This window comes from Micrasema longulum, unplaced genomic scaffold (assembly GCF_059751315.1).
Source record: "Micrasema longulum isolate JH-2025_06_02 unplaced genomic scaffold, ASM5975131v1 h1tg001730l, whole genome shotgun sequence".
NCBI classification, from domain to species: Eukaryota; Metazoa; Arthropoda; class Insecta; order Trichoptera; family Brachycentridae; genus Micrasema; species Micrasema longulum.
The window spans coordinates 1-128,262 of record NW_028278908.1 but is presented as its reverse complement, the minus strand read 5'-3'; the positions used below and the strand labels follow the sequence as shown (position 1 = coordinate 128,262).

At 31.5% G+C, this 128,262-nt stretch overlaps 1 protein-coding gene across 1 annotated transcript; it reads left to right on the top strand.

Moving 5' to 3' along the window:
• Positions 1-36,987: 36,987 nt before the first annotated feature.
• Positions 36,988-102,874, top strand: LOC148274183 (orexin receptor type 2-like; the record flags this gene model as incomplete). The annotated part of the gene is made up of 5 exons (XM_088237470.1): positions 36,988-37,162; positions 48,792-48,933; positions 58,614-58,732; positions 78,699-78,855; positions 102,748-102,874. Coding segments are annotated over 5 exons (720 nt in total), but the record flags the coding sequence as incomplete, so codon positions are not given.
• Positions 102,875-128,262: the final 25,388 nt, after the last annotated feature.

Genomic DNA, 128,262 nt, shown 5'->3' with positions numbered 1-128,262 from the left:
TATATTGTAGTTTTGTTTATCATCTATTATTATTATTATTCGTAATTTTGTATGTATTTCTCTCTTTTCTTCTTTTCCCTCTTCTCTCTTTACACTTTCTAAGGAGATAAAATTAATTGAAGATTCTGAATGGAGAGCGGAATAAAATAAGAAAAAGTGGGTGGATGAATTAAAGGGTACTGGTGGAAAATAGGGAAAGAAAATATGGGAAGCTTATATAGACCGTGTTCACTTTTATCTTTTACTCTGTCAATTTAAATAGAGAATCAAAGGATTTGATATTTATTAGCTAATTAATCAAACTCGAAAAACAGGGATTTCTTTGCTTTTACAGCTGCACAACAGATTTTATTCAAAACAAAAAAAAAATGCATACAGACCTTGCATTTTCTACTTCCATACATCTTCTATTTTTTTATTTTTTTTAATAAATTTTTACGATTTTATCATTTAACGCCATTTCCCGACGACTTGTAAGCAACTTACTTTTAGAAAAGGGGTATCAATTTGGGGTGAGAGATTTGAACCACGGACCTTTGAGCCGTGAGTCTGAGACACCAGCCACGGGACCACAACCCGATCCGAATCCCGGCTTTTGACATCATCAACATTAGGTAGAGGGTCGGTAGTGTATCTTCTTAATCGCTTGGGAGAATTTATCTTCAATTTTACCGTAATGGTCAAGATACAACTTTCGTGTCTTCCGACTGTTATTGTCCCCCTGGTGCCAGTGCACGGACAGTGAAATATTGCAATAATTAAAAACACATTTAAAACAAATATTTCGCGTCCTAGCCAATTCAAGTTTTCTGAATCCATCAACGTTCGCATTCTCAATCCTATTAGCCATTTTTTCGCCGTCCATTTGCTCTACATGTCCAAACTAACGCAGCACTCTTTTTTTGATTTCGTCGATAGTGATTATCTTATCCATACATAATTCACGAATCTCGACATTTGTATAGGTAACATTTGCTCGAGAGATCGCATTTCGTAAGTATTTAACCTATTTTTTTATTTGATTTTCCAGTATTTAATTACACAATATTTGTCCAAATGTTCGTAGACGAAAGACTGGATTTCACCCCCTCGGGAGTCATTAAGATTAACAAATTACAACAGGGATGGAGAATACCTTAAATAAGGGAATATGGAAGTCTAGGCATTTACAGCGCTTATGACCTGTCATTGGATGGTTTAAGTGGCCACTTTATACACTGTGTAACATTCACCATTTTGCCTATGTTTAAACATCCAAATTTCTTCAATTCTTCCATTTGTTGATTTTAGTGAAGTCAAAGAGCCAAAACCTTTATTGTTGTGAAGAGATTCATCTGACTGAATTATTTCACATACTAGGCAACGCCTGAAAACAATTTTTCACTTTTTAAACTTCTTCTTGGACCAGTTGGTTTCACTACAATATTTGAGTTTGTCCAAATGTTCGTAGACAAAAGACTGGATTTCACCCCCTCGGGAGTCATTAAGATTAACAAATTACAACAAGGATTTAAAATACCTTAAATAAGGGAAATGCCTAGACTTCCATATTCCCTTATTTAAGGTATTCTCGATCCCTGTTGTAATTTGTTAATTTAATTATACAATCAACTTATTTGGGTGCTTCAAGATGAAAATAAAAACTCTCTCACCAATATTGGCTATTCTTTTAATCATGACGTCCACCAGTATAATACGCGGCAGTCATAATTTTCACGTACTTGAATCACGCAAGACAAGGTATGGTCTAAAGTCTCAGCTGTATTTATTTTATTTTATTTTATTCAGAAAACATACAGTCATACAAAATAAGTATTAAAAACAACAATTTTTTAACATAAAAAGACCAATTAAGTTTTCATAAATTAAAAAGATAAAAACATTAAATGTGACAAAATAATAAATAAGAATTTTAAGTGAGAAAAGAATAACTGTTGACATTTGCGTTTTCCATGGAGGTAATAAATGAAAATAAATAAAAATACCGAATGTACACTCCGAGCCATCCACGCACACACATGAACGCACATATAAAACATACACAAACATATACATTACATGTGGCACATATACATAGCATAAACCACTCAAGATGCACATTCAGCAACTATCCCAAATAATCGACCCCATGAAGAAATTTTCTGTACAAATGCAACGTGCAGTTAAAAATGTCTACATCAATACTGAGTCCGTTATAATTTCTACAGGTACGTCTAATGAATGAATTCGAGGTATATATTTTTTTATAAGTTGTTACATAAAAAAGGGAATTTAATCTAGTATAGTGAAGAGGACAACGGAAACCAATATTTTGTAAAAGATACGGCAAATCAACTATATTATTGAGAATTTTGAAAAGAAAAATTAAATCATATCTAAGGCGCCTTTTTTGTAGTGATTCTATATTAAAATTGATCAAAGATGCGCCGTAATCATTTTCAATGTTGCCAAAACGATATTCCAGGCTCCTTATAAATTTCTTTTGAATGTTTTCAATTTGATTAATATATACATTATATTGAGGGGACCATACTAATGAAGCGAATTCGAGTTGACTTCGCACATAAGTATAGTAAAGAAGTTTGAATGTATTTGGTGATGAGAATGGCTTGGAGATTCGTAAGATAAACCCTAGAAGTCTGTACGCCTTTTCTACATTGTATCTTGCATGTAATGAGTACAACAGGCTGCCGGGGGCCTATAGAACATAAACAATATATGATTCCTCTGTACATGTGATGTCATCGAACTTCTCCTAAACGGCTTAACCGATTAACGTGCGGTTTCCAACGAAATGTAGATCTTTGCGCTGCGCGTGTTCTTAAATATTAAAATTTTCAATCAAATTTTTAAAAAAGTTAGAAGCATCAATCTTTTTTCACCGACCTACCAGGGTTGTATTCGACGAGAATGTATTTACAAAAAAATGGAAGGCTGTTGTATTTTTGTGTTTAAAAAAGTTTGTTTTTGAATGTTTACAAACAACTTTCGGTTTTATGGATCCCAATTTTTTTTTCCTTACATTTCTTATAATTTCTTATATAAAATAAACTAACCTAATATTAACTGATATTTTCGGATTCACGAATAACCCTTTTGGCAAGAAGAGCCGAGTTTGACATTTGAAAAGATAATTCTATATTTGAAAATGAATTATTTTATGATTTGGAACTAAATTGATTTCATTCTATGTACCACCTAGATTAAGCAGAACATCTACAATATTTTATTGTCAAAATTCTCGAACGGTAGCTCAATATAACTCACCTATTGTTAGATTACAGAATACCGGGAATGAATATGCATCACATTTTGATATATTTAGTTTATCTCTGCCTAACTTAAAAAATAAAGTGACTAACATATTTTTATCAAAAAGAGCAAATTATCTTCAGAAGATTCGGTTGGAATAGTTATAATTTGATTGATTAATGTATTTTGTTATTGTATAATTTCTTTAAAATATGTATGTATTTCAGGTAATTAATAATGTGTACAGTACGAGTATATTAATATTTCACACTCGATTTTTTTTTTTTTTAATATTTTTATTTCTAAGCACTCTTTATACCACATATATGTAAATGGCAGAAATTCCGTTTATAAATAAATAAATAAACTACAAACAAGTACCTTCTTATCGATGAAAAGTCTTTTTCCAAGCTAATAGCAGGCAAGCCAACGTTTGAGCAGGAAAACGTCTGTCGGGTCCGCTAGTATGAATATAAAAAAATACTACTTGAGGAGGTACGTGGAAGGTAAAATTTAGTTTTAAGTTCTAGTTTTACCTCAGATATTTCTTACTATATATAAATGTTTATATATTTTTTTAAATCTTGAAACAGGGCACTCATAAACATATTTTTATGCGTGCTCTAATAAAGACAATGTACTTCATTTACAAGTTATTAAACACACATTTCTTAACCTTCTGCTTGAATTTTGATTTTTTTTTTCTTCATAAATGTATTTTCATAATGTTTTTTAACAGCCTTATATAAAATTGAATTTTGTGACTTTCCTTTTTTTCTAAATGGTAGTCAGATTTTTTTCCTTTTCTCTTGTATTGTGATTATGTTCATGTTGACTTTGATATTTTTTTTTCCAAAACTCTGTGTTTAAAAAAAATATATATTATAAACAAACATCATCGTACTGTAAAATATATGTAAAATAATCCTGAGCTTATATGTTGGTACTTTTAATTAATTTAACATCAAATTTACATTTTTTTACTGTATTTTTTTTTTCAAAATTATTTTCAAAGCTTTGTTTTAAAATATCGTTAGTTTATTGAAATTTTCTTGGTTTGATCTTTATCAACAAATCTTCTAATTCTTCCCAGAATTGTTTTTTTTTTGCAATTTTTTATGTTTTGTTTTGATTTCTTTGTATTATACACTTAACTTGCTATGTTCTTTCATTTTTATGTATATGTTTTTACTTATTACCATATTATCACCATACCTTCACGTAAACACTTCTGTCCCAAAATGAGTTTGTTGTGACTCCCGGGAGTACAAAAAAATATTGTATGATTTAATAAAAAAATAATCAAAAGAAAAACTATTATACTTAAACTACGTATTTAATTTGATTCTTCTTCTTCAGCTTCAATTAAGGTGTTTTTTTTATTTATTCATTCTTACAAAGATACATTTAACAAAAAAAAAACATATCCCTAACTCCATGAGGCCAAGTACCCTGTGTTGAGTTGGGATACAAAATAATAGAAAGTGGATGCATGCATATTTAAAAAATAGCGCAAATAAAAATAATTATTTACATTTGAATGAACATCTGTACAATACGCTTAATAGTACTATACATAAATCTATGCAACGTCTCGCAGCAGTCTCCTGCAATGATCTCTTCTCTTAGATAAAATCCAAACTTTTGCATTTCTCCTAAAAATGGCTTTCGTTTTGGAGAACTTAATATGTTCATTCAGGACATAGAACACTCTTAGGGCCACAAAGCAGAACTTTCTCTGAGCGAAAGTAGTGCGTGTTTTTTTTTGGTTGTTTGGCAACAAAGCCCTGCATCTCTTTCTGGACTCCGTTTGGTCGTCAGCGTCCTTTTCAACCCTGTATTGAAGGAACAGTCCATATCGTGGTATCTTTACTCCAGTAGCTCAATCATCGGTGTTTATCGGGGCAAAAAGTTTCCTAAACCAACATGACCGCTCACATTGGAAATAGATTAGTTTATTGTGGTTACGTGGTCAAACGCCAACCGTCAAAGTCAGGGAGAGTCGAGTTTGTCCGTTTGTCGTTTGTTTTGCACGTTGCAATATTTCCTTACAACTACATTTATAAGTATATAATTTTATAACAAAAATGCAGTTTTCTCGTTTTGTGATGATTTATTTATTTATTAATTTTTTCACATTTTTAAAATGTAGAGGTTCTTTTTTTCAGTTCTCGACTAGCTAGGAAATTTCTGTGTTTAACAAGGACCTTTTTTGACATGTGTTCTTTTTTATTATTAAATTATGCTTAAAAGAATTCAAATAATAAAAATAGTATCAATAAATTCAAAACACATATAAATAAGAAAACATACCGTTCATAATAAAAATTAAAGCATTAATACAAATTAGAAAATGTACACTTCATTATTTTTGAAATGAAACAAAAATATTAATTAGAAAATTCACCGATAATATTACAAATTGAAGCACAAATATAAATTAGAAATTATACCATTTAATATTAAAAGACAAAATGTAAATGCTAAAAATAATAAAAAAATTAAATCAAATATAAATTACAAAACATAAAAAGTAAAAATAATATATTAACAAAAAGAATAAGGAGATATTTGACAATTAAAAGCAACACAACTTTAAGTCATAAAAATAGTTTACAGGATATGAAAAGGTCTACTTCTTAATGATTAATTCATTTACGATCATGTTATAAACGACATTGTCGTCATAATTTTACGTACCGCGTTTAATCAATAATTCGTTTTAATTCTGTCTCAAATATACTTTTTTTCCCTCTTGTTTAATTTATTTATTGCTTTGCTTATGCATGCAAAACTTTTTTCCTAGTATCCATATATTGTACAACAGTTATTTTTCACGGCTCTGGGTGAGTTTAATCATTATATTTTTTTCATTTGTATAACTAAGGTCTTCAGAAAGTCAATGTATTTTTCCGCAGTGGCATTATTTTTATTACTTCCTCGGGGTTTTCAAAAATTTGGTCATATGGTTCGCAAATTTGTTTGCAGTTAAATCTTTCGGCGTCAAACACATGGAGGACGTGCTGAGAGATGAGTCCACCGCAAGAGAGCAATCATTTTCCCTTATTTTATCTATCCTTATATCATAGATTCCAGAAACCGCATACGCACATCAAACAGAAGGCGACTTAACTACTCATAAATGAGTAGGTTTACGTTTTGACCCATTAGTTTTTTGTAGACGTCGCTCAGTACGCAACTCCCAATTTGAATTCAACTACGCCGTTTTGTGTTCTTTTAAAGTGTAAAAATACTGCTACGATCTTAAAAAACAGGATGGTATCACATTTCGTGTGTAATTAGCAAGCAAATGTTTAAGAAGCAAATGCATTACTTGAAAATTGAATTATTTTTCCACCTGTCAGATTGTCGAAGAAACAATATAGAAATTTGGTAAGTGTTGCCAGGGTAGTATTTTTTTTTACCCTACTTTGCTCATCTAATGCAATAACTAATGAAAATTAGACCTCGGGGGGACATTTGAACGACATTATCTTTGAAACATCAAATATTATTTAACATGATATAAAAATATCCATTTTTAAAAATCGTATTCCTACATTAGTACACGCCTCTGTTGGTGAAAAGACCGGAGTTTGACGTTTGCAACAACAATTTCATATTTAAAAAAATTAATATTTTACGTTTTGGAATTCAACTATAAACAAGTACCTACTTAAATTCAATATTATAATATTTTCAATTTTTAGTTTTGGAATTTAATCACAAACAAGTACTTAGGCAGGACAACGTCTGTCGGGTCCGCTAGTAAATATATATAAATAGAAAAAGTTAAAAATAAATTATTGAAATGTCAATCATGCAGAAATAATTACCAATTAAAAAATCATAATGAAGAGAGAGTACATTTTTAAATAAACTCTTTGGATAATAGACAACAGATTGCTGACTAAGTGTTTCTATTTAAGCTTATCAATAGCATTACTGACTGCCCCAATTTACTGTGTTTATAAATACAATATTATTTTTTCATTTTATTTTAAATTTACCCAGGTAAATACGAGTATGTACAAACATTTTATTTTTAGTTTTCCAAATTTGATTCTTGTATAAAATACAACTTTATTTATGACAAATTACGGATATTGTTAATTGTAAATCGTTTTTAGTCTAGTATTAAGTGTATCTTTTATAATATATTATATTATGACTGAGATTTCAATAACTTTTTTTTTTTTTTAATTACGTGTGCTGTTGATTATTAATATTGTAATAGTAAATACTCGTACATTGTTACAAATCTCAAACTACGTAGGTACTTAGTTTGATTGGTTGCATTTCCATCTATTAATATTTTTTCATTGTCTGTTTGTATTTTAGGAATTTTGACATGTTCATTTGATCACAGGGTTTTGATAAGGAAATGATGATGATGACGTCTGTCTATAGCAAATTTAATATTGTAAATCTGTTTGTTTTTGAGGGGTAAAATTGTCCAAATTTGAAGAACACTCCAATTGGAGAGTTTAGCCAATTATCGCTTTAGAATCCACAAACCCTCTCGTTTGGCCAAAGTTTCAGTACAAACTCTATTAACGAGGGCTTTAGTTCTGTTTTGAATAAACTTTCTCTCAATTGGAAAATCTTCATCAAAACTAAATATAATTCCCAGCAGTTGAAACCCCGCTGATTTTGTTTTAACGTTTTTTAATTTTGTATAACGACGAAAGAGAAATAATTTTAACATTCAATTTACCGAATAACAATTCTTGAAAAAATTCCATTATTTTTTTCAAATAAGTTACATTTCAGTATTTATTTTTAATCAAAGTACACATACTCGTATTAAATAATATAGTAGCGTATCCGTAACTCCATTTGACCAAAAGCCCTGTGTGGATTAGGGATACGGCAAAATAAAAATTTGAATAATATTAGTCGGGCTGAAAAATTCGTAGACTTACATAGTAAAACATATTCTTTTGGTGAAATTTGATTTTATTATTCAATATAGTTGCCTTTGAAGGCGATACAACGATTATAGCGGTCATACAATTTTTTGATCCTATTTTTAGAGTACGATTTCTCTTTAGCCTTAAAATAATCCTCAGTTTCAGCGATTACCTCCTCATCAGTGGAGAATTTCTTCCCGGCGAGCATTTTTTTGAGGTCTGCAAATAGAAAACAGTCGCTGGGGACCAGACCTGAAGAACACGGTGGATGAGGAAGCAATTTGTAACTTAGTTCATGCAATTTTGCCATCGTTTTCATTGATTTGTGACACGTTGCATTGTCTTGATAAACCAGCACTTTTTTCATCTTCAAATAGAGCCGATTATTTATGATTTCATATTTTAAATGCTTCAACAACGCTTTTTAATAATCCCTGTTAATGGTCTGCCTCTTTTTGAGGTAATCGATGAACATTATATTATGCGCATCTCAAAATACTGATGTCAGACGACTGTTGCGTCTTTCCACGCTTTGGATTCGGTTGGACGCGTGTAGTTCACTTGGTTGACTGTCAATTAGACTCTGGAGTGTAGTACTGAAGCTATGTTTTATTTATTGTAATATATCAATGGTAAAATTAATCTTTACTAGGATTGAATATCGCGTCAAACATTGCTCCAAATCATCAACACGTTGTTGCTTTTAATCGATTGTGATCACGCGTGGCACCTACTTTGCACACAGCTTTCGCATGCCCAAATATTCATGCACGATATGTCCAAAACGTTATTTTGATATCTTAAGCTATCTCGATCAACTTCACTTTACGATCATTTAAAATTATTTTGCGATTTATTTGAATGTTTTCACCATTTATAGGATGGGTGCGCGGTAAGTTGATTTGAGGTTAAATGAGAAAGACAGTTTATAATTGCAGTTATTTATTAAGTAGTTACACACTTTATTTCGAAACAAAAAGAAGTCACATAAGCAAGCACTGGTGAAGAGCTTGCGGCCAGGCAACACGAACTGTCAAGATGAAATATACTGAAATCTTTCGATATCCGGTATTTAGTTTACTCGTCCGAGCTGACGTTTCAGAGAACTACGCGTTGCGGGCCAAAGCAGAACTCGGACCTGCCAACTTTCGGCTGTTGGTGTTGCCCGCCGCAATATCAAAAATATCCTACAATTTTTGGTAGAACATGCATGATCGTTAAATGAAGCCTCGGTATAAATAAACACATATTATTACTATGGGTATATTTTCGTTTCACCAAATTAAAAAATATCATATTCCACCAGTGAGATGTTCATATAAAAAATGAAAAATATAAAGTTTTACGTGAAATAAATATCTTGAATGGTTTTTACTTAAGTAACAAAATTTCCTTTCATTTCAAAATTCTTTATTTTCCTTACGCCTTCCGAAAAAACATTTCCACAATATATATCTCTTTCCATAAAATAATATATATATATACAATACTTAAACTCATAAGAAATTTCATTAAATCAACTCATAAGTTAACCTGAAACACTTTATTAATAATCCCTAAGACAAAAATAGTTTAATTTAATTTACTCTCATGTAATTTTGAATTATCTTTCCTTTGTATAAATACATTGAATTTCTTAATAAAGATACCAGTCTCAAAGATGTCACAAAATCGATGAAACCGGCACTGAATATTTCAAATTTGCGGATTAAAGTATCACTCGTCTTTTATTTCTATAAAAATATATCTTTGATTGACGGACATAAATAAATAACTGCGAAGGTGCAATTTTTTAGAAAAGCTAAAAACGTTATAATGAACCCAATTGTTTAGCTACAGAACTAAATAATATTTTGTAAAATGGGTTCATATTTACAGTTCATTTTATCTGTGTTGGAGTAAATTGGTACAAATATCAGAAATATTACAGATTTAGGTACTACTTGAACCATTAATAATGGGACACAAATGAGTCTACTTATACTACTAGAACTAAATCATACTATTTGTGTCACTCAGTGATATAAATGATTATGTTTATGTTTCTGAGACCATCTTGCACGATTGATAAAACTAGCATGGTTGATTGACCCCAAGGGGGAGACTTCCACAAAGAATGTGCCTTTGATGTTTCGCGGTCTGGCCATGAAACTCAATCTATAAAGTATACAAATGTCTAAGCGTTTTGCCAAAGTCCACTGACTTTTTGACAGTATTGAGTTTAGTAATCTCGTCATGCGCCGGAAATAACTTGCTAAGACTTAACATTATTATTTTCCTAAAGATCATTGAATCTTTCCGGTTCATTTTGCCAAAGAAAATAAATTTCAATATTTCCTTCGATATTTACGTACGAAAAATCAATTACAGACTTAGGGAACAGTTAAATAGAACCACATTCACGATATGTTTAGGTATTATCATGGGATGTAACGTACACAAACGACCCGCTTCCCTTGAAGATCTTGCTAAAGTATTTATAAAAAGGCTCAAACAACATCGCTGATGGAAAAAGGTTGTGCCGAGTCGCAGACCCAAAATCAAAGGTTTTGACTTAACACAAAAAACACACATTATACTCTGGTTATCCTACATAACCATCGATAGCTCAATCGGGGTATTTTGAAATGTTATTTTACATCTGAACCAGAGGCGGTTCCTTAGTATGTGCATAAGTGCAGTGCACTGCCAAGTAAAAATATGTGCAAACAAATGAGTAATTTTATTGATAGTAAAAATATGTTATAGGTAGCTTTAAAAAAACAGGGATTCGTTGCAATATTATACTCGTAAACATCACAATATGCAATACTAGCGCCAAAAGATCTAGCAAAATCGACTCTAGCGGGCGATTTTCACATCTTGTCTACGCATGCGCAATCGTCCCTGCGCATGTTCTGTTTTGCACAATTCTTTACCCTGAATTTGTATGAAATATGTAATTTCTCATAAGATCGTCATTTGAGGGAGATAGACGTCGCTTCATACTGGTGAATCGTGCGTTAGAGGGAAAAGATAATATACATACTCCGGGCATTGCCAACGCATGCGCATATTTGAAGTTTAAAGTGCGTTTAATATGTCACTTTGAACATGTGTACTAACATGATATTAGAACGAATTTAGTTGATTTAGTATCCTATAACGTGCGTATGTTAGGCAAATTTAGCGTTCTTAGTTCCGATGCGCGGACTGTCATACTATTGCCCGTTTATCACGTCAGACCTGTCATATTGTTATAATATTATTGAACTTAATATACAAGTTACGAATTGACAAAATGTAAAGAAATGCACTGCCAATGATTTCGGTCAGGAGCCGCCAGTGGTCTGAACCCGCCCGTTCCTGAGATGTAACCGGCTTGCAAAGTGTAATTAAATAATTAATATCTCGGTAATATAACAAAAAAAAAATGTAATTAATCATCATAATTTAACCGTACCGTACGGATCTGGACGATACAAGTTAAATGTGCCTATGGGTCTGCAAAACCCCAAGCTAGGACTTTAATAGTATGCATGACACGACTCGAATAGCGCAAGGTTAAACTCGAAAATATTTGTCTTTCTATCGCCAAATCCCCGGAGGAAAAAAAACATTAAAATTTTATTAGATTCAGATGTAAACATCCCTTTGTACAATTTGTCGTTTATTTACACTTAAATATTGTAAACGTACATTCAGGAATAGTCAACAAACAAATGTTCTTATTTCATCATCATCATCATCATTCCATGTTCGCTCCCTAGTTGGAGCATATGTTATCCAAAAAGAACCTCCATGCATCTCCATTGGCTGCCAAATCCTTTGCGTTCTCCGAAGTCGGGCTCACGTCCCGAAGTTCTGACATAAACTGCCGACGAACAGTCAGCAGTAGACGTCCAGGACGTCGAGAACCTGATGCCGTGTAAAGTCGGCAAGCGTGGTTAAGGCTCTCAGGAGGCATCCGCATCACATGGCCCAGCCAACCGTATCGCCTCCGCTTGACGACAGTTGTCAACGGAGTTTTCTGCTCCTCTTGTCTCATTACTTCATTCCTCACAAAGTCAAATCACCGCACACCTGAGATTCTTCTAGGCACTTAATCTCAAAACTAAGAATTTTGCGGTAGTGCAGTGTATAATTTTGAATTATCTATCCTTACCTCTGTTTTGTATAAATACATTGCATTTCTTGATAAAGATACCAGGATCGAAGACATCGCGAAAACGATGAAACCAGTCACTAAATATTGCAAATTTGTGTTTTTTTTTTCTATAATAATATATCTCTCGTTGACGGATATAAGAGAATAACTGCAAAAGTCTAAGTTTTTAAGGGATCTAAAAAACGTTTTAATTTATTTATTTTTATTTATTTATTTTATTTATTTATTTAATTTTACAATACGCCCAAGGGGCATTTACAAAAAATATACAGGTAAGTACAAACATAGTTAGTTATAATTTAAAAGATAAACAACGCTTTTTTGTATACGTGTAGAAACAATAAAAAGTATACTGCCATGCAAAATAAAAAGTGAAACTATACATGGTAAAAAAGAGAAAAAAATATACGGATAAAAGAAAAGTAATTGAATTAAAAAGCAAATTGCAAATAACTTGTAAAGAATTTAAACAAATACATATATTTACATATACTTATACGTATAAAAAAATGGTATTAACAAATTATTGTTAAAAACAAATAATAAATATTAGTTTACAGTAAGTATATAAAGGATAATAACATAAAATCTGGTACACAAAAATATTTGATACATTAATTTCAGAAAAAGATATTAATAAATAATAATACACATCAAAAACAGAGAAAAATTGTTTGGAAAAGAAAGTTTTATTACGACATTAATAATTAGTTTTAAACAGTGCATTTAAGAACGTTTTAAAATGAATAATTGTCATTTAAGAAATGTCTATATCACAAGTAAATTTGTTGGCTAAGGAATGTAAATGAACCCATTGTTTAGCTACAGAACTAAATGGGTTAATATTTACAGTTTATTTTATCTGCGTTGGAATAAATTGGTACAAATATCAGAAATATTACAGATAATAGGTTCTGCTTGAACCATTGAAGATGGGACAATAATGAGTCTACTTACACTACAAGAACTAAATCATACTGCTTGTGCCACTCAATGATCAAAATAATTATTCTAATGTTACTGAGACCATCTTGAACTATTGATAAAAGTAACCTGGTTGATGGACCTCAAGATTCTTCTGGGCACTTATTCTCAAAACTCAAAACTCGAATTTTTCGGTTAAGAGAATAGGTGATATGCTGGCGTTATGCTGGCGTTATGCTGGCGTTATGCTGGCGTTATGCTGGCGTTATGCTGGCGTTATGCAGGAGTAAATATCCGATCTCCAGACAGCCTTTATACTGTTGAATGTGACACCTACTACTCTTAACTGCACTTTTTTTTAAAGCTGTTCTTATTAACTCAAATTTAATTTCAAATGATAGCGTTATTCCTAGGGAAAGATGTTTAAAGTGTGATTCCATTCGGTACCGGTAGGGCAGGTATGAAGGTCATAAAAACGTCAATAAGATATTGTTATAAATTGAATATTACAACCAGAATTATCTTTTTTTTTGAAAGGAGAAAACAATTCTCCGGCGGCCTCCGTGGTGTAGTGGTCAAGACGCTTGACTCACACACGGAAGGTTCCGGGTTCGATTCCCGGTGAGAACACAAAAATTAAAATGTGATTTTTCTCAAGCCTGGGTGCTCTGTGATGTAATTCACCACTGTAATTAGGCCTCCTGAAAAAAAAAAAAAATTCTATAAAATAAAGTTTCAACTAAAATATTTCACTAAATATTTTTTTTGAAACATTACCAAAGGCATGATTTTACATTAAAATTAAGGAAAATGACACAAAAATATGTTCTGTTTCTTTTCAAAAACAAAAAATTTAAATTTTGTGTCGGCCACTTTCGTGTTCTATTTATCTTTAAATTGTTACAAAAAAGTTTTAGTTCTATACTTTAACCCGTATGTAGAGACAAAACTTAAGGTGAGGAAAGTACATTTTTATCTCAAATGCGGAGAATAACCCGAAGGTGAAGACAATAGAATGTACTTTCCTCACCTTAAGTTTGGTCTCTGCATACGGGTGTGTCTTCATTGAGATCCCAGATACCTATGTTTAGTCTAAATTTGAAATGGCGTAATTTGCCGGTCTAAAAGTAATTATATTTTAGTTACATAAAATTTTTAAGTATATTTTTTAATAAAAATACCTTTAAAAATCATTGTTTTTTTCGAATTTCTGTTTTTTTATTATTTTATTATTGCGTGATAAAAAAAAAACATTCGTTTTGAAATATGAAAATCGTATGATTTCCTCATTTTGCGTGCGTTTTACCAGACTACAGCCTTAAGGACTGGATTTTCCTTAGTGGGAGGGGTTTAAGTAGGAAACTCCTTGATGATTTTCCGAATGCTTGAGTTTACTGTTCACCATATTGATGTGCCATATATAAGTTTTTTTTATTTTTTTATTTTTATGTTTCTGATCCTATATTTGTGGTGATATACAAGTGTATGTGTGAACTTATTGCTTGTCCCATCTCAACACAGAACTTTTAGTCCCATGGAGTTGGGACTTATGGCTTTAAAAAATATTGTTTTTATTTAATTCATGTTTTTTTATTATTGCGGAATTAAAAATAAACATTAATTTTTAAATGGCAAAATCGTATTATTTTCTCATTTTACCAGACTAAAGCCTTAAATCTCTTTTTAGTTTTAGTTTTTTCGGTTTTGGTAAGTCTAAACAATAAACAGAACGATAGATGTGTAGGTACATGAAATGTTTTAAACATTTTTTTTTTAATTACGTACAAAAAATATATTTGTTATTGTCTGAAATTTGGTTACATGCGATATGATTTTAATATCCCTATTTGAGGCAAAACTTAATAAGAGACGTGCAGAATCTAACAGCCTAATTATTATCAACTCTTTCAAGCCGGGTGTTCATTCGAATACAACATGCACGAAATTTAATATTTAATCACTACTTTCCTACCAAAATGGAAAAGCGGCGAATGCATTTTTTTACTTACTATTATTCCTAAGTTGGCCTCGTGATGTTATGGTCAGCGCGGTTGCCTATCATGTAAGAGGTCTCGAGTTCGATTCCCGACATGGTTGATTTGAAATATATTTTAAAAATAGTGTTTTTACACTAGAATATTTTATTATTATAACATCGCCAGTCTGACGATGTCGGTCACGACGAAACTCGATCACTGGTAAAAAATTATAAATAAAAGTGAAATAAAACTATTTACGTGTTTTTATTATTATAATAAAAATAACGTGTAAAAAACGCTGATATTGGAGCACGCGCGGTAAGGAAGATATTGTAAGATGGAGGAGACAACGAAGGTGGCACTGGAACAAACATGTCAACAGAGTGGCGGAGGACAGACTTCTACTTCAAGGGGACCCCGAAGGATGAAGACTACTCGGCAGACTCCGGAAGAGGTGACGCGATAGCTGGCTGTCAGCGTCCCAAAATGAAACAGCGGCACAAACAGATCTACAAGATCTATAATACATTTTTTTCATATCCACGGGAAAGTCACACAGATTTATAACCCAACGCTTTTCAATCAAACAACGATAATTGTATTGGGATTTTTATTTTCATAATCAGTGTTCAGTTCAACAAAAAGTGGTTTAAATTTTACGAACGGGTTTATGTGGCATTGTGCTCATTTCAATATATTTATATTTAATATTGGATTCTGGCTTAAGTACCAATACTTAAACAATAATTTGAGAATCCGTGTAAATAGAATTCTCCTTTTGCTGCTTAAATATATTTTATTATAGCGGATAATTAAATTATTTTCTCCAAAACTGCCAATGTGAGCTAGTGGATTATGCAGCTAACAATTTATTAAGATGTACTCGAACCAGATAAAATCAATATGTAATAACACTGACTAACCTGGTGTGGAGTTTTCTTTCTTGTCGGCAATCAGCTCACGCGCTAACGGGGAAACTGGTGATCAGGAAAACTGCATGCACACAATTGTCTGGAGTCTGGAGGCGGCGCGGCGGATGGTGATCAATGGCGATGGATGATAAAATGTTGCGGCGCTATATGATTTATAGCGTTAAGTTATATTAACTTTCACGGCGAAATAGCGAGAAATACTTTTCAACAATTAGAAAAGCGTGCGAACATAACTCGTTGAAAAAGCGAAGAGTGGCGCGGAGGACGAGCAGTGTTGCCAACCAACAGAATGTCCCGTCAGGCGTGGCAACCTCACAAATCAAAAAGGCTGATGTTAAGGCTTATAGACGCTTTTTCTGTGGAATCTAGGTATTTTCAATTCATAATATCTACCTTAGTTTATGATAGTAGATGTAATTTAAATAATAAGATGTATATTTACGAGTAAAACACAAATATAACCTATTTTTTTATTAATTAATTTAATGAATAGTTTTTTACTTCTCCTGTAATTTTTTTTTTAAAGACCTTTATTCGGCTCTTTCAACTCTAGTAGCATTGTATGCACATAAAACACTTATCGTTTTGGAAATAACGACGGAATCATTGAAAAAAGTAAACAAAAATTGGACCGACAGAATGCACTTAGTAAATGCTAGTCGCGGAGGGCGTTTGCCGAATACGATTTAAAAAAAATAAATGAGTTATCTCACTGTTTTGAACAGTATAAAAACAAACTCATTCTAACAAACACTTGCTTCTTTTATTTCAATTTGATGTCTGAATTGGGTTGACATACACTTTATAAGGCCAACATAATCGGCATGTTCCCATTATTGGTAATTCCAATACCCTTGTCAACTACAAACATAATTGATATGTTATTGCTACCAACCCTATACTACCCCTATTAATTATCAAGTTTATATCACCCCATTATATGACTTAGATTCCCCGGTTTATTAATCTCAATTGTCGTTGTCTCATTTCAGAAGGTTGTATATGATATTTATTTTATTTATTTATTCATATTTTTTTGCTTACAAACTACAATTAATAATAAAAATAATGTTACCCAGTGGGGTTTTCCGTGCCGAGGAAGCTTAACAATATTCTTTTTTAAAATTACATTTAAAAATAAACAAAGAAGATTAACTTAAAAAAACGAAGATAATTAACAAATATTCAGACAGTTTTAAAAACAAGGTACATCTTTATTATTTATATTACAAAACACAATGAAAATAACAAAAACCTAACATAAGGTATACACTTGTGTAGTAGTTGATTCAATATTGGTATGGGCGAATGAGAAAATCCATTTTACTTCTACCTAGCTCCAATATCCATTTTTTTATGGCCTTTTTAAACATCTTCTCGTAACTAATTGTTTTAATAGATAGTAGAAGTAGGTTATAGATTTAAATGTAAAAATACTCAAAATCCCTTTTTCCGAAAGTGGTTTGAGTTTGTATTTGTTTAAGTTGTCTATGTGCTGAGGATCTAGTGATTATATTATTTGTATGTGATGTATTGTGGAGGTTATGTCTTGATTGTCTATATTGTTCTGATATTCTCGTATTGTGTCCATGTTTACAACAATTTTTTCCTGTTAAGGTTCTTTGTCTACAATTACATCAGTGGCTAATTTATTAATTTATTAATTTATTTTATGTGTTCTTGTTGAAAAAGTTTAGTTACATTTAATTTTTCAGTTTGTTTAAACATTTATTTAGTTGCTATTAGATAAGAGAGGTCATATACTAACTTTAATGTTTTATTTTGCTGTCTTTGTAGTCTGTTTATGTCATTTCGATTTCCTGTTCTCCATAGTAATTAATATTATTAAAATAAACGCAAGTAAACAAATTTTCATCATTATAATTATAATTAAAATCCATTTCCACCAAGAAGTGTCAGTAGAAAAGCTCAATCTTTATTTTCATATAATAATATTAATAAATTATATTATTTTTTTCCATTAGTAAACAATATTTTTAAAACCTTCTGTACATATAATTTTAAAGGACAATAGTAATTCGCTCGAAAACAAAAAACCACCCAGAAGCCTTGTCAAATTAAAAACCAATTCTGTGTAATACTTTATACTACATGTTTATTAATTCGATAGCAGAATGTCTTAATTGTTCATATCATCTATATGCAGATGATTTACAACTAAATTTTCATTGCAGACCTGAAAACACCAGCAAAGCAGTAGAATCGATGTCTAATACACTAAATTGCGTGCCATCTAAAACACACATTATGTTTGCGGGTAGTCAAAGATTGCTTAGAAAGCTAGACGTATCTTCCCTTAATCCTCTTAATATCAATGGTACCAATATTTAATACAGGAAATCCGTAAAAAATCTAGGAGTACTAATGGATGAACATCTATGCTGGCCTGCTCATACTAATGAATTAAGCCGCAAAATATTTTTCAGTCTACACTCACTTAGAAGGTTGCAAAAATTCTTACCCATTAATACTAAATGCACCCTTGTACAAGCATTACTACTACCCATTCTAGATTACGCTGATGTTTTCATGACTGATTTAAGCTGTAAGCTATTCAATAAACTAAAACGATTTCAGAATACACGTATAAAGTATATTTTTGGTCTTAGGAAATATGACCACATTTCTGATTATCGTAGGCAACTGAAATGGCTCAAAATTAGACAGCGGAGAGACTATCACTCCCTCTCACTTCTGTTTAATGTACTTCATAGTCCTAACGCTCCTATATACCTGCGTGAAAAATTTCAACGCTTATCAGTTTGTGTTTTATCTCTTCGTTCTAATTCTCAAGGCACTCTCTTAATACCCATCCACAATTCCTCTTTCTTCTCTAACTCATATAGTGTCCATGCGGCTCGACTGTGGAATCATCTCCCATCCACCATCAAAGATGTTACTACATTATCTCTATTTAAATCACGTCTAAAAAAACATCTCCTTTCTCTTCCTTAATCTCTCCTCCTTTCCTTTTTCTTATTTCCTCTTTTTTCCTTTTTCCCATTGAGTAATAGTTTTGATTTAAGGTTATTTATAAACAAATACGTTTATTTCGATTTTTATATATCTTTAGCTATTTAACCTTTTTTCTATTGAGTATGTTCTGTAACTTGAATTATAAAAATTAAACTTTTATTTTATTGGTTGGTTGGAGAAAATTTCCATTTGGCAATAAGCCTGCCAATGTACAAATAACCTTATGTACTAAAAGTTAAATAAATAAAATAAAAATAAAAAATATATATACTAACATAACCAGAAAAAAAATAGAGAGATGCTTGAGGATACCGCTAACCTCGCCAATTTTTCATTTTGATAAGCAGGGGAGTAAATAAATCTTGAATTTCGTTATTGTTTTAATAAACTCCCACACTAAAAAGGTCAAAATCAGATATTTGAAGACCCGAATGGTTGAAGGCGTTATGTCGCAATTATTTTTTTGTTCAATTGAGTATAGCCCTTTTGCATAAAGCCAACTACAATATCAAAAAGTAGTAGAAAACCGATTTAGACGGTGAAAAAAAGTTTTATATTATAAATAATTATACTGATGTCTGAATGTCCAAGAAGTTTAAAAATTGAAAAATTGTTTTCAAGCATTGCCTAGTATGTTAAATAATTCAGACAGATGAATCTCTTTACAAAAATAAAGGTTTCAGCTTTTTAACTTCACTAAAATTCACAAATGGAAGAATTGAAGAAATATGGATGTTCAAACAAAGGCAAAATGGTGAATGTTACAGTGTGTAAAGTGGCCACTTAAACCAGCCAATGACATGTCATAAGCCCTGTAAATGCCTAGACTTCCATATTCCCTTATTTAAGGTATTCTCCATCGCTGTTGTAATTTGTTTGCCCCGATATTTCTACTTTTCTTTTTGTCATATAAAATTTTTAACCACGTATGTCCTCATTTATAAATTTCACATAGAAAAGGGTATTTTACTGATTTTGTGTCAGACAAATTTATCGATGTCCTTAAAATTGACACGAAGGATAGGCGTCAAACAAGTTGTGTGAGCGATGTTTTCTCTTTGCGACAATTTTAAAGATTGCCGAAATATTCACAAAGTAGATATTGTAAATGTGAGCGTAATGTGCCAAGGAGCAATTTCTATTCTTTGCCCGTGTTAAACTTTTAGGCTTCTGACAAATTGATGAGTCAAAATGAAAAACGCCCACGTAATGTTAGTACATAACATATTAACACTTCGCAAATATTTTTATTTTTTTACTTTTTTGTACATTAGTAAGCTTATTTATTTATTTTTAATATGAGTTGCTTATGTTCTGCCTTGCTTATTAGGTATAAATCTTATATATGTTGGGTTTATAATCCATTCATCGATGACACACGTGCTAAATAATTCACGTGATATTTTAGTGCGAAGACCGATGAAGCAAGTCATCATTTTCCATAGAATCCAATACAACATATTATGCAACTCTAACAGTATTGCACATAATGATGAGAGCATTGTTCTGCAGTACATCAACATCGTTCCAACCATGGCGAAATGAACAACAAAGGAACGTGGCCTATAAAAAGATCCCAGGGCGCAGTCAACGCCCAGTTCAGTTCAGCATCAGTCAGTCCAACAAGTCCAGCTCAGCTAGACCGAAGACTCAGCTCAACGCAGTCACTTACTTCCAGAGTGTAGTTCAAGTGCAGTCGTTTTTTTCCAATTCTTTTTTTTTTCAATCTTTATTTCACTCAAATTTATTTCAACAGAGAGGGAAAACATTTTTGAGAAGGAATATTATTAATAGTAAGTATTATTTATTCTTAGTATACTTTTTTTTATTCTTTATTTAGATAACCATCAGCTATATTTATCTTTAATGTAAAACAAAACAAATATCAAATGAGCCAATTATAGGTTTTCACAAGTAGCATCATAATAAGTTTAAAAAGATTCTCGAGCACAAAATAAAAAATAAAAAATATTACCAACTATTTCTAAAGCAAACGCCGCACGTCGCGTCGTTATGATTATTTGCAAATAAATCTATCTCTAATGATTTAGTTATTGCATTAAAATTAATAAAAGCTCGCTATAAACATGAATTTTGCCTATAATTAGATGAAACAAGAGGTATATGAAGAAGAAGGTTATTCCTTAAAACTTTGAAAGGAACATTACGACACATACGTAATTTTAATAAGATGAAAAGAGACAGTGATTATAAGGCAATTATTTCCTAACCTCAAGTTATCACACATTGGCTCAAGAGAGTTTTACCACGCAGTTTGTTTACGATCAACATTAATTTAGTTGCAATTATGATTATGCTCATACCAAGATTATAAAGCGATCAAAAATACAATAAAAATAAGTTTGAAGTTTGAGAAATGCGTTAAGTATAAAAACTTAGACGACTTTGGTATCAAAAGTAAATTGATTAGGATATTGAGCCAAAAAAAATCAATTAAATATTATTTTCTAATGAGCTAAATTAATTTATAAAAGTTTGACTAGCCAATCAATCATTTTTTGTCAATATTTTATATTGACATGAAATGCAAATACTTGTAAAGAGGGGAGGTTTCTTATTAGCTCACCCTCTTAAACATTTTCGTGTCAAGTTTGGTGCAAAGAACTTTTTCAATTCTTTGAAACTCGTTAATTGCTTTATTTCATTACTGCCACTCCGATACGCTTGAGTCATAAAAAGCTTTTCATTTTAAAGAGTGACCGAGCAGGATTTTCGCAACGCAACCCGGACATTAAATTAAAATGGAAAAGTCCTTAAAATTAAAATTCGCAAATATCGAGATACATCAACAATATTTTGAGTATGCTTGAACCATTTTAGACGCGTACTATTCACTAGAATTCAAAGTAAAATGTGTTTTTAATTTCGATGTTATTCACGGTGAAACCCAGTCACTCAGTCACTGGTGAAAATTTTAAAATTAGTATTAGATATCAATTAGGTAGCAACTGCACAGAAATCTTTCATTCGAGTAATTTAAAAAGAACTTAATAGTATTCAACAGTATATATTGAGAACGGTAGTGGTTACATACATTAATAGAAACATTTACCCAAGCTTAAACCACAACCATAATACAAGATACTCCAATAGGGATCTGATACTAAGTGAAGGGGTCAACACTGTTCTGGCATCGAGACAACACTATTACGTTGGCAAGAAGGTCCGTATCTTTTTGCCAGAATCGAGGAAAGACGGGAGTGTTGTCGAGTTGCGGAAGGTGTTGAACTCGATCTTTCATGACATTGGTCGTAGGAAGTCAGAAAGGTTGATGCATGCCGCGAATTGGAGGTTCTTACTGGATGTCAAAAATAAAATATGAAAATAGAGAATAATTTGAAAAAACATTTGTACAAATGGTAATCATGAAGTTTCGCATTATAAATAAATTGCCCATGTTTTATGAATGTATGTATGTGTATACGCATGGGTGTATGTACATGTGTGTATGTATATGTGAATATATGTGTGTATATATATGTGTTTGTATGTGTATGTGTGTATGTATATGTATCAAAATGTGTATATTAGTAAGTTAATATTTTATTAGTCTGTGCTTTCTATCAACTTGTAAACTATTATCATGTATTAAATGTAATTGTCTGGCTTGGAACGGGGTACGTATCCTTTTAAGCTGGACAAAGTGAACATTAAATTGTATTTATGATAAAAATATAAATGTTTTTTTTTTTTATAATAATAATAATAACGTGTGTATTTTATTACAATGAAAGCATCCACCTCTTTCGAAAAAACTGTTCATAAAGACTTGTGTCTTTCTTCAGTTTCGTATATTCACTATCAATTTTTTTAAACTAATTTAGCCAAAATTTCATATTTCTTTACAATCAAACTGTGAAAATAATAAAACATAACAATTTCGAAAGCTTTCATTGTACCCCTCACTGCAGTATTGTCAATTTGTGATCAATCAAATACACATGGTCAGCACAATCTCTTCTTTCTAATTTCCCAGTATAGGAATACAGTTCTTAATTGAGACCGCGGCCGCTCGCTCCAGATTCCGCTTCGGAAAGGAATTTTTTTAATTATTATAATTAAAATGCACTGAGAAATGTTAGAAGAGAAACTCAATCGAATTCATTGATATCGGGTGTTTTTTGCGGACCCTAACTCTGGCCATTTTGTTTTCAGATCAGAGGCCTTAAGTCTATGTGGTGTTATTTGAAATTGATATTTTCTATTAAGCTTGAAATAACTTTAAATTGGTAACAAAAGAGCATAAATTTGGTGGAACGAATTATTTTTTTGTGTTCGAAGGATGAAAATAAACATTGATTCAATTAAAAATGATATCCGACAAAAGGGGTTACTATAAGAAGCAAATTTAGAAATCTCCATCAAAAACGGAAAATAAGTTATTGATGTGAAAATAAAATAAACATAAAAACCTACCTAAATAATAGCGTAATTCAAAACCGTCTCTAAATCTCGCGAAAATAGATTTCATTTATACAACTTGACACCGCAAACTTATCATTCTCCATGGTGAATAATAATAAATATCACAATTCTTTTTTCAAGATTTTTTGCAATCTTCTCAGTAACAGTTTGCTTCTAATACCTTCAAAAGTTGACCGCGACTAGCAGTTACGTAACGCATTCTGCCGTTACAATTTTAGACCATTCTTTTCAGAAAATCCGGTTTATTTCCGAAACGGGACAGTGCTTTAAAAGTGGTTGGTATGTTTCCATAGACGAAGGACATAACGTAAGTTTATAGGAAATAATCTAATGGCGCCAAATCACATCATCGTGGTGGCCACTGAGGAAATTCAGTGACTTTTTTTTCATTTGTTACTGGACTACTAAACAATGCCAAAATAGTTTTTTTTATTTTTTTTATGTATCGTATTATCAGCGCTGTGATTTTTTAAAGTTTTGTATATCTGAAATCACTCCGCATGTGACGTCTCAAGTAAGTAAACCGGAAATATTTCGCAATTCTCTAATCATCGGTTGATTAATTTGAACTATGTTTAAACAATAAATATTATTTTGTATAAATATTTTCTATTGTTTATTTCGTACATTTTCAAGAAACTTTACCGAACTTTAATGATCTAATTTTTAACCGCGAGTAAGAAAACTTTTGTAGCCAATTTCCCGTAGGGATGAAGTTCCTCAGTAACCCTTTGTTCTCTGAACATAGATTTAGTGGAGTTTACTAAACTTACGTTAACGCAAATATTTTCGTGGTTTCGTAACCTAAGTTTACGAAACCACAAAAGTATTTTTTTTTTAAAACTTGATATTATAATTAATTATAATCTTGAGGTTTGTAAAGAAGTTTAATTTTACACAACCAAACAGGTGACAGCTCTATAAAAAAATGATAAACGGGAGTCATTTTTCTCAATTAATTACTTAAAAGTGGCCGAACTACTCAAAAACGTCCAAATATGTACCGATAGTAATTAGTTGCATAAAAATTTATTTTTTTTACTGATAATATTTCATTGATTCCAAACTTTCAAAATTTTCCTTCTTTTAAAAAACACGCACTATCCTGAACACAAAAAAAAGATGTGAACTCTTTTTTCAATGATATATTTTGTTACCCTTTTAATAAGGAATATTTTGTTAAATATTTTTTATTTCATTTTTTTATTACAATATAAAAAAATACCATATAATCTTTTACAGAATTTTTTATTTTCTCTTTCTTATTTTACACAAAAATATTATAACTGTCTATTTATTATAGGTGCAAAAAATTATTGACATTTTCTTGTGTACCCACAAACAGGCCATGCCTTTGTGGCATTTTTTTGTTAACTATTTATATGTATTTCATTGCTATGTAATTATCCTTTATTTTTTTAATACTCTGTTTTACCTCTTATGTTTATTGTAAAAAAAAACTAAAAAAACAATAAAAAAAATTGTTCTCATAAAAGAGATAAGGTAGGGTGGTACAAGAGTGCGCAATGTACAAGAGTGCTTCTTCGATTTTAACTTACCGCCTATGACGTTTAATAAGAAATTCAATCACTAAGTGGTAGTGTCGAGTGATGCCGCGTTGCCGTTGCCTGCAGAGTGTTACTAGGTAAAAAATAACTATTGCAGGTAAGAAAATTGTTTTTTTTACTTGTTTGTTACAATATTTATCTATTCTAAAAATTCTTTCATGGGGAGGTTTCCTGCAATATATTGTTTTTGTATTGTTGTTTCTATTACAAATCTATCAAATCAGCTGCCTTACAACTAAAATTTAAGAGGTTTCATTAGATGGCGGTAGTAGTATGTTTTTGACCGAATGTTCGCTGGCTGTGCAAGAGTACGCCAACGACAAAATGTGCAAAAGTGCGCGCGTAAAAAAATCGGAAACTCTTAGCAGTTCTCCATACGAACATAAATTAGAAGGAGGTGAAGAAACTCGCATTACTAAAACGAAGAAGAAAGCTGCCCTTTAAAAAAAAATGTTTAAAAAACCTCTGCAACAATGAAGGTAATCTGGAAATTCCCAGGTTGCAGAGAAATATTAAGGAACTATTGATTAAATGCAAAATATGCCAGAAATGATGGCACAACAGATGCACTGGTTATTTGGAATCTGGAGATTATATTTGTGATTTTTGTCTTTGATTATCGCACAAAATATTGTTTGCGCACTGGTGTACACCCTTTTTCTTACTCTTAGGCTGCAGGTTGTGTATGAGTGAGTGCACTGAATTTTTGTACTTTTTTTACTATAGATATATTTATTTTATTTTACTTTATTTGGGATTTTTAAAGGTATTAAATAAAAAAATAAGTACAAGTACATTATTAACAATACTAGAGCCAATTAAAAAAATCCATTGTTAATCTAATGACACATAATAAATTAGAAAAAAGTTTACGTAATTGTATGTTTGTGACGTTTGTATTCATGTGTGTGTATTTCGAATGTGTATGCGTGAATGAATGAGGTAGAGGTTGCATGTGTATAATGTGTTGTAGTAGGTAAGAGTTAGACTACTCGCATTTTTTCTCGTAACAGCTAGATAGTGAAGAGTTGAAATAAAGTAATTTTATTTTTCTAAAATCTTAAGTTTTATTAGTTAATTCTAAAACCCGAAACTGCGCACTCTGGTATCACCCTACCCTTTATCAGATATTTTGCACAACAACAAACTTGTACCGTTAGCAAAGTGGTAACGTAACTTTATTGGAAATAATCCAATGGCATCAAATAACAGGATCATGGTGGCCAATTAACGAAACCATTTCTGAAAATAATGTTGTCGCCAAACTTGCATTTTGTTTGGCGACACCAATTCGTCACGCAGTAAATTTGTGGTTCCACATAGACTGCCATACTTTTGGCAAACTGAACACTGATTTTTAAGAATTTTTTAAAATCGTTTTCGAGTATTTAGGAGTTTCACCATTCATTTGATAATTGTTACAGAGCACAAATGTAAAAAAAATGGCACTATTTGTCTGAAAAGTGACAATATTACTAATTTGGACAAATTTTGTTTCTTATCGTTATAAATGATATTTGCAATTTATATATTAAAGGCTCTTTAATTAGCTTCGCTGATGGTACTGTGCTACTATATCAAGGAAGTTCATTGGATATTGTAATTGGAAAAGCTGAAATAGACTTAAACTAAGTAAAAAAATGGTGAGACTCAAATTATCTAACACGAAATCAGTCGAAAACAAAGAACATAACATTAAAAATTAATAATAAAACTATATATATTCCATTTTTTTCCTTAACTATTCACAGCTGCAACTACAATAACCAAATTACTAATATTAAATGTAATTGTAAATCGTTGGACAGAGTAGATTCAATCAAATATCTAGGCATTTATATAGATGGGAATTAAAGATGGAATAATCAAATCGAGCATGTAAAAAAAATAATTAAAAAACAAATTGACTTTTTTTATGAAATATAATAAACCTAAAAGAACTTTAGTAATATATAACGCAATGGGTCAATCATTTTTGGAATATGGAATAATTGAATGTGGGTGTGCAAATGACACATTGATCAAACTAATAATAACTGCTCTAAAGCCTTAATAAAAATTATCTTAAGAGTCCTAATCAGAACTCGCTTCCTCGGTATATTCGTAAATCTAAATTTAACATCTGTAAAACAACTTTATGTAAAAGTTCTGTTACAGTACGCTCACAAAAATTATTATCTACCTTCATTAATATATTTCACAAATACAAGAGTTACTAGATACTCCGCCCTGATGCTGCAAAAACAATTGAAAATTAATTCAACCTTTGGTCAAAGATGATTGGCTCGGCAAGTTGACTCGGTTAAAGTGTGAATCTACTTCCAATGTTCATAAAGACAATTAGTAAGTACTCACAATATTAAATTGCTATTAAGAAATGGATAGTGGAGGTGGATTGCGCACGGATCGATGAGTAGATCAAGCCAAATAGGTAAAAATTTGTGTTCTGTTTGTAAAATTTGGTCTACAAGTCTATACAAATTATGATTATTTTAGTTTATATGGCTTATTTTGTTTAAGATGATAATTAGGTATTTTTATTAATTGCGTTTTTATTTTCTTATTATTTATTTATTTATTTTATTTTATTAACATGAAAAACAAATCTGCCTTTTACAAACATTTATAATACTAACATATTTGGCTTAATATATTTAATTTTTTTTTAAAGATAAATTTCCTTATACCCAAGATTTATAAAAAAAATTAAACCTAAACATTATATAGGATTTATATTAAGTACGTAAAATAATTCATTTAAGGCATATTTCACTTATTGTAAAATGTTTTTCTCGGCACGGGACACCCCAGTGAGGGACATTATTATGTATAAAAAAATTACACAAACATTCTCAAAGTATAAATAAATAAAAATTAAAGAATTATCACAACACAAAAAAACACCTAGGTAGGTAAAATTTCCTCACACCAACTGATAAACTTTGTAATTAGCGTAACAAATGTTTCTATTAAATGAAAACAACTACTGCTTCAGTAAAACACTCCTCTCATTAGCTGGTCATACAAAACATTAGCGTACCCATTTTTAACTCGCAAAGGTAAGGGATAAACTGAACTGAATAACTTATTTGAAACTGGTTATGGTGCCTTGGACTCCAGATTCCAAACAAGGAGATCTGAGGTTGAAACACCGCTCTACCAAAAAAAAATCCCATATATAAATAAAGAACTTAAAAACATTTGGAAAAAAGCATCGGAAAATAATATTTTCGATAAATAAAAGTATCGCATATACGTGCTTTTTTAAAGAGTAAATATGGGCTTGTGAACTTTACAAACTTTGCTAAGCAATCACTTTTTATAAAATTTCTTTCAGTTGACATACAAAATTTCTCGAAAATTGATGACAGTGGATTCAATTTCTAATTTTCAATGTAGCATTCAATATTTTCCTTTCAATTTGTACAATGAAAGCTTCGGAGATATAAGCTTTTATAGGCTATGGTTTGAACTAAAAAAAGTCTCCTTGAAAAGTTCTTCATTTGAGATATTAATAGTTGGACGATTTGTAAAGCTCTATTATTGTAAAATCACCTCAAAAACGCTGTCCAATATGATTATATACTCTAGTCTATACGCTAGTCTAAAACGATAAGAACTGATATGTTTAGAAATATTTTCTGTACTGGATTTAACTCTTTAGAATATTTTTCAATAAATTTATTGAAACTAAGGGTAAATGTAGTCCTACTTTTCTTCGTACAAACGTATTTCCGTAATTTCTCCCTGAATTATGGCACTAGATCAGTGATTTTTCAACAAAATATAAATATTTTAAATAAGCGTATTTTAAAGCTTATCAAGTTTTTTGGATGACATAACAATGCATATAGTAAATTTACAAATTGGCATATTCAACTCAAATTTATTTACAAATTAAATTAACATGTTTCTTTTTTCCAGCCTTTATGTGTTTGAACATAATTTTTTTTTTAAAGATTTGACTATTTTGCTACTGTGATGCAAGTAAATATAGTTTTTGCTACCGTTCATGTTTGCAATATGGTCATTATGTGAATGACAATATCTAACAAAGGCCCTCCATATAATTTGCCAAACACACGTTAGCAGTGAAGGAAATGGAGTTAAATTTAATTAAAATCGAGTTATATGAAATTAAAAACTTTTAAAGAGTTACTCGTTTGTTGAAAAAAAAGCATTGATTTTTTGTTCGAGCGAGACCGATAGGAAGACCCGCGGTCTTTTAAACGGTTCCGGGTATGTAAAAGGCATTTGTGCCGTGTACATTAACAAAAAATAAAAAAGGAATCTAATTATATATATAGAAATCAATTATGTTTGTGAAAGCAAATTATTCCACCAAATCCCAAAAGGAACACTCCCACTCTACCAGAAGTCAAACTAGAGGATGGGTCCATGGGGTCTACCACAAACTCTGAATTCGGGCAAAGAAATTTCAGGTTTCTGGGCCCCAAAATATCTTTAATGTTGCAAAACCATGACTCGAAATTAATTAAATAAATTTGTGATAAAATGGTTATTGAATTTAGGTAAAGAAAAATTGGAAAACTTACTAAAAAACATTCCAAAATAATAAATGGTATACATATTGTATAACTTTAAAATAAATTAACTAGTTGATAGTCATGTTATTGTTATTTTTTGCATAAAAATGTCTGCCTTAAAACAAAATGTACCTAGTTGGGCAGACTAGACATAATCCAGAGAAATCGATTACATTAGTATGTATGTAGTAGATAAAGAATTTGTATTTTTTGTTAAAAAACCATTATTATTAATTTATTATTATTTTCAATAATTTCACCATTGATTTATACGTAGACACGATGAAGAACGTTGGATTTCTATGTAATCTGGAAGCTTAAGCATCTTTGTGCTGAAAGAAGGTAATCCAGAAACACATTATGTGCACTTCATTGGAATGAGAAAAGAAAAAAAAGAGATCTTCACTGAGTGCGATTAAACTAATTGGACATGATTAATTCGCCGAAATGATCACAAACCTTTTTAAAAGCCTTGAAATTATTTTTGAAAGCCACCGACAGAACCTATAACAGGGCCACGGATAGTAGCGAGAAGCTCCATTCAGTAATAATAGAGAGGGAGAAAGGGACAAGCCCACAAGATGTGTTCAAAGACTGATGAGGATATCCGCAGCAGCACGAAGGGAATTTACAATATTTAAAACAAATCATTTGTCATTAAATTTACCATGACCTGCTGAAAACTGCGCAGTCTAGTGATTTAAGTGTTGAGTAAGGGTAGTATGAAGAATACAGTTTTATACGAGGGTTAAAGGTTACGGTTATATCAATATCTATATACATTTAATGTTATATCGTGAGCCTTAACCGTCGTCATTTACTACAGATATTATTGAGTAAATTGGCTATCCTTCCATTTTTATGAAGACTGTTAAGAAAGGTCATTATTGGCCATTTTATCGCCGATCGATGGCAATAAATTATAGTGGGGGATTAAAGCCCTAATGGATCCGATGGATATTAAAAGAATTACGCGAACAATTGTAATTGATAAGAATTTTTTTACGTCTAAGGCGATGGGAAAATAAAATAATTAAACGGATATAAAGAACTCAATTAAAATACTAAATGAAAGTGCATGGCTAAAATACTAAATAAAAAGTGGCCAGTAAAAATTTATTGGGAAAAAAAACCAAGGTAAAGTACCAAGTAAAAATGCCGAGTGAAAAACACTAATTAATGGTCGGTTTTTCACAAAAAAATATTTGCTCCACGTGGTGACGCATCGATTGTTTGAAATAAAACTCACCAAAACATGTTCAAAAGAGGTTTACAAAAATATCGACATACATTGATGTTTTCGAGTGAAAATTCTTGATGGAAGTTCATTGTAGTTGATTATATAAATAAAAGACGAGTGATACTTTAATCCACAAATTTTACTTACAAACTTAAATGTTTTAACAAATTACAACAGGGATGGAAAATACCTTTAATAAAGGCATTTACAAGGCTTATGTCCTGTCATTGTCTGGTTTAAGTAACCACTTTGCACACTGTGTTACATTCACCATTTTGCCTATGTTTGAACATCCATATTTTTTCAATTCTTCCATTTGTTGATTTTAGTGAAGTTTTCTCTTTAACTTGAAGAAATATGAATGTTCGAACATAGGCAAATGGTGAATGTTACACAGTGAAACTACCAGGCGAAATATATCAAGTGGAAAATGCCAAGTGAAAAGTACCAACTGATAAATGCCAAGTGGAATATCTAATGTAAAAATAACAACTGAAAAGTGTCAAATGAAAAAAAACATACTGAAAAATGCCAAATGTAAAATATCGTAAAAAAAATTTAATTGAAAAGTACCATGTGAAAAAAGCCAATTGAAAAACAGGCAATTTAAAAATACAAAGTGAAAAGTTTTAAGTGGAAAGTGCCAAATGAAAAGTACCGAGTGAAAAGTATCAAGTGTAATATTCCATGAGAAAACCAACAAAAAAATTACCTGTTTTAACACAGTCCTGGTTATCTTGGCTTGTAATTCAAGACTTTGCAGCTTGTGTCCACCAGGGAAACATATCGCTACAATAATAGTTTCGGGTAATCTCTAACGATTAAGATTTAACATGACCCTTGGTGGCCAGTTATCTACCTCACACTCGTGGCCATTTTATTAGAAACAGCTTGTTAAAATATTTTGTTGATGCAGTTTTATACGTGGCCTAAAAACCTAACTCTTTGTTTGAATTATTTTAGGTCAATTCCAAATCCAATTTCAATTTTTTAATTCATTAATATCTGATCAAATGACAGCCTGAAAACCAGACTGTTAAAAAAGGCAATGTTTTTATTGATTTTTATTATAAAATACTCATATCAATCTTAACATAGTCCTTAAAAAATAAAATACCTCCGACTTAAATGGCGTTGAATACGAGTAAAAAAATATTTATCTAACAAAATTAAAAATCATATCACTTATCGCGGGTTTTTTTATTTTAATTTGAAAGAGCTTTGAAATTTTGTTGATCAACCTATTTTACAGTCCGCGGTAAATAAACCGGGTATGGAAAACCCAAAAGTCGAATATCTAGGGCACATACTGACTGATGATTGTAAAGATGATCAGGACATAGAGATACAGAGAAGAGCCATCAATGTCAGGGCTTTTATGCTAGTAAGACGCTTCTTTCAGTGCAGTGACGAAGTGAAGAAAATCATCTTTACTTCGTATTTGACGTCCATGTATACAGCGGAACCATGGAACAAATACAGACAATTATTCGGATTGCCTAGGTATTGCAATGCCTCCGAAATGTTTACAGCTGGACGGGTAAACGCCTTCGCTGCCCTACTTCGCCAAAGAGCCTGGAGCCTATGGCTACGTCTGAAAAGCTCTAATAACGAAATTTTCCAAGCCACTGCAGGGTGGATCCATTCACTGTTGTTCAAGCGATGGCGGGATATGCTAAGACCACTATAAAGGCTGCAAATATGCTATTTTGTTTTATGTTTATATTTATGTTTATTGTTAAATTTATGTTTACATTTATATTTATGTTTATGTTATTTTTTTATATGGTTGAATTGGCTTTGCACTATGTAGCTATTTTATTGAAATAAAATAAAAAATAAAAATCCTCTTAAAAATTTAAAAAACTAAAAATAACTAAAAACATTATATAAATATTGTTGTATGCTATAAAATCACTTTGTTATATTTACCGTCTTCTGAAGTATAGAATACGAATACGATAAATAATTTTGTTAAGTGCTAAAAGAGACGGAAACTTAAATTCTAAAATTAAAAAAAATATATCGGTTTAGTTTTTGAGTGTAGAAAACGGGACTTCGAAACATTGATTTTGTCTATTTTAGCTAGGCATAATCAGTCCGATGTGCAATAATCTTTTTTGCGTAATATTGGGGAGTCAAAAACTTTTGGGGAACATTTTATAAACTTTTGTATAATTAAACATCTTCCTTGGGGTATTGATATTTTGGTTTATTATTAAGTCGAAAATATATTTATAAATGAGTATCGGAAGAAATGTTCACCAATGTACACACATGAATTTTCGGTCGCAACGTTTTTTTGCAGAGGAAAAGATCGTTAAAGTGTGATTTAGTATGACCTACCTAAGCACGCAGAGATAGCAAAATTTCCCATTTTCCTATATTCTAACAATCTGGTACCTTTTAACCATTATCTGAAATTTATTACGTTTAAAAATCAGTAAGTAATAAATTAGGGTTAACGATGTGATTAGTTTTTATAATTTTAAAGAAAAAATGTCAGGTGTTTTAACTCTTGTTTGGCTGTGATGTCACACTAGTCGACATAGAACACAAGACTTGATAAATCTCTCTTATTTTTTAAATGGTGAACTCGTATATTTTGTAATCTTCAAATGGACATTTTTACACCGGATTCGAAAAGTAAAATTCGAATAACTATACTGGATGTTAAAACAAAAAATATGTATTCTTTCTTCGCGAAAAATGAATGTCCGCTAATTCAGAAACACACCTGTATAAAAGAGAGACCGAAGATGAAACTCATAACAAGGAAGACAGAGACGCTGTTTTGTGGCGGGTTTTGTGTAAAACAGATTCAGTCTTCAGTTGGTTGATGACACTGATCGGGGACGCACGCGCGTAATATGAGCGGCATATTTATGATTTTTAATTTATTTTTCTATATCAGGGCAAAATTATATGTTTATTTGCATAAACTATGGAGAAATAATTATTAAACAGTACGTCTCTGTGTTTTTTTTTTCTTCAAATGTCTGAATTTTAGAACATTCCGCCTTTTACTAGAGGTAACACAATGTTACAGCACCGCGCGCAAAGGGATTATTTACAACAGTTTTTTTAAGAGTTAACATTCATTTAACTTTTCTAAAAAAGTAAAATTCCTTGCATATACATCCTCAATTTTTAACTCACATTTAAATTACAATCAAATTCTAACGTTTTTACATTTTGATTCCCTGGCGAAACGCTGTGCCATCTTCAATATAAAGTTTATCGACAAAATTGTAAACTATCTAGCTGATACTGACCTCCTCAATAAAATACGAATAAATGTGGGATTGAGAACACTTAGACATCGGAATATATTCAAAGCGCTTTAATTTTCAAGTAATGCAACATACCATACATTTCTGGCACGCATGTGTCGGAAATATTACATGGTGCCGAAACATTCACATGGTCCAAGAAATATGATATCACATGATAATTCTTACACACAGCAATAAAGGTTTCAGCTCATTAACTTCACAAACATCAACAGATGGAAGAATTGAAGGAATTTAAATGTTTAAATATAGGCAGAATGGAAAATTTTACACAGTGTGTAAAGAGGTCAATTAAATTTTTACCATACTTTTACTTTTATTTGATTTTTATGTATAGTATATTTTTATACATTTTCGTATTATTTAATTAAGTACTCACTCTTATTTGGCATATTATTTATTATTCCTATTTCTTTCTATAGTATGAAGTGAGTTTCTAGAAACCATATCTCAATTATCATTTTTGTTATCTTTATAAATGTTTTTTCTATTGATTTCAATGATACTAATATTTTGTTTTTTTTTTCAATACTACAATATTTTTTTTTTTTTTTTAAATAAATATTTCCGTTCTTTATGATTTACCCAAATATTTCATTTTGAGGGCCATTTACAACGAGTTTTAAATAACTCACTATTAGAAAATGGAATCGAGTTGAGGAAGAGTGGGATTCAAACCACGGACTTTTGGTCCGTGAGTCCGAGACACTAGCCACAGGACCACAACCCGATTTTGATATTTTACGTTGTTGATTTCAACGATACTTTTATTTTTTATTTTTGATTATGTATGAATTAAAATTTGTATAATTTATATTTATATCTGATTATCTATTTTACGTTGTATTCTTTGGATTTTCATTATTTATTACTTATACCTTGTTTTTATGGATTTTTTTTCTATTGCATCACATATCATGTACCCGTATTTAAAATTATATTAACTCCTATAAATAAACAACTTAAACAGTGCAAGTCACTCTCCAAGCACAAGAGTTAATTTTTTTTTTGGGAGTGTTACAGTGACAACATTTACTAGATGTGTAAAAAGAGATATGTTTAGAATTTTACAATAACATGTACTTTTTATGAAATTTATGAATAAAAAAAATAAGATAAAAAATCATTATAATTTAATTTAATTTAATTAATTTTACTATGTATTTTTTAATGTTAATTATTATGGTTCAACACGGGAGCTTCTCAAAAAGACCCAATAAGTTTATTCAAATTTAAATAAGTGTGATTTTGAATGAATAAATAAACCAACCAACTACAGTTCATAAGCCCTACACATGCCTAGACTTCCATATTCTCTTCTCAAAAATGTGTCCTTTCTGTTGCAACAAATTTAGAAACAAATTATTTGCCTATGAATAAATAAACAAATTAACATGTCAAAATTAAGGAAATAAATAACCACTAACTTCCTCCATATTCAAACATTTGTTAAGACAATGCCACGTCTTTTGGGGGCGGAAAAGAGGAGGTAGCAATGATGCAGAGGCGTTTGAATTATAAGAGATGAAAAGATGAATGAATGTTGTGCTAGAATAAAGAATAAGGTGTCGAGTGAAGATGTTCAGAAATCCATTTTATTCAATAATTTAAATTATAATAATGTATCCATTGTTGCTGCTTTAGATTTAACTTTGTTCACACTTCGACATTTTTAGTATAACATTTTATAAACATATTACAAAACAGAAAAAGAACGTTTTACAAAAGGTAATATTGAAGTCTTGGCGTCCACAGGGCTTATGACCTGTCATTGGCTGGTATAAGTGGCCACGTAACACACTGCAATATCACCATTCTGCCTTTATTTAAATATCTTTGTTTCTTCAACTCTTTCATCTATGTTTCAGCTCTTTAACTTCGGAAACGTCAACAGATGTAAGAGTCAAAGGAATATAGATGTTCAAATATAGGCGGAGTGGTGAATGTTTTACAGTGTGTAAAGTGACTACTTAAACGACAGAATAAGGTACTAGCTTAAAGTCATTTATAAAGTCAAAAGCATACTACCTTTCGAAACGTTAAGATACATATTATATACCTCGCTCATTGAATCGATTATATCTTACGGAGGCGTGTCTGGGGTCTCACCTTCCAGTCTCATCTGGGTAAAATATATGATACTCGGGTGAGACTGCACCAGATAGCATAATCCGTGAGGCAAAACAAATAGCGATTCGTAATAAGAAAAAAATAATTAATAACCAAAAAAACGATATTTCTTTTAGCCCTCTCCTGTCTAGCTTCAAAAATATTGATATTAAATTACCACCCTCGTAAGGAAAAAAAATTGATTTATTGGGTCCACGTGTAGTATTTAGTGAACATGATTAAAATAAACTAGGGATTAATTCATTGGTTACGTAAACCTTGACGAAGACGCTTGTTTGCTTTGAAACCGGTAGGTGGAAAAAAAAAAAATTTGGTTAAAAACAGAGTTGTTTTGTTTATTTTATTAAATACAATAAAATCGGGCTGTGGTCCCGCGGCTAGTGTCTCGGACTCACGGACCAAAAGTCCGTCGTTCGAATCCCACTCTACCCCAACTTGATTCTATTTTCTAATAGTGATTTATTTACAACTCGTTGAGAATGGCCCTCAAAATTAAATAATTGGATTAATCATAAGAACGCAATTTTTTTTATTTTTTTTTAATTTCTAAAAAAAAAAATTTAGAAAAACCTTACACACATACGAACAAGACGTCATCAACATGTCGGTATCTTGCTAGCTAACGGTGTTTTTTCTTTATTTTCAGTCAGTCTCCGTAACAGTATCCGTCCTGACGCTGACCTTCATATCCGTAGACCGCTGGTACGCAATTTGCTTCCCACTCAAGTTCAAATCGACGACCGGACGCGCTAAGACTGCCATCATCGTTATCTGGCTACTGTCTCTTGGATTTAGTAAGTATTTTTATTCATTAATGTTTTGTCTTCAACTTTAATACAAAAGTAATTAAAACAGGTTTTTTTGCCGTTCTGTATTTCTTATAAATATTATTCCCTTTCATCGTCTAGTTAACTGAAAACATGTGTAAATAATCAAATTACAACCCCCCCCTCCCCTATCTCACACTCCATACCTCTCCTCCACAAACACCAAATGACGCTTTTTTTACACATTCTGAACATTGGGGCATAAAAACTCTTGGTAAAAGTTGCTCTTAGAAGATTTAATTAATAGCAGAGTTTGACTTCTGGTGACACGGTTGGGAACACGGGTATGTTCGCTATTCCAGCTCCATACGATGTTTAACCCTTACGCTGCTACGCAGTTTTTCAAGAATCTAATCAGAAATCCTCTTATTTATACATTTCAAAAATATTTTATCGAATACGTTGTTTTCCAAACACACTACTGTTTTATCAATTAATAGCAATTCCAAGAAAAATCTTCCATTCCATAAATATCTAATTCAAACCCAATGGAGTGAGCAAGATAGAAAATTCGTACCGCAAATAGACAATTTTCGTACAGCGGTTGTAAACCCTTTCTAAATTGAAAATAAAAACAAACAAAACTGATCTCGTACTGCAATCTCAAGGCGCATTGTTATTATTGAAACGAAATAATTATGATAGTTTTTTTGTTGATTGCGGGGCAAAGTGCTCTGTTATATATTATCAAACCTACCACTTCCATCAATGCATGCTAAACAAAAATTAAGTAAAATATATCTTGACATTTGTTGCAATAGAGAGGGAAAACATTTTTGCCAAGGGAATATGGAAGTCTAGGCATTTACAGGACTTAAAATCTGTCATAGGCTGGTTCAAATGACCGCTTTACACAGTGCGAAATATTCACTATTCTGGGTATGTTTACACATCCACATTCATGATTATTTTTACATTACCTCAACTCTTCCATCTGTTGACTTTTGCAAACTAAAAGAGCTGAAGCCTTTATTGATGTCGGTGAGTTTCATCTGGATAAATTATTTTACCTCCTAGGTAATGCCTAAAAATACTATTTTTATGCAAGTTATTTTAATCAACAATATTTTGAGTATGTCCAAATGTTTGTAGGGAGTTATTTAGATTGAAACTTAAAGGTAACCGGTAAATGTACTAAGAAGTGATATTATTTCTTGGTAGTTGTTGTAATATAATTTTAATTTAAAAAAATAATGTTTTTATACAACTGCTCACAAATTGATATCTCTTCTAAGAAAAATATTCCGTTTCACTAATAGCTAGTTCACGCATAATGGATTGAGCGAGATAGACAACAGTTGCCGAAATGACAAACAGCTAAGGTAAATTACATATTTTTTACATTTATATATTTTTTTAATCTTACTTTGTCACTCTAACTAACAATTTAACTCTGCAAAGCGTCCTTTTTATTATGAATAAATTTACAAAATATATCATTCAAAATGATAACGGATAGTGAAAGTGATAAAGAAATAATAGTACCTCGCCGAGAAACTCGGAGGCTTAGCAGCTGAACCTATTCCGAAAGTGAATTAGACAATAACGATATTTTTTAAGTGATAGTGATAATAATTAATAATATGACTCTTACGAAGATCACGAAATCGAAGAAGCTTTTTCTGAAGTATTTTTGGATCAATATCGAGCTGATATACCTCATTTACGTTTTGTTTGTAGAATGGAGTTTGTATAGTAATAATTACGTTTTGCTAGTAGAGTAATAATTACTACCTAATGAACAGCTAAAACATTTTGATTTCCCATTACTGTGGGTACCCATTATAATGAATTAACAAATGATTTTTTAAATATTCAAACGTCCTAATTGACAATCATTAGGTTCCATGGTGAATTATTTTTATGTTTTATGACTCTTTACTTATTTGTTTATATTCTTAATTATGGGGTTTTCCGGTGATAGAGCTAGATAAGAGTTTTTATATTAAAGGTAAAGTATTCAATTAGTTATTCATTACGGAAGTACATCAATATTTTCGTAATCACTGAATCGGGTTTAATAGCGGGGAAAACACCGAATATAATTATTTTCCTCAAATGTCATATAAGTGATTAAAAATCTTACTTTTAACATTGATTTATTTTTTATTTCACTGTTTCTGGAATGTAAAAAAGTTCACTGTTTCAGGTCCCGACTAGCTAGAAGTTTCCTGTGTTTATTCGTTTCTCTTTTCTTAAAAGCACTGCGAATTTAAACATCATAAGTAAATTTATAATGAGGATGTTTAGTGGTTTAAAAAAAAATGTTAATAGACAAAGCTTTTTTTTTCAATTTTTATGTATCGTATTATCAGCGCTACGATCTTTTAAAGTTTTGTATTTCTGACATTAATCCACGTGTGACGTCACAAGGTCTCTTCCGCTTCTTCTCAGTTAGTTCTGTTGATTGGTCCATTGACGATTAGCAAACCGGATATCTTAAACAACCCCCTTATCATTGGTTGAGTCATATGAACAAGTGACGTCGTTCAAAGTTGTTCGTTTTCATTAAAATATTTTTAATTATTTTTTATTCATTTTCAAGAAACTTTGCTGCACAATTTAATGCTTAATTTTTTACTGTGCGTAAGAAAATATTTTTTGTATTAAATTTTCCGTAGGCCTGAAAGAGGTACGAAACTAAATAATAACCCGTCGAATAGTAATTTTTATGTTTTGAAAATGTTTTATACCACTGACGGTTAAGTGCAACAAGCAGTTCCCGAATTCATTTACCCTTTTGGGGATTATGACGTCAGCATCAGTCTAGTTAGAACTTTATGATAGGGATTAACAACAACGATATATCGTTGTTTAGCAGTATAAGGGTTAAATAAACATTTTTCGTGTATTTTGCATGTTTTACCGCTATTATTTAAATTTATTTTATACAAGGTATGTAATTCATAATTTCAGTTGTTGCAGAAGAGATTTTTTTAGTAATATTTTTCAGATGCTATATATTATAATACCTTTAAATAGACTTCCCAGCTACAAAATCCCTAATATAATGATATGTATTATGTACAGCTTACCCACCACATACCGCATTCTTCATCTGAGAACATGTCTCCTTGGCGGTACCCACATACACGGAAAAATTGCTCATTTCCAAACGAGAAAATCTGTTGGAGAAGCTCTTTGTAGTTTGGTAGCAAGAAGGTAATCCAGTAGTATATAACATGCACTTCATTGGATTGAGAAAAGAAGGAAGTAAATTCATAACTGGCTAGAATTAAACTGATTGGACACGATCATGATCGATTCGCCGAAATGATTACAAAACTATTTAAAAGCCGAAAGTCTGGTCGAGGTTGCTACGTTCGTAATAAAAGTGTACGCGCCAACAAGGTTCGGCATAAAAACTAAACCTTCTTGCAAATAGGATCCAGATCATACCCTTAGCATGAAATTACATAAATGAATTAGAACTTATGAAATACTTAAAGCGCAAAAAACTGCAAAAAAAAGAAAGTAAGAGAGTTTTCAAGACTCAAATTAAACTTCGAAGCAAACTGCTATTATGATTTGATGAACTAGATAATAGAAAAAATATTCGAGCTGCCATTTACTTGTAAATATGGTGACAATGAAATAAGGGACAAAATAATGAATGAAAATATGGATATCTGTACTGAAGTGTTTTCTTGTCACACACAAACTGTGGAGAGAGGCGTAAAACTGGTCACTGATGCAAGTTTGGCTATTTGTGGATCTGCAGCAAGTGATGGATACATCCGAGCAAGAATAAAATCGAAAAAAGAAATGCCAACATTCGACACAAAAACTCAGTTTTTCTCAAATGTTCAACGAGCCGCCCCGTATAAAAGTGCTATGAGTGAAAGTGGAAATAATAAAAACAAGTTGTTAACTTTAATTTTTTTATATTGTAAATTGAGATAATGAAGTTAAAATGGATAAAAATATAAGTTTTATTTTTTGAAATATTTCAAAAAATTTTGTCTTTTTCTAAATTTCTGCGCCACCCGAAAATAAGTAAAAAAAAAATTTAAAACCAATTTTAACAGCTACTTATCCATAACAACGTTAAGTAATACAGGGTCAATGAGATTGAAAAAATATTTTTTAATGGCCATCTTTTACTCCGGCCTAATGATCGATTCGCCGAAATGATTAAAAAACTATTTAAAAGCCTAAAAATTATTTTCTAAAGCCAACAGATCTGTATATCTGACAGGATCTATAAACAAAGCTACGGATAGTAGCGAAAAACTCCATTCGTCAATCATAGTAAGAGGGAAAGGGACTAGATCACGGGATGTGTGATATGTGATGTGGTGAAAACAAATAATTTTTCATTAAATTTACCATGACCTGATAAAAAAATTGCGTAGTCTAGTGATCGAAGATAACTCAAAAAGATTTCAAGCGCTGACGGATTGAAGGCAAAAAAGTAACCCTCTCTGAACGGAAAAATTCGCATTGCAATTTAAGAAGTGCATTTAAAGACATTTTTTCATATTTGATTGAGAGATTCTTTCAGCTGAGAGTAAACGGACGCCACCAATAACAGAAGAATGTTTTTTTTAAGCTTTATCCTAAAAATGATTCAGAACTAATCCTTTATTACATATCTTCTAACAATCAACCCATACCAGAGGAGACTTGGCAATTTATCTACGCCAATGACACAGCTGTGGCTGCTAAAGAGGTCTTTTTCTAGCTGGTGGAGGAAAGATTTGTCCAAACTCTTAACATACTTTGGGAATACTTTGAAAAAATAATCCAAAGAAAACTCAACTCTGTGCCTTCCACCTAAAAAATAAGCAGGCGAGAAGAGAACTGAAAGTCACATAAAAAGGGGAGAGATCAAACACTGCCACACGCCCAAATATCTTGGTGTAACTTTAGATAGGACGCTTTGCTATAAACAGCACTGTATCAATACTAAACAAAAAGTCTCCGCCAAGAATATCATATAATGAAAACTCACCGTTTTATCTTGGGGAGCATCTCCACATGTACTTCGCACTTCTGCCTTGGGTTTGTGTGTGTCCGCAGCAGAGTACGCTTGTCCCGTTTGGCAGAAGTCAGCACACGCCAAACAAGTAAATATTTCTGTAAAAGACATGGCGTGACTGGTGTCCGGCTGCTTTAAACCCATACCGGTGCACAAACTTTATCCTATAATAGGAACCGCTCCACTCAACGTCAGGAGAAATTTAGCAGCGGACACAGAGAGACACAAACAGATCCATGACTCTAGACACCCTCTTAACAACCATTGAATAGCTCCTCCGGGACTGGGATCGAGAAGAAGTTTCCTTAAAGTCACAACTGACTTGAAGACCTCTGCAAAAAAAAGCAGATTGGATCTGTGGAGAGAGGAACTCGGCGATAAGCTCTGGATAATGCCATCTGAAAGCACAAACACCGCTCACAGTTTGGACGTCCCTACGTGGAAAGTTCTCAATAGGCTTAGATTAAGGATGTCTAAATGTGAAAACAATCAACGGAGGTGGGGTTTTCTGGAGGGAGATGACATGATTTGTGAATGTGGAGAGGTGCAGGATGATCCTCATCTGCGGCGGTGTCCACAAATGCAGTAAACTTGTGATGATAATAATTTGAGGATGACCACTGACAAGGCGATATTTGTCGCTGCACACTGGGGTGGCAAGGTCTGAAGTCCGAACCCGACAAGTAAGTAAGTCAAATTTGCGTATCGGCGCTGGACTTCCACATCAAAAGGAGACAAGCCTGTTAGAACCGGGAAAGCATCCGTCGAGCGTGTTCTATATACTCTAGCAAGAGCCACGAGAGATTGCTTATCTACATAAAGTAATTCGCCTAAAATATTGTAACTCACATCAGTGTAATAATATGCATATATAATCAATTAAATCGACCAAATTCAAAATTAATTAATTCACTCGAGTACACTGCTTACAAACAATTTGACCTTTTTCTCCCTATCCCAAAAACCCAAACCTTGATAATAATCGATCATTTTAATTTATCATTTATCATTTATTTATTACTATATATGTACATTACAAAATGGAATATCTTAATTCATACAAATAGAAATAATTAGGTAAAATTAGGTATATATAAAAAAAAAACACATTAGTATACATAATATCCAAAGAATAATATGTTAAAAAAGTAAGAGAATCTTGTAACGAAAAACTCCCTCAGAGACGTGAAAAATGTCAATGTCCAAAGTGATATTGTTCAACATAGAGATAGCCCTTCCAACAGGCATAACCATTGGCAGGTTGGTCCTGTATATTGGAATGTGAAACAGTCTATGCTGACGCTGTCTAAGGTAATTATCAGGAACATAAAAGCTAATGCTCCGCATAATTTCAGGGTTGTCAATAATACCGCGCAACAATCGAAAGAAGTGCGTTGTTAAATACACATTCCTTCTAGTCTTGTTGTTACCAAGCCTACCCTGGAGGAACTCAGTGGGATAAAGCCATGGATAATATCCGCACTCCTTCATGTAGAGAAACAAACAAACATTTAAAAAATATCTGTAAAATAATTTTGCAAGTAGGGGTTTGACTTTTAATTATTGTTAGCTTAGTTTATTACCTCTTTTTGTCGTATTTATACCTCTCACTTTTTATTATTGTTTGTATTTAATTTGTTTGTTACATTTGTGTTAATATGTATGAAAATTCCATGAATGAATATAATATGATCCTTCCCATGTACATACTTCACTACTTCGGAAATTACACTGACTACGTTTTCCACAGAGAACGGAATACAAACTCTGTTGGCTTATGTATAAATCACTGCACAATTCTGCCCCGGAATATCTAAGAAAACTTTGCATTCCAGATGAACTAGCTGACAGGCGTCTTACTTTTAGATCGGCTGCGTCTACGGCGAGAGAAAAGGTTATTATACCTCTACGCAAACAGCGCACTTAGTTCGGTGAACGCGTATTTGCGGTCGCAGGCCCAATGGCATGGAATGCTCTCCCAGCAGAGATGCAAGTCTGTGAGAGTGAAGTGATGTTCGGAATAAAACTTAAAACCCACTCGTTTTTTAAATTATTTGAATAAATCCGTAATATGTAAAAAGAAAATAAATTACAACATTTGAGTTTGTCCAAATGTTTGTAGACAGAAGACTGGATTTCACCCCCTCGGGATTGTAATTTGTTAATCTTAATGACTCCCGAGGGGGTGAAATCCAATATTTTGTCCACGAAAATTTGGACAAACTGAAATATTGTAATGAAACTAACTGGTCTAAGAAGAAGTTTAAAAAATAAAAAATAGTTTTCAGGCGTTGCTTAGTATGTGAAATAATTCAGTCAGATGAATTTCTTCACTGAAAGGTTTCAGCTCTTTAACTCCACTAAAATCAACAAATGGAAGAATTGAAGAAATATGGATGTCTAAACATAGGCTAAATGGTGAATGTTACACAGTGTGCAAAGTGGTCACTTAAACCAGCCAACGACAGGTTATGACCCTTGTAAATGCCTAGACTTCCATATTCCCTTATTTAAGGTATTCTCCATCCCTGTTGTAATTTGTTAACAAAATAAATTGTTTGAATTACAAAACTAATTTAAAAGCTTCAAATAAACGTATGAATCTATAGAATTACTTTGTAAAGCGCCCTTCAGGTATTATATTTCAAAAATGGCGCAATATAAGTTATCCATAATAATAATAATAATAATGAAGGTGTAATAGGCATGTTTGTTTCACTCTCACACGTATACATTCATACTGTTCGTTTGTATATTGCAATGTATTATTTAGGGTATTATTTATTTTAAAAATTATATATTGTAACAGTTGTAAGATTATGAAAAAAAAACATCTGAGGGAAAATAATCATAACTTCATTTAAGTCACTTGATTAAAAGTACTTCATGTTGAAAATAAACTATTAAAATTAGACAACTTAGAAATCTTAGAAATTAAAAAAGCGATTCATAATAAGAAAACAATATATAATTACCAAACAAACAATATTTATTTTAGTCCTCTCCTGTCCAACTTCAAAAATAGTGATATCAAATTACCACCCTTGTAAGGAAAAACGACTTGATTTATTGGGTCCACGTGTAGTATTTAGTGAACATGATAAAAATAAAAAAGGAATCGATTCATTAGTTACGTAAACCTTGACGAAGAAGCTTGTTTGCTTTGAAACCGGTCGGTGGAAAATAAAAATTAGTGGTTAAAAACAAAGTTGTTTTATTTATTTTATTTTATTTTATGAAAAAAATTATAAATTATTATGAAAATAAAACTTTGTTATCAGTGTTACACAATATTATTATTTTACAAGAACACATCTATAGTTTCAGGAGAGCACTCCTCCCATCGACGGGTGATATAAAACTAATATAATAAACACAGAATATTGTTCACAATGTCATCGAATCTAGTCATCTATGTCATCGAAATGTCATCGAATTTAGTTTAGATTCGATGACATTGTGAACAATATTCTGTGTTTATTATATTAGTTTTATATCACCCGTCGATGGGAGGAGTGCTCTCCCGAAACTATAGTTGTGTTCTTGTAAAAGAATAAAATTTTGTAACACTGATAACAAAGTTTTATTTTCATAATAATTTATAATGAAGTGTTACGAAGTGAATGCCGATTCAATTGAAAAAATTCAACAATGTTTGATTATGTCCAAATGCTTGCATTGTTGAATTACTACCTGGTAAAAGAAGAAGTATAAAAATTGGAAAATTGGTTGCAGGCGTTGCCTAGTAGGTGATTTGGTTCAGCCGGATGAATCTCACCCACGTGATAAAGGTTTCAGCTCTTTCACTTCACAAAAGTCAACAGATGGAAGAGTTGAGGAAATGTGGATGTTCAAACATGGGCAGAATGGTGAATGTTACACAGTGTGTAAAGTGGCCACTTAAACCAGCCAATGACAGGTCATAAGCCCTGTAAATGCCTAGACTTCCATATTCCCTTCTCGAAAACTTTTTCCCTCTCTGTTGAAATAAATTTAAAAGAAAAAAATTATGTTTAAAAACTAGCTACACCCATATACATAGAAACATTGTTTGCAAAAAAATATTATCGAGCCAGTAAGTAATCCTTTATAAATGTCCGCAGCACATGTGGGCAACCCTTGGCCCTCGAGTTTGATACATGATCTCTCTTATTTAATAGAAAATAATGAAGCCGTATTTTGGTGTAGCAAAATATACGATAAATTATACGATTATTTTTTAAATAGTGGGAAACAAATTATTAATCAGTACAATAGAGAAATATCACAAACTACAAATACCGATAAAAATATACGAAATGGATTTAGAAAGATTAATTGTATTTTTAAAACCAATATGGATATCGTGGAGAAATGTTTTCATACATAACTTTAAAAAAGAAATTATAAATGTATGTTTGTCCTTGGAAACTGTGAGGTTAAAATTTATGTCGTTATATTTAAATTAACAACAACAACAACAACAACAAACCATTACGCCGTTTCCCCGTAGGGGTAGACAGAGAGAATAGAACGCCACATCACTCTATCTTTTCATACTGATCTCGCTTCCTCTTCATACATACATACATCTTGTCATGCACGCGCGCTGATTATTCCGACTTTTGACACATTCATCTTCAAGTATTTGTTGAATTTGGTCATGCCATGTCTTTCTCGGTCTTCCTCTTTTTCTGCATCCATCGACATTCGCATTTGAAATATTCTAAGCCGTTCTTTCGCTGCCCATTCACTCTACATGTCCAAACCAGCGCTGAGCTCCTTTCTTGATTTTGTCGATAATGCTTGTCTCAGCCTTACATAATGTATGGATCTCAACATTTGTGCATCTATCGTACATAGTTTACCCACACATTCGCCTGAGAGATCGCATTTCGACAACATTCAGCCTACTTTCATCCCTGTTTTTCCAAGTCCATATTTCGCTCCTATACTTCAGGGTCGACTAGAACTCCATTGTAAACTGCTTATTTTGCCTCTTGCGACAAGCATTTATTTGCCAAGGTTGATTTGAGTGCACCGTTCACACTGTTCCTGGCACTCACCTTACTTATATATTTATTTATCAATATATTTCTTAGTCATTCCATCCCTAGTAAACATACTTCCCAGATACACAAATTCATCTCTTTGTTTTAGTATAACTCCATTCACAGTGATTTCACATTTCGTCATACTTTCATTTCTTTCAAAAACCATCACATTCAATTTATCGACATTTATCAGCAAATCGCTTCCCTTGCATACATCGTAGACTTTTGTTACCAAGAATTGCAGTTCCTCTTTGTTGTTAGCAAGAAGCACGGCATCGTCAGCATACAAAAGACAATTGATATTTAAATCACTCATTTTTGCTCCAATTCTTAAGCCTTTTGGTTCTTTCACACAGCTATCGATATACACATTAAACAGCTATGGTGACATAACACACCCCTGCTTGACTCCTTTATGAATGTCAAACCACGATGTATATGATCCATTTACCCTAACACATGCTGTGCTCTCTTTATACAGAGAAGCAATAGCTCGTGTCAGATTTCCTTCCACTCCATACTCCGATAACACCTTCCATAATTTTTCTCGGTCAACTCTTTAAACGCTTTTTTCAGATCCACAAATGCACAGAAAAGTTTTTGAGTTTTAGCAAGAATGTTTCGTATTATTGATAAATCCACCTGGTCCATGAAAAAGTATAGAAATGGAAAAAATAACATTTTCAGGCGTTGCCTAGTATGTAGGTGAAATAATTCAATTATACGAATCTCACCCGCATATGTAAAGGTTTCCGCTCTTTAACTTCACAAACATCAACAGATGGAATAATTAAAGGAATATAAATGTTTAAATATGGGCAGAATGGTGAATGTTACGCAGTGTGTAAAGTGGCCACTCAACCAGCCATTGACAGGTCATAAGCCCTGTAGATGTCCAGACTTCTATATTACCTTATCTTAAATATTCTTCATCTCTGCTGTAATATGTTATTTTAAACACCTTCCCAGGGAGTTAAATCCAGTCCTTGTCTAGAAAACTTTAGACAAACTCGAAATATTGTTGAAAAACAATTAGTAAAGCTCTCATTTTAATTGCGAAAGCTCTGCAAAACTCACCGTCTGCGCAGTAATTCGTTAGCATTTTTTTTGTTGTAAGAAAAAACACAATCTCACTTTTCTTTATTAAAAAGTATACCCATATTTTCTTCATTGATTATAGACTAGAGCAAAGACTTTTTCACACTATAGTTATTTACCGTTGTCGTTTTCCTATCTTTTTATTTTTTTGATAGCTTTTTTATCATGGGAACTTCAACCATCCAAAACCCTTAAAATCGCCAAGTTTTATCTGCTTTTTTCGGGCGTACGGTATTCAAATATGTTAACTTGTTTTGAAAAACACAAAAAATGTAACTTTTTAAACAGCAGAATTGATTCAGTTTGGAGGTGCGGAAAACGGGACAACGGAAGGTCGATTTTAGTCAGACGTCCGACGTGCCGTTGTTTTTTTTGCACGGCATTAGGGGGGCTTTTGCGAAAGAGTCACAGAAAGGCAATGTTTAAATACCTATTTATTTAAATTCTCAGCCATCGCATAGCCTCATAATTGTTTTTTTTTTAGATGTACCAGAGTTCGTAGTACTGCAGATGCAGAAGAGTTCAACGGTGAGATTTAACCTGGACTACTTCACCCAATGTGCCCCCACTTGGTCTACAGAGAGCGACCTTATGTGGCATATCATCAAGGCTGTCATCCTTTACACGTAAGTTCATTTCCAATGAGACAGTTCAGGCTTCGGGAATAAAGAAAAAAAAAATCTTCCACACCATAAAAATCAGAACTTTTAATTATTACAAAAATAATTTGTTATAAGTTTTACACAATTTTATTATTTTACAAAAACACGACTACAGTTTCGGGAGAGCAATCCTCCCATCAACGGGTGATTTAAAACTCACAGTAGTAGTTAAAAAGTTAAAGTTAAGTTAAGCTAAACAAAGTTATATTTTCATAATCATTTATACTGAAGTGTTACAAAGTGAATGCAAATTCAATCAATAATATCAGAGCTTTCATTTTAACGTTGTTATGAAGAAAGCAGCCAGCGATAGAAAAGTAAAACTGAGAAAATATACCTTTTATGAAAATAGCAAATAATAAAATCTATTCAACATCGGCCTCGTGGTGCAATGCTCAGCGCGTTTGCCTACAATTCAAGAGGCCTCGGGTTCGATTCCCGGCATGGTTGATTTGAAATATTTATATAAAGGGGTGTTTTCACACTAGAATATTTCATAGTCCCTGGACTGGTACCTGAAGCGTAAGACTGATCATCTTACCTTCATGTAACAGAAATTATCAAGATACTCTGTGATTGGTGTACCAATGTAGTGCCTTATGCACCGTTAGGTGTGGAAAGGGAAAAACGATACAATAGTTGGAATATGTTTTACTTTGACAAATGATAAATAATGCATAAATGCATTTTTTTTAAATACAACAAATAATTAAATTATGTATTTGAACAGTTTGGATGATTTTAAGAGTCTGGCTGATCACACAATCTAAGATGTGCATTTTGCAGAAAGCAGCCAGCCCTAGTAAATCTCCTATGTACAATTGGGTCATTATGTGTTGAACATATTATTTCATAAATTTTATATGTGAAGCACTAACTTTGTTTTTAGTCACAAATATATTTTTTTCTACCGACCGGTTTCAAATTTATACAAGATTCCTATCAAGGTATACTTAATCAATAAATTTTATTCACTTGAAAAATAAAATTTTATTCTGTCAATATTATGCTTCGTATGGAACTAATAAATATGGTCTCTTTGTCTTGTAAGAGTGGGAAGCGAAACTTGAGATGAATACTACGTGAAACCTATTTCCATGCTGTATTAATTGATTTTTGTAATTAAATATCGTGGGTATACTGGCAAAAGGCTCTAACTCTCAAATTCCTGTTTTGAGAAATCAAGCATTTAAGTTTTTGTTCCAATTTTACTCTTTTATATCTTATTTAAATAAAAAATATTTTAGGACATGCTTTTAATTTTTCCGTTTCTTAATTTTATATTTAGTTATTTAAAGTTTTTAGCCTGAATAAAGCACCAGGTATACGACTTAACCTAAAATTTATTTTTAAAACTACGGATATGTGAAATTTTATATGACTTTGTGTATTTTGCCAGTTTGTAGAGCGTTAAAAACTTTACAAAACTGCATCATTAAGTCAAATCCGCATATTTTAGAGTTAACGTTTTTTGCCAGTATACCCACGATATACTCATATTAATATGTTTTTAATTGTGTAATTGTGAAACGAGCATCTTGCTTCATGTAATCGTAGGACGGATTTTGTACAAAAGTGGAAAAAAGTGTTTTTACGAAATATTTATTTTTTATTAAGAAAAAACCAAACCCGATTTTATTTTTTTTTGTTTTATTGTGGAAAAAAAAATCTCAACGTTATCGTTCGTTTGAATATACAATTATACATACGGCCTCAAAGCGTTAAATGAACACCCGGCTGATAGGGTTAGATTAATTTACGATGAAGTAATTTCTTTTTTAAGACAGCTGACTGACTGCAGTTAAAAGCTTTGTTGGTGCTATCTTTAGTTCGCCAACTTGGAATGGCTGAAGAAGTATAATGCTGTTTAACTAGAAATTAAAAGCCTTTCAGAATCTAACACACCTCTGTCTCACCTTTCTCTGGGTTGACTGTGTAAACAGACCGTTATTATAATTTCGCCACATTTTCGATAGACGCGCCTGTGAGTAAACTTCAAACAAAAAGCGCCCACCTTAATCTATAAACGTGTTCCGACAAGCAAGAAATTAAATTAAGACTTGTTTTAATAAAATTAATTTTTCAAGAAAAATTATGTTTATTTATTTCACTTTTATTTTATTTTATGTTTATTTATTTATTTATTAGTGTGAACACGGCACAAATGCCTTTTCTTAACATAAACGAAAACATAAATACATTTTACATAACAGTGGTATATTACAAAATTATGAAATAATATAATAACAATCTATCTATGCATACTCGTATTTTTTTTTTGTTCTTTATCTCTGTTGTAATAAGCTTTTTAGTAAAATAAGGTAGTTCCTCAACTTCACATCAATGAAATTGTGGGCCTTACTTTCTTGATTCTGTCGATAATGCATGTCTCTGCCTTACATTGTTCACGGATCTCGAGATTTTTGTCCCTATCACACATTCGCCTGAGAGATCGCATTTCGATAGCATTCAACCTACTTTCATCATTATTTCTCTAACTCCATACTTCGCTTCTATATATTAGGGCTAACACTAGAACTTCATTCATAATAATCATGGTTTGTTAACAAAAAATTACAATTGCTTTATTTACTACATATATACTTAGGTAATAGATTTCTCTGGCTTATGTCTAGTCTGCCTACCTAGGCGCACCCGTTTTTAAGGAAGATATTTTTATTTAAGGAAGACATTTTTATTCAAAAATAAACAATAACATTACTACCTACTAGTCAATTTATTATACAGTTATACAATATTTAATTAATACCATTAATTATTTACAAATCTTAAATGAAAGTCATTTAATGTGAACTGCTTTTGCCTTCTGCGACAAACATTTGTTTGCCAAGGTAGATTTCAGCGCACCGTTTACCTTAATCTCGGCAATCACCCTCCTTTCATAATTTTCATCAGTCTATTAGTAAACATACTTCCCAGATACAGAAATTCTTCTACCTAGGTCAGAATATCACCCCTCACACTGATCTCACATTTATTTATATTTTCATCCCTTTCAAAAACCATTACTTTCGATTTATAAACATTTCAAATATTAATAAATAGGATACTCTTGATGAACAGATGAAAGAATTAAAGGAATATAGATGTTAAAATATGGGCAGAATGGTGAATGTTACACAGCGTGTAAAGTGGCCACTTAAACCAGCCATTGACAGGTCATAAGCCCTGTAGATGCCTAGACTTCTATATTACCTTCTCTTAAATGTTCTTCATCGTTGTTGTTATATATTAATATAAACAGCTCCCCGGGAAGTTGAATCCAGTCCTTGTCTACAAAAATTTGGACAAACCTTAAATATTGTTGATAAAATACCTGGTCCATGAAGAAGTATAGAAATGGAAAAAATAAAATTTTCAGGCGTTGCCTAGTATGTAGGTGAAATAATTCAATTAGATGAATCTCACCCGCATAAATAAAGGTTTCAGCTCCTTAACTTCACAAACATCAACAGATGAAAGAATTGAAGGAATATATATGTTTAAATATGGGCAGAATGGTAAATGTTACACAGTGTGTAAAGTGGCCACTTAAACCAGCCATTGACAGGTCATAAGCCCTGTAGATGCCTCGGCTTCTATATTACCTTCTCTTAAATGTTCTTCATCTCTGTTGTAATATGTTAATATAAGATATTACTTTAGTACCGCTGATAAAAGTTCAGTCATGCGTGTATTATTAAATAAATTATTTCTTCAATGTTTCTGTTCAGTGGTTTTCTCCGTACTAACTTCAATATTCTTATTTTGATTTGATTTTCTATTTGAATTTATTTTTGATTCCCGCAATCGTAAATACAATCCAATATAAATATCAAATCCTGATTTATTACTCCAACAATACATATCTAACACAGTGTGTTTCAAAATAACCAGTCAGTGTATTATGAAAAAAAAAACTCGAATAATGCGATTCATTCAAATTTTGTCTCCAAAATTCACAAGAGATGATTTATTAATAGCCTTAAAATAGACATCGGACGTCGCAGAATCGAATATCGTACATCTGCATGTTATAAAGGTACATGTAGAGAATAAAATTACTAATCTGTAAAAACGGTCAAACATGTCGTAAGAAGATTTTAACGACTTTCAAATTTTTCGATCATCTTAGCTTAACGGTGTTAAATTATGATGATTGGAATACGCCTTGAATAAGCAGGTGAAAGCTTACATTGGAAGATACAAGAAGAAATAATATAAAAATTAGATCTATTTCATTATTTGTGTAAAATGACAACACCGGATGGACCTCGGGTTAGAAAAGTAATTATATTGAATTTATTTAATTTGCCTAAATTAAACGGTTACACCTAAGAGCCTTAATGAAAATATTTAGGGTTGTTTGAAGATGAAATCGAATCTGAAGTTACATATATAAGAGTAAATATGATATAACACCTCCTCCCGAAAGTGACACATTTTTCAATATGGTTTAATTTCTTATGTTGATACGGAGATAAAATAACATTTAAGTCAGATGACCTGCATCGATAAAGGTTTTAGCTCTTGAATTTCATAAAAATCAATAGTAGAAGTACTTCCTCCACATACTGAAACCATTTTAAAGACCGTGGGTCATCCTATTGGTTTCCTTCAAACAAAAAAACAACGTTTCTTGTCAATAAACGAGTAACTCTTTATAAGTTCAATTTCATATATCGCGATTTTAATTGAATTTATCTCTACTACTTTCAATGCCCCTTTTTATTGTTAGTTTTGCAAATTATATGGACGGCTTTTGTCGAATATTGTCATTCAGCTTCATAAACATATTGCAAACACAATTTGGAACAAAAATTGTATTGAATTCCATCACAAGAGCCTATGTCTATTATAGTAATTTTTTGAATTTTATGACATTATATTAGTCAACTATTATCAGTACTTTTAATTTTTTTTGCTACAAAGGCCTTTTCACAAGAAACAAAAACTGAACTGCTTATTTAATGCATGATTTTGATCAAGTCACACTAAAATGATTGATCGTAGATAAAAAGATGACGCATGGTCTGATTGGCTGGAGAAGCTGCACTAAAACGACTATGGCTTCAGCGGCTAAAGCTCAAAAATCAGTGATTAGAGTTATATTTATAAAACCAAACCGATACCCGAGTGATTCGCTCTTCAGAGAATTTAAATTACTGGATATACGTCAACAGAATATATTGAGGTCAGTAGTGGTCACGCATCCCAACAGGGAAAAATACGCAACGGTTTGTCATGTTCATAATACTAGACACTCCAATAAGGATTTGATTCTACAGAGAGGAGTCAATACTTTTTTTGCTCAAAGGCAGCAATACTATATAGGCCCGAGGATATATAACCTTATCCCAAATTCATGGGAATGTGATGGGATTGCCTGGCTGAAGAAGGTGTTGACTACATTTTCAATCTGTATTGGTCGGAGGGAGTCAGAGAAACTTTTGTCCGATGTAGAAGGACGTAAGCTGATTTTTTGTTTTACTAGTAATGACTTGGGACTTTGGAAATAGACATTTTGGTATTATTTATGTTTTCATTGTAGATTTATTATTTACTTTTAAACTGAAAAAGCACACATCATAATAAACCTGTAATTACTTTTTAATATTACTATAAAATACATTATTTACTGCCTTAGAACGGGAAAGCTATTCCTAGTTAGGCAGTTAGGCAATAAAAAAAATATATGAGCATACTTTTACTGCTCAAAAAATTTGTTGTATAAATAATTTATTGTAAATTGTTGTAATAGAAATGCAAAGAATTAATAAAGATAGGTACTATGTTTGACAATATCAACACCAAGAGTTAGTAACACTTTTTTACTTTAATAGGGAAGGACGGCACAAAATAAAAGCTCTATTACTCCATATTTTTTTTCACAACAATAAAGATTTCAGATCTTTTATTTCATTCAAAACATTTTGAAGAATAAAATGAATATTAAGATAGACCAGATCTTGTCTTGAGGTAGTAATTATTTTATTTTATTTTTTGTACTAGATTTAATTTTCTTTTTTTGTATTTTATTTCAATGGTGCCTGTGTGTATTATAATTATTTGCGTTTGTTATTTTTTTAATGGAATAAGTCCGTTAATAAATAAATACATATGTTTAAACATAGGCAGATTGGTAAACGTAACACATTTCATAATTAGCCACTTAAATCAGCGAATGACAGGTTCGACGCCCTAAAATTGCCCGGATCTTCACATTCCCTAATATTTATTTCGCCGATTTTAAGTTATTTTTTTATTCAAATCAAATTCTGGGGGTTTAATTGCTGTATTCGTTTATAAAAATTATGAAAAAAGTTTTGTATTTGTTATGTTTTTGCATTTGTAATCTGTTATTATAACTAAAAAATAAGAATAAATATAACAAGAATCTTCTTGGAGATTTTGAATTAAAAAAGTTTTTTGAGTTGGTGAAAATGTTTGTGGACAATATACTATAGATTAACGCACTACAACAGAGATGCAGAACATTTGAGGAAAGTAAATAATGAAGTCTAGGCATTAGCAGGACTAATGACCTATCATTGGCTGGTTTAAGCGGCCACTGGAGACTACAAATGTAAAATGGCCACTCAAACCAGCCAGTGGCATGTCATACGCCTTGTGAATGCCTAGACTCCCATATTTCCTTCTCAAAAATGTTCTCCATCTCTGTTATAATGTGTTTTTCTTATGTTGTAAAGATTATTTTTAACTTTCGTGTATCAATTTAATCAAATAAAGACTACTTAATAAAATTAAATCTAATTTAACAATACTCCATAAACCTAAAGACATATTTTCAATGGGAAAAATATGGTCATGTACGATCTTTTATTGGAATCGTAGAAGATTACTGAATTAAAAAATAATAATAAGCAACGATGCTCTCAAGATATTATATGCGTTGGGTTGGCTTAAAATAATAACGCGCTACAGCTATAGAGCCGCCCACACGGACAAAAATAGTCCTTACATTATCAATCACGAAGTTACCTACATATTACACTTTTAATTTATTGCAACGGAGAAGGAAAACATAATTGAGAGGAGAATATGGAAGTCTAGGCATTTACAGGGCTTATGACCTGTCATTAGATGGTTTAACCGGCCATTTTAGATACTGTGTAACATTTACTATTCAACCCATATTTAAACATCCACATTTCCTCAACTCTTCCATCTGCTGACTTTTGTAAAGTAAAGGAGCTGAAACCTTTATTATGAGCCAAATCCCCCAATACCCGGCTGAACCAAATCACCTACTTTTTTAAACAATTTTTACCAAACAACTTTTCAATTTGTATACTTCTTGTCCTTAAGTACTTGTTGTACTTACAATATAAAATTGCTATTAAGAAATGGATAGCAGAGGCGGGTTGCGCACGGATCGATGAGTGGATCAAGCCAAATAGGTAAAATTTTGTGTCCTGTTTATGAAATTTGGCCTACAAGTATATTTGAATTTGTCATATTTTTTATGATTAAATAAACGAAAATTCGTTTATATTGCAGATTATGTTTGAGATGATAATTGGGTATATTAGTTTAATTACGTTTTAATTTTCCAATTAAATTTAATATGTTAAATAACCGATTTAAGGCATGTTTAACTTATTGTAAAATGTTTCCCTCGGCACGGGACACCCCAGTGAGGGGACATTATTATGTTTACAAAAAAAAGTACAAACATTGTAAAAGTATAAATTAAAAAATAAAATAAATTAAAATATAATATTTAAGTGTATTATATCATATAAAATATAAAATGTTGTATTTGTCTTACAAAGCAGATTTGTTATCGAATTTAAGCTTCATTAATCTCGGTAAAAAAGTTTATCTAATAAAACCATCTCCATTTTTTGCCCGCTTACTTTATTTGCGGACTCTGAAACAAGTTTGACGCATTTTTCGTTGACAACTTGAGTTCGGCAAGGAAAATTCAAAATAAGAACCTCTGGGTATTGTCTAGCAAAACTGAAAATATAGTCTCTGTTGTCAACTAACTCATCATTGGAGGGGACGTCAATTTATATTTTGTCCAATTTATCAGTTCACTGAGGGCGTGGTAGGAATTCTATGCATATCGTTGGATTATTACAAGTGGTTTCGTAAAAAAAACATTCATTAATTAGACGTTCGTTAGAAACAAACCTGCTCGTACATTACAAATCATATATATCGCACCTCTAGGACAAAAACGACTTAACTAAACAAAACAACTTTTTGGGAAACTGCAAAAGAAGAATGTAAATTGTGACACCTTCATATTCTTTCGTCGATTGTTTAATATGTTTCAAAGTAAGCACCGAATTTCGAGTTATAAATGATACCAAAAGCATGCAGCTATGAATTTGTGAAAAAAAGACATTTATTATTCAATTATTATTAGATTGAAAAAAAAACAAATGCACTTTGATAAATAAGATAATATCATAATTTTCATTTTGTCAGATCAGGTCGCCCAACACATGTTTTTTTTTATTCGCAAAACGACATAAAATTAAATAAGTCACTTTGATTTTCGGTAAGTCGCAACGAAACAATCACAAAACTAAATAGTCGTTATATATTTTTTTAATTAAGTAAAGTTGCCATTTGTATCGGAATAAAATCACTCAACTTGTCTTCTTGTTTGTCTTCTTTACGTCCTTCACACGGCAATATGAACACAACACTTGTGGGAAAACGAATTCCCACGCGGGTGCGGGGCGAGAAATAGCGGGGGCGAAGCCCTAGGGCTTATGCGATAAAGTGGACTGTATTTTAAATTTAATATTAGGTGACAACCTCAACAAATGAGATGGATTAGGAATGGATGCTACTAATCTGGTTCGTTCTTGATGGAATTACGGTGGTCTGACTGGTCAATTACAAGCGGCACCAACACTAGGACAAGCTCACTATCTGGAACTGAACACTGGTGGTTGGCGGAAACAAAGTCTATGATGCGGCACACGTTCAACACAATAAACGCGTGATTCACTACACGAGGTCTTAATGTGGCGGATGATCAATAGATACTGAGGTGGGAAGTGAACAGTTGATGTGGGTAAAAAGGATGTTTGGTAATATTTTAACAATAAAAACTAGCGTCGCTTCCGTACTGACACGGAACCTAAATTCTCTGAGTAATAAAAAAATCGATGGAACAGTTTTGTCCTATTCCCACCCATTTTGAATCCAAAAAGATAATTTTCACATAAGATAACATCAACAGATGAAAGAATTGAAGGAATATAGATGTTCAAATATAGGCAGAATAATGAATGTTACACAGTGTGTAAGTGGCCACTTAAACCAGCCATCGACAGGGCATAAGCCCTGTAGATGCCTATACTTCTATATTACCTTCTTTTAAATATTTTTCATCTCTGTTGTCATATTTTAATGTTTAAATTGTTTATCGTTTGTTCAAAAACATTCCAACTGTTGTGTAGATTTGATTATTTACTCTTCTCACAAAAGTCCTATTATCTCAGTTTTACTCTTCTATGGCTGGCTGTTTTCTGCATAACTACGTTCAATTGTAAGGATAGGTGTTTGTTAAGGTACTTTTATTTGTCTTTAGAAGAAACTTAAAATATTTTTTGACCCATGTTTTCTGCAATAAATTATCTTTCCTTTTTTGATTCCAGATTACCACTTCTACTGATGACTATTGCCTACTGCCAAATAGTCAGGGTCCTGTGGAAGTCAAACAACATACCTGGTCACTGCGAGTCTCAGAAATATACTTCTGCAAGTCCACCCAAATGTAAGTAACACCTCTTTTAAGTCACTTCAAACATAACGTTTCTTTCGTTCTTCTTCTTCTATAATTTCATCTTTACTTTTCAGGGTTCTTACTTAACAAATACTTGTCTAGGATCTTTTTCTATTTCACGTGCTCAATTGTGGCTGCACACGGCAAATTCAAGTCTATATGGCTTTTATGTAGCCCATATTTCAATTGTAAATTCATTTATCCTTTATTAGACGATTGGTAATCTTGCTTCAATATTTTAATGTTACCAACCATAAAATACTTAAATTTTGTAAATGGGGTCTCGAATTTCAACTGCCTATGCGCTCAGCAGCTGCAAAACTTGTTATAATCTAACTGCTTTTTCTAAAACGGAGTTTTTTTATTGAATTATATCATTTCATTCAAATACTAAACTTCACTATTAAATTAAAATTCATTTTAAATAGGGGCTAGATTACTTAACGTCCATGCGCTCTGTAGCTGCAAGACGTTCTGTAATCTAGCTCCTATCTATTACAATTTAAATTTATCATAATTAGAAATGAGGAACTAGATCCCAATAGTCTATGCGCTCTCTAGCTGCAAGACGTGCTGAGATATTTATTTATTGTACAACAACTTGATGTGATTTTCACAAAAATGGCGCTATATAAATTATCCAACTTAATAATAATAATACCTTAAAGGAAACCATGGAAGTGATATTTAACAAAATGTCAAAAAAACAAGATTTTGCGATTGTACCATATCTAAAAAATAATCTTTTAAGAACAAATGAGATGGTTTTTTATCTAAAAATAACTAAAACTGTTTATTTTTTTAATTCGTATAAAAGCCCGGGGGGCTTTTACAAGTATGGTTTATAGATAAAATATATAAAGTAAGAAATAAAATATAGCATTTGGTTCATTCAAATACATATTCCTACATATAATTAGTAAGAAAATAAATATGATATGATGTACATAAATATTGTTAAAAATTTAAACAAATCAATCTACCAGTAAGAAAAACGTTGAGTTTTATTTTTATTAAAATTGTAAACGGATAGAGAAAAAAATTGTAAACCAATAATTAACATGTTTTAAAACGATTAAAAAAATACACCTGTAAAAAGAGCTAAACAAAACTTATACCTACATATAAAAATTAATTTGTATAAGAAATAATGAGTTATAGCAAAATAAATTTTTACTCAAAACAATATGAAATGATATATTATTTTTTTAAATACGTATTTAAAAAAACGTATTTGGGACAACTGATGTTTTTGCATCAAAACAAAGTTAACCTTTTTTTTTTATTTTAACTTTAAAAAACATTAATATGACGAAAGTGGACTACTGTGTTATTCGCGTATATAATAGCTGATTGCGATAATTTCTGCATTTTCAACTTAAAAATGCCATAAGGTGGACTCCCATGTTTTACCCTCTAAAGTACTCAGCAAGAATGTGAAAAATTTAAATTATACTTTTCCAATTTATCGAATAAAAATACTAATAACCATAGTTTTTCTTAAGTTTAGTTTATATTAGCTAAATATATATGTATGCATAAGAAAGGAATAAATTTTACCTGAAATTTATTTATTTTATTTATGTTATGTATTATTCAGTTAGTTCAAAACATCTTAAGAACTAATAAAAACTTTTAATAATATTACAATATTTTTATCATAAATTCTCGATAACGTATTTCTTCAAATTAATTTGAAATATTTCGATCTTTTCAATCTCCTTTATTTCTTCAGGTAACTCATTGTACAGCTTCAATCCCCTGTACAATGAGTTTTGAGATTCTGTTTTTCTCCTCGTGGGTAATCTTATCTTATTTTTATCCCTTGTTTCATATGTATGACATTGTTGGTTAAATTTTATTTTTGTTTTTATTCAATTCATCCTACCAATTATTTTATGTATAAACATTGCTACATTATATTTAATTTGCTGCTTTACTGTGAGCAAGCCAATTTATTTGTGCATCTTTTCTACATTCGGATAGATATTTCTTTTGTGTATAATCCTCATCGCCTTATTTTGAAGAATTTGTATTTTTTAAATTTCTCCATCATTACATAAAAAAAGAACAGAAGAACAGTAATTTATGTGTGGACATATGATTGTTTTATATATAGGAACACTACTTTTTACATCTAATACATTTCGCAATCTTCCCATAAATGAATTTTGTTTTAAAATTTTATCCCTTGTTACATAATATGTATGACATTGTTTGTTGAATTTAAGTATTTTTTAATTTTTTTCATCTCCTATATATTTTATGCATTCAAATATCTCAATTTTATTTTATTTGCTGCTTTACTGTGTGCAAGCCAATTTCTTTGTGCATTATTTCGACATTAGAATAGACATTTCTGTTCAGTATAATCCTCGTCGCCTTATTTTGAAGAATTTGTATATTTTTAACTTCTCCTTAATTACATAAAAAATGGAAGAACAGTTATTTATGTTTTGACTTATGTTTGTTTTATATATACAAGAACACTACTCTTTATATATATTACATTTCGTGATAAATGATTTTTTTTTTTACATATTGAGAATGTGTTTGGAAATTCAAATATCTATCCAAGTAAACCCCGAGATATTTTATTTCGTCCACAGAAATTATATTTAAATTATCAACAATAATTCAATATTAATCCATGTTAATATTATTAATTAATATTATTGGTTGATAACTGACGGTTGTCATTTTTCAAAACTCGAAATAGAACTCGGTTAGGTTAAATCTTGCGGAGCTAACGTTTCCTTTTTAACTTTTTTTCCATTCAAGCTAATGCCGAGTTTCATTGTATTTAATTCGTTCGATACCAACTTAATTTAACATATAATCTTGGATTCGATTATAAACTGTTTGCAACGCTGTAAAAATATGAGCAGGACTGTCAAAACGATAACACAAACGACGCCATTTTTAAATGCTTTAAACAAAGGAAATACCTCTTGTTAACTTGAGCGCCGATTTAAATTAGATTTACATTTTTTTCGCGATAATCAGAGATTGCGAAATCGATTTTTAAACTTAAATGTGATTTAGCACGAATCAAGGAGATGGTTACATACCCTCTAACCCTAGTATTCTTTTTAAAAATGGTAGGCAAAACAAAAAAAAACACTGAACAAAAGACATGTTATCAGATGATGTATTTATTGTTAATACCATAGAATTAAGAATAGTCCAGAAGGAGCGTAGAATCATATTTGAGTACATCGGACTGTGTCCAATAATTCCCTACTTAGACACACTTTTGCCGCGCGCACACTTGAAGTCACCGAGTAATGTTGCCAGATCGCGAAGATTATAACCATAACAAAAAAAAACATTTGTTAATTTTTATAAAATTTTATTTTGCACTCGGGAATATTGATTGACACAACAGAGAAGATAAGTAAAGGGTTATATAATAAGAGTAACTGAATTAATGTACTTTGAACTTAAAATACAAAACATTTTTTTTTACATAAAACAGATATTTTTATATCATATTAAATAATATTTTATGTTTTAAAGATAATGTCGGCCAAATGCCCACCGCGGCGTTGTTTAATTCGAGGTTCAATTTTCATTATTTCTCTTATTATATGAGCAAAGTAGGGTAAAAAATTTTACTACCCTGGCAACACTTACGAAATTTCCATTTTGTTTCTTCGACAATCTGACAGATAAAATAATAATTTAATTTTAAAGTAATGCATTTGTGACAAACACATTCATTTGATAATTACACATGAAATGTGATTGCATCATGTTTTTTTTAGATCCTAGCAGTATTTCTACACATTAAAATGACACAACATGACATGGTTTGTTTAGATTCGAATCAGGAGTTGCGTACTGAGCGACGTCTACAAAAAAACTTTTGGGTCAAAACGTAAACCTACTCATTTATGAGTAGTTGAGTCGCCTTCTGTTTGATGTGCGTATGCGGTTTCTGGACTATTAATTCTAATGTTAATATTTATTGTTTGTAAGAATCAAAGGAACAGTCGTGTTCTGTTAACAGTCGTCAAATTAAATATGTGTTGTAATTTTACCCAATTAAATACGTGGTTATACTATTTAACAATATAAGGATACTGACAAAATAAATGTCAAAAACCAATTGCGTACAATTTTTTAAAAATATTTATTCGAGCCTTGGAGTAATAATGCGTCAACCTATAGAAAAGCCCTATCACTTTGTTTCATAGAACGCAAGTGATGTTGGTTAACAACAAATTGGCGGCCATTTTGTTTTGTTTGACAGCATACGCCTTACGGTTCTATCGGATGCTTTTGTCGCTGTGCTTGGCTTTGTTTATAAATCACTCGGATATTTACGTTATAATAAACGAAAATCGACAATGGTGAAGTGCAGTATGTTTGGTTACGACAATAGGAACGTCAAAGGTGTTAAAAGAGTCAGTTTTCATAGGTAATTGATTTAGAATATTTTTCTATGATTTACATTGATTTTAGCCATTTATTATACCGACACGTGTATAATGTTTCTTCAAACTTATTTCAACATATTTACTTCAAATACTATCTTTTCTCAATTTAGGGGATAAATTTGTGAATTAAAGTATTTTACCGTTGATAATGACAGTTAATTACGGGCAATATTTCGGGGCCGCACTCGGCATCCATATAAAGTTTGAGTCTTTATCGAGTAGAGGTCGATTAAAATTTTACTCGAAAATAGCAACGTTAACCTTAAAATTGCATCTAAAATGACATGTCCAAATTTCAGGCCGCTACGACTCGCCGTTTTGAAGTTGTGATGAACAAATAAACAAACTCAACACAGGACTTTGGTTCCGTGGAGTTGGGATTTATGTCTCAATAAATTTAACATTAGTTTATTGTAGATAAAATTAATAAATAAATAAAAAAATAAACACACACGGGTATTTTCAGTTTTATCAAATAAATATAGGCAAATTATAGTACATATTAAGAGTATTTACAATGCAAATTGATATCCATTTTGCAAGTTTTGACCTGAGTGCGGGCTATTATTTTGATGCAAACTGTAGCTAACTTTCATACCCAATAGTCATAGAATGTTTTTTTTTACGTTCGGGCTTCTCTATAGCTTGGCGCATTATTATTCTGAGCATTTGAGCACTCTTTCGGTTTCATATAAACTGTATTATTAACTGAAGTTATACGTTAATTAAGAGTAGAATTATTCTTTTACATTTAAGTTAAGATTGAAATGTCACTAACTATCTAAATATTTAAATTGTTCCCTTATTCTTCTTCTTCCCTTCCCATCCCCTTTCCTTTTTTCATAGTAAAGTGATAATTTTTTTAAAATATATATTTTTATTTTGTTAATCTTTGTTTTTAATTTTTGTATAAAATTGTAAGATTTAATATGTACATGTATTTATAATTTTCTCTAAATTAACGGTTTGGGTAGGTAGGAAGAAATTGCCTTAAGGCAATATGCCCGCCCTTATATGTATATTTATTGTATGTGTATATAAAGTGTTAAAAAAAAAAAAAAAATCTATTTAAATTTAAAAAGTAATTATACATATTTTTTTTCAAAAATGATTACTAGATTAGACTACAAAGTGTTTAGAAAGTTACTGTCGTTCTACATTTCTGTGTTACTTTTTCATATAAGAAATGACACTGCCTAAAAAGAAAAGTACTGAAAAAAAGGTACGACCTTTTAAAGTTCAAAGGCCAAACTATTTCAATATATTTCTGACAATCCTAAGACAGATCTTTACAACTTGTTTATAAGACCTACATGTAATATAAAATCAAATAGAATTACTATCTAACAGTATTTTGAGTATGTCGTAATATTTGTAGATGAAAATTGATGGAGTGGAGTCCAGTCTACGAACATTTAACGACTAACCATTCGGAGGGGGTTCTTATGGATGGCAAACTGTTTGATTTATAAATCACAATTGCTCTAAAATTAACATTTTAAATGCTGTGTCTTAATTTAACGTCAAAAATTGTATTTTGTTGTACATGTTAAATGATGAGGAATGTAGGATAAGAGTTCGGGGGTTCTGGGGCTCAGTAGCTCAATCACAAATGACTATCGACGTGCTGATCAACTACGTCATAACAATTTCCCACCATTGTTGTTTATCGTACTCGCGATTACAATAGAACATCAGTGAACACCTAATATTAAATGTCAAAATATTTACGTTTTGCGACGTATAATCCTGATGCGCAACCACGTATTTGAATTTCGGAGTAAATATGGAAAATATTCCAAAACTGCTATTTTTATTTATTTATTATTCATCACGCTATTTATTGAATTTAGACGGTGGTTGGCAAGCCAAATGTCAAGAAAAGAATTTTGTATCAGATACTCCTTACTTTTTTGCTAATGCAATATATTGTAATATTATGTTAATAAAATTTGTATAAAACCACTCACCGACTTATCTGTCTACCGGTTTCGAGACGTAACCCGTCTCTTCGTCAGGACAACAACACTACACCAACATGCAAATACCACTACACACCTTCACCATAGTAGATTTGCAAAAATATAAAATCGACATGCAGGTTAGACACATGCTTCACTACGCCACCACCGAGGGTTAATGACTTATGAAGCTAATATTTCAAAAGGATTAACAATCGGAAAGGGAGGAAAAAGGGAGGGGGGGGGTAGGGTGACCATTACAATGAAATATCGAATAATGGACTATATTGGAAAGTTACTTGATTATTAATTAATGCGACATTATTTTTCAAAGTAGTGTTGTTGTCCTGACGAAGAGACGGGTTACGTCTCGAAACCGGTAGACAGATAAGTCGGTGAGTGGTTTTATACAAATTTTATTAACATAATATTAAAATGTTGGACCACAAAGTTAATGCTTTGAATATTAGCAATATATTGTATTTTTTTTCATAGTAAACGCCAATTTTTTGCCAATGAACTGTATTTTTGTACGAGGTAAACAAAAATCAAACCATCCCGAGCGTTGACTTAGAGATTACACACGCGTTAACTTATGACTGCAAAAACTAAAGCATGTTCATTATTATTAAATATATTTTTTGCACCACAACATGCTCGAAAACTCAATTAAAGTGGTGAATTACATCACAGAACACCCAGGTTTGAGAAAATTCACATTTAATTTTTGTGTTCTTATCGGGAAATCGAATCAAATTATTGTTCATTGTGATCGCTCAAATGATTAGCATGTTTTTAAGCTCGTCGATAGTTATATGTGATTGAGCTACAGGTATTGTATTTTATCATGCCGTGTTGATTTTTGCTGCGGTGTAAAATAGGCTGATCATGCAATATCACGCAGTGGATTCGTGGTTTGCACGTGCACAGCGCGCTGTAGTCTAGTCTCCGTGAATGTACGGTACTCCATACATCCCAGATATCATTACAATCTTCTGGTAGCAGAAATATTTATTATTTGCTGAAAGATATAACTACATAACGTCACTTCAGTTCGTTTTTGTCTAACAGACCAAAATACAAATCTGCAGAAATAGAACTTTACTGTTTTTTTTTATAAAACAAAGATAAATAATGACCACAACATAAGACAAAACTCGTCAAAAAACCCCTTAATTTTTTTTTAAAAAGTGGATTTTTATTTGAATTTTATAAATAAAGGCTTTCTCAGAACTCCAGTACACTCAATTTTGTTAAAAATTGTACGTTGGACAAAAACGAACTAAAGCGACGATATTTCTTTTTTTTTAATTTCATTTTTTTTGCACCACAACAGGCCAGGAGGCCCAATTACAGTGGTGAATTACATTACAGAACAACCAGGCTTGAGAAAAATCACATTTATAATTTTTTGTGTTCTCACCGGGAATCGAACCCGGAACCTTCCGTGCGTGAGTCAAGCATCTTGACCACTACACCATGGAGGCCACCAATATGTAGTTATTGAAGCTTATTTATTTAAACGATAATATAAGACAATTTTTTGAAATACCAATAAAATGTACTATTTAAGCTAGAGTGTGCTACAAATAACAAAAAAGTATTGTTTTTCTCCTAAATGATATCGAGTAATTAAGACTGGTGGTGAAATTGATTTAGAACATCTATTAGACCTAGATTACGAACATAATGAAACGCTTTCCGCCTACAGCCCTTGAAAATAGAAGCACTTATCTAATTTATACATATTTTTATATAAATTATTAAATAAAAAAATTGACTCTTTAAACATATTATAAAAAATAATTTTAATGTCCCTTTTTGCGTTATACGAAATAAATATGTATTTCATCTGCTAGTCTGTTTTACTAACTATTCACATCTGTCCTCTATCGTTCTTATTTTTTTATTTTTTATTATTCATTATTTTATTATTTATTCTTATTCATTTTTTTCATCAACACGAAGGCCATTTTCAGGAGGGACATACAAGTCTGGATTTTGTCTAAGGAAAGAGACCAATCCAGAAGACTGCAGCGAAATATTGCATAGATTTATATATATATATATATATACTATTAAGCGTGTTGTCCAGGTGCCCTTTGATATATTATAAATATGTATAAATTATTATGAAAACAAAACTTTGTTATTAGTGTTAAACTATTTTATTATTTCACAAAAACACTACTATAGTTTCGGGAGAGCACTCCTCCCATCGACGGGCGATAGAAAACTCAGTTTTATCACCCGTCGATGGGAGGAATGCTCTAACGAAACTAAAGTAGTGTTCTTGTAAAATAATAAAATTGTGTAACACTAATAACAAAGTTTTATTTTCATAATAATTTATAATAAAGTGTTACGAAGTGAATGCCGATTCAATTCAAAATAAATATGTATGTTTATTATTTAATTATGTATGTGCTTCCGCTTTCCATTATGTTCTTTCCCAACTTAACACAAGGCCCTTGGCCTCATAGAGTTTGGGATACGTTATTATTGTTTTTTTTTAATATATTTAGCTATTTGTATTAATAAATAATTAAAAATAAAAATAAATAAAAAAAATATCATCATCATTTCTCTTCCGCACATAATGGTACATAGGGCACTGCATTGGTACACCAATCGCAGCGTATCTTGTTCATTTTCGTTACATTAGGGTAATATGATCGATCTTACACTTCAGGTATGAAATATTCTGGTGTAAAAACACCCTTTTGAATAAATATTTCGTATCAACCATGTCGGAAATCGAACCCGAGACTTCTTGCATGGTACGCAAACGCGCTGACCATTACACTACGAGGCCAACGATATCCGATATACGGTTTAATGAACCTTCATTAAAATAAAAGTAAGTACAAAATAAAATGTTTTAATTAAAACAAAGACAAAAATAGAATATTCAATTTCCATTACGTCCAAATGTTTGTAAACAGGCTGGATTTTCTCCTTGGGAGCTATTGACATCTTTATTTGTTGCAACCGATAAGAAAAACATTTTTGAGAGGGAATATGGAAGTCGAGGCATTTTTTACAGGGCTTGTGACCTGTCATTTGCTGGTTTAAGGGACCACTTTACACACTGTGAAACATTCACCATTTTGCCAAGAGTTGAGGAAATGTAGATGTTTAAACAGAGGCAGAATGATGAATGTTACACACTGTGTAAAGTCGCCACTTAAACCAGCCAATGACATGTCATAAACTCTGTAAATGCTTAGACTTCCATATTCCTTTCTCAAAAAAGTTTTTTTTCTCGGTTGCAAAAAATTTACGGTGTATCACGGTTGACCTTTAAATTGCATCCAGAATAACGTGTCTAAATTTTACGTCGCTACAACTTACCGTTCCAGAGGGGTCATTGTGACGGCCACACAAACATACACATGTATTTCCTGTTTCACAATAGACATTTGCTAAAACACGTAGGTTAATGCACGTACTTTGATCCTACTGGGAATTAAACTCGGGAACCGCCAATTGCCAAGAATCACGTGATTCAAGTAGTGACGTCACGGGTTAAGAAACGAGTTTTATGACGTTATCGTGACGACCGTCACATTAAGGACCCCTCGGTCATATAAATCTCGGGGGGAAAGAGGACGTCAAGATTTACAGTATTTGATCACTTGGTTCTTCGCAGTTGAACTTAAAAAGTGCGTGTTATTTAATGCCATAATATTTGGAAAACTTGGATTTATTAAGCTCCCACGCGCACCTTAGATTCACTTTTTTTTTTTTAGAAACACTCATTCGGCTAGACTCTCAGAAACCGAGCAAAGCGTAGGAGAAATATTTAGCGCGCTCACATTTTTTTAATGGCCAGTCTTATGCTTCGGGTACCATTTTTGATTTATTTATTTTTGAAACCAACACAGTCATAGTCAAATACTTAGAAGTTATTATTGATATAAATTTAAAGCGGAAACAACAAATAGAAAATATTACTAACAAACTTAAAAGACTAACATATATATTCAAAACAATTCGAAATATAATTAATGTACAGGAACTTTTAAAGACGTATTTTGCATTGTGACAATCAATTTTGAAGTACGGTATAATCGGTTGGGGTGGTGCGAGTGACACAGTCTTAAATAGTGTATTTGTTGCACAAAAATCCATAATTAAAATAATACTCAGAGTCCTGATACAGACGTCTACTGAAGAAATATTCCACAAATCACAACTTATGACACCAAAATAATTATACGCTAAAACAATACTCACTTACAGATTCAAAAACTACTCTTCCTCAAATAAAAGACATAACCCCTACAATACATCACATACAAATTATATAATCACTAGATCCTCAACACAAAGACAACTTAAACAAATACAAACTAATATCACTTTCGGACAAAGGGATTTTGAATATTATTCTATTTAAATCTATAACCTACTTCCACTATCTATTTAAACAATTAGTCACGAGAAAATGTTTAAAAGGGCCATAAAAGTAAAATGGATTGTCTCATTCGCCCAAACTGATATTAAATCAACCGCTCCACAAGTTAATGTTAGGTTTTTGTTATTTTTATTGTGCGTTTTGTAATATAAATAATATAGATGTACATATATACCTTGTTGTTGTTTTTAAAACTGTGAATATTTTGTTCATTGTCTCTGTTTATTAAGTAAGTCTTCTTTGTTTATTCTCTAATGTAAAAACATTTCAAAAAAGTATATTGTTAAGTGTCTTTGGCACGAGTAACCCCAGTGAGGACACATTATTTTTATTATTAATTATAGCATGTAAGAGAAAAACATGATTAAATAAATACATAGTTATAAACAATACATAAAGAATAACAACAAATAACAAGAACAATTACGGGTTTCATATAGGAACAAAAATATTAAAAACAAGCCTAATCGGCCTCCGTGGTAAAGTGGTCATGTCGCTTGACTCACAAACGAAAGGTTCCGGGTTCGATTCCCGGGGAGAACAAAAAATTAACTGTGATTTTTTCCCAAGTCTGGGTCTTCTGTGATGCAACTCACCACTGTGATTGGGCCTCCTGGCTTTTTGTGGTGCAAAAAAAGGAATAGAAAAAAATATTTTGATTTAGACAAACGTATGGGAAACGGATGGGGTAATAGGGAAGGAAGAGAAGAATAAGAAATAGTAAGTTAATATAAAACAATGAAAAAATAAATAAAAATGTAAATTTATGTACACATACAACATACATACATATACATACATACATGCACATACAAACATACACATACATACATACAAATATAAACATTTAGGAACATGCATAAATACATACATACACATACATACACACATGAACATATACGCATACAATAATGTACATACATACGCGTACATATTATTTATAATTAATAATAAAATAATGAAAACTAATAAGAAGATAAAAACAATAATAAATAATTTTGCTCTTGTGACGTCTCTATCGCATTTATATGCGATATATTTTTTAAAACCCTATTTTCTTTTGTTGAAAATATCTCTCCGGGGACTTTAAGATATCCTATAATAAAAACACATTCGACCTCATGGTGTAGTTGTCAGCGAGTTTGTCTACCATGTAAGAGGTTTCGGGTTCGATTCCCGACATGGTTGATACGAAATGTTTATTTAAATTTATAATATTCAAGTGAGAATGTTAAAGGGGATTGTACCAAAAAGCATAATCGCAGTCAGGCAATGGAGTATATCTTAAATTCAGTTATGTCCTGCCGGTAAAACAACTCTGTGATTACAAGTTGGTTGCAGATCAGTTTGTTGATCCGGATTATAAAAAAAGAGTTTTCCACACTTACAACACTACATAAAAAACTAAGTTTTCCCTGGTCATTCCCCGAATAACAAATTTCTTTGGAGAATAAATATTAATCTAATGTATTGAATCGGGTTGTGGTCCCGCGACTAGTGTCTCGGACTCACGGCTCTGGGTTCTTGGTTCGAATCCCACTCTACCTTTACTTGATTCCCATATTTCAATAGTGAGTTATTTACAACACGTTGAAAATGGCTCTCAAAATAAAGTATTTGGGTAAATCATAGGAACGCATTTATTTTTTTTTTCTAAAAAAAAAAATTGTGTTATTCCAAGTTCCATGTTGTTCCATGTTGACACGCAAATTAGTGTATTAGACATAGATTCTTTTGCTTCGCTGGTGCTTTCAGGTCTGCAATAAAGATATAGTTGTAAATCATCTACATAGAGATGATCTCTTCGTTCTATGTCTTCGTTCTAGTAACGAGAGAACCCATTTCATACTCTTTCATCGCTCTAATTTTATTGCCTCTCCTTTACACTAGAAGGTTTTCAATTATAGAAAAATCTACCAACTTATTTTAGAGTCGCCCCATATTTATTTACATTTAAGTCAAGATTGAAATGTCACTATCTAAATATTTAAGTGGTTCCTTTATTCTTTTTTTCCTTCCAGTCCCCTCTCCTTTCTTCATAGTATAGTGTTCATTTTTATGATTTTTATTTTTTTAGTTGATCTTTGTTTTTAATTCCATGTACTTGTTATTTTCTCAAACTGAACGGTTTGGGTTGGTAGGAAAAAGTTGCCTTTAGGCAATATGCCCCACCTTATATGTACATATATTGTGTATGTATATTAATTGTTAAATAAATGAAAACTTAAACTGTCGGTTACACTATTACTATTATTCCATGCAAAAAAAAGAAGGGCATCTCTTTAAACCGGTAGCGGACCATTACTCTGATATGTTTATACTAACATATTTAAAAAAAATAAAAACCTTTATTAGCATAAAAAACAATACATACAATAAAAAAATGGAACACTTAAGGTTGAACTTGCCAAAAAAGAGTTCTTGTGTTTGGCAGGTTTACAAAATAATTCTAAAAAGAAACAAAAAATACAAAACAAAATAATACTATAAATAAATTTAAACACTTAAAAAAAAAATAAGAACGATACATTTTCCGTAATTTATTTCTTGACGTAGATTTCATGGTAAATTATTGAAAAGCTTCTGTCTTATTTAAGTATAATGATGTTTGGCCGTGGTAGTTTTAATTCTATGTAGAGCGAGGCACCCTGTTCTTAACCTTCCCGTAATACGGTACGAAGGGCGGCTCTCCTTATGCACCTGGAGCATACAACACTTTCCGTAGATAGCTTCCACTCTTAAAACATTAATTTCCTTGAACAGTTCGGTAGTTAAGAAGAGGGATGGTTTATATCGTATTATTTATTTGTAGGGTTATTAAAAAAACAAAAAATATCACACCAATCAAGTCACTTTATTGCTCCCTGGTTAGAAGTTGTTTAGAATATATTTCTCCAGTCTGGTCGCCCCATTATCGTGTACATTCTGATTCACTCGAGCGCTTCCCGAAGAAATTTCTAAAATACTTTAACTTTAAACTTCATATTCCAGCTGCTTTATTTAATTAGAATCAATTGTTATCTTCAGCAAATCTTTTAAGACTTTCTGATAGAAGAATCCTAACTGACTTTATATTACTTTATAAAGTGATCAATTCACTAATTGACTGTCCTGATTTGCTAGAGTTGCTGTGTTTCCATGTACCTGGTCGACATCCCCGCCACAGATTTCATTTTTGTTCTGCAAGTTCTAAGACCAACTATCACATGCACTCGCCTATCCCAAGGCTCCATAGATATGGCAATCAGTATGAGGACAACGCTGATATATTTGGTTCTGGACTTGATAGTTATAAAACGAGTCTGATTTCTTTTTTCTCTCGCAATATTATTCTTAAACTTTTCTTTATATTTAAAAATATTTTTCCTTTTTTTGTTTTTTCATATTTAAGTATTTATTTCGTTAATATTTTTGGTTGCTTATGTGTATTTACCTACTTGTTACTATTGTTATAGTTATGTTTTTATAAATGATTTTTTTTTTCATATTTATGTTCAATATATGCTAAAGGTAATTTATGCCGTTTATGTAAAAATAAATACATTTTTTATATTAATAAAAAAATGTGGAACATTTCAGGGTTTAAGATGAGCATTAAAAGCCCCTCCCCATCCAACTATTGCATATGGAATGATTGACTGTACTAGAGCATAATAAACTGTCTTCAATTGATCCATCGATAAGATACCTCCAAGTTTTAAAAATATGTGGAATATTTTTTTTAGTCTTTTGCACATTGAATCTATTTTTTTTCCATTTAATATTTTGGTCGATTTTATTATATCCAGATATTTTATCTATTTTATCTTAGACACTACGGTGGGGGTAACACATTGAGGACATATTTAGATTGTTTGCCTTAATTGCGCATATAAAAATATAAAACATTACATGCTTTGTCAGTGCGCGAAGTCTCTTAGAAAACGCGTCAAGGAATTATAAGCGAAAAGCTTACGGTATTAGTTTTCACGGCCACAAATTCTCCGAAAACCCAAAAATCCTTTAAGATTATCAAGAGTGTTTGTTGGCTTAGAGCCCTTTTAAATTTCTTGACTAAAGAAACTTATTTTTTAATAAATGATCGACTTAAAATTAAAATTGACGAGAAATACTTTAAAAGCGTCACTCTTCATTACATATTTTTAAAAGACAGTTTTTAAAGTGAAATCCATAAAGATTTTTCACAGATATATTTTTATTATTATTAAAAGAAACATTTAAGTTCTTATCCAAAAGCTCGAGTCCTAAGTTTTCCCATGTATTTCAATTTTTAGATTGTTTCCTAAAAGTCATAAATAACTTGCTTTCGCTGGAAAAATGAGAATCAAGTTGTGGAGAGTGGGATTTGAACCTCCATTTATTTTATTTAATTCCAAATTCATTAGTAATTTACATTATGAAGACATGCACAGCACATTATTATATTAATGAAGCAAAACACAAGGGCCTGACTTTTTTATGATAAGGTCAACCTAAATTGTTCTTTTTTAATTTCTTTGTGTATGTTTTTATATTAAATAAAGGTTTACTTATAAAAAAATATATGAAAAAGGATACCTAAAATATGTAACATATTACCAATCAATATTAAAAACAGTTCGTTAAATACAGGAGTTAGACGTATGCTCATATTATTACAAAAGGAAAAAAGTTTTTTAGTATAAATAAAAGTTTTAATTTGTAATAATTCAACCAAATATAAAATATGGTAGGATATGTTATATTTTTCAAATTATTATTATTATATTATAAATATTTAGAGCATTAACTTTGTGGTTTACTTAATGTTATTCAATATTTGTATATAACCACGTACCCGTCTCTTCGTCAAGACACCAATAAAACCAACGTGCAAAACCCACTATACACCTTTACCATAGTTGTTGACACTATTTTTCTTCCTATTTCTGTTGACAATTTCTCAAACAACATATAATATTTTTATAATCTAATCAATCCACGATTGTCCCAATCAGTGCATGTGCTTATTACAATGCATGTCGTGTTGGTTTTATATTTTTGTGCAACAACTATTGTGAAGGTGTACAGTGGGTTTTGCATGTTGGTTTAATTGGTGTCCTGACGAAGAGACGGGTACTTCTCGAAACCGGTAGACATAGGAAAATCGGTAAGTGGTTATATGCAAATATTGAATAACATTTAGTAAAATTATTATTATTGTAGGTTTAGTATGAAACAATCAAAGCATTATTTATAAGAACCTGCTGAAGAATTGTACGCATACTATGTATATATATTTAAAACATACATATATTTTTTTTTTTAAATGATGTTTTGTCAAAAATCAATATGATGTATAAATGCTAAAATGGATTACTTTACAAAGTCACTTATTAGTCACAATTATGTGTTGTGATAGATTTTCGGATTAACCATGTTTAGCGTGTTTTAAAGGGTACAAGGCTTTTTTTACAAATGTCAGGAAAACTCCTCGATTTTAAATATTGATGTCACGGGAAATGCAATTTAAAAAACGTTGCGATGTTAATACGAAACACATATTTATATATTTTAATACATGCATTTTTATACATACATATTTGTGTACATATTTACATATTTTTATGTTTTTTACTATGTTTTCACTACACTTATTACTTTGTTTTTACTATGTTTTTGCTACGTTTTAACAATATTTTTACTGTGTCTTTATTACATTTTTACTTTGTTTTTCACTTTGTCCACTATTTTTATAACTGTTTCTATAAATTGATTACTGTTTTTTATATTTTTTGACTGTCTTAGAACAGGGTAAATAACCCTAGTTAGGCAGTCAAAGCAACTTTGTATAAATTTCAATTTTGTGTATGTATTATAATAAATAAATACATATTGTCTTTTATAGTCTAGTAACGAATAATAGAAAAAAACACTAATCTTTTTCATAGAAAAATAATTAAATTCTTAACCTTAAAAGGGAATATTAATGAAATTCAGGTCATTTATTATTTTTAAATAACCTGAAGAAATCCTTTCAAATTTAATTAATTAAACCCGTAATCTTCGCTCTTATCATTATGACGTTGTGAAAATAAAATACCCAATACATCTTTTGAATAGTCTGTCTTCAGAGATACGTTCTTTGGTGAGATTTTACACTTTTATTTTCATTTAACATTTTTCTCTTTGCATTTTACACTCCGATCCTTATATTTTACTCTAAGCATTTCATTCTTCCTTCCAGTTTCCATTAAGATAGGGTTCTGTAGCAATTTGGGGTTGAAATTGATAAATGAAGGACGCGACCCTTTAAAACCCTTAGTAATTGAACATGACGTAAATTTAATGTCTATATTTTATGAGATTGACAGTACTATATAGATATTTTACAAATTCAAAATACTTCTGAAATAACTGTATTTAGGTAATCAATTTTGTAACGCAGAAATAACTATATTTCAAAGCAAGAAGCAACAGATTTAATTTTGATGTACCATAGTGTGGCAAAGGTCAAAGGCGGTCATACAAAATATTGATGTTTATATATTTATTATTTATTTATTTATTTTAAAGAAACAAACAGTGAACAATGATATAATAATATTTTTTTTAATACGGTTTAAAGAAAAACCAGCGAAATGTCTAAATGAGAATCATACATATTAAAAAAGGGTGTGTTTATGTGTATTTGTATGAGAGTAAGTTTAGAGGTGTGTTTATATATATTTGTTGTTTTAATTAAATTTTAAATATGCTTTAGGGTGTTTTATTTACTAAATAAATGTTTAGAAAATTCAATATTTCAGTTTTAAGACTTTAAAGCATAACAATTAAGTTTTTTATTTATGTTTTCAAGGTTTTTTGTCTCAAGTAGAAAAACCCTCAAATTTTTTTTTTTTTAATTTCGAAATTAGTGTTTGTTTCATTAATGTAAAGTTTACATAAAGATTTACGTTTAAACATAAAATTGTAAAATTTGTTAAAATGGAACAGGAAAAAAAATCTAAGTTCTTTTTTTTTTACGGGTTCTGCTATTTATGTTGCCAGGGGTGTATATATATTTGTATGAATCAGTTAATCAAACTTTTTACGAATAATTAAAAAAGTGTTAGGAAAAAAAAAAACATTTTTTTTAAAAATTGAATGGAAGTACTAAAAAAACTAAGACACATTAAAAAATATTTTTTATATATTTGTAAAGAAAAATGTTATGAATATGACACATCACACTAAAAAACAATTAACTAATTAAATAACGTTATAATGGATCAATTAAAATATATTAAAAAACAACGTTGAAATCCGAGAACGGGTGCAGCAACCTCCTATAATGACCTTTTTGAGTTTAATTCTATTCAATTAAATTTTGTTTAATTCATTTATTTAAATATAACATATATTCAATACGTACATATTATAAAAAAGAAAAAAAAATGAAAGAAACTCATGCCAATGTAGAAAACCCCTTCGGATACATGGAACAGATCAATATCTAGAGCGATGTTATTCAGCATAGCGATAGCCCTTCCAACAGGCATAACCATAAGCAGGTAGGTCCTGAATATCGGTATATGAAACAATTAGTAGACCTAGTACGGTTACGTACTGCGCCTCAAAATAACATTAATCCGTGATGCCTATTTTTTACACCTGCGGCCTCTCGTCGTCGATGACAATCTTTCTGCTTTATTCGGCGGAATCAAGGGATGAGGACAGACGTGGGAGGTGGCAAATGCGCTGGCTGGCGATGGGGTCTCCTGAAGGCGTCTGGTGATGTGCACATGCTCCACTTAGGAGCGGATATGAGATAAAAATAAAAAAGATTTTTCCAAAAATAGAAAAAATACATTGTTACATAGAATTAGGAATAGTCCAGATGGCGTAGCATCAAATTTAAATACATCGGACTGTGTCCAATAATTTCCCCACTATGCCCTCCTTTCGCCGCGCGCATTCGTGGGGTCACAGCGTAATTTTGCTTTATGGGGAAAAAAAAAACATAACACAAATGTAAGGTAAAAAAAAAAAGCAATTTGTTAATTTCTCTAAAATTTTATTGTGCACGCGGAAATATTGACTGACACAACTGAGTAGATAAATAAAGGGTCATTAAATAACAAACAAACAAACCATCATGCCGTTTCCCCGTAAGGGTAGGCAGAGAGGATAGAACGCCACAACACTCTATCTTTGCATACAGATCTCGCTTCCTCTACATTCATACATCTTCTCATGCACGCGCGCCGATTATTCCGACTTTTGACATGTCCATCTTTAAGTATTTGTTGGATTTGGTCATGCCATGTCTTTCTCGGTCTTCCTCTATTTCTGCATCCATCAACATTCGCATTGTAAATATTCTTAGCCGTTCTCTCGCTGTCCATTCGTTCTACATGTCCAAACCAGCGCAGAGCTCCTTTCTTGATTTTGTCGATAATGCTTGTCTCAGACTTACATAATGTACGGATCTCAACATTTGTGCATCTATCGTACATAGTTTTACCACACATTCGCCTGAGAGATCGCATTTGTTATTGAATTAATGAACTTTAAACTTAAAATATGAAATAAATTTTATTTGACATAAAACAGATATTTTTATATCATATTAAATAATATTTGATGTTTAGAATATAATGTCGGTCAAGTGTCCACGACAGAGTTGTTTAATCCGAGATCCAATTTTAATTCATTCTCTCATTAGATGAGCAAAGTAGGGTAAACAAATTCACTACCCTGGCAACACCAAAGAAATTTCTATTTTGTTTCTTCGACAATCTGACAGATGGACAAATAATTATATTTTTTAGTAATGCATTTGTTACATTCACTTCATTTGCTAATTACACATGAAATGTGATTGCATCCTGTTTCTTTAAGATCCTGGCAGTATTTCTACACTTTAAAAGGACACAACACGACATAGTTGAATTCATATCAGGAGTTGCGTACTCTACAAAGAAACTAATGGGTCAAAACGTAAACCTACTCATTTATAAGTAATTTAGTCGCAGACTGTTTGATGTGCTTATGCGGTTTCTGGACTATTCTTAATTCTATGCATTGTTATTTAAAAACTTCTAAGTACTACACTCTACGACCCGCGAAATAAAAAATAAATGTTGCCTTGTAGGAATCTAATATTTATTATCTTATTTAATTTGTTTTTACAGGGGTGACAAACAACCGGCGCAGTACCATGTCCGCCCACGCCAACTCTAGTACTGAGGCGCAGGTTCGCACGAGGAGGAAGGCAGCCAAGATGTTAGTGGCGGTGGTCATCATGTTTGCCGTGTGCTATTTCCCAGTACACCTATTCAGCGTCCTCAGGTATGAATAATCCATATACTGAGAAAGTTCAGTGCTTTTTAAAAATCTGATAGCTGACTATTAACTGAGCTAAAAAAAAATATGTACCCACCTATTTATTTTTTTTATTTTTTTATTATTTATTTATTTAGTTCTATGTAACATAGTCTAATATATATTTACAACCCAATATTTACATCTCTACTCATTCTAATATTATTTATCACTATCATACACTTAATATCCTAATTTATAATATTAACTGTTTCATATGTACATTTTCATTAATTATATTCACTATTTACACTATATACTACCTAATATTTTTCACATATATACTTTTTACATTTAATTTTAAATATATTTACATTAATTTCATTTTTATGCTTTCTGGCATTTCTTCAAATAGTTTTATTCCCTTGTACATAAGGCAGTTCTGGGACATTGCTTTTGATTTCTTTTCCAGTCTTATATTTTTAGATCCTCTTGTTGCATAGTTATGAAAGAACTCATAATTTTTTAGTTTATTTTGAAAATATCTCGGAACTATTCCTTTAATAATTTTGTTTATTTCATTGGCAACATTGAATTTGATTATTTGATCAATTTTTATGATATCTAGAAGTTGAATCATTTTCTTAACATTTGTTCGTATCCCACATCTTAATATTATCCTCATCGCTTTGTTTTGTATCATTTGGAGTCTCTTTAGATCTCCTTCATTACTTAATTAAGATATTTACTGCTATTTTATGATAAAAAAACTCTAGACATGTATTAACAATACTTATGTTAATTTTTAAAATCCACGGTTCATACAATAATTTATTTATTTATTTACACCTAATAATAATTCATAATATATATGAAAAGAGTTAACATAATTGTATGTGTACGACGTTGGGCAAACTCAAAATAATATTGGTCAATAATTGTTGCTTATGTGGAATTCATTAAAAACGTAGTATAAATATACAAAATTTTTGATTTTTAAAAAAAGATGAAATATTTTACAACAGAGATGAAGAACATTTAAGAGAAGGTAATATAGAAGTCTAGGCATCTACAGGGCTTATGACCTATCAATGGCTGGTTAAGTGGCCACTTTACACATTGTGTAACATTCACCATTCTGCCTATATTTGAACATCTATATTCCTTAAATTATTTCATCTGTTGATGTTTGTGAAGTTAAAGAGCTGAAACCTTCATTTATGCGGGTGAGATTCATCTAATTGAATTATTTCACCTACATACCAGGCAACGCCTGAAAATATTATTTTTTCAATGTCTATACTTCTTCATGGATCAGGTAATTTATCAACAATATAAAGGTTTCAGCTCTTTAACTTCACAAACATAAACAGATGAAAGAATTGAAGGAATATAGATGTTCAAATATAGGCAGAATGGTGAATGTTACACAGTTTGTAAAGTGACCACTTAAACCAGCAATTGACAGGTGATAAGCCCTGTAGATGCCTGGAGTTCTATATTACCTTCTCTTAAATGTTCTTCATCTCTGTTGTAAAATATTTCATCTTTTTTTAAAAATCAAAAATTTTGTTCCAAAAACAGAAAAAATTCTAATGTATAAAGTCATGCAAAAACTAAAATAAGTTATATGCAACTACTATGCGGAACAGGAAATCAAAATGACATAAACAGACTACAAAGACAGCAAAATAAAATACTGCCAGTTTAGGATCTTCCTTATCTAACAGCAATTATAGAACTTTTTTAATAAACTTAGCAACTAAATAAACTTAATTCTTTTAACTAGAATCATTAAAATGTATCCATAAATAAACCATTGATATAATTGTAGACGAAGTACTAAAACTTGAAAAAAAATGTAGTAAACATGGACACAATACGAGAATATTAAAAAAATACCATATACAACCTTCTAAAGCGAGACAAAGACAGTCGAGACTAATTTATTACCACGGACTAAAATTAAACAATAAACTACCAGACAAAACTAAACAAAAGACTCAGACAAACTTTTCAAAAGATGTAAAAGTTATAATTATCAACAACAGAGTATGAATAAAAAATGATATTAACAATGTTTGAGTACGTCCAAATGCTTGCAGACTGGCTGGATTTTCTCAGGCGTTGCCTAGTAGGTGATTTGGTTCACCCGTATAATAAAGGTTTCAGCTCCTTTACTTCACAAAAGTCAACAGATGGAAGAGTTGAGGAAATGTGGATGTTTAAACATGGGCAGAATGGTGAATGCGACACAGTGTGTAAAGCGGCCACTGAAACCAGCCAGTGACAGATAATAAGCCCTATATTTATATGTTTCCTCCTCAAAAATGTTTTCCCTCTCTCTTGCAATATTTTTTTTTTTTAAATAATAATTGGTAAAATGAATTTTATAATCCGATAAATTTTCAAATCAATAAAAATGCTATTTACCATGTTATAAAAGACAAAAAATTTATTTCCACATAGAAATAACTCAATTTCATCATATTTAGAGTTACCGCAGTTTGCCTCCACATTTAGTACTATAAAGTATTATATTACAAAATGTCTTATATAACATTCATTATAAATTCCATTACTTCCGTCCTTAAGTTCTTAAGTCTGCCTCTTGATTCAATGTTATATCAAATTCGAAGAACAAATTTTCTAACAATGATTTGAGTCCGAGGACTGGATTCAACCCCCTAGGGAGCTGTTAATATTGACATATTAAAAAAGAGACGAAAAACATATTAGAGAAGGTAATACAATTTGGTCTACATTATATAGGACTCATATTTATTTATTTTATTTATTTATTTCATTTTATTTGGGATTTTTACAGCTATTACATAAACAAAATAATTAGAAAAATCTTAACAATACTAAAGCCAATTACAAAAATCCACTGTAAATATAATGACACATAATATATAAGAAAAGAAGTTTAGTAATTTTATTTGTGTGACGTTTGTATTCATGTGTATGTGAATGTGTGTATGCGTGAATGAATGAGGGAGAGGATACATGTGCGTGTGGGAATGAAAGAGGGAGAGGGTGCGTTTGTATGGGTGCGTAAGTATGAAAATAATATATTTGCTTAAAACTTGTAAATTATATTAAAAATGGTACAATAAAGAGCTTAGTAAAAAGTTAGAAACCTTTTTGTTAAAATTCAAATGACGAAATGATATAAATTGTTTTTTTTTTTTTTTAAGTATGTTAAATTTCAAAACCGTATTATGAAGAAAAAAAAAGCATTTTATTTTTTAAATTTAACTGATACACATCGAATGAATAATGTGCGACGAGTCCTATACAATACAGTAGGTAATCACAAAATGCAGTAAATACGAAATAATGACAACAATAAAATAAGGATTGACAATACGCGAACGTTGATTCAAAACGAACACACAAATGCATATTATATGCACCTACATAATATATAAATAAGAATAACATATAAGTTTAATATAAATGATTCGGATTATAAAAATCAGGTGTCACAAACAGTTGGCCCGCAGTACGGGGATACATAATTATATTAAAAGATCTTCTCACTATAAAACTTATGTATGTTCAGGGATAGAGAGCAACGGAGAGGAGGATGCGGACAAAGACAATTTATTACCTATGGCAGTTTTGATAAATTTAATATTTTTGGTAAATATATCTATTTCGTTAAATTTCCTGTTATACGTATCCATAATACGGTTAATCGTAGCGTTTTTTGACGAATTTGTTCTGCATTTAGGTATGTGGAAAAGTTGTGTATAACGCGTTTGTCTCTGTGGTACCTTAAGATGAATGCGGTTAACCAACTCGGGGGAATCTATTTTATCAGATATTATGTTATGTATTGACCAAATCTAGTATGTCTAACACCGTTTTTTAAGAAAAATCGTATGGTTACTCGGATTCCTATTTTGAAATAGAGCGATTTCTTAATTTGTCTTCAATGGAGAAACGTAGAACTGAGATGGACTTTATATACATTTTCAAAATACGTAATACTTTAAGTGATGTCCCATCTGAGTGTAATGATCTGGCAAAAAGTACTTGGTCAGCATCGTGCAAAGGAACTGATAAATGGGTACTCGCAAAGTTTTGCTTTTGACCTAATAACGCTCAGTCAAAATCAAGTGAGGGTTATCACTAGAGCCCGCCCAGAGCACTGCAGATTGAACAAACACCTTGCTAGAAGAAAACTCTTCAAAACTTCTAGATGTAGGTTCTGCAGCGCAAACGAATAAACACTAATACAAATTCTATGTGAGGGTGATGCTTTGCATCATAAAAGAAGCCTTATCCTGAGAAGATCACTGGTTAAACCTTAGGATATTAAAGAGCTTTCTTCTTGTCCAATAGCCCGATACTTTACGGATCTGGGCTTGGAGGGAGAGATTAATTAAAATTTCTCACTCAACTTGGAATTCTTTGGGATAGATCTTTCGGCTTTTTGTAGTTATTTTTTCTAATTAAACGGTGTGGTATGAAGTATGAAGATGCATTGGCATGGGTTAGCTTGAAGTCTTGTATGTTTATCGTGTCAATGAATATATTAAATACCATTATTTAATTGCCCTTGCTTGTATTTTACTCAATAGTTTTATGTTCTTTTTTTTCAGTTACCTATATGTATGTTTGTTCATATAACTGGCTTAGGCCGTAGAAAAAAAAATGTTATGACTTTTTAATTTTATTTTTTTATTAGTAAATAAACAAAAAAATATTTACAAAAGTAATTTAAGAGTCCTCTTCACTAGGGAAACCTGTTCTGAGGAAGACTTTAAAGTGTTCAAATAATTTTTTTTCACATGTCATTCAAATGTTTTTTTTTTATTTTCTTTGCATTTTACAATAGGTATACATAAGTTACAAATAAATAAAAAAATACATTAACCCAAAAAAAATCCCACAAAACAATAGATAGCCTGATTGCCTGATTGTAGGTATACATTTTATTATAAATTTAAATAAAATCTACTCGAATAATACGATCGAGAGATCAAAAAGAGTGCTAATATTATAACACATTTTTTTTGTTGCCAAAAATGAGGAAATTATAATAAAATAATTTATTCTATTCATAAAAAAATAAGCCACTAAAATCTGTTTTTTTATTTATAATTTCAGCTATTGAATTTCAAAGAATTAATCATATTTTCCTTACGGAATACAGTAAACAGTTTTGGAGCAATGAAAAATGAATGTCTTTCCCCGAATCTGGTTTTACAATAAGGGATTTCAAGATAACCATTCAATCTTTGACTAGATCTATTAAAATCTATTTTAAGTAACAACTTTATACACTGCGTCACATCTACTATTTTGCCTATATTTTAACATCTGTATTCTTTAAATTCTTCCATCTGTTGATGTTTGTAAAACAAAAGAGCTGCGAGAATCTCGCCCGCATTAATAAAATTTTCTGCTCTTTAACTTTACAAACATCAACAGAAGAATTAAAGGAATATAGGACAGAATGGTGAATTTACACAGTGTGTAAAGTGGCCAATTAGTAGCATGAATTATTGGCCTTGAGAGGAAAGACCACACATACGGAGAAATGGAGTCAATGTTAAAAATCTCAAGTCTACAAAAACGTAGAAATAACATTGACTCCATATTTATGTTTAATTTACTGAATGGCTTAATTGATGTACCACCGTTACTGAAACAAGTAGCATTCAATGTTCTGATCCGCCGGTTGCGAAATAATAATGTGCTGTTCCTCGATCAACACAGCACAAACTATGGTATGCATGCACCAATGTCCTGATTGTGTCGTATTGAAAACTTGAGACAAGATCTGGACTTTTTTGGTGCAAGTCTATATAGAATTAAAAAATCACTAAGATTGACCGGATCTTGTCTTGAGGTAGTAATTTTTTTTTTTTTGTCCTAACTTTAATTTTATTTAGTTGTATTTTATTTTATTAGTGCCTGTATTTATTATAAGAAATTGTATTTACCATCGTTAGAATGGACGGCATAAGTCCGTCAAATGAATAAACCAGCCAATGACACGGCATAAGCCCTGTAGAAGCCTAGACTTATGTAATCCCCTGTCATAATTGTTCTTCATCTCTGTTGTAATATGTCAACACGAATTAATTAAACTAACTTCAAAGTTTTCATAACTTCAATGTTATTACTTTTCAGCCGGCAAATGACGTGTCTAGCGATGTTGGCCAAACATAAAATAACATTTTAAATCACACGCGTTTTCTGATATTTTTCTTTGATTCCCAATAAATATACCTTTACTAATCGCGTAAAAAATATCAAATGCTAAAAACATTTTAGTTCGAACTTTTTTTAATCAAATTATGTTTTTCTATTTAAAAATAAATATTTTGGCAGTAAATATTTGATTCCTACATTATATTTTTAGCAAAATTGCAATGCCTTCAATGGACCGATATGAATATGAATCTTAATTTATTGCAACGAAGGGGAAAACTTTTTTTTTGACAAGGGAATATGTAAGTCTAAGCATTTACAAGGCTGGTTACACGCTATGTAACATTCACCATTCCGCCCATGATTAAACATCCACATTTCCTCAACTCTTCCATCTGTTGACTTTTGTGAAATAAAGGAGCTGAAACCTTTATTATACGGGTGAACCAAATCACCTACTAGGCAACGCCTAAAAATGCCTAGATTTTCATCTTCCCTTCTCAATTTTTTTTCCCTCTCTGTTGCAATAAATTTAAATATGAATAAGGGAGAAAATCCAGCCAGTCTGCAAGCATTTGGACGTACTCAAACATTGTTGATATCATTTTTTATTCATACTCTGTTGTTGATAATAACTTTTACATCTTCAGCCTCACTTTTACAAAAGTGTAGCAAAAGAGTGGAAACCCTTATCGTGTGGGTAAGATTCATCCGGCTGAACCAATTCACCTACAAGGCAACGCCTGAAAACAATTTTCAAACTTTCACACTAAACCAGACAATGACGGGTCATAAACCTTTTAAATGGCTAGACCTTCATATTTCCTTCTCAAAAAAAATGTTTTCCCTCTCTGTTGCAACAAATTAAGATCTAAAAACTCGCTAGGGAGGAAATTCAGCATGTCTACAAACATTTAGACATACCCAAAACATCGTTGATTAAACAAAATGTTATCGAAAGAAGAATGAAAATTTGAAAAATAATTCCAGTCAATGATAGGCCCTGTTAATGCCTAGCCATAAGCCCTGTTAATGCCTAGCCTTCATTGTTTTCTTTTAAAAAAATATGTTTTTCCTCTCTGTTGCAACAAATTTAGATCTTAATAACACCCTAGGGAGGAAATCCAGTCTGTCTACAATATTTAGACATACTCAAAACATTGTTGATATGAATAAAACTTATACTTTAGATACATGGTGAAGTTTTTGAAATTTGTTGAATTTTCTTTATTTTAATTTTCTTATTTCCTTTTAAACCTTCAAAACCGAGTCTTCAATTTCACAAGTACGGAGTTATACACTTATTTATTTTATTTATTTATTAATCGGCACAAGTGCCTTTTACAATACACAATATAACAATATAATGAGTAAGATATACAAAAAAAATAAAATTAAAAAACAATATTAAAACATGGGTATAAAAAGAAAAATAACAATAAATATATACAAATACATATATGTATATCAGCATACAAAAGATATAAAAAATATAAAACGAATAAACATAAGATCATAAGCATAAGTAGCTTTTGCAAATAATTCGTTAATCTTTACTATAGAACATCATAAAATATTTATAAGGAGATGATTTGAATTCACAGAGTCGAGTTAAAAATATCGATATGAGAGGTACATTCGTTTCCTAGTCTGTGTATACGCGGTATTGGTGAGTAACAAAGATAGTTGATTTGAGAAGGGTGACAATAATATAGACTATTTTGTCTAGTTCTACGTGTTGGTATATTGAAATTTATTAAATCCAGGAGTTCGCAACAATCGAATTTAGAATTTCATGATTTTTTATAAAAATATTAGGTCAGTTATTTTCCTGCGATCCTCCAGAGTAGGTAAATTCAAAAGTTTAACAGAGACAGTGGTTGATTTATTTTATAGGAACATGCATTATTATTTAGATTATTTCATGGAATTCAGCGGTACCCTTTTCGTTTTTAATATGATTATTGGCATTTTTGTCTCGGATCAGGATAATCCCCGCGTTCGCATTACTGTTGTGTTATTTCGCGGGCCAAGACAACAGAGATTCTATATCCGTCAACGTAATCCTGTGAGAGGACGATTAGGTGCCCCTTGCTCGTCCTGAAGGACTATTTCGCTACGTAATCCGTTGCTGATTACACGTACGGGAACTGTAGTTGGGAATCGCTGTCCATTTTTATAAAATAAATAAAACATCTCCGTCGTAAGTTAAAACAAAAAAAAATCAACAGAGACGAAGAAATTCTTAAAGAATGTTATACCAATCTAGATCTAGAAAAAGTCTAGAATTCCAACCATCCATGTGCTCAGTAGCTGCAAGACTTATAATAATCTAACTTCTATTTGAATAAATTTGTTTTTTAAAATATCAGTTAAATTTCTTAACTTCATTGTCACATAAAATAAAAATAAAAAATGCAAATAGGGGCTAGATTACCTTAAATCCATGCGCTCTGTAGCTGCAAGACTTGCTGTAATCTAGCTCCTTTATATCAGAATTGTAATATATCGTAATTGAAGACGAGGAACTGGAATCCTAATCATCCATGCGCTCTGTAGCTGCAAGACGTGCTGGGATATTTATTTATTGTACAGCGCCCTCAACCCTCGACCCTCGACCCCCGTGGGTAGACTCTGACTTGTAATGTGTTTGTGTATGTCAGTGAAAATGAAAATAATGGGTGAGTGAGACGCAAATGGAGGTTCACGAGAGTGGATCTCATTTAGGCAGGTCGTCACCAAAATGTTGGTTGCTCGTTGATGAAATAATAAATTACCCAACGCAGATAGTGATAGGAATCAATAAAACGAATTTCCACGCAAATGCGGGGCGAGAAATAGCGGGGGGCGAAGTCTAAGGGCTTCTACGATATTATTGAGCGGAGAGGACTGTATTTCATTTTAATGAAAATAAGTGAGTAATCTCGATATGCGGTATGCAGTGTCAATCGGTCACAACCCCAGCAAATGAAATGGATTAGTAATGGATGCCACTAACCTTATCTTCGTTCCTGATGGAATTACTGTGGTCCGACTGGTTACTTGCGAGCGGCACTAACACGAGGACGGGCCTCCAATCTGGAGCCTAACACTGGTGGTTGGTGGTAACAAAGTTTACGATGCGGCACGCATTCAACGAAATAAACACGAGGTCTTAATGTGGCGGATGATCAAAGGATACTGAGTTAGGAGGTGAACAGTGGTTGTGGTTACAAAGGATGTAAAAGTTATGACAATACTTGACCAATGCAATGATTTTTTGTGTACTTATTTTATATCATAATGTCAGGCTCTAAAGAAAACCGCATCAAAATGATGATACTGTGGCGGGCAACACCAATAACCGTAAAGTTGCTGGGTCCAAACCCTACTTTGGTCCGCGACGCGTAGTTTGCTGCAATTTCAGTCTGCACGATTCTACATAACACCTAAAAGAACAAACCGCGAGCTCTTTATCAATGTTTGCTATTGTAAATTCCTTTTATACGAAATATAGGATGTAACCAGTGTGTTACTTTACTTAATAAATAACTGCAATGTAATCCGGGAATATCTTTCTTATTAAAACCACATATCTGCTCCCTGCGCATTCATCCTATAATAGTATATCAAAATAACTTTGTGGCAGCTTTAATAACACAAATAAAGTTGATTAATGTGTTTAAAAATCAACGTGGTGCTAGCAACACATGCTCCGAATCTTATGGACAGCTAGACGCACCAACGAGTCTCATCCGTTAGGAGTAGCTGTTATTAATATCATATACCTTGTCTATTATGTACAAGGTTTATAATTTATTGAACGTGATTTTTTCTGCTTTTTAATACGGTTCTATTGTATCTTTAAGCGTTGAGATCAGGAAGAATATTCTTTAGTGAGGTAATCAAAAACTTCTCAGCATTTGCTCTAGTGAAGAGGAAACCACTTAAAACTCTTCAGAAGAATCCGGCCTGTTCACGGTCATTAATTAGCCTTCCGTTTCACTAGAAGATCCACTAGCGAAGAAGTCTTTGGCATTCTGTGACCTACTTTGGTTTATTTTACCAATGTTTTGCGATAATTTGACCGTGTAAGATACTAACTCTCATGTGAGATGAAGTATCGCCGATCTGATGTCGCACCTCCTGCACCGCGCCTCCAACTGTTGTATCTGAAATCTGAAATAAGGCAATACACAAACACGTGAGGGACATCTTTTGGTATTTTATCATCACTTGGGAAGCTATCAATCTCGGAAAACTTAAAACAATGTAGGTAGCTTATGAAACTGCTCTGACCCGTGAGGATTTGGGTTAGCTCAAAACCAAGAAAATCCGTAGGGAGTTGAACCTTGATGGTTTAACTTTGTGTAATTTTCTCTAATTTTTTGGGCAAGTTGCCCATGGCAATGAAGATAGCTTGGAGCGACTAGTTGTGGTCAGTGGCGTGGAAATAAAAAGAGGGAGAGGTAGGTTTTCTACACAATGAACCGATCAGGTCAGGAGAGTGGCAGGCACCTCAGTGGTTTGGAGCGCTGCGAGCAGGGCAGTCAAGAGAGAGATGGAAGAGAATTGTTGGGGTCACGATCCAAATTCATGAGGACAGCAGCTAAGAAGAGATAAAATCGATTTGAGGAAAGCAGGGAGTCTACCTAAGGAGAAAAAATACGACACCTAGTCTAAGGGAAGAAAAAGTTTAGGGACCTCTAGTCTAGACTTTGACAGGGTTTGTGATTTGTCATTCGCTGTTTTTAGAGTTCATTTTAATTCCCTCTCTCGTATGTGCTGGCAGTACAATGTTTACAAGCACAATGTGAAAAATATAAAGAAAACACTTTTTATTGCATTTTGTTATAATTTAGTTTTTCTTTGTTTAAACGTGCTTTTTTTCTTCTATGATTTTTTTTAATGTTTCGGTAGAAAAATAATTCATATTTCTCTCTGTCTTTATTTCGGATAGCGTAATAACTCTTGAACCATCACCTGGATGGCATTGTTAACCACCGTCAGTTAGAGTCGTATCCGCCATATTGCATCTGTGTTGCTGCCACCACCGTGAGCATTATTAATTATTATTAAGTACAAAAAATAGTTTTTTCTGAAAATCTAGTATTCAATCATTTCGGGTTTGAATTGAGTTGAAAAGCATTAGTGCAACTGCAATACATTATTGTATTGTTTAATATAAAGGTGTCCAGTCGATTAAACATCAAAATTAATAAAATTATGTTGACATTCAAGCTGTAAAATAAATGTAAGTGTCCTATTTTCGGATAAACAACCGTTCCGAATTTCGGAAACCCGAAATCAGTCAAAAATAAAAAAAAACAATAAGTTTTTCAAGTTCAGATAAAGCGCCCTTTATGTCTAATAATCGTTAAATTTCTGGTGCTGTGGATGTTTCCTGCAAATTAAGAAATGCCGTTTTTGTGTCAACATTATTTTCAGAAGGTAATTATTACAGATTTTTGTATTTAAAGCGGCCTGGCTGTTTTCATTGGAACATAGAATTGATCTTATTGCACCCGATAACACCAATATCTGATTTTTCCCAAATTGTAGACTGGCTGCTTTCTGCATAACTAGGTTAGAAACTTTTTACAACACTTTTGTACGCAGTAATTTGGAGTTTACATCCGTTGTGTAGAGCCCATAATGCATAACAAACATAAAAATGGTTGAAAATGTTCAACGAATTTTTTTTAAATACCTTGATTATAAAAACAATAAAATTCTTTGTACTTACAGCCAATCTGCCAAACAAAATGGATTTTTTACCCTTGAAAAAAGACGTACATTATCTGAATTATGCTATTTATATAAATTATTAAATAATAAAGTACACTCTTTTAACCTACACTCCAAAATTAATCTTAATGTCCCCTTTCGCGTGACAAGAAATAAGTATTTATTCCATCTGCCAGTCTGTAGCACTAACTATGCACAACACTCTTTTCTCTATCGTTCTTGCTCTAACTATAATGCTTTTTTTTCATCTATTGATATATTTTACATATCCTTTAATTTATTTAAAAATACAGATTATAAAAACATATATTTAAAAAAACATAAATTTATATTCAAAAATAAATTAAGACTCTCTGTTTCTGGCTCCGATACGATTCCACTTTCTATTTAATAATGTTCACACTTACACACACCTGAACACTTACTCCTACACTTATACACATAAACACACCCTTTTGTTGTAACCTAATTTAATAATATGTATGATTCTTATTTAGAAACTTTGCTGGTCTGTCTTTAAACTGTATTTTTTTTAATGTTACTACATCATTGTCGACTGTTTGTTTCTTTAAAATAAATAAATAAAGGGTGACGGTCTAGCAATATAATATATCCTGTATGTAATCTTTGTATAGCGTTGTCTGTCATTGTCCTTCAATAAAATGAAAGAAAAGTTATACCCAATAAATTTCGTTGATTAAGTAGTCTTTTCCTGACAAGGTGAAACCTGATTTCATCGGACATATTTCGTACAAATTAAGTTGAAAATAGGATAAAAGTATGCGGGCAATGGCGATGGAGTCGTAAAGATAAATATGGAAATAGGACAACACCATGAAATATACAAATTACAGATGGCTGGAGATAACTTTTTTATGTACGTTTTAAGATAAAGAAGAACATTTTTATTTTAACCTTCGTTAAATAGGCCCGGTATTTTGTTTTTCCTTAAATTTCTGTTTATAATTTGCCAATTTACAATTTTGTTTTGGTTTGTTATGGGAGAATTTTACATCGTATCGTGCGGTGAAAAATAAAAAAAAAACTTCCTTGTGTTTCATATATTATAATAAATTTTAAAATTTAATAAAATTGTACGGTAATTTATAAATGACAGTCAATTATTATTATTACTCGGGATAATTTAGATAGCACCATTTTTGTGAAAATCATCTTTTTCCGTAATAGAGGTTGAAAGAACTTTCTCAAATAAACTGGCAAAATGGGATTATTAAAAATATTGTGAAAAAGTTAAGGTTTCTTTTTGTCTGATACTGAGCTAGTGTAATTGCGTGCGATATTCGGTTATATGGTCAAATATGCGAATTAAAAATATAACGTATACAAACATTTTGCAATCATTCCGACTAATCAACCAATTTAGAATTCGCATCTGGATAATAAACAAATGTATAATGAAAGAATGGAAGAAGTAAGCTCCGGGCCAATGTTTACTTAAAATATTGATGGGCGAGAAATTCCGCAATCTTTTAAGTGAGTGTAAACTGCTATAAAGTTTACGACTAACTTTGTTAACCTGATCGTGCCAACCTAAACTTATAATATGAATGTAAGATGATCAGTCTTACGCTTCGGGTCGAGTCGAGATTCAGTCGCGGTACTATGAAATATTCTAGTGTTAAAACACCATTTTAAATAGATATTTTATGTCAATCATGTCGGGAATCAAACCCGAGACTTTTTGCATGTTAGGCAAACGCGCTGACTACTACACCACAAGGCTAACATTTATTTATTTATTTAACTTTGGTACATAATTTTATTTGTACATTGGCGGGCTTATTGCCAAATGGCAATTTCTTCCAACCAACCAATAAAATAAAAGTTTTATTTTTATAATTCAAGTTACAGAACATATTCAATAGAAAAAAAAGATTAAAAAGCTAAAAGTATATAAAAATAGAAATAAACGTATTTGTTTATTAATTACCTGAAATCAAAACTATTACTCAATGGGAAAAAGGAAAAAAGAGGAAAGAGGAAAAGGGAAAGGAGGAGAGATTAAGGAAGAGAAAGGAGATGTTTTTTCAGACGTGATTTAAACAGAGATAATGTAGCAACACCTTTGATGGTGGGTGAGAGATGATTCCACAGTCGAGCCGCATGGACACTATATGAGTTAGAGAAGAAAGAGGAATTGTGGATGGTTATTAAAAGAGTGCCCTAAGAATTAGAACGAAGAGTCAAACCATGAACTGATACGCGTTGAAATTTTTGACGCAGATATATAGGAGCGTTAGGACTATGAAGTACATTGAACAGAAGTGAGAGGGAGTGGTAGTCTCTCCGCTGTTTAATTTTGAGCCATTTCAGTTGCCTACGATAATCAGAAATGTGGTCATATTTCCTAAGACAAAAAATGTACCTTTTGCATGTATTCCGAAGTCGTTCAAGTTTATCGAGTTGCTCACAGCTTAAATCAGTCATGGAAACATCAGCGTAATCTAGAATGGGTAGTAGTAATGCTTGTACAGGGGTGCATTTAGTACTAATGGGTAAGAATTTTCGCAACCTTCTAAGTGAGTGTAGACTGAAACATATTTTGCGGCTTGATTCATTTGGACCCACTGAAAACATTGTATTTGTTTGATTTGATCATGCCTCGTCTTTCTCTGTTTTTCTGGCTTTCTGCATCCGTCTTTTTCTTTCTGCGCCATATCTCAAAACTAACGCAAACCGATTTCTCGATTTTGTCGATAATGCTTATCTCAGCCTAACGTAACGCATGAATCTTGACATTTTTACGACCCATACACCTAAGAGACCGCATATCAATAGCACTCGGCTTTTTTCTCTTATTTTCTCAATTCTACACTTCACTTCTATACATAAGGTAAGGCATTAGGACTACATTGTGAACTACTCATTTCACCACCCGCGACCAACATTTATTTGTCAATATTAATTTTTAGTGCATCATTCACCTGTTTCTGGAACTCATCATCGATTCAATATCACTAGTAAACATACTAAAATAAAATAATCCTACGTTTTTAAAATCCGTCAGTTTTTACTTTAGATATAAGAGCTTGGATTTCAGAACCTGAAAAACAAAATCCTGAAAAATGCTTTCAGCTCTTTTAGGGGTGGTTTGTTTTTTCTCTTTCACACTTATCTTAAGACACGCTAATCCTGTAAACCTCACCAACCCATATTAAACACACCCTTAAACATGAAAATATAAGAATTATTTCTCTTTTTTACCGTACATCTTATGTAACGATGCTAAATCCATTTACGGTAAGTAATTCTGAAGAGGGTAGGCTTAAAGACTAGATTATTGATATCATTTTGATATACTTTTAAACTCTTTTTAAAGAATATCAAATTGAATTACCTCTCACAATGTCCATAACATGCACGGTCCGTCTATAGATCTTCACAATATTTTAAATAATCCTACTTCGCCTATTTATCTAAGAGCTCTTCATAGAAAACCTCTTCGTTCTAGTAACGAGAGAACCCTTTTTAAATCATTTCATCTCTCTAATTTTTTTGCCTCCTCTTTCACAGTAGTAGCTGTTTGACTGTGGAATAATCTACCCACTTATGTTAGAGACACCTCTCTTTATTTACATTTATGTCAAGATTGAAATGTCACTATCTAAATATTTAAGTTGTTCCTTTACTCTTTTTCTTTCCTTCCCATCCCCTTTCCTCTCTTCAAAGTATAGGGTTATTTTTTTAATTCTTTTTATTTTCTAATTTTTTGTTTTTAATTTTTGTTTACAATTGTAATATTCAATATGTCCATGAACTTGTAATTTACTGAAACTGAACGGTTTGGGTAGGTAGGAAAAAATTGACTTAAGGCAATATATGTATATAAACTGTATATTATATAAAGTGTCAAAATAAAAAAAATAGGAACATTAACTTATTAACTATAAAGGAATTACAAAAATATAAATGTGAAAGATTTTAAAACTCACGAGAACTTCGAGCCATAAGATGCACCTGAGAAAAACCGAGCATTATCCGACAAAAAACTGCGGCTGAAACTCGTTTTAGTAGCTGAAACTGGCCGAAACGGAAACCGAAACTTCGGTTGATAACTAAAGATAACACAAAACATTTTATTGTGCAAGATCAACATTACTACATACATGACATTTACTTTTGATTACGAACCCAGGGCAACGCTCTGGAGTGCATAAAAAATTGTGAATATTACACAGTATGTAAATTGGCCACTCAAACCAACCAATGACAGATCATAAGCCCTATGGGTGCCTAGTTTTCTATAGTCTCTCCCCTTAAATGTTTATTATCTCCGTTGTAATATTTTAAAATTAATGGCTCAACTCAGCGTACGAAAACATTTTTTTTAATTGGAAAACAAAATAGAAAAACCTAGTTAAGGGTTACAATAAATTGTGTCAATAAAATATTCGAGGCGATATAAAAATCCTTGTGAATTTGATTAAATTTGAAAAATATGCTTTCGTTCAACATGACAAGACTATTAATTATGATAAATTTTCGTTTACTTGTCAAAAATCCAAAAAATAATTGTCTTGTCTCGTCGCGTATTTTTGATCTCGTCTCAAAAAGCAAAAACACATTTAGTCATGCTCCATTTGCTCGCAATGATTCTAAATTAATATAAAGCTCGGGATGAAAATAAAGAATGAGGGTGTGTTCAAGGGTATGCTCCGAAGCAATTTTTTTATTTTTTATTTTATAGTATTTTTTTTTTATACTCTTTGCCCATCTTTATAGGGTACATACTCCGTTCTAAGCTAGGCAATTACATTTTAATACAGAATAATAATTTTCAAGTTAATAGAAAGAACATCCAATCAAAATATAAACAAACTAGTATACACGTATTAATACATATATATAAACTTATACATATATACACACACGCATACATATACCTATACGCATACACATATATACATAAAATTATTCATTTATACAATGTTGCTTTGACTATCTTACTACGGTTATTTGCTCCGTACTAAGCCAATCAAAAAATATATAAAAAACGGTCATTAAAACATGGAAACAATAACAAAAGTAGTAAACGTAGTGAAATGTTAAAAACATAGTGAAAAAAACTTTTTGAAAAAAATTGTGTTTTTTTGTGTTAATTTGATATTTTTTTTTGTATATGTAACTTATAAATACTTGTAAAATGCAAAGAAAAAAATAATTTTAAAAAAATAAATAAAAATAGATATTTTTTAAAGATCCCCATGAATTTTCACTCTGTTTTAATCATGTTTTTTTTCAAATATGTTTTTACACATTTTTTATTTGTACACATCTTTAACTTTGTTTTTAATGTTTTTTTTTCTTTTTACTACGTATTTTGCTGTTTTTTAAAAATATGTGTTTTTTGCTTAACACATATTTTTTTGATGCTATTACTCTAAATATGGTTCTTACGATGTATTTTGTTTTTACCTCGTATTTTGCTTGGTTTTTAAAATACTTTTTTTAATATGTTTTTTGCTATGTGTTTACAACATTTTTTTTAAGTTTTTCACTTTGTTCGCTACCTTTATTATTGTTTCTGTATTTACTGTTTTTATTTATTTTTTGACTGTCTTACAACGGAGTAAATAACCCTAGTTAGATAGCGAAAGCATCTTTGCATAAATTATAATTTTATGTATATAATATGATAATAAATAAATAAATATCATACAACAATATTTTGAGTTTGTCCAAACTTTTGTAGATAAGGACTGGATTCAACTCCCTGGGGAGCTGTTTATATAAACATATTACAACAGAGATGAACAACATTTAAGAGAAGGTAATATAGAAGTCTAGGCATCTACAGGGCTTATAGCCTGTCAATGGCTGTTCAAATATGGGCAGAATGGTGAATATTACACAGTGTGTGAAGTGGCCAATTTAACCAGCCATTGACAGGTCATAAGCCCTGCAGATGCCTAGACTTATATATTACCTTCTCTTAAATGTTCTTTATCTCTGTTGTAATATGTTAAAGTAAAAAATGATGTATAAAACATATGAAAACTCAGTAAAATGCGTAGTAAAGACAAAATAAATTGTAAGAAACATGGCAACAGACATAGTAATTTTTTATTTAAAAACACAATGAAATACGTAGTTAAGATAAAATACAAAGTTAGAAACATAGTCAAAGACATATATATGTATGGCAAAAAACAAGAAACAAAAAAAAAAATTCACCTGGGCCTTACCCCGGTGGAAATGACATCTTGGTTTTGTGGTATATTTTTCATATCTTCCTTCCGTATCCTCACTTTTTCACCTATTGGCAAGCCTACAAAATTGAGGCTTATCGATATATTCCTAAAATAACTTTCCCTATTATTGAATTTCATAATTTTAATTTAATGATTATACTATGTTTTAAATTGGATATATGTTATATTTTGTTTATTATGATTCCTGCCATCCTTTGTCAAAAGATTGTGAATACCGTAATACCAAAAGCCTGACAGGATCGTTGAAAGTCCTTTGTCCGGTCATCTAACAAGACCAGATAATGTCTAATAGAAAACCAAGGTACGTCTAATGCATCAAAACCTTGACATTTACATTAAGCTTATAAGATCAACGAGCCCTGATTTCCCTTTGATCCTTATTTGAAAACGTATTGTTAAACGAGGACAAATAAAATGATTTGCTGTTGATCTTTTGGTTCACAAGGATTATAAAGTAATTCTTTCTTTTATAAACTTTATAACCGGCATAAGGTAGTGACAGAAAACTGGACATTCGTACACATATTACGTACTGAATTCAATTATAATATTTGCTTGATCTTTGACCCTTTATAATTTAAGAGTTATTTTTCAAACAGCTCTAAGTCAAAACATATGAATTTTAAAGTAAGGATGTCGTTGCTATATCAATTATTTATTTATTTGTACTATACAGAACGACCGCCAATTACAGTGTAAATATCGTCTGTGAGCTGTTTTAAAAATCTAATCTAATACATTATTCACTCCGATCTGCGGTACTGTTCTGCTTCAGAAAGATTGTCTTCTGTTGGTCTCACGCGTATCGTATGAGTAAATATTAGGTGTACCCTTATGGGTTTAAATATTACTTTTGTAGTCAATTATTTAAGTGGCAACAAAAAACGATTTTTATTTCATTTTTTTATTATTTTTATAAGTATTTTTTTTTAGTTTTTTTTTTAATATACATTAGAGGTAAAACAGAGTCTTTAAAAAAACAAGGATAATTACATAGCAATAAAATACATATTAATATTAAAAATAGGAAACAAAAAAATCCCACAAAGGCATGGCCTGTTTGTGGGTGGGTATACAAGAAAATGCTAATGAATTTTGCTTCTATAATAAATAGACAGTTAAAATATTTTTGTTTTACATAAGAGAGAAAAAATAAAATATACTTTAAAAGATTATACGGTGTTCAAAAAAGAAAATAAAAAATATTAAAAAAAAAATTAAAATATTCATTTTTATTTAAAGGGCAATAAAACATAGAAAAAAAGAGTTTGTATCAAAAAATATACAAAAAACGGTTATCAATACAAAGAAAATATTACAAAAGTAGTAAACGAAGTGTAAATACTGTTAAAAACATAGTAAAATACATAGTGAAAAAACAAAGTGAAATGTGTCGAAAAAACAAAATTAATTGTAAGAAACATGGTAAAAGACATCGTATTTTTTTTATTTAAAAACACAATAAAATACGTAGTAAAGATAAAATACAAAGTAAAAGACATATGTTTGTAAAGCTTTGATTTGATCTATTTGAATAACTTGTAAATAAATTTTGGTTCCTTAATATATTATAAACATTCAAAACAATATATTTGTCTTATTTGTTTGATATGGTTATTGTAAGTTCTTCCCTCTCAAGTTAACACATTTTCAATGGAAAATAAAAATAAAAAAGCTAAAGATATTTAAATATAGAAATCAATGTATTTGTACATAAATTGCCTTAAATCAATACTATTACATTTATCATTATTTAAACAGAGTACTGTAGTAACATCTTTGATGGTGAGAAGATAAAGGAATTGTTTATCCTAAAGATAGCTCCTGCAATGATATCCGAAACGTTGGAATGAATCCAACTTACACATCTTATTAAAATATACATATTAGTCAATAAATAATATGGGTTTACACAAATAAAATATAAACATAAATGTTTAGTGTTTGTAACTGTTTTGACATAGGGTCAAAGCACCAATGAATGACCGTTTAAGGTTCAGCTTGTAGTGAAATCCACATTTTAGGTATAAATTTAATTATTTAAGCGTACAAAATAAAAGAAAACAATAAAAAACACATAAGTTTTTTTACTTTTTTATTGAAATACGAGTATTAAAATTATAATCAATATAAACAAATAGCAGAATCACCAGTGAATGATCACTACTACTACAGTAAAAATAATACATCATAACATTATAAATAACCCTAACACATTAGAATATGGATATATTCAAAGAATTGCATAAGAAATAGCATCAAATAAAACACGTACCACACCTTTCCTTATAAAAATCCCATAAATCTCAGAACAATAACGGGAAGGCGCACTATTACCTTTTGACAACTCATAGTTCAAAACTGATAGATTTGTTTCTAACCAAAAGATGTGTCCGCCAACTGCTTTTGTCATAGTTTCTAGTGTTAAAAGTTTTTGACTGGACACATGTAGCAATTCTTATCATATTGCGTTTTATTAACCAATAGTCATTTACTGGTGCTTTGACCTTATTATAACTTCTCTCTGTATATTCTCACATGTAAAAACTGTATTGTTAAGTGTCTTCGGCACGGGTTACCCCAGTGAGAACACATTATTAATATATTTGTTATTGTTTATGGTGTAAAAAAAACGAATAAATTAAAATAATCATTTTTAAATATTTTTGAAAATCTTGAAATATAAATTGTCATGAAAACATATACTGATTATGAATGAAAAGGGGAATGAAAATCTCAGATAAATATGACGTAATAATATACATTGAACATGAATTAAATCTTTTTTTTTAGTTTTACCAAAAATATATCTTTCGCATTGTGCTCGCAAATCTTATTGTACTGCCTACACATGCGAGAGGCGATTATAATATCCCGTATTCGAGGAAAAGCGTTCAACTCTAAAAATTTCAGAAATGCGTGGTCGTATATAGCATATAGGTTAGTTTATGCTGCTAATGAGTAACGTATCAAGGTAGAAATGGAGGATTTTGTATAGACAGGCGAGGTCTATTATATTTATTATCATTTCAAGTCCCGTCTTTACCGTCCATTAAAAAAAAACTAAGCGATCTCTCTATTGCTAGGTATATTACGATTATCCCCGGAGCCGTAACCCCGTTATGAATTAAGGTATTTTGAAAAGTGTTTTACCCGAAGACCTCGTTTTCATTTGCGTATCAATATGCTTTGTTTTATCTTTTAGAATAAGAAACAGAGTGACTTTCTTACGTTGAACTTCGTTATTACTTCTTTCTTGGATGGGTACTTTGAAGGAGTCTTTTAAATTAGCTCTTTCTGCAATATTCATCGGATGGAGTGCAGTATTGCTTGCTGCTCTCCCTGCTATGATGCCATATTCGAATTGTGAATGGCACAATCCAAAAAACAACTTTTTTGGCTATTTTATTAATTTATTAAACAGCACAAAAGCCTTTTAAACTATAAAATATAACAATGTAATGAAATAGATACACAAACATTAAAAAACAATATTAAAACATAGGTAAAAAAAGAAAAAGAAAAATAACGAGAAATATATATTCATATACATGTTTGTATGTCAGCATACAAAAGATATAAAAAAGATCTTATATTATGAATATAAAATGAGTTTACGCCAGATCATAAGCATAAGTAGCTTTTCCAAACAATTCGTTAATCGTTACTATAGAACATCATAAAATATTTATAAATAGATGATTTAAATTCACAGAGACTCAAGTTAAAAATGTCGATATGAGAGATACATTCATTTCCTGGTCTGTGTATACGCGGTATTGGTGAGTGACACAGATAGTTGGTTTGAGAAAAGTGACAATAATAAAGAGTATTTTGTCTAGTTCTACGTGTTGGTATATTAATGTTTATTGGATTCAGGAGTTCGCAACATTTAAATTTATAATTAATGATTTTATATAAAAATATTAAGTGAGCTATTGTTCTGCGATCCTTAAGAGTAGGTAAATTTAAAAAAATTAACAAAGTTTATTTGTTCTATAAGAATATGTAGTTTGAAATTAATGAATCTTAAAAATATTCGTTGGAATTTTTCAACATTATTTATGCAAATTTTGTAAAAAGGAGACCATATAGTAGAGTTGTATTCTTATTGGCTTCTAACCAAGGATATATATAGAACGGTTTCATTATTTTTACTAATTTAAAATCCTTCATGGTTCTAAGAATGAAACCCAAAGTTTTCATAGTTTTAGAAGTAATGTGCTTGATGTGGCTTTTGTAGTCAAGTTTTTCGTCAAATATGACACCATGATCTCGAATCTCAGTGACTTTTTCCAGTTAAATGTTTTTATTGAATACGGAAATAAAAAAGGAGATTTATTTCTACAAAACGATTATAATTTATATTTATCAACATTTAAAAACAAATTATTAGAGATACACCAGTTATTAATTTATTTATTTTTTATTTAAGTGTGTAGCATTCATTTTCATCTGTTATTTCCTTGTAGATCTTAATGTCATCAGCAAAAAGTAAAAATTAGACATCAATAAAATATTCAACAATATCATTTATACAAACTGCTACTATTACTGGGTTTATGATGCCTCTCAATCTTCTAAATATTTACAAGTTTTTTAAGTTGATTTGTTATTTGTATTATTTGTTTATTTATTTAACTTTTTGTACATAATGTTTTTGTGCATTGGCGGGCTTACGGCCAAATGGCAATGTCTTCCAACCAACCAATAAAATAAAAGTTTTATTTTTATAATTCAAGTTACAGAACATATTCGATAGAAAATAATGATTAAAAAGCTAAAGATATTAAAAAAAGAAATAAACGTATTTGTCTATAAATTACCTTAAATAAAAAGAGGAAAAAGAAAAGGAGGAGAAATTAAGGAAAAGAAAGGAAATGTTTCTTCAGGCGTGATTTAAACAAAGATAATGTAGTAACATCTTTGATGGTAGGTGGAAGATGATTCATGGACACTACATGAGTTAGAGAAGAAAGAGAAATTGTGGATGGGTATTAAGTGAGTGCCTTCAGTATTAGAACGAAGAGTTCAACCATTAACTGATAAGCGTTGAAATGTTTCACGCAGGTATATAAGAGCGTGAGAACTATGAAGTACATTGAACAGAAGTGAGAGGGAGTGATAGTCTCTCCGCTGTCTAATTTTGAGCCATTTCAGTTGCCCACGATAATCAGAAATGTGGTCATATTTCCTAAGACCAAAAATGTACCTTATGCATGTATTTTGAAACCGTTCAAGTTTATCGAGTTGCTTACAGCTTAAATCAGTCATGGAAACATCAGCGTAATCTAGATTGGGTAGTAGTAATGCTTGTACAAGGGTGCATTTAGTATAATTGAGAAAGAATTTTTGTAACCTTCTAAGTGAGTGTAGACTGAAATATAATATTTTGCGGCTTAATTCATTAGTATGAGCTCGCCAGCAGAGATGTTCATCCATTTGTACTCCTAGATTTTTTACGGATTTCCTGTATTGAATATTTGTACTATTGACATTAAGAGGATTAACAAGCTTACTTAGCAATCTTTGACTTCCCGCAAACATAATTTCTGTTTTAGATGGGTTTATTAGTAAACCATACTCTTTTGTTCATGTTGGCACGCAATTTAGTGTATTAGACATCGATTCTATTGCTTCGCTAGTGTTTTTAGGTCTGCAATGAAGATATAGTTGTAAATCATCTGCATAGAGATGATATGAACAATTGAGACATTCTGCCGTCAGATTGATAAACTGGGAAAATAGTAATGGTGACAAATTTGTTCATTCTATTGTATAATTACAGATACGCCTTTGGAATGCAGCAAACAGATGTAATAGCGTTCCTCGCTCTTCTTGCACATTGGCTGTGCTACGCTAACAGTGCAATCAACCCCCTCATATACAACTTCATGAGTGGTAAGTATATTTGAATATTGATTTATTTATAAATTCACAAATGCGTGGTGGTACACGGTAAAAATAGACTCATTAACGAACACAGATATCAACGCCTTTTTAGAAATCCATGATGCGCGTCATAATAAAAATGAACTCATTAATTCTAGTAATAACTTGACACTGACTATCTCAACGGATCAAGTTATTGGACTTGTAACTTTAAACTGATGAAGCGCCATCAATTGTTGCAATTAAAAAACATTGATATTTTTGATCGCAAGAGTACTTCACAAAAGTGCGGAAGTACTCCCTCTACATACCCTAAACCGTAGACCGTGGGTCATTCTATCGGTTTGACTCATACGAAAAAAACAACTTTTTTTTATTAACAAATTCCAACAGGGATGGAGAATACCTTAAATGATGGAATATGTAAGTCTTGGTATTTACAGGGCTTATGAAGTGTCATTGGCTGGTTTAAGTAGCCACTTTACACACTGTGTAACATTCACCATATTGACTATGTTTGAACATATATATTTCTTCAACTCTTCCATTTGTTGATTTTGAAGACTTCCGTATTCCCTTATTTAAGGTATTCTCTATCCCTGTTGTAATTTGTTAATCTTAATGACTCCCGAGGGGGTGAAATCCAGTCTTCTGTCTACAAACATTTGGACAAACTTAAATATTGTTACGTTTTTTTTTTAATAAACGTGTTATTCTTTACATTTTCAATTTCATACATCGCGAACTGAATTAAATTCAACTTTGCTACTTTTACTACCCCTTTTATTGTGAGTTTGGCAAATAATATGGAGAGTCATTGTAGGATTTTGTCATTCATCTTCATGACCGTATGACAAACACGAATGGTAGCAAAAACTGTATTTACTTGTATCACAATAGCCTGTGTCCATTATGTTATAAATTTAATAACATCAGGTAAGATTGCTTTTATCATAATTTTAAAATTACTTTACTCCGACGCCCTTCATAGAGTCACAAAAAAAATCATTTTCATGTATGTAGCACCGCTTACTTAAATGTTATTGATTAAATCAATTTAATCAAGTCATAGTGAAAGGATTGTTAGCAGGTAGGTACTACGTTTGACAATTTCAACACCAAGGATTAGCAACACTACTTCCATTCGATAGGAAAGGATGGTACAAAATATGAGTTCAGTTCATACCCAGAGACATTGGGTTCCCTGAACAATACATAAAAAACAAACAAAAGTCAACATATGGAAGAGTTGAAGAAATGTGGATGTTTAAGTGGTGGAAATACTCAAACATTGTTGAATTACTATCTGGTAAAAGAAGAAGTGTAAAAATTGGAGAATAGTTTTCAGGCGTTGCCTAGAAGGTGATCTGGTTCAGCCGGATGAATCTCACCCACGTGATAAACACTCACAGATGTTCAAACATGGACAGAATGGTGAATGTTACACAGTGTGTAAAAAAGGCACGTAAACCATCTAAAGGCAGGTCACAAGCTCGGTAAATACCATAATTTCCATACTTCCTTCTCTGAAATGCTTTCCATCTATGTTGTAATATGTTAATTGAAGTAATTAATTTTACGGGAGGGCAAAAATAAAATTAAGAACCTTTTTTGGGATACTGGATTCATACTTTTAATAAAACAGGATATCATTTAAAGTTACATTATAGTTTTGCGTACGATCACTAGCAAAAAAAATACTATTTTTAAATTTATTTCAACAGAGAGAGAAAACATTTTTGAGAAGGATATATGAAAGTCTAGGCATTTACAGGGCTTATGACCTGTCATTGGCTGGTTTAAGTGGCCACTTTACACACTGTGCAACATTCATCATTCTGCCCATGTTTGAACATCCACATTTCCTTAACTCTTGCATCTATTTATTTTTGTGAAGTAAAAGAGCTGAAACCTTTATCACGTGGGTGAGATTCATCCGGCTGAACCGAATCACCTACTAGGCAATTTAGATATGAATTAGGGAGGAAATCCAGACGGTCTGCAAGCATTTGGACACATTCAATCATTGTTGAAAGCTATTTTTGATTGAATACTAAAAAAAATCCTTTCTTGAACAGACAAAAACAAGTTTATAACGGCCATTGTCGTATTTTTGTTAACCGTAACCAATTTTTTTTTCTAATTATAGAATAAGGAGTTGTTGAATACTATTATATTCTAAGGGTTAAAAGAATAGAAAACATACAAACGTACTTCCTTATTTTCTCCCTGGAATATTTATTTATTAACGCACCAAGGTCTCTTACATATACAGAAGATACAAACAATTCACAAATACAAAAATTCAATTTCAAATGAAAAAAAAAATACTAGAAACTCAATCATTAAAAAATATTAGAAACAATAACTGGTTCTTGTTTGATAAAGTTATAACTTGATGGTTTGATAATTTTTTTATTTTTTTTTATTCATGCAAACACGTGTATAAACATCAAGTTTATATTACAAAACAATAATAATAACGTATCCTTAACTCTTTGAGGCCAAGAGTCCTGTGTTGAAAAAAGCGGACTGTAGCGAAAAAAACGATTTTCATTCAATTTTGTGAATGATTGGGAATATTTGAAGAATGGATAGGAACCTGGAATGTACCTACATTTTCATTTTTGTGTACTGGATGATAAAACGCATCATAAAATGTAACAATGTTTACAGCGACGCGCGACGAATCCACGAATTTACATGCAATCTAACGTAAAGCCAAAATAATGTTTTTGTTCCAAATCTAAATATACTAATTTTTTACTATCTTATTTTTCATTTTTCATTTCTTTTTTTTGCACCACAACAGGCCAGGAGGCCCAATTACAGTGGTGAATTATATCACAGAACACCCAGGCTTGAGAAAAATCACATTTTAATTTTTGTGTTCTCACCGGGAATCGAACCCGGAACCTTCCGTGCGTGAGTCAAGCGTCTTGACCACTACACCACGGAGGCCGCCTTATATCGTGATGTAAGGTAGGTACCATAAGAATGGGTCTAGGGAAGGATGAGAAAGAAACTACATTCACTCACAGAACTACATTCACTCACAGAATTACATTCACTCTCAGAACTACATTCTTTATCCACCTAAATAAAGATTTTTTTTGAACACTTTACACACATTTAAATTTATTTCAACAGAGAGGGAAAACATTTTTGAGAAGGGAATATGGAAGTCTAGGCATTTACAGGGCTTATGACCTGTCATTGGCTGGTTTAAGTGGCCACTTTACACACTGTGTAACATTCACCATTCTGCCCATATTTAAACATCCACATATCCTCAACTCTTCCATCTCTTAACTTTTCCCTTCTTAAAAATGTTTTCCCTCTCTGTTGAAATAAATTTAAATATGAACAACTTCCTAGGGAGGAAATCCAGTCAGTCTGAAAGCTTTTTTACATAATTAAACATTGTTACTTTACACACAATCTAGCTTTTTTCTCGTGGCTCCGCTCACTTGGTATTAGGAATAAATTATTTAGGTAATTAATGACTTGTGTCGTTTATCAATTAGAGTTTTTGTTAATCAAAAAGAATTTTCCCGATGGAATGATATATTATATTAAGATTTAAAGTAGCTTGGTCTTCCAACGATCGCTAAGAAAGAAATACGATGATTCGTTAGTCTATTGTGACGTAGCATCGTTATTCTGTTCATAATTCCAAAATCCTAAAATAAAGACAAATCGAAAAGCGAACCAAACTTACCATAGATAAAGCAAATCAATTATAGAAATGTAAAAAAATTATTTCAAAACGATTATTTTGACATCCCACCTCACCGCCTATACGTTTTCAAATATTATGGTTAATTGTTGACATTCTTATATTTTTTCATTGTTTTTTTTTTATTTGGGATGAAAAAAAAAATATTTTTTAAAATTACATACACAAAATAATAATTTATACAAAGTTGCTTTGACGCCTAACTACGGTTATTTACCCCGTTCTACAGTTAAAAAATATAAAAAACAGTTATCAATATATAGAAACAGTTATAAAGATAGAGGACAAAGTGGAAAACAAAGTAATAAATGCAGTAAAAATATGGTAAAAAATGTAGTAAAAATATAGTAAAAAATACTTGCAGATGGACATGTATGTCAAAAGTAGGAATAATCGGCGTGCGTGCATGAGAAGATGTATGAATGTAGAGGAAGCGAGGTCTGTATGCCAAAATAGAGTGTTATGGCGTTCTATCTTCTAAAAGTAGTCAAAACATAGTAAAAATGTAGTAAAAACATATTAAAAATGTTTGCAACATTTAGAGACGGGTTTGAATTACGCTGTAATTTAAGAAGGTAGGTATATATAGTTTATTTTGGCATCAAAAACTAATTTTCCGTTAGCAGCAAAGAAGACCTGCAATTCTCGGCAACAAAAGTCTACGATCAATCGAAAGTGACGGTTTTTGAAAGGGATGAAAATATAACTAAATACTATATCAGTGTGAACGAGGATATTCTGAATCAGGTAGATGAATTTGTGTATCTGGGAAGTATGTTTACTAGGGATGGAAAGACTGAGAAAAAAATTGAAAGGAGGGTGAGTGCCGGGAACAGGGTGAACGGTGCACTGAAATCTACTTTGGCAAACAAATGTTTATCGCAGGAGGTAAAACTAGCAGTTCACAATGGAGTTCTAGCGCCAACTCTTATGTATGGGAGCGAAGTATGAAATCGAAAAAATAATTATGAAAGTAGGTTAAATGCCGTCGAAATACGATCCCTCAGGCAAATGTGTGATAAAAGGTGCACAAATGTCGAGATCCGTAAACTGTGTAAGGCTGAGACGTGCATCATCGACAGAATCAAGAAAGGGGTGCCGCGTTGGTTTAGACATGTGGAGCGAATGGACAGCGAAAGAACGGCTAAAAGAAACTACGATGCGAGTGTTGATGGATGCGATCAAGTCCATTAAATACTTGAATATGGACATGTCAAGAGTCGGAATAACCGGCGTGCATGCATGAGAAGATATATAAATGTAGAGGAAGCAAGGTATGTGTGCAAAGACAGAGTGATGAGGCATTCTATCCTCTCTGCCTACCCTTACGGGCAAACAGCGTGATGGTTTGTTGTTGTTGCCGTTTTTGGTGGAAAATTCTAAGTTTGCTTATAATACCCTCATATAAGGGCGGGCTGGGTATATTGCCTTGGGCAATTTCTTTTCATCTACCCAAACCGTAAAGTTTTAGAAAATTACAAGTACACGGAAATATTCAAGATTCATAATTTTGTAATTTTATACAAAATTTGAAACAAAAATTAACTAAAAGCTCTGCTCTGTACCTGAAGAGGGGAGAGGATATGGGAAGGAAAGAAGACGCGAAATGGAACAACTTAAAAATTTAGAAAGTGACATTTCAATTTCGATTCAAATGAATTACTGTTCAGTGATCAGCATAGAACAAACTATGGTCTTAATTCTCCAACGACCCGTCTTTATCGTATTGTTAACTCAAGAAAATATCTGGAATTTTTGGTTTAAGTTTACAGCGAGAAATAGTCCAGATCTTGTCTTGATGTCCCATATGTTTGTCAATGCTTCTTTTCTTTGTTTAAAAAATGGTTTTAACTATTCTTTTATTGTAATATTAAAACCCTATAAATTGTGTAAATGGACAATGTCCGTTAGTAAATAAATAAATGTTAATGAAGAAGGGGCATCTCTGACCTTAGTAAGTAGATTATTTTACAATTGAGCTACTGTAAAAAAAGTGGCGAAAAAATAGGGCGGTAAATGGGTATCAAAAGGATTCTATCGGTAGTAAAACAATATACACCGCAAGACAAATAAATTTACGAGTTCTCAAAAAAAACTAAAATTGACATATAATGAATTATTCTTGATATTTAATTAGTTTTTTTTATATCGTTTGACATATGTGATGACTACTCGTTATTTCAAGGTTAAAATAAAAAATCTTACTCATGAATTGTACTTAGAAATTGCCATTATATATCAGGTATCAGATTACCCGAACCTTAGAGACCCATAACGGTTCATTTATGGTCGAGTGTTTGTGATGGAATAATAAAAGACATGTTATTTTTTAATTCATATTTAAGAAGTAGGTTCTTATCGCTTTATTTTAAATTAAAGTATTTTACATTTAAACATATTTATAACATTTAAAAATATTTAGTACTTAGTGAATTCACCTTTATTTTTTATAACATGTAAAATTCTATTATTTAGAGAAGCGTAAAGCGAATCTAAAATTTCTGATGTTATTTCTTCTTCCCAAACTTGAATTAAGTTTTTTTTTAATTCCTCAATGTTTTTTGATTTTTTTTTCCCGACTTTTTTTTTCATAATCGCCCATAAATTTTCTATCGGGTTCAAATCAGGGCTATTCCCGGGCCACGTCAACGATTTTAAGCCAATTTTCTCCTTGAATTCATTGATCTATAAAAAAACAATAAATTATTTATCATGTGGTCACAAAATGCATTTAAAAATATATATATTTGTACTCACAGTGCGGGCTCTATGGCACGGCGCAGAATCGTCCTGAAAAATTGGGTCCGCGGTATACTGCGTAATGTCCTCGATTGTTGGAATAATATGTTTTTTTAACTCTTTTTTGTACTGAATGGCATTCATCGTACCCTGTACAAAATTTAGAGGTCCTAAACCGTATGCTGTCATGCACCCCCAAATCATCACGTAGGGTGAATGTTTAACGGTTCGAGTGACGCACGACGGATGATATCTTTCCCCACGTTTTCGTCGAACTATCTTTCTGCCGTCTGGACCAAAAAGGTTGAATTTTGATTCATCAGAGAAAAAAACATTTTGCCAATCCTCCAAGGTCCAATTCTGGTGCTCTTTCGCCCAATCCAGTCTAGCCTTCTTCATTTTGTCCGTGAGTAATGGTTTCTTTGCGGGACTCCGTGCTTGGAAACCATGCTCCAACAGCCGCCTGGACACTGTTTTTACTGAAAATGTTGATGTGCTGGTAGACTGCACCTCTGCGTGTATTTCAGGTGCCGTTAAAAATCGATCGCGCATAACAATTTTTTTTATTAAGCGATCATCTCGGGCAGATGTCACGCGCCCCCGTCCGCTTCCTTTTTTCCGTTCTATGGATCCAGTTTCTTGGATTTTTTTAAATAAAAACCTCACTGCACCTTCTGAATACCCAATTCGACGAGATATTTCACAATTAGATATATTTTCTTGCGACAATGTGATTATTTTGGATTTTATCGCAATCGACATTTGCTTTGCACTTTCCATGATTGTTGTGTTATGTTCACTCAAACGCGGGTAAAACAAGACTGTTGAGACATTTTAAAATGTAAATATTGTAGAAAGGTGACACATAGTGTCCTTAATTTATTAAACAAAAGAAAGAGGTATCGATAAAGGATTTCTTAGAAAAAGGGTTCAGTAAAGTCAAGGGGCGCGGTAGCAGGTAAACTCGTAATTTTTTTTGTCTTGCGGTGTAAGTTATTGAGTTTTTCTACCGACATTTCTTGGTGGAACTGCATTTTAATTATAATAATAAAAATACGGATATTGTTTTATTCCACTTTTATTTATAAATTTTCCGGTCACTGGTAAAAATTTATAAATAAAAGTTGAATAAAACTATATACGATTTTTTTATTATTATTATTATAATTATAAGTTATGATAAAAATATATTTCTAACATAATGCGTCAACCGTAAATTTTATAACGCTTGTTTTCGCAAAATAACAAACTTAGCCATTCACCATTCACAAATACCTAGTTCAGGTGACAGAGTTTCAAATTAATGTCCATGATACATTTAAATATTTATGGCGTTCTCCACAGTACTAATTTCAGTGAAAAATTATGAAAATTTATGCTAAAACCCCAATAAAGTTTTGAACATAGATCTACCCTCATGTTCATTATACTTTTAACACTTTTGACGAATATTTTTTTTAATAAATTTCAAACAAACAGTACTCTGAGTAGGTATGTCCAACTGTTTGTAAGACATGCTGGATTTTACTCCCTAGCGAGTAGTTATTGCTATCTGAATTTGTTGCAGCAGAAAGGGATTTTATTTTGTTTATAAAAGGACTAGAAATAGATAAATATTCTTATGCTGATATAGAGTCAATGTTCAATATTGCTAGTCTACAAAAACGTAGAACTAATATTGATTCCATATATATGTTCGGCATACTAAATGGTGAAATCGATGTTCTATCACTACTGAACTAAGTAAAGTTTCATATTTCGACTCATAGGTTGAGAAATAATGAAGTACTGTTTATCGATCACCATATAACAAACTATGGCCTTAATTTTCGAATCACCCGTCTTTGTCATATTGTTAACTCAAGACAAGATCTAGACTTTTTTAAGTTTACAACGATTTAAAAGAGCACTTAATACATAGTCCAGATCTTGTCTCGATGTCCCTTATGTTTGTCAATGATTTTGTTTTATTTTTTTAAATGTTTTTAATCATTATTTTATTGTAATATTTAAACCCTATAAATTGTATACATGGACAATGTCCGTTAACAATTAAATAAATGAATAAAGTTTTTCATCGAAGTAAATATTCTAAAGATCATTGTTTTTTTAAGTAAACAAATTAATAACTATCCCACTGAAGTGAATATAAACCTTGTACATTATAACCAAGATCAAAAATAATACGACTCCAATATGTAAAAAAAAAAATGTACCTCAAACATGGTAGGCGAACGCATTAACTACTTAACTACGAGGTAGACTTTTCTCAGCTCGATTTATTTTTCAAGATTTATGAAGATATACCAATACACATTTATTTTATTTTTTGGAAATTCGTGTATTAGGTTTTAAATGTTAGTATTGATGAAAGGGTTAAAAAGCTTCTATACGCCATAAAATTCATTTAGCTGTTTTAAAATGTACTTTGCTTTTTTTAATAATTCGTTTGTTTTAATTAAAATGCGAAAATAGGTATTACACATATCGTCACCCTAACTTTTAAAAATATAAGTGAAAAAATATATTTTCACATATCGACTCTTAAGACTTCAAAAAATAAATTATATTTGCGTAAAACTTGTATATTCATAGAGAGTATCATTATCAAAAATATTTATCTAAAAATTTTCGTTAAAAGTTGCCACTGAAGTAAAAAAAAAAATCCTTTGATTTCAAGCCAAATATAATATTAAGTAGATGACATTTTCTTCTGTTCGGGTTCAATTTAGGTAAAAAAGCTTCCAAAAACGGTATTGAATATGGAATATTTGCGCAGTGTACGGTGCTATTAATTATTGGCCAATTCGTTATAATATTTTTTTTGCTGTCTCCTCTTATTCTCTTCATTTTAAAAAAAAATTGACAAAACTTGTATCAACACCTAATAGATTTTTTTAAAAATTGTTTATTGACAATTTTTAATGAAATTCCATTTGAATGATGTAATAACTTTTATTTACATTTCTTTTAATTTAATCTCTCAAACTTCTCCGTTTTATCAATAGAGTGACAGCGGACTTCAAAAATAATAATACCATCAAAACTCTTTATTGCTCACTAGCTCGACCCCATCTAGAATACGCTTCTCCTATTTGGTCTCCATTCTACAAGACTCATATTGACCATATCGAGTCTGTCCAACACCGTTTTTTAAGAAAAGTGGCATGGTTGCTCGGATTACAAAGGGGTAATTATTCTTATTTTGAAATAGAGCAATCTCTTAATCTGTCTTCATTGGAGAGACGTAGAACTGAGATGGACCTAATATGCATTTTCAAAATACTTAATGCTTTAAGTGAAGTCCCATCTCTGTTCAATCAATTTCTTTTCATGTTCCCAGCCGTGTCACCAGAAGTCAAAATCTGCTATTTATAAAATCTTCTAAGAGCAACTTTGGTTTTTATGCCCCAATGTCCAGAATGTGTAGATTAGTCAATTCATCACACGACTTGGAATTTTTTGGGATAGATCTTCCGGCTTTTCGTAGATCTCTTCGCGACTAAACAGTGTGGGATGAAATCGGATTGGCATGGTTTAGCTCAAAGTTTTTGGTCTATCGTTTTTTTTAATATATTGTATACTATTATTGTTTTGCCCTTGTTTGTCTTTAATAAATAGTTTTATATTCTTTTTGTTCAGTTTCTTGCATTTATGTTTCTTCATGTAACTGTTGTAATTGGCTTAGGCCGTATATATATATAATAAATAAATAAATAAATAAGCAACTAATTAAAAATACTTAATCCAATTCCATTTATTTTTTCGACCAATCAGCACTTTCACCCTCTAATGAGCATCTTCAGACCAGTCTGAAGTGTACCAAGCATTTTTAATTAGTAAATTATTTGTAAATAAAGTTATTACATCAACTAATAGATTCCAAATATAGTTGATAAATCCACCTGTGGCTCAATCACAAATAACTATCGATGTGCTCAAAAACATGCTAAGCATTTGAGCGATCACAATGAACAAAAATGATCATGCTTAAGTTATCGCAGTCATAAGTAAACGCGTGTGTAATCTCTAAGTTAACGCTCGTGTTGGTTTGTTTTTTGTTTTCCTCGTTAATTTATTGCCGAAAAATCAGTATTTATTAGAAAAAATAATACAATATATTGCATTTGCAAAATAGTAAGGAGTGTATAATAGAAAAAGTGAACTTTAAATTACAAACAATTACTATGTCGACTGCTTTTCTTGGTATTTCTTGGCTTGCCAAACGCCGGCTTAATGCAATAAATAGCATGATAAATAATAAATAAATAAATTAAAATGGCAATTTTGGAATATTTTCCATATTTACAATGGTAAATTTCAAATATATGATTGCGAAGCAGGATTATATGTCGCGGAACGTAAATTATTTGACATTTAATATTAAGTGTTCACGGATATTCCATTGTGATTGCGAATACGATAAACAACCATGATGAGAAATTGTTATCACGTCGCTTATTAGCACGTCGACAGTTATTTGTAATTGAGCTACTGGTCCATGAAGAGTTAAAAATTATTTTTTTTAATTTTCAGGCGTTGCTTAGTATGTAAGTGAAATAATGCAATAGTATGAATCTCACCCGCATAAATAAAGGTTTCAAATCTTTAACTTAACAAACTTCAAAAGATGAAAGAGTTGAAAGAGTTGAAAGAATATAGATGTTCAAATATGGGCAGAATGGTGAATGTAACACAGTGTGTAAAGTGGCCACTTTAACCAGCCAATAACAGGTCATAAGTCCTGTGGATGCCTAGACTTATATAAACTTTCTCTAAAGTGTTCTTCATCTCTGTTGTAATATGTTAATCTAATTGATTGTTTGAATTCTTAACAGATAACGCCAAAATATCAATTTTAACCATTTATGAACTTTCGAGTTTTATAAGTTAGGGTGACGATATTCATTTTATTTTTACTGATGAATATAATAACATAATATTGATACATGTTCTTTTTTTTAAACAATCTATTTTATATATTTTTTAATTTTATAGCTGTTACTTTCCAAAAAAGGAGTAGCTCTTGTGCTTGGACAGTGACTTACACTGTTATATTTATTTAGCAATTCGGAGTTACATAATTTTGAATATACATGAGAAAAAAATATATATATACGAAGTAAAAAGTTATACTAATTAAAATAGAAGGGTGTTTTTAACTCGGAATCGAAAATACAGAATCGAAAGTACGCTATGCGTCAATGTAGAAGTAACGTGTCAATACCGCCTATACATAAAGATAACATGCTTAATTTTTCCCTATGAGTTAAGTAATTACTAAACCCAACTGATACATATTATCTTTACATCATATTAATGCGGGTTTCTGGTCTTAGCACGCAAGCTGCGTGGTATAAATTTAAGGGTTACCTATAACAATTGTTTATAGGCAATTGTTTAGAGTAGAGCCTCCGAAATGTTTTCGGCAGGATGAGTAAACTCCTTCGCTGCCCGACTTCGCCAAAACGCCCAGAGCCTATGGCAACACCTAAAAAAGCTTGAACAATGTGTTTCTCCAAGCCACTGTGAATTGATCCACTCACCCTTGCTCAAGTGCTGAGACCGTCATAAGGACATCGCTGGGTAGTTAATACGGTTTGGTATTTTTTTAATTATTTGAAAGGAATAAATAAAATAACTTAGTTTTATGAACCACTTAACACACTATTTTTTACTGTCACAACCGACTAGTTTCGACAACTCACGTTGCCCTCTTTTGGGTTACATAATAACTAAATATACATACGTAAAAGAAACAGTGAACCGTGGGTGTCGCTTTTATACACGGTTCTCCCCTGACATACACACATACAGATACATACATATACATATATATACATATACATATATATACACACATATATATTTACATACATAAACCCATGCGCATACACATACATACACTCATAAAACATAAACAATTTATTTAATATATAATGTGAAACTACATTATACCCATTTGTATATATATTTGTATTTAATAATTCTTTTTTATATTTTATTTTTAACATTTGGTAAGCATCTCCAATCCACGGCATGCATCAGCCATCATCAATATAATAAATAACCACAAAGTTAGTGCTTCAAATATTTTTTATTTTTTTTATTTTATTTATTTCATGTAACAATAAAAAAGAGTTATACAGTAAAGGATGGTAATCTCACAGTTAAAAAAGATTTTTTCCATAATAATATATCCATAGTTAAGTGATCTCAATCCGTTTTATATAAAAAAATATTTACGTAATCATTGATCTTGTATAAAAATAAATTTTAATAAGCCTTGTAAAACGACTTCGTTTGCCACAGTATTAGTTTTCTTGGAAGCGTAAATATAAATTAATTCTCATATCTTGAAATAGAAAGTCCTTAGGTATAATTTATACCATAAGACTCGAAGACGTCCCTTGAAAACGGTGAAAATTGTAGTTAATAAAAATGATTAATTACTTCTTAATTCGTGGAAGTGTGAAATAATTTAAGGTGCTTATTCCAAAATTGTTCCGACTTCCGGTTTTATTGTATCCGGCTTACAGTTCAAATGGTATTTTCAATTTATGAACGTAAGATACGCCTTTGAAAAATTATGTTATAATTGCGTTTATTTTTTTTTTAAAACTACCGAGTCGTTAAAAAGATAATTAAACATTTTAGCCTTCTACATAATCTTTTTTAATATTAGCATACTAAAACAGAGATTAATAATATTTCAGAAAGGGGATTATGGAAGTCAAGGCTTATGACATGTCATTGGCTGTGTTTAAATGAAAATTTTAAACACTGTGTAACATTAGCTACCTATGTTAAAGTTTTAATATTTTTTTAGCTCATCCACCCGTTAATTCTTAAATGCCTAGCCATAATGGCAAAGCATTTTGCGGCGGGTCGTGGATGCCGTACGTGGCTTCTTGCCACTTCCGCGCGCTCACTATGGATACTACACTTGTTAATATATGTTTGAGTTCACCGCCCCACGCCGTGCCGCGTTGCCACTATGGCCAAGCACTAAGGCTTGTATGCCTAGATATATTAATATTCCCTTCTCCAAAATGATTTTCCTTTTTTTGAGAAAAATCTAATTCCATACGCCGACCGATTTAGAACTTTATAAAAATCAACACATGAAAGAATTAAAGAAATTTGTAAGTTCGAACATTTGCAAAATGATACGTGTTACACAGTGTGTAAAGTGGCCACTTAAACTACCCAATGACAGTTCAAAAGCTCTGTAAATGCCTAGACTACCGTATGTCCTTCTCCAAGATGTTATATGTCTCTCTTGTAATTAGTTTTTATAATTTACGTTTTTGTTTTAAAAAATATTTTGTTTATTTTTTATTATTGGATTTTTTAACAGCAGTTTTTAAAATTATGTAACGGTTTCAATGAACACAACTAAATAAATTAATATATTAAAAAAAGAAGAGAAATGTAAAAACATTAAACTATCATAGTATTTTTCTATCGTTATTTTCATTGGTGTACATGAGAAAATTATTGTAGGGCAGTTAAAAAAACAATTTTATTTATTTATTTTAATTAACGGTAGTTCACTTCGCCATTCATGACAAATTGAAAAACAGAAGCTTCTTTGTACAAGAATCCCCCTTATTCTATGCTTTTACAATCAAAAGCTTGAAGTGTCCTTTGGAGTTTGATCTCCTTAAATTCCAATTGTTTGAAAACCACCGAAGCTTGAGTATTATTTCTGAGAACTGATAAGGATTTAAAAGGAAATAACTTGATTCAATAGTAGAATAATTTAATTGTTATTGGCTTTTCTTCAACGCATAGCTGATTTTAAATAAATAAAAGTTATTTTAAATCATAAAGTTTACTGGATTTGATACAAAATCCTCTTAACAGGATATGCGGGTCTGAGAAATTTAATGAATGGTTATTTAAACAAAGTTTTTCTGGACTTTCTCAAAGATGCCTCCCTGATATTGTGCGAAAAAGACACCTGCACGTTGCGTCGGACTGGTTATTCCTTACAAAAAGCGACAAAATCAAGGTTTCATTGTCCCGTTTTCCGCACTCCAGAACTGAATAGTAAAAATATTTTTTTCATTGAAATTTTTTGGGTATGTCACAATTTTTATTTTTTCTTTATATTTATATACATATATATATATATTTATATATCCTCTGTACGTGCGATGTCACTGAACTCCTCCTAAACGGCTTAACCGATTTACGTGCAGTTTTCCGAGAAATATAGATCGTTGCGCTGTGCGTGTTCGTAGATATTAAAATCTTCAATCTTATATGTAAAAAAGAAGTAAGGAGCATAAATGTTTTATTAATCGATCTACCAGGGTTGCATTCAAGGAGAATGAATATACAAAAAGAAATTTAAGGATGTAGTTTTTTAAGGATAAAAAATGAAATGTATACAAACAGCATTAATTTTTTTATGTAACTTAATCAGATTATTTCCTGAAATTCCTTATAATTTCTACCCATTTATTTACTTTTCCTGGATTTTTTTCAATACTAAAATAATATTAAATGCAAAACATTTTTTTAAATCATATTCCTACATTAGTACACTCCTTTGTTGGTGAGAAGACCGGAGTTTGACGTTTGCAAAAATAATGCCATATTTGAAAAAATATATCTATTTTATGTTTTGGAATTCAACCATAAACAAGTACCTAGGTACCTACTTAAATTCAATATTTAAATATTAACAATTTTTAGTTTTCGAATTCAATAATAAACATGTATCTAGGTACCAACTTATCAATGAATGAATGTCTTTTCTAAGGTTATAGCAGGTAAACCAACGTTCGGGCAGGACAACGTCCGTCGGGTCAGCTAGTTTATTATATATACGGCCTAAGCCAATTACAACAGTTACATGAAGAAACATGAATACAAGAAAATGAACAAAAATAACATAAAACTATTTAGTAATTACAAACAAAGGCAATGCAATAATGGTAAACAATATATTCATAAAAACAAAAAACATAAGAGTTCGAGCGAAACCATGCCAATCCAACTTTATTCCACACTTTTTTAGTCGCGAAAAGATCAACGAAAAGCCGGAAGATCAATCCTCAAGAATTCTAAGTCGTGTAAAAAACTGACTAGTCTACACATTCTGGACATTGGGGCATAAAAACAAAAGTTGCTCTCAGAAGATTTATCAAATAGCAGATTTTGACTTCTGGTGACATGGTTGAAAACATGAAAAGAAATTGATTAAAACAAAGATGAGACATTACTTATGGCATCCAGTACTTCAAAATGCATATAAGGTCCATGTTAGTTTTAGGTTTTTCCAATGAAGACAGATAAAGATATTGCTCTATTTCAAAATAGGAGTAATTATCCCTTTGTAATCTAAGCAACCATGCACTTTTCTTAAAAAACGGTGTTGGACAGACTCGATATGGTATGAATAAATTTGAATGTGAGTCCTGTAGAATGGAGACCAAATAGGGGAAGCGTATTCTAGATGCGGTCGAACTAGTGAGCAATAAAAAGTTTTGATGTTATTAATATTTTTGAAGTCTGTCGTCATTCTATTGATAAAACCTAGAAGTTTGAGAGATTTGTTTACAATTTTATTAATGTGTTCACAATAAGAGAGTTTACTATCTAAAATAATGCTAAGATCCTTTATTAACAAATCCATTGAAAGGAAATTATTTTTTAGTTTGTAGTTGAATTGTATAGGTTTTTTTCGTTGCGAGAAAGATATTATTTTAATGGATGCAAACCATCAAAACCAGGATAACCATATTCCAGAGTCAAATCGCTAGTCAGCTGAGTGGACAGCAACCGGCTTTGCAAGTTGCTAGAATTCCACTCGTCCATGCGCTTTGTAGCTGCAAGACGATTTATAATCTTGCTTCAATATGTAAATGTTTTCAACCATAAAATACTTAAATTTTGTAAAGAGGGTCTAAAATATAAATAGTCTATGCTCTCAGTAGCCGGAAGACTTGTTATAATCTAACTTCTATTGTGAAAAACGATTTTTTTATTTGTTTTATTTTAATATTATTTAAACGCTTAACTTCATTGTCAAATTAAAACATAATGTAAACAGGGCCTAGATTTTTTACCGTCTATGCGCTCTGTAGCTGCAAGACATGCTGGGATATTTATTTATTGTACAGCGCCTATCAGATGATTTTAACAAAAATGGCGCTAAATAAATTATCCAAAAATAATATGTTTGAACATTAATACATATGAATCAACTCTCTCTCAACTCTTCCATCTGTTGACTTTTGTAAATTGATACAGCTAAATCCTTTTTTGTTTATAGATGTATAAGATTTATCTGACGGAATTATCAAACCTACTAAGCAACGCCTGATATGCTTGTTTTTATATCAGCCAATTGAATTAACAATGTTCTAAGTATGTTTAAATATCTGTAGACAAGTCCCGTATATCACTCCCTAGGGGAATGTAAAGTAAGAAATTTATGACGTGGTCAAGATACCATAATGAAAACGAAAATGTTTATGTTGAGTGACGTCAGCAGGCGCTATTCAGGGACAATTTTGTAACGTTACGGTTAGGTACTAGATAACGTGAATATGGATGATGAGGCATAAAAATAGGTACTTAAAATATTATTGGTAAATAAGTTTAATCTACAATTTGTTGAGTACCTACGTCCAAATGCTTGTAGGTGAATACCAAAGTCTCCCTCAGGCAGTTAACAATATAAACCTTTGGATGAATAGATTGGATTGAACTAATGTTTCCCTAAACATTTTACAACTTAACAATTAAAACCAATTTTTTGCTTAAAATTAGCTATAAGTTGACAAATCTTTTAAGTAATTACAACAAATATTTTTTAAAGTTTGTGATACTCATTCATTAATAACTTCTAAAAAATTACGACAAATTCCCACACAACCTGTCACATGCACAGTTAAACGCGAACTGAAGTAAAATTCACTAGGCTCTATTTAATACTTAAATAAGGAACCGTGTAAGTCTGTTGGTTCCTGAGAGGCGGTCGCCCAGTAGTGAATTCACGAGTCCGCGCACGCGCAAATTAAGGTGTTTAGTAGTTCTGTGGGAAAAAATCTATCAAATCAATCAATGGTTATTTTACAATTATTTTCATAATTTTAATTAGTATTCAGGACATTACAAAGTTTTCAATATATTAAAAAAATATACACAACAGATTTAGTCAATAGTCACAAAATACATATTACAATTTTTAAATTGCCTTTCCAAGAGAAAACACACTGATATCCAAAGCAATACGTATTTATTTATTAACGGACATTTTCCATTAACACAATCTATAGGGTTTAAATATTACAATAAAAGAATAGTTAAAAACATTTTTTTTCAAAAAAAGGAAGCATTGACAAACATAAGGGACATCAAGACAAGATCTGGACTTTTTATTTAGTACTCATTTCAATCGCTGTAAACTTAAACCAAAAAAGTCCAGATCTTGTCTTTAGTCAACAATACGACAAAGACGGGTCATTGGAGAATTAAGGCCATAGTTTGTTCTATGCTGATCGATGAACAGTACTTTATTGTTTCTCAACCTAAGAGTCGAAACATGGAATTTTACTTGTCCCAGTAATGATGGAACATCGATTATACCATTTGGTATGCCGAACATATATATGGAATCAATATTAGTTCTACGTTTTTGTAGACTAGAAATATTTAACATTAACTCTATATCAGCATAAGAATAATTACCTCTCTCTAGTCTAAGCATCCATGCTACTTTTCAAATCAAGCAATGCTAGACTGATTCAATGTGATTAATGCAATTTACATGAGGCATATTCTAGAAGAGGGCAAACAGTTGAGCAGTAAATAGTTTTGATTGTACGGACATTAGTAAAATCAGAGGATATTCTGTTAATGAAGCCAAGTAATTTCAGTGATTTATTTACTGTATTTTCTATATGCTTGTATGTCAGTTTATAGTCCAAAACAACTCCTAAATCTGTGATGGACTCAACTACATATATTTAAGAGTTTTCTATTTGGTACTCTGAGGAAAACGGTTGTTTTGTTCTATGAAATGACATTATTTTGCATTTTTTTATATTTGGTTCTAATATATTGACTTTACACCATTGGTTAAAAGAGTTAATGTCTGATTGAAGAAGAAAACAGTCTTGTTTAGTTAATTTATAAGATTCAATAACACGATTGTTTTACCTACCGGCATAGCTGTTGGCAGGTTGGTTCTGCGTCGTGGTAGGTAGAACAACCTGTGTTGCCTTTGTCGAAGATCAGAGGCGAATAGGCTGAAATTATTCAGAATATCTGAATTATGTATGCAATATTTTATATATTGTTACAGTTTTATTACAATTTCAGAGCGTAAACCAGTTAACACGATGGTATTGTAATATTTAATATTAAAATATATTAAAATTAAATGGAAAAATCCTTTTAGTGTATTTAAAATCGCTTAATAAATCAAAAACTTCACCATACGCTTTTGTTAAGTGTTTTATAACAGGGACAAAGAAGGTCATTTTTAAGAAGGTTTATGGAAATCAACAAATAACGAATAAAAGAATCAAATAAATACAGATGTTCACACTATAAATATAGGCAGAATGGTGGATTTTATTGTGTATGCAGACAATTGGTAGAATTCCATATTTAATTTGGTATTGTTTCCAAAATATAACAAGTTTATTGGATTATAATTCTACTTTATTTTTTATAAAATATACAAAGGGTATATTGTGACGCGTTTCGTCTTGTTAGGACATTTTCAAACAAACTAACTAAAATATTTACAAAGTTTCCTTATGTATTAAAAATAATTGCTATTTTTGTTTGTGGATTTCTATACAAGCCAAAATAAGTAGAGTAATTAAAATTCAATTAGGGTATACTGAGTATGTTAGAGGAATATTTTGGTTATATTGGGAAAAAACCTTCCATTATTTTATTTGTATATTTTATTAAAAATAAAGTAGAATTATAATCCAATAAACTTGTTTTATTTTGGATACATTACCAAATTAGAATGATGGATGTTACAGTGTGTCGAGTGGCCGATCAAACCAGCAAAAGCAAGACATCGATATCCCGTTTTCAAAAACGTTCTCCCACTCTTTAATGTGTAAATATAATCTATCTTGACAAAAAATACATTTATTAAGTTTTATATACAAAAATAATTATTTTCATCATTTCGCAGGCTTTCCGGGATTTTCAGGTCAGTCTCATTTAAAAGCACTCAATTAAATTGTTCTCTTATATATTTTAATATTATTTCTTTTAATAATATTAACAAGTTTTATATATTTTTTATTGCACAGCAAAAAACCACTAAGCTTTATAAATATTATTTTCTCATCCACACCCAGTAGTGCATAGGGTACTGCATTGGTAATAAAATTAAAATAAAAAAATTATTCCGAAAACGGGAAAAAATCTTATGTATGAAGCCTATGTCAAATCTACAATATGTTATTTGAAACAACTATGGGGAACAGGAAACCAACATAACATAAACAGACTACAACGACAGCAAAATAAAATATTGAAGCTAGTATATGACCCAACTAAAGAAATCTTTTAAAAACTAAACAATTAAATGTTAATGAACTTTTTCAAATAGAATCTTTAAAATGTATGCATAAGTTAGCCACTGATATTATTGTAGACAAAGAACTAAAACTGGGAAAAAATTGTAATAAACATGGACATAATACAAGAATGTCAGAACAATATCACATCCAACATTCCAAAACAAGACAAGGACAATCGAGACTAATCAATCCGAGACTAAAATTATACAAAAAACCACCAGACAAAACCAAACAAAAGACTCAGACAAACTTTTCAAAAGGCGAAAAAAAATATTATTTTCAACAACTGAGTATGAATAAAAAATGATATATTATTTTTGCAAAATGAATATAATAATCCGTAAAGGTTAATAAGTAAATTTCAAACAAAAAAAAAATAAATGTCACCGTTTATTGATAATTAATTTCATAAAAGTAAGATAATCAGCCTCGCGTTTTAAATTAATCATCATCATCATTCCATATCCGGTCCCTAATTGGTGTATATAGTGTCCAAAAAGATTATCTAAGCATTTTCGTCAACTGCCAGCTCCTGTGCGTCCTCCCAAATCAGATTCGCGTCCTGTAGTTCTGATATGAACTGCCGATAAATAGTTAGCAGTGGACGTCCAGGACGTCGAGAACCGGGTGCCTTGTAAATTAGGCGAGCGTGATTAAGACTATCAGGAGGCATCCGCAGCACATAGCCAAGCCAACTGTATCGCCTCCGCTTGATGACAGTTGACACTGGAGTTTGCTGCGTCTTTTCTCTTATTACTTCATTACTTACAAAGTCAGACCACCGCTCATCCAAGACACTCCTGAGACACTTATTCTCAAAACACAGTAATTTTCTGTTTTGGGCCTTAGTGGGGTGCCACGATTCACATCCGTAGAGGAGAATAGGTATTATGCAGCCATTATTTGGACGGCATTTGGTTTTCACTGAGTAAATATCCAATCTACAGACAGTCTTCATACTGTTGAATGTGGCGCCTGCTATTCCTAGCCGCACTCTCAGTTATTTTTGATTCAGCCCTATTTTATTTCATGTCAACCAAGAATCGGACTCAGCACCTCTAGAATGATGGTCAAATAGCCTTATCTCCAATTCTTCTACCTGTTGATTTTAGTGACGTTAGAAAGCAAAAACCATTATTGTTGTGAAGCGAATCATTTGATCGAATTATTTCACATACTACGTAACGCCTGAAAACAATTTTCAAATTTGAAAACTTCTTCTTGGACCAGTTGGTTTTATTACAACATTTAGAGTTTGTCCAAATGTTTGTAAACAAAACACTGGATTTCACCCCCTAGGGAGTCATTAAGATTAACAAATTACAACATAGATGCATAACATTTTAGAGAAAGGAATATGGGAGTCCAAGCATTTATAGGGCATATGACCTGTCGTTGGATGGTTTAGGTGGACACATTATAGTTTTTATTGTATTTGAAAACTCGATTTTGGAAAAAAAAGCATTGTTAATTATTTTACTTATGAATCTCTCCACAATAAATCGATAATTTTTCTTTATTATTACAAACTATTCAATTTTAAGGGTATCCTTAATTATTTGTAATATCTACATTTTTTGCAGCAGAGGAAAAAAAATGAGCATCGTTTATGGGTCTGAGCATTAACAGAGCTTATGACCCGTAATCGGCTGGTGAAAAGCGTGTAAACTATTCTATCCAGGGGTGAATCGTCAAAATAAGCTATTAGCACAGCTTACTATTTTTTTTTAATTTGACCCTCGGTAGAGTTTGGGAAACGTTATTATTTTAAAAATTTGCTAATATGTATGTATTTGTATGAATAAAATATTTTTTTAAATATGGTAAAACAAACAAAATAATTGTTTTTTAGATTAAAAATTAAATTGTAATGTTTGTGATTCAATCTTCATTGGAAAAAATAAAATAAAAAATAATTGTTATTTATTATAAATCCCCACTACCGCTTATATCATACTTCGGCAAAATATATATGAAATGTGCCCAGCCCGTTCTCAGTGAACGAAGAAACTAGCCAATTACCTCAGCTTTTTCCTCCATACAAAGAAGTACACTGTAAACTTCTTAGATTTTCACGGCCGTTAAGATGCACAATAAGTTTTTCTGGGTTATTATGCCGTGTGTCGTTCGTACTCTCTACCGACGTTTCGGATCGCGTTACAGCGTCCATCATCAGGGTTGATGTTATTTGTGTATGAATATGTGTTACGTTAGGTACTTAGAATTTTTACCGTGTCGTAGTCGTTTTTGTGTGATGTTATGTATTTGGGACTTGTACCGTGTCGTAGTCGTTTAGATTAATATGTACCATTATGTACTTAGGATCTATACCGTATCACAAATCTGTGTTACATTGCAATCTTTATGCGATTTCTTTATGACTGGGTACCAGGATGTTTTTAATCGCATCCCATCATCTCTGTTTATGTTGTCGGGATGCTTGTAAATCTCAATTGCTTCTTTTACTAGACGTGTTTGGTGGTTCTTTGGCCTCCCTAAGATTATCGGCTCAAAGGAAAACTTATGCCCCGTTTCTATGTGGTGCTCGGCCAAGGCCGATTTTTCGGGGTAGCCGAGCCTGCATGCACTCATGTGCTCCTTTACTCTCTTTGTTATATTTCTGGCAGTCTGCCCGATGTAAACCTTAGGGCAGTTTTTACAATCCAGTTTGTAAATGCCGTCGGTTTCGAGAGGATCCCGGTCCTTTGCTGATTTAAGAAAATCTCTTATTTTTGCCGACGTGCCGAAAACAGTTTTAATCTGGTGTTTTTTAAGGATTTTGGAAATTCTATCCGTAATATTCTTTACATATGGCAAACAAGCTATCCCTTTATAGTCATCGTTATTGCTGTCATACGTCTTGTTTGTGTTTGATATAGAAGCTATTCTAGCCAAAATCTCTTTCTTTTTGTATCCGTTTCCTTCCAGCGCGTTTGTTAATATGTTCAATTCAGTTTCTAAACTTGTTTCTTCACACATACGAGTCGCCCTTCTGGCAAGTGTATTTATGAGACCCAGTTTTTGGGCCGGATGATGGTGAGAGGTAGCATGAAGATACCGATTAGTATGAGTCGGCTTTCTATACACTTTATGGCCCAGGCTCCCGTCTTGTTTTCTCATAATTTCGACATCAAGGAATGGAAGGACCCGTTTTTAATTTAATTACTAATAATTTAATTATTTCATCTGTTAATCTCGTGAACTTAAAAAGCCGAAATTTTATTGATGCGAGTGAGATTCATCTGATTAAATTATTTCAATTTCGTATAAGGGGACATTTTAAAAAACAATAGGGACTTAAATAAGTTATCGCTATTTTCTGACAGATAGTGATACCCTTTTACGTTTGGCAATACTGCAGCTACTCTATAAAATAAAAAATAATATTATTTAGTTTTCGATATCAAAATGTTGCATCCAATTTTCTTTTCGGTGTAGTTCATTTTATTCTCCGAGCACGTTAACTTAGATTGCAGCGGTAAAGGTGAAAGTTACTTATTTCAATATTCCACAAGTAGTACCAATTTCGATTCACAATACCCATTACAGGTTGCGATCCATACAGGGGAATGCGAGCTTTATGCGAAATGCGCCATTATCTGTAAGCTTCAGTAAACTCGATACAGTTAGATGTTAGATCTGGCAGGTTTTGTTACTTCTGCCGCCATAAAAAGTTACTTGTAACGATATATATCGACGATTTTTTTTATTACCAAGCGTTGAATAGGTTTAATTCAATACATTTAAGACCTAATTTAACACAAGTCACTTAAATTTTCAGCACCATTTTTTGTTAGTTGTATCTTTTCATATAAAATATGGGAAAAAAAATTGACAGGAATTACCCGCTATGCCTCTATTTAGAGGCTTTATAGAAGGTGGGATTAATAGAATTGGCGGCCTCCGTGGTGTAGTGGTCAAGACGCTCGATTCACGCACGGGAGGTTCCGGGTTCGATTCCCGGTGAGAACACAAAAATTAAAATGTGATTTTTCTCAAGCCTGGGTGCTCTGTGATGTAATTCACCACTGTAATTAGGCCTCCTGGCCTGTTGTGGTGCAAAAAAAAAAAAGGTAATAAAAAATATTGACAAAAAAAAACTGGCGGGAATCGAGCACGCGTCGCCAGTTTCACAATTGGCCGTCTAACCAACTGTGCCACGGCGCCTGTCTGATAGGGAAAGTTTTTTGAGAATGATGCAACTGTTTTTTTTTTCTTCTTGTTCCCGTTATTTATTGCTTTTCTTATGCAAACAAAGCTTTTTTCCTAGTATATATACACCGCAAGACAAAAAAAATTACGAGTTTACCTGCTACCGCGCCCCTTGACTTTACTGAACCCTTTTTCTAAGAAATGCTTTATCGATACCTCTTTCTTTTGTTTAATAAATTAAGGACACTATGTGTCACCTTTCTACAATATTTACATTTTAAAATGTCTCAACAGTCTTGTTTTACCCGCGTTTGAGTGAACATAACACAACAATCATGGAAAGTGCAAAGCAAATGTCGATTGCGATAAAATCCAAAATAATCACATTGTCGCAAGAAAATATATCTAATTGTGAAATATCTCGTCGAATTGGGTATTCAGAAGGTGCAGTGAGGTTTTTATTTAAAAAAATCCAAGAAACTGGATCCATAGAACGGAAAAAAGGAAGCGGACGGGGGCGCGTGACATCTGCCCGAGATGATCGCTTAATAAAAAAAATTGTTATGCGCGATCGATTTTTAACGGCACCTGAAATACACGCAGAGGTGCAGTCTACCAGCACATCAACATTTTCAGTAAAAACAGTGTCCAGGCGGCTGTTGGAGCATGGTTTCCAAGCACGGAGTCCCGCAAAGAAACCATTACTCACGGACAAAATGAAGAAGGCTAGACTGGATTGGGCGAAAGAGCACCAGAATTGGACCTTGGAGGATTGGCAAAATGTTTTTTTCTCTGATGAATCAAAATTCAACCTTTTTGGTCCAGACGGCAGAAAGATAGTTCGACGAAAACGTGGGGAAAGATATCATCCGTCGTGCGTCACTCGAACCGTTAAACATTCACCCTACGTGATGATTTGGGGGTGCATGACAGCATACGGTTTAGGACCTCTAAATTTTGTACAGGGTACGATGAATGCCATTCAGTACAAAAAAGAGTTAAAAAAACATATTATTCCAACAATCGAGGACATTACGCAGTATACCGCGGACCCAATTTTTCAGGACGATTCTGCGCCGTGCCATAGAGCCCGCACTGTGAGTACAAATATATATATTTTTAAATGCATTTTGTGACCACATGATAAATAATTTATTGTTTTTTTATAGATCAATGAATTCAAGGAGAAAATTGGCTTAAAATCGTT